The 144,179-nt window shown below is 35.7% G+C and overlaps 1 protein-coding gene across 26 annotated transcripts; it reads right to left on the bottom strand.

Annotated features, from left to right (window-relative positions):
• Positions 1-37,335: 37,335 nt before the first annotated feature.
• C2CD5 (C2 calcium dependent domain containing 5) lies at positions 37,336-138,703 on the bottom strand. 26 transcript variants are annotated; one of them, XM_072798685.1, is made up of 30 exons: positions 138,492-138,703; positions 138,223-138,347; positions 123,823-123,909; positions 117,808-117,979; positions 114,758-114,853; positions 111,809-111,964; positions 110,327-110,525; positions 104,817-104,968; positions 101,336-101,527; positions 99,307-99,392; positions 98,493-98,525; positions 93,377-93,485; positions 90,653-90,718; positions 81,149-81,263; positions 77,513-77,608; positions 74,762-74,953; positions 70,568-70,754; positions 66,723-66,887; positions 62,193-62,333; positions 60,197-60,260; positions 59,316-59,377; positions 59,004-59,102; positions 58,437-58,526; positions 57,886-57,973; positions 56,831-56,917; positions 47,842-47,892; positions 46,844-46,915; positions 45,334-45,524; positions 39,279-39,425; positions 37,336-38,661 (listed from the first exon to the last, which is right to left on the bottom strand). In XM_072798685.1, exons 2-30 carry the CDS (start codon positions 138,310-138,312, stop codon positions 38,530-38,532), a joined length of 3,417 nt encoding a protein of 1,138 aa, XP_072654786.1. In that variant the 5' UTR covers positions 138,313-138,347; positions 138,492-138,703; the 3' UTR covers positions 37,336-38,529. The 26 variants fall into 26 exon arrangements, with proteins under 26 accessions (XP_072654786.1, XP_072654785.1, XP_072654788.1 ...); XM_072798684.1 differs by having other exon boundaries at positions 46,844-46,945; positions 138,492-138,702; XM_072798687.1 differs by lacking the exon at positions 47,842-47,892 and having other exon boundaries at positions 46,844-46,945.
• Positions 138,704-144,179: the final 5,476 nt, after the last annotated feature.

Here is a 144,179-nt window from a genome sequence, read left to right as displayed (position 1 = left end):
TGCCAACAGAACTTCTAATAATTCATAATAATTCATAATAATGAATTTCATAAAGATAATAGTACTTATTTTTTCATTGATACTTCCTTGAAATTGAAAGGTTTCTTACAATCTAAGGCAATATTGACTCAGAAGACCATGGTTCTTGAAATGAAAACTCATTGGGATCCTGAAACTAATAAAAAAAAAGAGAGAGAGAAGAAAAAGAAACAAACTGCACTATAAAGAAGAAGGAAGAGGAGGAAAATTCATTGGGAAATTTTACAGCAAATCAAAGATTCACAATGAGAAAAATAAATTTAACATTTTTTGAAAATATTTTTAAAACATGGCAGGCAGAGAAGTACTTTCAAGATTGTGGGATAAGGACCTCTGAAAATCAGGTCCTCCATAAAAGAAAATATTGTCAAAGTCAACTTTTTCAGTATTCTGGAATTTAACCACTGGGTTGTAACAATCCATGGGTCATTTACTCAAGGCTGAATCACAGTAACAGTAGTGAGCCTTGTGATGTTTTAACTCTCTAGTCTCATCTGCACTGTAGCCATGCAAACCAAGAACCTCACAACTGTCATAGTGGTGAAACCAGGACCCAAGAGGCCCTGAGGAGAACAGAATAGGTTTGAAACCCCCCAAACACCCCCATACTCAGAGAATTATCAGTATTTGTCAGTTCTCTGAAAAAGCTTCATTCTCAAATTTTGTCTTCATTTTACCTGAATCAGGACTTGATCTGTGCAAAGGATCCTATCCTAGGGTGTTTCTTAAAAACAATCAGTGGTGGTTGCTTAACGTTACAGCTACATGGGGCTAACAAGAAGTTTACCAAAACATTAAAAAGAAGGAGATGTCCATAAGGGGCATTGAATAGCTCTGACACATTCCAGAAAATCTAGAAGACTACACACATGTTCAGAGCTTCCATCCCAGGAAGACCTGGAAAAGCCCCCAATCTCTCACTCCTGACAGACTCTGAGGCTGTGTACAAACAAGAAGAGAAGATTAAGGCAGAGTCATGAGTTTCCTGCTGTAGCATTGAAAATATGTGCTAACACATACACAAAGCCCATCAGAAAAGACTAGGATACTTACTGGTTCAAGACATTTAAGGAAATAGGGCAGCCCGGGTGGCTCAGTGGTTTAGTGCCACCTTCAGCCCAGGGTATGATCCTGGAGACCTGGGATTGAGTCCCATGTCAGGCTCCCTGCATGGAGCCTGCTTCTCCCTCTGCCTCTGTCTCTGCCTCTCTCTCTCCCTGTGTGTCTCTCATGAATAAATAAATAAAATCTTAAAAAATATATTTAAGGAAATATCTGTTGAATCATTATCTGACCAATAAATTAACTGAACAGAGATTTTAGTGGTTGCATACAACAAACAATACAAAATTTATGAAATTAGTCCAGGAAAGTTATTAAACAAACAGCTACAACAACAACATCAACAAGCAGCAACAGCTAACCCTAAGGAGGGAGAAAAGGAATAGTTTCTGAGTTAAGACATTTGATTATTTTAAATATTCAGTTTTAAACAAAGAATTATGAGACATGCAAAAAAACAAGAAACTATGGCCTAGATATAAGGGGGAAAAGTCAATAGAAATGGTCCCTGAGTATTCTCAGACACTGGATGTACCTGACAGAGACTTTACACCAACTATTATAAATATTTCCAAAGTCATGAAAGAACCATGTCTACAGAATTAAAGGGGGAATATGAAAACAATGTCTCACTAAAGAGAGAATATCAACAAAGAGACAAAATTATGAAACAAAAATGGAAATTCTGCAGTTGAAAAGAATAACTAAATTGAAAAAAAGAGCAAAGTGCCTGCTTCTTCCTCTCCCTCTACCTGCTCTCTTTGTGTCTCTCTCTCTCTTTTTCTCTCTCCCTGTCAAATAGATGGGTGAAATCTCAAAAAAAAAAAAAAGTCTAATTAATTAAAGTTCAATAAAATAGGAATTTATGGATATGTCCTTAACATAAACATGACACACAGATTTCAAACCAGTAGTCTAACTTACTATCAGAACAACAACAAAAAACAAAAACAAAACAAAACAAAACAACAAGTTGATTAAACTGAAGGAAGAAAGATATTTTTTAAGAAGTTGTAAAGAAGGCAAATTAGAGAGACACAAAAGGGAAAATGAGATTTTAGAGATCAGAATAGATATATATAAAATGAAAAAAGATATTGGAAAAGAGAGAGACATGCAAGTCTTATAGCATAAAGGGTGACTGCAGCCCAAGTAAATCTGACAAAGGAAGAGAAATGAAGTCTCAGAGAGTCATCTGGAATGACCCACCCCCATGTCCTCCACTGGAGACAGGGTTAAAGGTTCAGGAAGGCCATAGCAAGATCCACTGGGGGGAATTACCTTTGAAGATTAGAAAAAGTATACAAAACTTGCTAAATAAAATTTTTGGACAGATTGAAAGGGGAGACCAAGACTAGAGTAAAATATTCAAAGAATTATTGGGTGAGTTTCAAAGTAAAACAAAGTTTATTGTAAGTGGACAATGTAAAAGTATTAGCTATGCCCTGTAGGGACATGCCAAGAAATGCATGGAATTTGGGAATCTTAAGGAAAGACACAACTAAAATGAGGCAAGATTAAAGGGAGCCAGCCAGGTAAGATAACAATAGATCAAGTATAGGCCTGCATTAGATTTTTTGTTGATGGAAAAATACCTCATATGTCAGATGAGTCAATTTTAAAAGGGGAAGATAGGTGAAGTTTGTTTCAATAGTTGATGCTTCTAGTAGATAGATTTCTTAATGACTCATTTCTCTTATAATGGGAGACCACACAAAACAAACTCTGGAAGAGTACATGAGAAAAAAATCAGTAAGGCTAGGAAGAAAGAAGACTTAAAAACAAAAATGGAAAAAATTAAAAAGTAAAAACAAAAATGGATTTTTTGGGGGGAATTTTCTACAGTAGAAAAGTAAAGGCTTTGATTTTTAAAAGTAATTTAAAGGTGAGAGACTCAGCTGAGCCTTTCTGAAAGGAGTAGATGAAGAGCAGAGGGGGAAGAAGTACTTGAGATATATCCCAAAATTGGGAAAATAAAGATATAAGAGTAAGAAATGTCGTTCCAAGTCCTGAGACAAAGGCTGAGGAAAACATATCTTGAAGAGCACATGACAGAAGCATCCATCCATCTTACACTCCCAGAGTCAAAACCTTGGGATTCAACAAGGAGAAACTCAGTTCAGAATTTGCTAAATAAAATTTTTGGACAGATTGAGGGGGGATCAGCTGAGGCTGATTCTCCAGTTGGAACATAAGTGGAGATAATGTGAAAATCTTCCAGAGTAAGCAGATTTCACAGGCACTTCCTTAGTAGGAGGAAGTTGAAGTGGCTTCTGTAGCATGACCTGAATTTGTGGGCTAACAAAACAATAGTAGCTGCTGCCAAAGAATGCTACACTCGAAGGGTAAATGGAAATGAAGAAATTGAGGCAAAAACAGAGATCCACAAAAGACCTGGTAACTGGGTCTGCCATCATTGAAATGTCTGGATTCTAGTATCCACAGGTGGATTCCCCGCCCCCCATGCAAATACAAAGTACCATAATTATCTCTGGTGAATTGATATTCACAGATCATGGAATCCAAACAACTCACTTGGATGGACAGAGATTCTGATGAACATGAAATCAAAGTTTTCTTTCTTCAATCTATCTCCTTCACTCACCAGAGTTCCCATATTTGGAGTTTACCAAATACTATGTTCTGGGAACATCATTTTTCTTCAGATAGCTCTTCTCTAGGAGTTTGGGAATATTATCTTTTTAAATTTTGTGGTGGGATAAGTGTGGGGGGCTGAAACTGTGATTGTGTTGAGTAGCCTGTTATTTAAAGATGAAGCATGTTTAACTTTCTCAGACCCCAAAAGAACCATGCCCATATCCATTAAAAATAGTACCTATTGCAGCTTTTCTAGCAGTGATTTTCAGCATTGGCTGGTATTAAAATCAACTCCAAACCTTTAAAATCTGTGAATTCCATAGCGCAATGATTATCAGAGTGTGGTTCCCTAGACCATGACCAAAACCATCAACATCACCTGGAAACTTGCTAGAAATGCAAACTAGGAGGTAGGGTCCAGCAATCTGTGTTTTATTGAACCTTCATGGGGATTCTAAGGCACAGTAAAGTTTGAGGACCATTGCCTTAGCTCATCTCAAGCAAATGAAATCAGAAACTCAAGGAGTCTGGACATAGGATTCAGAATCACTATATTAAAGAATCCATGAATCTATCTAGGCACTGGAGCGAGAGTCAGCTGGCTGAGACAGAGCAGAAAAGAGATTGGGAAATTAGAATTGAGGGGAAAGGGAGAAATTTAGGACCATTGAATTATAATTTCTTTGGAGTTTCAAAGATCAAGAAAATTGGATTATGATTTTTTTTGTATTTATAATGGACAAAAGCAAAATAATTTGGTTTCAGATTTTAAATCCTGTGGACTTCAGCTAGTTTGTAATAATTAAAAGAACTTGAAAGTTGTAAAGCACACATAGAACAGTGTACTTGATCTGCATATTCCTCAGATTAAAAAATTATCAACATTTTTCCATATTTGTTTCAACTACTCTTTTTCTTTTCTTCCTGTCTTCCTTTTTTTTTTTTTTAATTTTTGGTTGTTTTTGGTTTGGTTTTGGTTTTAGTGTGTTTTTTTGAGGAGTGGTACTACAGTATTTTTTAGAAAATCCTTGGTATTATTTATTTATGCTACATAGGTACTTTCCATAAGTTCCACTAAAATATAGGGATCTATTCTTACATAACTGTAATTCTATTTTCTTTTGTAACAAAATTAGTAATTTTGTGGTATCATCTACTACCTTGTTTATATTAATATTTCAACTGTCTTAAAAATACCTTTGCAGATTCATTTGAAACAGGAACCAAACAAGGTCCACACATTCTATTTGACTGCTATGTTACATTTTTTAACGCTCTATTAATTTAGAAGTCACTTCTTCCCTTCATATTCATGCCACTGACTTGTGAATAAAATAGGATGGTTCTTCTGTAGAGTGCCCCCATTCAGGGTTTGTTTGATTGCTTCCTCTTGGTGCTACTTAAATTTTCCCCTTCCCCTCTATCTCCCATTAAACTGGAAATTGGGTATTAGAAGCCAAGATTCAGGTTCAAGCTTTTTTGTGAGACTACTTCATGTGTTGTTCTGTGTATTTCATAAAGTCTGGTTGTTAGGCTGTGTCGATGTTAAAATTAACAAGTACATTCAGACAGTGGCTGATGATCCTTCTATTATAATTATCAACTTTTCAAGATTTTGACATTCATTAGTGGTCACTGTTTGAATCAATTACTGCTTTGAAAGTCGTAAAATGATGCATTTATAATGCTACCGTCTTACCTATATTCTCATTTAGAATTCTATAAAACCAATTTACTCTCATCAACTAAGGGTCTCTAGTTAACTTGAAATAATGTACAGAACAAGATGAATAAATGTTCAGCTCTTTCTCTCTTTGATAACATTTACCAAAAATTTAAGGAATGCATCCTCCACTCAGCAATTATGGTTCTAGAAATGTTTCCTACTGGGATGTCTGGGTGGTTCAGTCAGTTAAGTGTCCGACTCTTGATCTCAGCTCAGGTCTTGATCTCATGGTAGTGAGTTCAAGTTTAAGTTTCTTTAAAAAAGAAACAAAATAACCAATATTGGTGCAGAGAATAAGAGAGTTCAGCAAGTTTGCTCAATACAAGTTTAACAAAAAAATAACAACAACAACAACAAAAAAACAAGATTAGCATGTAAAAATCAACAACATTCCTCTATAGAGCACCAATCAACTATAAAATGTACTAGGAAATAGGATACTTTGAACAATAGCAATAAAACTATAAATGTCTAGGAAATAATCTAACACATAATACATAGAATTTCATAAAAATACCGACTAAAGAGCTATGAACAAAGAATAAAGATACTGACAAATATCGTGAAGTCCGAAGTCAGCATTTGGATGATGACATAAGTCTGGACTATTGCTAACCAAAAGCTTCAGTTTCAGCCACAATCAAATTCTCGCTGCTGCCCCATGTTCTGGGACAATGAATAGAGAAGGAGAATAAATTCCAGGTAGCAAAGACTCTTCATATATCTGTTCCCAGCTGGTTGAGGAAGGCTTTGTGTTCAAAATCTTGGCTCATCCATGGAATGCCCATCTGCATTGTATGCCATGTGATGGATTTTGTGCTACAAGAGGCAAGTTTCACAAGTCATTAATTATACCAGATGGTGGTGAAAGACTTAATAGACAACATAAATCTGCTGGAGAAATAAACATCAACAAATCACTTCAGGAAATAGCATCCATCCATATATCATTACAGACAGTCACTAGTTTTGCCACAGTAGGTATCAGACATCAAAGTTGGTTGGATAGTCATAAATTAAGTCATCCAGAAATCCAGATAGGAAATTCTTATTTTTACAAAATGCAAAATCCCAGAAGATCAATTCTAGTAGAAAAAAAAAACATGTCTCTATATTCAGACAGAAATATAACTCAGTGTGATGCAGTCATAGTGCGGTCTGCTTGAAATGCTGTGATAATAGAAAATTGATTAAGAACATACTTGTTACAGGGTCAGGAACCTATTATCTTGCCAAGGTTGCTCTTTTGAATAGAAAATGGTGCCAGTAATGAGATCAAAGTTGTATGTTTAATCCCCTGATTGGCCAGTTTTTGTTGTTGTTGTTGTTTTTAGGTTATATTGTACAATTTGCCCTTGGTAGAATAGAAAGGGGGTGGGAGGAAGTGGAATATATGAACTTATATCTATTACTGGAAAGCTATTCAAATGGCTTATTCTGCAGGTGGCAGATCAGTAGTACCATCTTTAAAACGAAAGAGAGCCAATCATTATGAACACAAATGATACTCCTATCAGTGGTGGAAAATGTTAAATATTATTTCAAGTAATGTAATCCATTGTTTCACTCTTGATATGAGATAAAATTCTTTTATACCATATGGGACCTAGTAACAACTAACTCACACTATTTCCCACAGAAAAATGTGTCTTCTTTTGAATTTTCCTAGTTCAGCATTAAATATTAAACAAACTCACCATAGTTGCTCACGAGAAGAAATACATTCTAAAGTTCTTGCTAGCTACTCTGGATTTTGCAAAACATCATCCTGCTAGTTCTTTTCACAATACCCATTATTATAATATTTTTAGCACTTGAGTTTTCTATTGTGAGTAAAAGAAATAGCTATTAAAAATTTAATAATGATGGGACACCTGAGTGGCTCAGCAGTTGAGCATCTGCCTTCAGCTCAGGATGTGATCCCAGGTTTAGGGATCAATTCCTACATTGGGCTCCCTGCGAGGAGCCTGCTTCTCCCTCTGCCTATGTCTCTGCCTCTCTCTCTCTCTCTCTTTGTCTCTCATGAACAAATAAATAAAATCTTTAAAAAAAAATAAAATAAAACTTAATAATGGCAATAGTATGATTATTACTACTAATACATAAACACTAGTGTAACAAAAGTAATAATCTTTATTTATTATGCTTAGTGATGGATCATTAATTGGGACACCCTGAAAATTTCTGCAAATTTGTCAGAATTGCCACTGACCATATTTTCCAAATATGTATGTTTAGATAAAAAATTAACACTGAGTCTAATAAAATTGAAACCTTGATACTTGAATTCTAGTCATAATTTTTGAGGGAAAAAAGTTACCTTAGAAAAAACAGATACTTTCTTCAGTCTAAAAACCCAGCCCGGGGATCCCTGGGTGGCGCAGCGGTTTGGCGCCTGCCTTTGGCCCAGGGCGCGATCCTGGAGACCCGGGATCGAATCCCACGTCGGGCTTCCGGTGCATGGAGCCTGCTTCTCCCTCTGCCTGTGTCTCTGCCTCTCTCTCTCTCTGTGACTATCATGAATAAATAAATAAAATCTTTAAAAAAAATAAAAAAAATAAATAAATAAAAACCCAGCCCCTAGGTGTTTATCAGCTGTAGATAGAGAAAATGAAGCATGAGGCAGAAGAAAAGAAGGAATCACCACTCAATTTCCAGGAAGAGCAAGGAAAGTTCTTCCCTGATGAGTCTATGTATAGGGTAGGATAGGCTAATTACTACAGCAACCCAAGAACTCAGTGGCTTAACCTACTAAAGATATATTTCCTGCCCAATTCTTCAGAGGCCCTGGGTATCACTGCAAGTTTTATTAGTCACATTGAGACCCCAACCATTCTTTACTAGGGCCATTCTCAGAGTTACACTTGCTAGGAGCAATCTTGAAAAATGAAATAGTGTCTTCCCCATGGCAAAGTGCAATCTTGCTTCTGCTTAAAGCAGTATATTCCTCAAGCTCAATATTCCTCTTCTGTAATGTAGTCCACTGCATGTGTAGACATGTCTCATGTATCCTGTACTGCCTGAATGGGACTTGGGAGACAAGAATAGATACAAGCAAATATGAAGCACTGGCTACTACTTTTGCTAAGAATAACAAAGTCCTTTGTCTCTGACTCAGGAGTTTAAGGTGTTCTTCCAGGATCCAAGAAACAGGAACAGGTTAACTTGCTATCTTGCAAGGAGGGTAAAATCCCAGACCTATCACAATTCTTGATGGGTGGAGATTGGGGCTCTGTTCCACAGAGTCATGCAAGGGATCCAGGCATATTCCATCCAGTGGTTCTTCCAGCCAGAATCCTCACCTCGATCTAGCTGACAGGTGAGAGAAGGACCAACATAGACTGCATAGTAAGTTCTAGAGACCTGGCCTGGAAGTGGCCCAAATTACTTCCATCCACATTCCTTGGACTAACATATAGTCATATGACCTCACCTTACTACTGGGGTGGCTGAGATGCAATTTAATTGTAATTTAACTGGGCGCCCAGGAGACAAAAGGAAATACGGTTTGGTGGAGGATACAGCCATGTCCTTGTCACAGGCCATCGTGCTCATGTGATCATGGAAAATATGAAATTGCTTTTGGAACCAGAATTTTCTCAATGTGAGCTAGTGCCTGCACAAAATAAAATTAACAAATACATCTAAATGTTTTTTTGTGGAGGAATTAGTATTTCTATGATATTGTGAGATGAGGAAAAAGATAAAAAGGGAGATGTAGCATTCTCTATTTTTCTAGAAAATAAAGGGGGCCTTCTCATCTCGATCTGAGGCCCTTATCCTGTAAAGGCTAAGCAAAAGAGGAATTTGCCAATTAAAAGTAACTTAGGCTTCATTATTTTTTAAAAGCCTATTTGGGTTTAGTGTCATTTATTTCAGGTAATTTCTCAGTCTTCAGTGTCTCCACTCTCAGAGGTATTTGAGTGTAGAGAGAAGGATCCTGGCATCTGGAGCTCTGGGGGAAGGTCCAGCATTGTGCTCCTGTCCATCCCTGAACTTTGCCAGGCCATTTCTCACCCTGCCTGGACACTGGGCATCTTCCTGGTAGTGCTGCAGAAACCCACAGGAACAGAAACTTGTAGTTTTTTCTCTGTCCTGACCAGATCCTTGTGCTGGTCCCTCCACAATCTGAACTTGGCCTTGGTAGGATAGAAGAGGAGCTGACCCTTCCTCTCCTCTGTTGGGAGCATCTCCTCAACCATTCCAACCTGTCACCTAGGATGTACTTTGTTGGTTGTTCTCCTTTTTTGAAGGGACTTGAAATTCCAGCCTATGCCCAAGGAAGTGAGGAGAAAGTCCATCTGCTCCCACATACCTGAACCTTATCTGATTATTTTTAGTACTCCACCCTAGAACTTGACCTGGAACAGGGAGAAAAAAGTTATAGATGTGATCACATACCCTGCTTTTGTCTTCTCCATTACTTTTTTTCCTGGAGATCTCCCTCCTTCCTTCCTTACACCAACAGCAGCCTGTCCATATTACAGACTGTATTCTTCCTCTTTCTGCACTCCCTAGACTTCAAGGAGTTGGGAAATGTAGAAATCCTCTTCTCTCTCAACAAACCTTGCCTCTCAGTAGCCTGCTTTTACAAGAGCCTTAAATGCATCCATGGAAGAAACAGCGTGTTCTCTGAAGCCCGAAGCCCACTGGTTCATTGAGTGGGAAGTCCCAGAAACCATAATTTAAAGGGAAAGAAAATACATTATTTCACTGTTTCAAACATGTATCTGTTACACTCTCATTCTTTTTTTTTAATATTTTATTTATTTATTCATGAGAGACACAGAAAGAGAGGCAGAGACACAGGCAGAGGGAGAAGTAGGCTTTCTGCAATGAACCCGATGCAGGACTTGATCCTAGGACCCCTGGATCATGCCCTGAGCCAAGGCAGGCACTCAACCACTGAGCCACCCAGATGCTCCCAATGGGATTTCTGAAACAAGGCTCCTCTTTGTGTTAGAAGTCTGGCTCTTAATATCAGAAAAACTAAAAACTGTTTCAAGTGGAAAATTTGGAAATGTCATCATAGAGCTTTGCTATTCTAAACATTCTTCATGAAGAATTGCTCTATATCAGAACGCAGCAGGGTAGTGACACTGAGTACATGACTGCATCGAAGTGGATCTCTAAAGATTTCATTTATTTATTTATTTATGAGAGAGAGAGAGAGAGAGACAGAGACACAGGCAGAGGGAGAAGCAGGCCTCATGCCAGGAGCCCAATCCGGGACTTGATCCCCAGACTCCAGGATCGCGCCCTGGGCCAAAGGAAGATGCTAAACCGCTGAGCCACCCATGGATCCCGAAGTGGATCTCTAAATTCAGATCCCTGTCTTGGGGGAGAACAGATTGGGGCACTGGCATTTGGGCAACATCAGGTCCAAACCCAGGTGTGAGGAGAAAGGAGGAGATGAGTAGTTATAGATTCAAAAGCCTATTCTGGTTATACCTCTGTCAGATGGGCATTTGCTTAGCCACAAACAGTGAGGATGTACTTACACATCATGAAAACATTTTCAGACAATTAATATCAGTGTTCTGATACTTCAATTTGTCTTTTTAAAAACAGAATAAGTTGCTTTGTGAGTAGTAAGTTTCTTTTCACAGGAACTACTCAAACAGAGGCTGTTGAGGTTAACCCTTGAAATATGAAAATAGGGATCCCTGGGTGGCGCAGCAGTTTGGCGCCTGCCTCTGGCCCAGGGCGTGATCCTGGAGACCCGGGATCGAATCCCACGTCGGGCTCCCGGTGCATGGACCCTGCTTCTCCCTCTGCCTATGTCTCTGCCTCTCTCTCTCTCTCTCTCTCTGTGACTATCATAAATAAATAAAAATTAAAAAAAAAAAAGAAATATGAAAATAAACTCCTTGTTAATTTACATTTGATAAGATCTACAGCCCTGTGGAATCTCAATCCAAAAGAGCAAAGAGACAAAGCCAGTCCTTTGAATTTGGGGATGAAAACTCATGTCATTAAAAAAAAAGTTTTGCTTTTAAGAATGGAAATATATTCAATAATTATTTCTATAACCTCAACAGCACAAATATCAAACACCTCAACCTCCACCAGGAATATCAGCAAGACATTACTTTATATGGAGCCAGTTAAGGGTGATTAGATTTTTTTCCACATCTGCTGAGCATTCATAGTAATTTCTATTTTAGCAGCTTCCAGTGATCTAAAGTGGAATAGAAGCCACTGTGCATCTTTTGAAAAAGTATAAATATCCAAAATGTTGCTGACTCAGGAGAATTGCAGATGCCCTCAAAACCTTGTACTGTTGCATGTCCCCCTCCCAGCTCCTGGGCCAGCCACCCGCTTCCTCTCTCACTACCTTGATGCCTTGCATTAACATCAGTCATTTCTTGTTATTGTTGTCTTGTGGTTTATAGCAGGGTACCCCTGGGGAGAAGCACTTGTTTGTTCTAGAATATCACTCGCCCTTTTTGTCTTTTTCTTGTGACAGAAGAGGAAGCAATATAAAAGGATATTAAAATTAAAAACAGAAGCAGCTGTTGGTCACTCGTGTTGGTAAAATGGAGCCACAGAGCTCTGTCCAGCCTTTATTGCAATAAACTCAGTTTAAATTGAAATGATAGTTTTTCTACTACTAGCTGTGTGACTTTGGGGAAAATAATTTTCACTGTGCTTCACAGAAAACATGAAAAAAAAAAGTGAGGAGCGTATAATCCTTCCTTCACAAGACTGTTGTGAGGATTAAAAATGTGATAGATGTAAAGCGTTCAGAGTAGCATTTGTATATAACAAGCATAATATAAATTTCAGCTGTATTTGCTGTGGTTTGTTCAGGTGGAAATAAAGGACAACAAACATGGAGCTGATGTCCTATCTTCTATTATGATTTTAGTGTATTTCTTCTGAGTTACTTTTCAGGAAAACTACTGATTCACTCAATTCACCGCAAGGCACTCAAGTCCCCTTTCCGATGATTGCATTTTCTTATACCTACCCATCAGCAAATTGAGGCAATTATTATATGGCTCCTTAGCTTTCTTCACACTTGACAGTTTGACATCCCTAAAAGCCATCTATTTTCATAGTAAATGGAGGATTATAAAGTTAATACGCTAAGGTTAAATACATCTCACAAATTTAACACCAATAACACTGTAGAAGCCAGGAACTATCCAAATTAGAGAGTCAATAAATAATAACCAAGAGTTAATGCTAATAGAATTAATCTGACAACTCCAAGAAACCATAAAAATGTACCTTTTCTCTGTCCAAACTACATGAAGCAACTATATTCTGAGAAATACTTAAATTTTCGTGCAACTGAGACGTGAATCTATGTGAAATATGATAATGCCCAATTAGACAGGATTTTTTTTAAACTGGCCATTTAAAGTTCCCTAATTCTTTTCTCTTTAGATAAACGCACGTTTTCAATTTGGTCAGCATTTTCATTATTCAAGAAAGAGACCTGAAGGCTCCATGACTCACAGGTTTTTCACAGGAATGCTGAGTGGCAATGACAGAAGTAATAGCAGCTGAAAAATGAGTCTCCCAATGGATTTTCAGAGTCTTTGGTTCCTTCTTCCCCTGGGCCCTAGACAGAGGTGTGGCCCCTCTGCACTATGTAAGCCTCCAGGTTCTTACACATTTGATTAGAGGACATTAGAACTTAAGTAAATGAGGTCTGAGCAATTACTATGAATATTAAAGGATGTAAGGTTTTTGAGAAAGTGATGCCATAGAAGCCCAGAGAAGACAGGGGTCCATGCAGAGCAGAGTGGTAAACAGTGTCCAGAGCTGCCGAGACTGGAACAGAATTGCTCAACATGACCAATTTTTTTAAAGATTTTATTTATTTATTTATGAGAGACACACAGAGAGAGGCAGAGACATAGGCAGAGGGAGAAGCAGGCTCCCTGTGGGGACCCCAATGCGGGACTCGATCCCAGGACCCTAGGATCATGACTTGAGCCAAAGGCAGATGCTCAAACACTGAACCACCCAGATGCTCTGCTCAACATGCTTTTTAGTCAGCTCCTGGATCTATAGTTTAGGTCATCAACCTTGTAAGCACAGCTTCAGTGGAAAGGTAGAGGTAGAAGTCAGATTTCCATGGATAGAAGAATGAATAGCAAGTGAGGAGGTAAAGAGGACTACTTTCTCAAGAATTTTGTCTGAAGAAGGGAGGGCCAGTAGCTAAGGGCCAGCATAGGGAAGAGTGGGAACAAATTTATGTCAAGATCAAGATAGGAAAGTTGAAAAATAAGAGATGGACTAGAATTGGGAGGAATTCCAGGAGGAAACGCATGAATGAGATTTACAACTGAACAAAGAGACTGTCTAGGGAAAGGAGGAGGGCATCCCCATCGTCTGGCAAAGTGGGGAGGAGTAAATAAAGTTTGAAATAGCTACTGAGAGGAAGGAGAGAGGGAGCCCACCAGAGACGGGATGAAGTCTACTATATATTGTTTGCCATCCAACTGAGATCATTATAGCACCAATTTTCAAGAAAAAGGTAGATGGCTAGCCTGGCCCAGGGCTGGGATCTTGTCAGCTGGTGTGGCAAGACAATAGATTTCAAATTTTCCTAGCTAGGTCACACAATCATGTAATTCCTAGAAATAGATCAGTTTTCTGTATGTGTGTGTACGTATACACTTACGTGTAGATCTCCTAGTAGTTCTGTTTCTCTGGCAGGTCCCTGACTGATAGACATTAGTGGTTTATTCAAGGGCACACTGCTGGTTAGGGATAGAGCCATTCTCCTGACCTGGGCAGTCTGAGCCTTGAACCAATGTTCTTAACCCACCACCCTACTCTGCCTCCCTGTAATTTGAGTCATTAGTGGTCTAATTGAGTATTTGGGGCTTGACCCTGAGGAATAAAACAAAGAAAAAGAAAAAGAAAAAGAAAACATACGTGAATGAAGAGGGATACAATATAAATGAATTCACTGAGTGAAGGGACATGTAGAGCAAGGAGAATAGTACTAGATCCTGGAGGGGAGATTTTGGGTTATGCTGGGAAATGAAAATGAAGAATATGCATTTGCTTAAGAAGAGAAGAGCATTCCAAGTGAAGTGTATGATCCACAGAGAAGCCCAAAGCAAATCACATAGAGCATGGCTATGGTAAGCTTCCAAAATGAAAGTTAATGAGCAAAGAGCATGAAACCTATATTACTTATCAATTGCTGCATAACAAACTGAGGTCTGGAATCAAGTGAAAACTGACTCTCACACAAGTCTAGCAGTAATGCTGGCTGTCTGCTGATGACTGCTTTATGTGGTCTCTTCATATCAGCCATTTTAGCTTCTTTTTTTTTTTTAGATTTTATTTATTTATTCATGAGAGACAGAGACAGAGAGAGAGAGAGAGAGAGGCAGAGGGAGAAGCAGGCTCCATGCAGGGAGCCCAATGTGGGACTCAATCCCGGGTCTCCAGGATCATGTCCTGGGCTGAAGGCGGCGCTAAACTGCTGAGCCACCTGGGCTGCCCCCATTTGAGCTTCTTTAAAACATGGTGGCTAGATTCCAAGACTGAGTATTGACAGTGAGAGGGAAGAGAGAGAAAGAGAGAACTGACTATATTACCTTCTTATGATGAAGCCTCAGAAGTTGGGTAATATCTCCTGTATTTATTCAATTTATTCTATTTCCAATTTCAAGTGGAAATCAACTAAATCACCTCTTGGTGGGAAAAGGCAAGGTCTGGAGAGCATGTGGAACTCAAAACATTCCAATGTCAAATTTGGAAACTACAATGTGCCACACAATAACTTACAGCAGATTAGTCCCATTGTGAGCTGGACCATCAGGTCTTTTAAATGCTTACTGATAAAAACTTTGTGGGGCGGGGGGAAGAAGGCTATATCATCCTTCTGTTTGTTTATAGTCCCTTCATTCAATATTCTTCAAAAAGTGGTCCAGCTTTTAAACCAGATCATTTTATTTCACACCTGAATCTCAGAAACCTGTAACACATAGGCACTTTCTCTTTGAGTTTTGTCATCACAAGTGAGGGAGGGAAAGCTCAGAGCTAAGCAAGTGAGCACAGCTAGTGTGGTCAACACCCAGCTCATGCTGTAGGCTGAACTTGGAGCTAGGATGAAGCAGGTAAGGTAGTTCTCACTCGACCTAGAAAATGACTTCCATTTATGGCAGAAGCATAAACAGAATCTGAACATGTATGTTAATTCTTCTTCCTATGGGGGGCACATGAGCCTGGGTTTTCTATTCTCATTAAGTGGTGCCATGATGGAAAGTTCTATCATTACCTTCAAACAAGAGAGGCTTAGAGACACAACAGACTTCTCTTTTTTTTTTTTAAGATTTTATTTATTTATTCATGAGAGACACAGAGACAGAGAGAGAGGCAGAGACATAGGCAGAGGGAGAAGCAGGCTCCATGCAGGGAGCCTGACGTGGGACTCGATCCCAGGTCTCCAGGATCCCGTCCTGGGCCGAAGACAGCACTGAACCGCTGAGCCACCCGGGCTGCCTGCAACAGGCTTTTCAATCTAACACGCGTGATTTTTTGCTCTTGTTCTGAGGTTGTTGTCAGTGCTACACGAGATTTCTAAATGCATTTTCTTCGTCTTACACTAATTGAATCTTGGCCAGCTGTCATTCCATTCAGTATCTGTGCACTTTGACTCACCTTGTCTCCAGGACTGTGCTAAAAATTTCACATTCTGTCTAACTTTTCTAACTGGAGTCACTGACTTTCTCATGTATTTTCTGACAGCAATAAATGAACTTTTCCCATATATTTTTGTACTAAATTATTTTTTTCAATGCCTCCAACACCAGAGTGATTGACTTGGCTTTTTTGCTTAATTACTTCTACCTACTGCTAATGTTCTAATTATTAATATCCTAATAATAATCTAATATCAAGAATATGGGAGTTTTTAGAGAACTGATAGAAACTATCAGAAAGTTTCTGGAAACAAGATAAAAATCAAAGGAAACAAGTAAAAGTATTTTGAAAACTATAATGCACCACTATTCAAATAATCACATACACATATGTACATGCAAACACATATTATATATTTTATATAGATGTGCACATACTCAAATGTATATATGAAACTTCTCCATTTTCTGTAGACTTGCATAAATATTTATTAAATACTATGTAAAGGAGACAGTGATTGCAGCTACCTTCTGGTAGTTGAAGCAGAGGAAGCCAGGAACCCTAGGAGAGAGTGGTAAGAGCTAATAGAGTGGGAGGGGACAATTCATATAGACTCCTGCAGGATTTTAACTGCATTCTAAATGTAATGAGACATCAATGCAGGGTGGTGGAGTTAATGGAGAGAACTTGATTGGAGGAAACCTGTATTCTAGATATTGCTATTACAATAGCAATAGCTGGTTTGGGGTGCCTGGGTGGCACAGTCAGGTAAATGTCAGACTCTTGGTTTCAGCTCAGGTGATGATCTCAGGTTCCTGGGATCAAGACCTATGTCAAGCTCCATGCTCAGCGTGGAGTCGGCTTCAGACTCTTTCTCCCTCTTGCTCTGCCCCTCCCACTCACGCGCTCTCTCTCTAAAATAAATAAATCTTTTTGAAAAATGTTACCTGGTTTGTTATTGTTTAACTTTTCTCTATATTTGTTCTGCGGATGATAATATTTCAGGATTTCCCAGGGTTTCTGAACACTTGTATTTGAGACTAGTCTTGAATATCCTTCCCTAAAAACAAAGGATGAACTTAATGACAGAAGACTGGTCCAGATGACCTGAAAACCCTTTCTAGGCATATAATTCAATATATTATGCTTCGGGAAATCTCCACATATAGGGAGCAGGGCACCTAGCAAAAGCATCCCATCTCATCCTCTCAACTGGTGGGTGGTGTCTTTCATGTCCCCAATCAGGAGACAAATCTCTTATCACTTCCATTTCATGGATAGCAGCTATACAGAATCAAAAGCAATAAAGACTTATATGTTAACAGTTGATTCAGCATATAAATCTCTTACCCATCCTACATTTCACTTACTCATCATTCATCTAATAATGAATTGCACTGAATCCTTTGTTAGATTTCTCTAATTTGTTGTTCTTCTATTTTTTAAACTTTACCAAAAAATGTCCAAATTAAAAAAAAAAAAGAAAGCAGTTGACCAATGAGAGATTATTCAAAATATTCATTATATACATTAGCATACATGTGTTTTAAAATGTGACACGTAATTAGTTTTCCATAATGTAGGATTCTGGAAAGCTAGTTTATAATGAATAATGTATCTGGAAGTGCATGGCCATTAACTGAACCTCTGGGGCTTTGCAGTTTCAAAGGAGAAAATATATTCTTTATAAAATTGCATGGCACTTTCCGTGGCTGCAGAAATACCAGTAATAAGTAACTTTGATTATAATAATAACAAAAATTTGGCAGCATACTTAGCAATTTTTAGTAAATGCAATACATTCATAACTGGCAGGATATGATAAGTATTCCTAAAGAGGTCTTTAAATATTAAAATGGACTTCTTTCTAACCTTGTGATTCTGATCTAGAAGTAGAAATTCAAATTTTGCTGGGAAGAGAAGATTCCCACACCAGTGTGAAGCATTAGCATCATGCCATGTATATGAAGGAGTCCTTAAGACAGCTTCTCCCTGTGTCATGTAACCAAATGGAAGGTTTCCTGAGGCATCAAACTACGATAAATCATCCGTTCCAAAATGGTTTAGAAAAAAAACAAAAAAGGAATGCCCTGATTTTAGTTAATAATGTACTCTATTGTTCTTCCTCAGTTCTCTGGGGAGTATCTCATAACTCAGGGAAAGAAACAGGCAGGAAGCAATTAATGACAATAGAGTCAGATACTTTCAGTAAGAGAAGAAACAAAGTAGAAACCAATCCTGATTTTCCTTACTCTACTTTCAGTTCTTTGACTGAAAAAGCACGTCACTATAGCCAGGACAAGGCCTCCTGAAACACAGTGAGATGTATAGTTTAGTTTGAGGCCATGGAGATGAATGGGGTAAGTAGCCATGCTGAGCACCGCCTCTATATATTTTCAGCTGGATAGTGTGCATGTATTCAGGCTATCTGGGGGTTCATGGAGTTACTCCCCCAGGTTGTAGGCACTGGCTTCAGGCTCAGAAAGGAGCAGTTCTGTATGTACAAAGTGGCAATTCAGCCACACCTGGAGATGGGATTCTGAGGGCTGTGCACAGACAGATCTTGTTTGACAACCAAGATTTTCAAATTTTTGCCCAGTGGGTCATCCGCAGCTAAGCCAGATACTCCCATGTTGGCTGGAGAGTCTGTCTGTGGCTTCAAGCAGAGGTCTAGTCTCTATTTGGCTCCTCTGAATATTTTCTAACCTTGCAGAGTCCAGAGGCCATCCCTTCCCTACATCCTAGGAACTGAGCTATATAAAGTTTAAACATACGTTTCTTCTTCCTGCATGTAAATCCTCTCAAAAATCCTCTATTTTTTCTCTCTCTGATAACAGTGTTCTACCTACTGTATACCAACCAGTACAACCAGAGAGAGACAAGGGCCAGCTAAATGTGGCAAAAATCCTCATACTTCACATAACACATCCTCTGACATACGGCTTTGCACTTCTCATCAATTATCCAAGGAAGGGCTGGTTGGGAGTCTTACTGTTTGACCTGGATCTTGAACCCTCTAAGACTAAGTTGAACAGGAACACCTGGGTGACTCAGTGGTTGAGCATCTGCCTTTGGCTCAGGGTGTGATCCAGGGACCCAGGATCAAGTCCCACATCGAGTTCCTTGAGGGAAGCCTGCTTCTCCCTCTGCCTGTGTCTCTGCCTCTTTCTCTCTCTGTGTCTCTCATGAAAAAATAAACAAAATCTTAAAAAAAAAAGACTGGGTTGAACAGAGTCATTGTGTTTTTTTTAATAGTTCAAAAATAAGGCTCAAGGAAAAACTGGCTTGCCCAAGGACACAGAGTATAGACAACAGTTATTTATTCAAGTATTCAAAAATTATTTATTTATTGAGTACCCACATCCTATTTTTGAAACTTCAAGATGTATACTTTTTCACATTTTGACATTTCTGAAATGGAGGTTAGTCTTAGAGTTGCTGTCTGCCAGACATTAACTGCCATACACACCAAAACTCACAGAGGGAATTGTCACCATCAGAACAGAAAATCTCAGAGAAGACAATAATTAAGCCATCTTTTAAGAAATACTGCTGCACCAACACTCCTGATGGCTCAGAGAGGGATAACTACGTGGGAAATAGTGTATATTGGCAACTTGTCATTGAAAATTGATACTGAGGACATGGGCTCACAGGGAGAAGTTGCTTCAGGAACAGCTTAACCAATTTATTTTGCTTATGTCCTCATTTTTAGAGTGTGCAGTAAGATATATGATAAATGTCTGATCTTTCTAATTAGAACTAAAAGATCTCTTCAGTAAGTTAAAACAAAAAGTCTAAAGTGACAAGATGGCATTGTCCCATAACTTACATGGTGGCATTTTTATTTCAGACATACATGAAATGGTGGTGAATCTTACAACTGATGTCATCTTAGATTCAAAAACATATGGTATATTCCTGGCTCTCTTCCAGATGCTGGATATTCAGCCATAAAGAAAGACAGAGTAACGTCTCCAAAGTTTAAATACTAAGAGGATAATTAAAAAACAAAAACAAGGACAATCTCTAATGAGTAGTAAGTGCTAGGTAGAGAATTAGAATTAGGCTTCTTCAGATGATCAAGTTTCTCATCTTGTGGAGGTGACTTTAAGCTGAAGAAATAATAAGAAGATGGGTGGAAGAGCCAAAACCAGAAGAGTTTCCTGAATACCTGTATTCTTGCCAGCATACCATGGCTTAATGATAGTGCCAAAGCCTATTTTTAAAATTTCACTCTGGTGGCATTATTTTTATGTCAAAGTGAATGTGGACTTTAGAGCAAACTACTTCATCTGGTCATTTCAAATGGAAACATAACTGTCTTAGAGAGGTGGTATTTTATGCAATGAAACCTATCCAAATTTCAATACAATAAATCATGTTGTGAGAGTGAATCTTGGACATCTCTGTGAGAGGGAGAGAAAGAAAGAAGGAAGGAGGAGGGCAAGGGAAGGAAGAAAGGAAAGAAAGAGGAAGGAAGAAAGGAAGGAAGGAAGGAAGGAAGGAAGGAAGGAAAGAAGGAAGAAAAAGAAAGAAAGAAAGAAGAAGAAGAAAGAAAGAAAGAAGAAAGAAAGAAAGAAGAAGAAGAAAGAAAGAAAGAAAGAAAGAAAGAAAGAAAGAAAGAAAGAAAGAAAGAAAGAAAGAAAGAAAGAAAGAAAAGAGGAGGGAGGAGGGGGGAGAAGAGAGGAGAGAAGAGGAGAAAGGAAGGCAGGCAGGCTGGCTTAATGCCAACTTTCTTACCCATTAATACTTTTGCCAAAGTTTTAAATAATTAGAGGAAACCACTATGATAATTGAAGATTATCAATTTGGAGTTTGGGCAAAGGGATAACTGACCTCACTTGGCTTTTTATTCTTTCCCAGATTGATTATTGTTTAGGTAGCAGGTATTTAAAGCCAGGATGTTTATAAAAGAAATCAAATAAAAGCTTCTTGGTTAGTGACCTTTTAAAACATCACACTGAGATCCCAAAAACAAGCCTACAAAAGAAGTGATAAAATGTTCAAAGACTTTGGAATACTGATCAAAGAGTAAAATATTAATAAAAAAGATAAACAAGGTAGCTTCTAGATAGATTAAAATTCAGCATGACACTAATATGGTAACAAGCTATTAAAGATACATCTTTATGCTTAAACGTTTATCTTGGACCCTAAAAAAATAGCATTTCAAGCTTTTTTTAAAAAGAAGAAATAAAAGCTTTCATTTATTTTACATGTAATAAATATTTACTTTCCCCTATTATGTACCAATCACTGTGCTCGCTTGGTGGAACCCTGAACATGCCAACATTAGTGGAAGCAATATGAAAGCCACTGTAAAGAAGTTATTAATAGTTCAAGACCTAAAATCTGAAGGGTAAAGTTGTACTTGTGTCCATCCAGCTGAGTATCAAAGGAAATTGGTCTATAGTGGGGGCCGTTAAGTGGCAATCCCTTAGGTTCATGCCTTTGCAACATGATGAGAATCAATCTGAAAGGCCTCTCTGGAAAATGCCCAAGGCAACAAACAGCAATCAGCCCGATGAACCCAGCTGCTACCCACCTCCTTTTACCCATTATGAATTGATGCTTCAGCTTTTATTTCCACTGTTACAACCACTTTGGTAAATGATGTGTTTGTGCCATTGTGCAGAAGAAAGCCTTATAGACCAAGAAGTATTTCTAATATCTATACTGGGCACCAACAAGAGCTGAGTACTATATTTCAAAGTGGAGGATTAGGAAACTGATTAATTTAAATTCAGAGGAGGCCCATCAAACACAACTAAGTGTGGCCAGGCAAAAATAGAAATTAATTTCTCCTCAATTTCAGAGACTGACAAAGAGATGGGGATGAGATCTGCAGATAAGCCAGTTTCCCTAAAGAAGCCTAACAAATGCCCCCAAAGCAGACAAGAATAATTTAACTAGATGACTCTGCTATTAAAACCTAATATATATGCGCTTGTGTCTTATAGGGTATGGAATAGTTATCTTTGTCCTTATGCCAAAAAGAATCCATCTTATTCCCTCAACCTGATCTCTCGTAGTTTCATTGAAAATCTTATCTGCGAGGATAAAATGCTTATGTGACTGACTGCAATGCAAAAGGAGAAAAACTTGTCCTTTTTTTTTTTTTTTGAGAAAAACTTTTCTAACCATCATAGATTCTGGATCATTATTCATTCTAGACTTCATCTGTCATCTTCTCTACAGATATAATCAATTTTCTTAAACAATCTCAAATAAATAATTTCCTGTAAAAAAAAACATTATTGCTAGGAATATCAAGCTTTCCAATTAACCATTTATACTTAAAGTTATTTTTAAAACCATAATGAGGGGTGCCTGAGTGGCACAGTGGATTGATCGACCAACTCTTGGTTTCAGGTCAGGCTGTGATGTCAGCATTGTGAGATCCACCCCCACATCAGGCTCTGTGCTCAGTATAGAAATTCTGCTTGAGTTTCTCTCTCCCTCCCCCTTGACCCCTCCCTCTAAAATAAACAAATCTTTAAAATAAAAATAAAAACCATAATGAAAACACTATATTGATATACTGGAGGAAAATCTTTAAATATACGATATCTATTTTTGCTGTGGGCAGTATACTTTTTACTAATTGATATAATTAAATTCTACAGGTAAGAGTTAGGTCTGTGAAACATCTAAAATAATTCTATTGTTTAGCAACAAAAAATAAACCAACCTTATCAAAAATTCTAAATAATTTTCAAGGCACATTACCAACTCAATAAGTGGATATAGATTTAAATCAGCATTTTGGAAATATTTGTCAATTGATATCAATTACCCTGTAATAATTAATCAATTACCAAGAAATTATACAATTTGACAAGAAATAATTTTCAAATTCATTATTTTCATTTTATTTTGAAATTCACAAGGATGTTGTAAATTAGGATCCTATTTTCAAGTGAGATTATTATGCTAAATGGCTTTGCCAAAGCTTAATTGTAATAAGTAGAAGATCTGGCATTAAGGCCAGTTTTTCTGACCCTTAATCCGGGATTTTTTTCACTATTCTGTTCTCCTACTATCTCTAAAACTCATTCATTCATCCAGTGGTTCTGGTGCTCTGCTAGAAACTATGGTACAGTTCTGAGGAAAAAATATTGTGAACCTAGAATTCTTTTTTTTTTTTTTTTTTTTTAGGAGGAAGGGGGAGAAAGAATCTTAAGTAGGCTCCACATCCAGGGAGGAGCCCAATGCAAGGCTCCATCTCATCACCCTGAGATCATGACCTGAGCTGAAATCAAAAGTCAAACACTTTGGGATGCCTGGGTGGCTCAGCGGTTGAGGTCTGCCTTTGGCTCAGGGTGTGATCCCAGTTTAGGGATTGAGTCCACATCAGGATCCCTGTGAGAAGCCTGCTTCTCCCTCTGCCTCTCTCTGTGTCTCTCATGAATAAATAAATAAAACTAAAAAAAAACAAAAGTTACTTAACTGCCACCTAGCTTCAGAACCTAGAATTCTATAGTCAAATTTTTTTAATAAATTAATTTTTTATTGGTGTTCAATTTACCAACATACAGAATAACACCCAGTGCTCATCCCATCAAGTGTCCCCCTCAGTGCCCGTCACCCACTCACCCCCACCCCCCGCCCTCCTCCCCTTCCACCACCCCTAGTTCGTTTCCCAGAGTTAGGAGTCTTTATGTTCTGTCTCCCTTTCTGATATTTCCCACACATTTCTTCTCCCTTCCCTTATATTCCCTTTCACTATTATTTATATTCCCCAAATGAATGAGAACATATAATGTTTGTCCTTCTCCGATTGACTTACTTCACTCAGCATAATGCCCTCCAGGTCTCTCCACATCGAAGCAAAAGGTGGGTACTTGTCGTTTCTAATGGCTGAGTAATATTCCATTGTCTACATAGACCACATCTTCTTTATCCATTCATCTTTCGATGGACACCGAGGCTCCTTCCACAGTTTGGCTATTGTGGACATTGCTGCTAGAAACATCAGGGGGCAGGTGTCCCGGTGATTCACTGCATCTGTATCTTTGGGGTAAATCCCCAACAGTGCAATTGCTGGGTCGTAGGGCAGGTCTATTTTCCACTCTTTGAGGAACCTCCATACAGTTTTCCAGAGGGGCTGCACCATTTCACATTCCCACCAACAGTGTAAGAGGATTCCCTTTTCTCCGCATCCTCTCCAACATTTGTTGTTTCCTGCCTACAGTCAAATAAATTAAATTGAAAGTGAAGGTGGAATAAAAACAATTTTAGATACAAATTTTTTATCAAAAGATACAAATCTGAATAAATTTACATCTAAAAAATGTACTTGAGATGCAAGAAAGGAATGATATGCAAAAACTAGTAAGTAGACATCAGAAAAGTACATTGGTAACATCAATAAATATTTATAATATAAAAACACTATAATTTGTATATATTTTAAAATGTTAGAATTAAAAATTGTAGACAACATTAAGTCCTGGCTTATTTGGGAGAAGGACAGAAAGGCTCTAAGTTTAGACTTGTTAGAGAAATAAAATGTTAAGTATATGTATGTGTGCTAGGCTGAATAATGGACCCCAGAGATAATCATTTCCTAATCTCCAGAACCTGTGAATAATATTTTATATGACAAAGGGACACTAAAGATAGAATTAAGGATCTTGAATTGGGACAACACTGGACTGTGCACATGGCTCTTAAACGTAATCAGAAGTGTCCAAATAAGAGATCTGATGAGAACAGAGACAGAGGCAATGTAATGATTGAAGCAAGATGCTAAACATCTGGCTTTGAAGATGGAGGACTCAAAGGTAGAAATGGAAAGGAAACAGATTCACACCCTAGGGCACCTGGAAGGAGCACAGCCCTGCTGTCACCTAGGTCTCAGCCCAGGGATGCTGCTGTCAGAATTCTGGCCTCCAGATCTAAAAAACAATAAATGTGTGTTGTTTTAAACCACCAAATTTGTGTCAATTGTTACAGCAGTCATAGGAAACTAATACATGAAAAATGTTGGCATGATAACTAAAAGAAAAATGTGGAATATATTATTTATTTTCTAAGAATACATATGCCTCCACTTGTGTTTCTAAGGGTGATTTTTATTAAAAGACTATTTCTGGGCACTCAGACCACTCCTTCCCACTCTTGTTTGGTAGAGACAAAATTACTTCTCTGAATGCCAGTTTGGGAAAGGCAATTTGTTGGTTTTCAAGCTGGTCCCTGCATACAGAGAGAAAGGAGAGACTGAACAAAGAGGCAGCCCACCCCGGACTGGCAGGGGATGGTTAGTAAGCAAGGAATCTAGCACAGGAGGCCTACTGCAAGATGAGAAAATCCCTGCACCTGCCCACCAGACTCTTAGTTTATATGGAGGACTTAGCTGGGTTCAGTCATGGATATTGTCCAGATGGTCTCAAAAACCCCTATTCTCTAGAGGCTATGTTCTTGGAACAGCTCCTACTGTAGGAATGGTGGGCAAAACATACACTCCAAGGACAGGGTGGGGAGGTGAGGAGCCTCTGACTGCCCGGGTCCAGCTCATGAGTCAAGCAGTGGTCAGATCCTCTCAATGACCTCCTCCAACAAAACTGAATACTTAGCTCAGCCACTCTTCCAATCTCCTTCCTCTCTTGGGATCTGCTTATCAGGAGAGAACATACATTCTGCTCTGCTCATCCCCCTCAGCACTACTAGGAGCCAAGTAATTCTGCTTCATTCAGAGACATGGATTAAAGTCACATTCTCCAAAACCTTCATGAGTAGTAAAAGTGGCATTTGACCTCCGTCTGCCTCACTCTCTTGTCTCTCTCAGTTGCTTCAGAATATACATGGGGAAAAACAAGATATTACATATTATATTATATTATATATTATATTTTTTGAAATCTGAATTTTCAAACTGATAGTGAAAGAAAAAAGTGGAGGACTTGATGAATTCAACAGAAAACACACAGAGAAAACAAAAAGAAGCAAGAGAATGGTGGACCACACATAAGAAGACATAATCAGAACAAAAATCCACAGAGAATTTAAATATAATGGGTTGGAAATGTTGGAGAGGATGTGGAAAAAGGGGAACCCTCTTGCACTGTTGGTGGGAATGTGAACTGGTGCAGCCACTCTGGAAAACTGTGTGGAGGTTCCTCAAAGAGTTAAGAATAGAGTTACCTTGACCCAGCAATTGCACTGCTGGGGATTTACCCCAGATACAGATGCAGTGAAAAGCTGAGACACCTGCACGCCAATGTTTATAGCAGCAATGTCCACAATAGCTAAACTGTAGAAGGAGCCTCAGTGTCCATTGAAAGATGAATGGATAAAGAAGATGTGGTCTGTATAGACAACAGAATATTCCTCAGCCATTAGAAACAACAAATACCCACCATTTACTTCCAGTGGATGGAACTGGAGGGTATCATGCTGAGTGAAGTAAGTCAACTGGAGAAGGACAATCATTATATGGTTTCATTTATAGGGGAAATATAAAAAATAGTGAAAGGGATTATAAAGGAAAGCAGAGAAAATGAGTGGGAAAAATCAGAGAGGGTGACAAAACATGAGAGACTCCTAACTCTGGGAAATGAACAAGGGATAGTGGAAGGGGAGGTGAGCAGGGGATGGGGTGACTGGGTGATGGGCACTGAGGGGGGCACTTGATCGGATGAGCACTGGGTGTTTTAATATATGTTGGCAAATCAAACTCCAATAAAAAAAATAGTAGATAAATAAATAAACAAACAAACAAACAAATAAAATGGGTTGGGGAAAAAAGCATACCAGACAAAAATTAACCCAAAGAAAACTGGCACACCAATTTTCATATTGCTCAAAATATGAGATTTTTAAGAAATGCATTTGTGGGAATATATTTCACATTTATTAATAAAAGACACATTTACATTGGTAAAAGATATAAACAACAAAAATGATATGAAATCATAAAATTACATAAACCTAAATTCCTAGACTCAAAATACAAAAAGTAAAAGTACCTAAATTATAAAGATAAATCAACAACTGCATAAGTACAATGGAAAATGTTAATGCTACATGTCAGTTTGTTATTGCTGCACAAAAATTACCCCAAAACTCTTTGGCTTAAGATAACTGTCATTATTATTCATGAAACTGCTCATTAGCTAATTAATTCAATTGCAAGATGAACAGTTAAGATGACTTATCTTTGCTCCATGAAGTCTCTCATCTTCTAGCAGACTAGTCCCGGCTTGTTTGCATGGCATGGTAGAGGTTCCAGACAGAAAGCAGGCATACAGTACGCCTGTGATCTAGGCTCAGAGTAGATGCATCAATACTTCTGCTGTATTCTGCGGGCCAATGCAGGCACAAGGCCAGCCCAAACTGAAGACATGGAGATATAGATTCCACCTTTTCATGGGAGGAGCTATAAAGTCAGAGTTTCGCAGAGGTCATTTTTTAGGGCCATCAATATAATTGATACACCACATTTACCTCTCTTAGAAATTGATAATCAAGAGGACAAAAATATTGGTAAGGATGTAAAAGAATTAATAATTAGTTAACAAGCTCCATTTTATAGATACTTGCTGATAGATGATAAATGGATGGAACAGAGGTATATATAAACTTGTATGCAACAAATAAACAAATTTTCTTTCCAAGTACATGTGAAAGTTATACAAAAGGAACAGAAAAACAAGGAATTTTCAAGAATTTCCAAAGAATTTGTCATTTAGATCATAATATTTCATCACCGTGCAACTTAATTAGAAAACAACAAAATAGGGCAGCCCGGGTGGCTCAGCGGTTTAGTGCTGCCTTCAGCCCAGCACGCAATCCTGGAGATCTGGGATCGAGTCCCATTTCGGGCTCCCTGCATGGAGCCTGCTTCTCCCTCTGCCTGTCTCTCTCTCTCTCCCTCTTTCTCTCTCTCTTTGTGTGTGTCTCTCATGAATAAGTAAATAAAATCTTAAAAAAAAAGAACTAACAATAATAGCTATAAATGTTCAGATTTAAAAGAAATAAAAACACCGCATACAACTTGTGGAATGATCAAAGAGCAACCACAGGGAAATTTATAACTTTAGATACAGTTATCACGAACCAAGACAATAAACAAGCTTAAGCATTCACCCCAGGAAGCTGATAAAACATAAAGAAAGAATGAAAAAAATAATAATAAACTTGATTGCAATCATTCAGAGAATATTCTCTGACCACAAAGTAGTTATGCTAGTTTATTATTTGAAGTAAGACATACTATAACATATACCTAAGTACTTAATGTATTTTCATACAAATCTGTACTTTTTTTTGTAGGTTGGGGGGAGTTTCATACATAAGTACTTCATAACCTAATACTTAGGTTATTTGAAGATAGACTGTGATAAGTTAAAAGTATATATTAAAAAGTCTAGAACAACCACTACAACTTTTCTTTTAATTCATGAGAGAGAGAGAGAGAGAGAGGAGGGAGAGAAAGAGAGAGAGAGAGGCAGAGACACAGGCAGAGGGAGAAGCAGGCTCCTTGCAGGGAGCCCAACATGGGACTCCATCCCGGGTCTCCAGGATCATGCCCTGGGCTGAAGGCGGCGCTAAATCCCTGAGCCACCCAGCTACCCTAAAACTTTTTTTAAAAAGAAACATAACTAAAAAAAAAAAAAAAAAAAAAGAAACATAACTAATATGCCAATAGGGAAGATATAAAATGAAATCAGAAAGAACTTAAGGGGGGATCCCTGGGTGGCGCAGCGGTTTGGCGCCTGCCTTTGGCCCAGGGCACGATCCTGGAGACCCGGGATCGAATCCCACATCAGGCTCCTGGTGCATGGAGCCTGCTTCTCCCTCTGCCTGTGTCTCTGCCTCTCTCTCTCTCTCTCTCTGTGACTATCATAAATAAATAAATAAATAAATAAATAAATAAATAAATAAATAAATAAATAAAAAAGAAAGAAAGAACTTAAGGGCATTATGCTAAATGACATTAAGTCAAACAAAAAAAGACAAATATAACATTGTGTTACATTACTTACATGTGAAATTTTTAAAAATCAAACTTCTTAAATTCCACATATGAGTGAAATCATATGGTATTTGTCTTTCTATGACTAACTTACTTCAGTTAGCATTATACTTTCTAGCTCCATCCGTGGTTGCAAATGGCAAGATTTTATTCCTTTTTATGGCTGGAAAATCTTCTATTGCATCCATCGATATAGCTATAGATATGGATAGGTACCATATCTTCTTTATCCAATCATCAGTCGATGGACACTCTGGTTGTTTCCATAATTTGGCTATTGTAAATGATGTTGCAATAAACCTAGGTATGTATATGTCTTTTCAAATTAGTGTTTACATATTCTTTGGGTAAATACTAAGTAGTGTGATTACTGGATCATAGGGTAGTTCCATTTTTAATTTTTGAGGAACTTCCATATGTTCTCCACAGTAGCTGCACCAGTTTGCATTCCCACCAACAGTTCACAAGGGTCCCTTTTTCTCCACATCCTCTCCAACACTTGTTGTTTCTTGTGTTTTTAAGAAACAAAACAAATGAACAAAGGAAAAAGAGAGAGAGAGACAAACCAAAAAACAGACTCTTAACTATGGAGAACAACAGGTGGTTACCAGTGGGGAGATGGGTGGGAGATTGGGTGAAATAGCTGAAGAGGAAAAAGAGTACATTTACCTTGATGAGTACTTAGTAATATACGGAATTGTTGACACTATAATGTTTATACTGGAACTTTAAAAAATAATTTTAAAATATCAAACTTTTACAGTATAGCAATCATAGGCAATAATACTGTATTATGAACATTAAACTTGCTAAGAGACTAGATCTTAATTATTCCCACCAGAAAAATGAGATGATAATTATGTGAAGTGAGAGGGTGTTAGCTAACACTACAGTGGTAATCAAATTGCAATATATAGGGATGCCTGGGTGGTTCAGTCAGTTAAGCATCTGCCTTCAGCTCAGGTCATGATCCCTGGGTCCTGGGACTGAGACCCATGTCTGGCTCCCTGCTCGGTGGGAAGCCTGCTTCTCTCTCTGCTCTGCCCCACCCCCCATGCTCTTTCTCTCAAATAAATATGTAAGATTTTTTTTTAAGTTGCAACATATAAATATATCAAATAAACATGTTGAACACCTTAAACTTATATAATGTTACATGTCAATTATATTAATAAAATTAATTGTTAATAAACTAATAAAATTTAAAAATAAAAACGCTAAATTCATAAAAGCAGAGTAGTATAGTGGTTACCAAGGGCTGTGCATTGGGGGAATTGGGGAGATATTGCTTAAGGGCACAAACTTGCAAACAGTAGATAAATATGTCCTGGAGATCTAACACAGAGCATAGTGATTATAGTCAATAATACTGTACTACAAACCTCAAAGTTGCAAAAAGACTGTATCTTAATTGTTCTTACCACAAATAATATATCTGGAAAATCCAAAACACTTGGAAATTAAACAACATTCTTTTAAATAAACCATTAGTCAAAGAGGAAGTTCAAAATAAATTATAAAATATTTTTAATTTAATGTAAATAAGAAAATACACCAAAATTTGGAGAGCCTATTAAAGTTTAGAGGAAAATGTATCAGATTAAATATTTATATTAGAAAAGAAGAAAGGCCTCAAATCAATGATCTGTTTCCACCTTAAGAAACTAGAAAAATAAGGGCAAATTAGACCAAAAGCAAGTATAAAGGAAATATTAAGATAAAAGTAGAATCAAATAAATTTGAAAACAGAGGAAAAACCAATAGAGAGAAATCAATGAAGCTGAAAGCTGGTTCTTTGAAAAGATCAACAAATGAAATGAACTTCTAGATAAATTGATCAGAAAAAAGTGAGAAGCCACAAATTACCAATATTGGAAATGACAGGGGACACATCACAACAGAAGCACAGGTATTAAAAATAAAGAAACAATATTAAGTTTTTACCAATAAATTTGACAAATTAGAAGAAATGGACAAATTCCCTAGACACAAACTACCAAAGGTTACATAAGAAGAGATATATACTGATAAAATCAATTTATAGTCACAGACAGACCAACAAAGAAAACCCAAATTTGCCAGCTTTAAGGCAAATTGTCTTACACATTTATGGAATAAATAGCATCAATTACAGACAAACTTCAGGAAAATAGAAAAGGATGGAGCATTTGGTTTAATATTTGAAAATTAACAAGCATAATCCATCACATCCACAAACTAAAGAAGAAAATTAATATGATCATCTCTGTAAGAGAATAAGCCTTTGACAAAATTCAAAGAAAGTCTTGGGAAAATGCACAAGTGACATCCTACTGAGTAGTCAAAGACTGTATGACTTTCCCTGAAATCTGGAAGAAGACTGTGATCCCCATTCCTACCGTTCCACCTTCTACTTAATATTTAAACCATTTATATTACCCTTAATATCTTAACTAGGTAATTATTAATAAGGCCGATTTAGTAAGGACCAAGAAAAATAAAATTCCTTCGGAGTCCCCCTGCACAATCACAATGACTGCCTACATAAAAATCCCATATGCTAACCAAAAAACCCCCCAAAAACCCAAAAAGCTACTAGAATCAATACATAGCTGAAGAAATCAAGATCAATGTAAAAAACCCAATTCTATTTGTATACACTAAAAATAAATAACCACTGAAAAATTAAAAGTAAGGCAGTGTGCGCCCTGCGGTCCTGAGGTTCTGGGTCTTCAACAGTGTTTACACAGAAGAGACCCAAGGACATTCCTCCTACCAGCCTCCCATCACCCTGCACCGTTTTATCCCAGTGGCAACCTTCAGAGTCATCTTCTTGGTCACCCTCTGCCTCTGGGAACACCCTGAGCTTAATTCCTTATTACCTATCAAGCCCAACCCATGAGCCCCCAGGTTCCTCAGAATCATTCGGAGGTGGAGGCTGCCGCCCTCCACCTGGCCAACATGCACCTGCAGGCCTCCAGCACCCACCTGGCTCTGGGCTTCTCTTCCCACTGCAGCAACCAGGGGCTCTGGAGTCGGTGAGGCCAGTTGGCCCTGAACGTCCCTAGAAGATGTAAAACCAAGGTGAAAGCCGGCTCTCCTCCATGGAGACCACTTCCTGGGTGCGGAGGTGAAACTCATCAAGGGGGTGACCACCTGACTCCCCTCCGCAGGCCGGTGGGTGTCTCTGCCTCCTGGGGAGCCTCCGGAGCCCGGCGGCCTCTGAGGGGCCCCTGAGGCATCAACCTGGTGCCAGGCCTTGTGCCCAAGCCTCTCCCTGCAGCCCAGAGGCAGCATTTTCCCCACCCTGGGGCCCTCCTCTCCTAAGCTGTGGACCAAATGGAAACAATAAAGCTTTTTGCAGAAAAGAAAAAGGAAAACTAAAATAGTACCACTTATAATAGGACAGAAAAACAGAGTGCTTAGATATAAAGCCCCCCAACATACACACAACACACACACACACACACATGTGCAAGATTTGTGTGTTGAAAACTACAAAATATTGATGAAAGAAATTAAACAAAACCCAAATGAAGAGAAATAGCATATTCATGGATTGAAAGATTCGGTATTAAGTTGTCAATTGTCCTTCAACTGATCTATAAATTCAACACAATTGCAATTTTAAGAAGCAGGTCTTTTTCATATAAAGTTATTCTAAAATTTATATGGAGAAAGAGAGGAACTGAAATCATCAAGAATATCTTTCAAGAGTGTGAATTAGGTTTTAAAACTCACACTCCTTGATTGCCATACGTACTATAAAATTAGAAGAATCAAAAAAAATTGGAAGAATCAAAAAAAAAAATTGGAAGAATCAAGACCATGTAATATTAGAAAAAGGATAAGTATGTAGAACACATGAGAGAGTCTAGAAATAGACCCGTACATCTATATGATGTGGTCAGGTAATGAATTTTCAACAAAGATGCCAAGTCAATCAAATGTAGAGAAGTTCGCCTTTTCAACAAATTGTGCTGGAGCAATTGGACATCCAAATGCAAAAATGGGGGGATGCTTTAACCCATACCTCACACCATATATAAAATATAACTTGAAAAGATCGTGTACCTAAAGGTAAAGCCAAAACCTGAAATTTCTAGAAAATCTTTGCAATATTGGATTAGGCAAAAATTTCTTAGAACACAGAAAACACAAACTACAAAAGAAAAAAAAAATGAAGCCGACTTCATCAAAATTAAAAATATCTGTTCCCCAAAAACAATGTTTGAAGAATGCAAAGTAAACCACAGACCAAGAGAAAATGTCTGCAAAGTACATATCAAAAAAAAAAAGCAAAAAACAAAAAACCTCTGATATCTAGAATTTATAGGAAATTCTCACAACTCCATTGACAATTGGGTTTGAGTAGTAGGAATTGAAACTTGGCAGGCTTCCTTGGATGGACTAGACATGGAGGAAATAGACTACCTGCTAAAGAATCATGCAAAGCGTTGCAGGAGTCTTGGCTACTTGGACGTCATCGCGGCCGGAAACCAGCCTCTTCTGTTCCACCGTGCGGAACCCGTTCCAACAGCGACATCATGTGGCAGCGAGAAGCAAATGCAACAGTGTACCAAAGAGCCTCCTGTACTCTTGGGTGGGGAAGATGCCCTTAAAGTTCTGGGGACTGCATTGAGCCCCTAGGGGTCTCGGACATTCTAGAAGTGGGAACGACCTCAAAGGTGGAAGATTCTGATTCATCCTAATTGGTTGGGTGGGTATTCAAAAAAGTTAATTAGAAAAATAAGATATTCTCAGTACTTAGAAATCCTGAGTTTGTGAAGCATTTCATCTTACTATAAATAGCACTCTATTGTAACTTTATACTTTATATATAGCCATAGTTTAAATTTGTAAGAGTTTTGTATTAGTTTTCTATTGCTTCCGTAACAAACTATGGCCAACTTCGTGGTTTAAACAAGTTTATTATCTCACAGTTCCATAGGTCGGAAATCTGATATCTCACAAGGCTGAAATCAAGCCATTAGCAGGGCTCTGTTCCTTTCTGGAGGCTCTAAGGGAGAATCCATCTCCTTGCTCGTTTGAGTTGTTGGCAAAATTCAGTTCCTTGCAGTTGATAGAACTGAGAACCCCATTTTCTTGCTGGCTGTCAGCTGAGGGCCATTTCTGGAGTCTAGAGGCCACCTACATTTCTCAGCTTGTTGCTCTGTTTTTCCTTCTTCAAAGCCAGCAATGACAGGTTGAGTCCACCTCTCATAGAATCTCTCTAACCTGCTCTTCTATCTTCCTCTTCCACCTTTGAGGATTAATATTTAGAATCTAGGAACCTTGCAGATAAGCATAGATAATTTTCCCATATCAAGTTCTTACATTTTGATCACATCTGCAAAGTCCCTTTTATCTTGTTAGGTAATATATTCACAAGTTCTGAAAATTAGGCCGTGGACATCTTGGGGGTGGGATTATTCCACCTACTATAGGTTTATTGGTGGTTTTGCCCCACAAAGATTTTTTTAAGTAATCTCCATACCCAATGTGGGGCCTGAACCCACAACCCTGAGATCAAGACTCATGTGCTCCACCAACTGAACCAACCAGGCACCCCTGGATTTTTTAATATTTAAAAATCTAATCTTAAAAATATTTTTACTTTCCTGCTGGGGAAAAGGCAAATTTCTAGGATAGCATTTACCCATTTATTCCTAACCCTTACTTCGGCCTATTCCTTATTCTCCTCCATTGATTCTATACTAAACTGGGGAGCAGTGAGGGGGTTTCAATGTTTCAAATTTCATACTCCTTAAGTAGTATAAAGTTCTGGGGACTGCATTGAGCCCCTAGGGTTCTCGAACATTCTAGAAGTGGGAACGACCTCAAAATTTGCAAAATATGAAAAATTTCAAGTATATGCCTATTTTTCTGGGGAAAAGTTCAAGTATCTAGATCAGATTCTCAAAGTACTCTGTGAAAGACACCCCCCCCCCCGGGGCGGGGACAAACTACAAAACTGTAAATAAATGTTATTTTCATAACAACATACATTTTCATGCCTCCACACCCACGAATCTTGTTCCATGAAATTGAGTGGTGTAGTGGAAAGGGTATAGGCTTTGGGTCTCCCTCAGGTATCTGACTCAAGCTAAGACTGGCTGCGTGTGATGGCATTTATCGAGTAAGAAATAAGGAAGGGTATCAAGTTTAATGGGGAGCCTCTAAGATGAGAGCAATTCAGGATGTGTTTGATGAACCTTCAAGATAACCAAAAAATCAAGGGGAGATCATCGTAACTAAGGAAATCTAAGAAAGAAGAGACAGTCATATTGTCCATAATAAAATTAAATGTTTGGTTATGGTAAAAAGGTACCAGAAACTATGTTGATGGACAACATACTTGTCACACACCTGGCGAATTATCTACAAGAAAAAGTCAACTCCCAAGAATAGAAATTCAATTTTCACAGAAAACAGCAACTCAAATTTTTTAAATTGCTTTATTCAAAATAGCCAAAAATGTTGTCCATATGTAGATGCACCTAGAAATCACTACACTAAGTGAAAGCTATTGAGCCACAAGACCCCGTTTACACAGAAGGGGAAGTGGACTGTTTGCAAAAGGACAAAAGGAAAACCTCCTGGGGTGATGGAAATGGTTTGTTTTTTTCATGTGTGTGCATGTGTGTGTGACAGAAATGTTCTCTTATGTGATGGGGATGTTCTTTACTTTGGACAGCTGAACCTATTGGTTATAGCCCCATGAACTGTACACTTAATTTTACTGAATGTAAATAACTCCTTAGTAGATTATTAATAGAAATATGAAAAAGCTTGTCAGCAATCCAATACTTGTATCATTGTCATACAAAAGGCAGAGGAACTGGAATCCATATGGTAATGGGTTAGGGAAGAGGAGGTAGAGGACATGGGGTAGCAAATCTAACATTGGTTAAGTTGTATAGTTTACCTTTGGAGCAGCTAGCAAATTAAAGAGATAGATAGGCCTCAGTCTTTCCAAAAGAGTAAGTCACAGCCTATCTGTTCAAAATGATCATTTTGAGAGAATCCACATAAAACAGCAGCAGCTCTTGGGGTATAGGGCAACGTTAGCTTTTCTGGAAGGAGCCCATCTTGGCATGAGCTGATTAAGCTTCAAAGGTAGAGAACATGAGCAAATGGCCCATGTGAGCAGAGAGCAAGCCTGAGTAGTTAAGGAAACTCTAGTTTTTCTAGAAATCAGCCCAGGCCTTTGTTGAGCATACAATTGTTCATATCAACTGGAGCTAATGCCACCCAGCTACTTTAAGAATTAGTAATAATGTTTGAAGTGCCTGGGTGGCTGTTGGTTTTAGGTATCTGACTTTGGCTCAGGTCATGATCTCAGGGCCTTGAGATGGAGCCCCCAGTTGAGCCCCACCTTGAACCCCACATTGCATCAAACCCCCAGTTGGGCTCCACACTCAGCAGGGAGTCTGCCGGTCTCTCTCCCTTTGCCCCTCCCCCTGCTCGTGTACATGTATGCGCTTGCTCTCTCTCAAATAAATAAATAAAATCTTTAAAAAAGAATTAGTAATAATGTTTATCTCTATGCATAGGATATGGCACAAAGTACTCAATTAGTGATATAGTAGTATTCCCCTGCCTAGAAAGAACTCTAAAACATATTCAGCAATGTTAGATGAATGAATGGATGGATAAAATTGGAACAGTCAATTCCAATGAACTGTGTATTTTTCTGAACTCAATTTAAATATTACTTCCTTTTGGAAGCTACCTTCATCCCAAGCTACACACATTTTCTCACTTAATAGTGTAGTTTCAAAGCCAGATTGCCTCTGCTTGAATCTTGACTCTATTTATTGTGTCTCTGGGCAAATCAAACTCTCTATTCAGCTTCCTCACCTATAAAATAGGGCTTAACTATAACATCTACCTCTACCCCACAGGATTTCTGTAAAGATTAAAAGTATTAATACAAAAATATGTTTTTTACGCTGCCTGGCATAGAGTAAGCATTCAGGAAACATTAACAATTGTTACTGTGTGTGTGTGTGTGTGTGTGTGTACATTTTACAAATTATTTACTTGTGTAGCCACTGAAAATAAGCTCCATGATCATAGGAACTTTGGTGTGTTTTGTTCACTGTCTAAAACTGTGCCCTCAGATCTAGTAGGCATTCAGTGGTTGCTGAATGTGAATACCTACCTATCAAAGACAATGGAAGTGCAACAAGAATAATTACAGTAGAAGCTAACTGAATGAATGTTTGGTAACTAAAGAAATGAATAGAGATGATCATATGGAAAGTGATTTCAGACTTCCAGCAGTACTACACTACACAAATGAGGCAAACGAAATTTAGGAATATTCCAGTTTATAAACTTTTTATTTAAAAAATAAAATTATAAACAAAATACAGAAAAATATTGACACCTGTGATAACAAGGAAATGACTCCTAATCTTTTGGGTAGTTTATTATCCTGAAAGAGCAAAATCATGAGTTTTATAAAGAAATTTTATTGTGCAAAGGAGGAATGTACTTTTTAAATTTCATTTATAATAGGTATTTGGCATTGACAAAAAAAAGTATTTGTATGTATACATTCAACATTTTGCAGCATATTTACATTCAAGTTACATTTCCAAATTCTATGCCAAATATAATCTAACTCACCATCAAAAATCCCTAAGATATAATTCTGTTTATTTGGTAAGAGTGCAGTATGATTCTATTAGAAATAATTTTATGCTCCTACTAGGTCAATTGTACTTAGCTACTTTGACCAAATTCACTGACCTTTTCTTTCCAGTGCAAGCCAAGCTTATTTTAGACAAATTAAACACTAACAAAATTTGGCCAGTTACAAAGTTATATAGTTAATTTTCTTCTCCCTCCTTACGTTAAAAAAACTTTCAAAGGAAGGTCACGGGCTCTAATAAATTACTTCTTCTTTTACAGTAGTTAGGACATAGTATGGATACAAGTTGCAGAATTTTAACTTCTTTTTAAAAGATGGCTGAAGCACTCTTCCCTTTTGGTTGTTACTAAATTCCGAATTCAGTTGTTATCAAAATAAAACTTGTTAGGAAGCCCACATAGTGTTCTCAAAACTTTTCTCCATTTTTTCCCACACATTCCTCAAATCAGATTATTTACTCATTGACAATTTGGAAAATTTCTTGCTTACTTTCTTTCAATTACACTAGGATAGCTATTATAGTTTCTTGATAATCTTACCATTTGTGTTTCAAAGTATGATTTAATTAAAGTCAACATAAATTACAAATAGCTTCCATCTACAGTTCTCTGAGAAATCTATCTGAACTTAGTGAAGGGTCAAGATTCCATGGGGCCTGACCAGGCTTGGCGAACAGAAAAGATTTGAAAATTCCCATGCCTCCAAGAGATCCCAGATAAATCAAATCTACTCATAATATACCAATTTCTTCTTAATTATCTCAAATTAAGTTCACCTTTAAAAGTCCAGTAAGATAATTAAAGACAAAACAATGGAGACAGATGAATTTCATTTACTTGAGCTCTTTCTTTCTAATTTACTTCAGGTTGTAACTTCTCCTCCAGTACATGATGGCTGGCAGTTGGCAGTAGGCTGCTGAGTTGACACCACTTCTAATTCGGATTCACGAACAAAAACCACTGCATCACCACTTACATTTATAAGACACTGTGCCTATACAAACAATAGGACATGTTCAAGCACCAACTCAACAATCTGCTCATAATTTTCTATTATTTTAGGAGCAACGCTACATAGTTGAAAAAGATAGACAACCCAGGAGAAAAATGAACAAAGGAAAAGAAGGCAACTCATAGGAAAGGACACTCATACAACCCCATTGATAAAATTACATTTTCCAAAAGAAACTTTAACAATTCTAAGTCAGTTAATATGAAGAATACTGGTAAAAGAAATTTATCCTAAAATTAATCCTAAACAACAATCCTTTGGCCCTACTAACAGAATTATTTATTGGGAATAATAATTGGAATGTACTCTTCACCAGTATACCAGTTAGAACTGGAGAGATAACAGTCCAAACTAAAGGGTGTTTTTCACAGTAACTTAGGAGCAAAAGTTTTATAGGTACTTAAGAATACTCAGGATATGAAACCAGCATCTGATCTACGTATGACCATTAATATATTCGTTAAAACATGTTTTAAGCATCTAGAAAAGGTTCTAAAGAACAATTCTCTTTGGTGGGGGATAGGGAGAGAGTGGTAGATGAGAAAGCCATGGAGGAAATCCTCAGGTTCCCCCAAAAGAAGTTTTTAACTACAACTCACCTGGTTTTTATTTGGATTCTCCATGAAGACACACTGCTTCATTATGTAGGAGACAACAGCATTCCCTCCTAATGCAGCAACATGAGCTCTCACCATTGCAAACACTTCAGCAATAAAAGCGTGGAGAAAACCACTGACTCCTCCTTCCTGGAAAATAATATACAAGAAAATCAAACTATGTATATAAAATGCCAAGTAATTTATATTAAAACATATTAAATGATCTTAATATAATGGATGATCGTTTTAATTTCATTTTAATTTGTTGCATGAATGAACAAACCTTTACTGAACACATATCTGTGATGGGGATTTTTTTTTTTGAAGATTTATGTACTTATTTATTCATGAGAGACACAGAGAGAGAGGCAGAGATATAGGCAGAAGGAGAAACAGGCTCCAGGCAGGGAGCCTGATGTGGGACTCAATCCCGGAACTCCAGGATCACACCCTGAGCCAAAGGCAGACACTTAATCGCTGAGCCACCCAGACGTCCCTGTGACGGCGATTAATATCCTACAATACAGATAATGAAACTGAAGTCAGAAATGTGTCATTTGCCCTTGACTAGCTAGGACCATGTAGCTACCAAAAAATGGCAGAGCAGGAATTCAAACTGTTTCTCCATCTTCAACATTTCCATCAAATCATTCCCCTCACTCACAGAAATTGATGGTAAATATAAATAATAAAACTTGTCTGCTCTCCTTATCTCCCATTCTGAAGCATATTCCAGGTACACTTGGCTTTGTATCCATTTCTCAAACATATCAAGCACTTTTCCTGCCTCAGGGTCATTATGCATGCTGGTCCGGAAGGCTCCTCACCCAATTTTCCACCAGGATAACTTACTCAATTACTCAGGTCCCTGTTTATATGTAACTTCCTCAGAAAAACCTTCTCTAACTATCAGATCTAAATTCAGTTTCCCTATCATACTCTGATAACCTCTGTGGTATTTCTTTGTATTACTTACTAACACTAGTAATTATACATTAGTTCTATGATTATTTGCTTAATGCTCACCACACTCCAGTTCCACTACCCTGTAAATCCCAACAGGTCAGAGACTGCTGCCTGTTTTGCTCATAATTATATGCTAACACCTAGTTCAACAGGTGCACACACTGAGTATCCCACACATATTTTTCAGGGAATGAAATCCAGTAGTTTAGAGAATGTTTTCAGTGTTCAAAAATAAAACAGAAACCAAAGTCTAGCTGAGAGCTTAAAAAGCTTTACAACCTAAGTTTTCCATGAATTCTACTGGAGGTTATTTACAATCTAGGAAGAAATTTCCAACTTTAAATTGGAAGTTAAGGGCAAAATTTAGTATATGTGCTGCAGAAGTGAGCACATAAGGGCAAAATTTAATGCACTGTTAGAAAACACATTTGACCAGATCATACATTTCTAAAAAAGCCCGAGGATCCTACATATAGATCCTACACATAAAGGCAGTTCTCTTTGTAATTAAGGAATTGAGGTATTTCAGCTTACTTCCAACTCAGTCATAGCTCAGTACATGTTTTTTTTTCTTTTACGTATCTGTTTTCCTCCTGCCTTTTAAATCTCAGAATTCTGATAACAGAGTAACAGAGACTACAGAAGTGTAATTCTTAAAAGATTACATAATTGAAAGCAAATAACGTATCAAGCAGTGAATAAATTTGGGATATTATGCCATACAGTTACTATTACAAAATCTCTGTTGAAGGGAAATGTACTATGAAGTAACATTTTGGGATATGGCTGCGTAAGCAGTAGAGGAGGCACTTAGGATATACAATATTATGGACTAAAATAACGCAATATCCATGTACTACTCGGAGCAATTGGAAAATTAATTCACCAATCTATCTAGCTTCTCACGCCCAACTTTCTTTGTCAAACTTAAATGGGCTCAAAAGTGTTACCTATTTTAATTCTACATTAAAAAGGGTTTTGAGAATATACTGATAGTGTCTTTTCCATTTCAATACAATTAGAATATGATTTAAAAACTAATTTATCATAAAGGAAACATCTATCAATCAGTCTGCCGGAAGTCACTGCCTCATTTACACCAAAGTACTTATGTCTATTCTGCCGGGCACTGTGCCAGGTACAGGATGGTGAGCATGACATTAAAAAATTGTATGAGGGATCCCTGGGTGGCGCAGCGGTTTAGCGCCTGCCTTTGGCCCAGGGCACGATCCTGGAGACCCGGGATCGAATCCCACATCAGGCTCCCGGTGCATGGAGCCTGCTTCTCCCTCTGCCTATGTCTCTGCCTCTCTCTCTCTCTGTGTGTGACTATCATAAATAAATGAAAAAAAATAAAAATAAAAAAAAATTGTATGAGAATACTCGTAAAACAATCAATGTGATTCATCATATCAGCAAGAGAAAAACCAAGAACCATATGATCCTCTCATTAGATGCAGAGAAAGCATTTGACAAAATACAGCATCCATTCCTGATCAAAACTCTTCAGAGTGTAGGGATAGAGGGAACATTCCTCAACATCTTAAAAGCCATCTACGAAAAGCCCACAGCAAATATCATTCTCAATGGGGAAGCACTGGGAGCCTTTCCCCTAAGATCAGGAACAAGACAGGGATGTCCACTCTCACCACTGCTATTCAACATAGTACTGGAAGTCCTAGCCTCAGCAATCAGACAACAAAAAGACATTGAAGGCATTCAAATTGGCAAAGAAGAAGTCAAACTCTCCCTCTTCGCCGATGACATGATACTCTACATAGAAAACCCAAAAGTCTCCACCCCAAGATTGACAAAACTTATACAGCAATTTGGTAGCGTGGCAGGATATAAAATCAATGCCCAGAAATCAGTGGCATTTCTATACACTAACAATGAGACTGAAGAAAGAGAAACTAAGGAGTCAATCCCATTTACAATTGCACCCAAAAGCATAAGATACCTAGGAATAAACCTAACCAAAGAGGTAAAGGATCTATACCCTAAAAACTATAGAACACTTCTGAAAGAAATTGAGGAAGACACAAAAAGATGGAAAAATATTCCATGCTCATGGACTGGCAGAATTAATATTGTGAAAATGTCAATGTTACCCAGGGCAATTTACACGTTTAATGCAATCCCTATCAAACTACCATGGACTTTCTTCAGAGAGTTAGAACAAATTATTTTAAGATTTGTGTGGAATCAGAAAAGACCCCGAATAGCCAGGGGAATATTAAAAAAGAAAACCATAGCTGGGGCCATCACAATGCCAGATTTCAGGTTGTACTACAAAGCTGTGGTCATCAAGACAGTGTGGTACTGGCACAAAAACAGACACATAGATCAATGGAACAGAATAGAGAACCCAGAAGTGGACCCTCAACTTTATGGTCAACTAATATTCGATAAAGGAGGAAAGACTATCCATTGAAAGAAAGACAGTCTGTCTCTTCAATAAATGGTGCTGGGAAAATTGGACATCCACATGCAGAAGAATGAAACGAGACCACTCTCTTTCACCATACACAAAGATAAACTCAAAATGGATGAAAGATCTAAATGTGAGACAAGAGTCCATCAAAATCCTAGAGCAGAACACAGGCAACACCCTTTTTGAACTCAGCCACAGTAACTTCTTGCAAGATACATCCACGAAGGCAAAAGAAACAAAAGCAAAAATGAACTATTGGGACTTCATCAAGATAAGAAGCTTTTGCACAGCAAAGGATACAGTCAACAAAACTAAAAGACAACCTACAGAATGGGAGACGAGATTTGCAAATGACATATCAGATAAAGGGCTAGTTTCCAAGATCTATAAAGAACTTATTAAACTCAACACCAAAGAAACAATCCAATCATGAAATGGGCAAAAGACCTGAAGAGAAATCTCACAGAGGAAGACATAGACATGGCCAACATGCACATGAGAAAATGCTCCGCATCACTTGCCATCAGGGAAACACAAATCAAAACCACAATGAGATACCACCTCACACCAGTCAGAATGGGGAAAACTAACAAGGCAGGAAACCACAAATGTTGGAGAGGATGCAGAGAAAAGGGAACCCTCTTACACTGTTGGTGGGAATGTGACCTGGTGCAGCCACTCTGGAAAACCGTGTGGAGGTTCCTCAAAGAGTTAAAAATAAACCTGCCCTACGACCCAGCAATTGCACTGTTGGGGATTTACCCCAAAGATACAGATGCAATGAAACGCCGGGACACCTGCACCCCGATGTTTCTAGCAGCAATGTCCACAATAGCCAAACTGTGGAAGGAGCCTCGGTGTCCATCGAAAGATGAATGGATAAAGAAGATGTGGTCTCTCTTTACAATGGAATATTACTTAGCCATTAGAAACGACAAATACCCACCATTTGCTTCAACGTGGATGGAACTGGAGGGTATTATGCTGAGTGAAGTAAGTCAATCGGAGAAGGACAAACATTATATGTTCTCATTCATTTGGGGAATATAAATAATAGTGAAAGGGAATATAAGGGAAGGGAGAAGAAATGTGTGGGAAATATCAGAAAGGGAGACAGAACATAAAGACTCCTAACTCTGGGAAACGAACTAGGGGTGGTGGAAGGGGAGGAGGGTGGGGGGTGGAGGTGAATGGGTGACGGGCACTGGGGGGGGGCACTTGACAGGATGAGCAATGAGCACTGGGTGTTGCTAAATTGAACACCAATAAAAAATAAATTTATTTAAAAAAATAAATAAAGCCTCTCTCTCTCTCTCTCTCTATCATAAATAAATAAAAATTTAAATAAATAAATTAATTAATTAATTAAATAAATAAATAAATAATTGTATGAGGATCCCTGGGTGGCTCAGTGGTTTAGCGTCGCCTTCAGCCCAGGGCGTGATCCTGGAGACCTGGGATCAAGATCCACATAGGGCTCCCTGCAAGGAGCCTGCTTCTCCCTCTGCCTGTGTCTCTGCCTCTCTCTCTCTGTGTCTCTCATGAATAAATAAATAAAATCTTTAAAAATAAATAAATAAATGTATGTATGTATTTATGTATGAGGGCTGGGGGAACCTGGGTGGCTTAGTCGGTTAAGTGCCTGACTCTTGATCTCTGCTTAGGTCTTGTTCTTGGGGTTGCAAGTTCAAGCCCTGTGTTGGGCTCCATGCTAGGCCCAACTTAAAAAAAGAAAAGTAAAAGGGCTATTATTTTTAAGGAAGTGTAGAAACACTGATGGTGAAACAATGGGAAAAAAAGCATAATTAAGTCATCTTTATAATGCATACACTTAAAAAAGAGTTTTTTGACTGAAGAGTTTATTGGGTTTCATACGTATTCAATAAAAAATTTCCCTATTCACAATATTAATTTGCTCTAGCCTTATTTCATAACCTAAGATAGATGTAAATAAAATGTTCTTGAGTTTAAATTCCTTTGTAATAAAAGATATAAAAGGCTGACTTTGATTCTTAAATTTGACCACATCAAAATATTGTAACTACTGTTACCCAGGGTAAGGTAGAATTTGAATAAATGGTTTCACATGTACTTTTGGAGGGATGTGGAATAAAATGAGCAGCTGCATTCTTTTTCAGGGGAAGCAAATAACAGAGATAAACTATTCCCATAGACATCCATCTATAATATAGACCCCATGATTTCTAAATGCAAATCCTTAAAAACTGTTATTTAAATGTATCTGGCAAAAAAAAAAAAAAAAGTATCTGGCAAGTAACTTACTTGAGAAAACTAAGCTGTTCTTTCAGGCTGTTTCAGTATATGTGTTGCCAAAGCAAGCACTTTCAGGCTGTTTTAAATCTCTAATCAAACATGGATCAATTTGCTTATTTTATTTATCACCTGATAAGGATCTGGGATTTCTAATAATAAATGAAATTAAAGCCAACATAACTCTTGTGATAATACTGTGTGCTATATGAAATTTAGTTAAGTCTAATCCAGAATCAATCTATACAGGTTATTGCAAAATAACAAAAAAAGTGTGTGTGTGCACACAGGTGTGTGCTTTGGCAAAAAATAACGATCTGAAATTTGCTTTTGTTACTAATGTCTTCAATCAGAAAATTCACAAAAACAATGTTATAAAATTACCTCACGAAGAGAAGTGGTTTCCCGAATAAAAAACATGTTAATTATCCCAAGATATTTAGTTATTTTTGCTCCAGGAATGAAAGAAAGAGGTGTCATCTTAACAACTCCAACTGTAGAATTTGCACAAGGTGGAGCTGAACGGTTCCGGAAATTTCCTTCACCCATAGGACTTGCTTTTTCAACTGTCACAGCTAAATTTGGAGAAAGAAAAAAAACATCAAGATCAGGTGTTGGTAACTTAATTATTCCCTAAGGTTTCCAAATAAGTGGTGACAACATTCAGCTGTCTGTGAGGCTAAGCCATGTCATGAAAGTAAAGAAATTATCATGCACTGCATGCAATTAAAAAGAGAGGGAAAGAAAAACTTAAGTAGAAATGCTGGAATGGAATTCTTTTGGAAGAAAAATGGCATTCCTGCAAAAGAAAATGTTGATGCGGTGTAGCTACACACACAATGATTGTTATAAAGTGAAGAAAAAGAAAAAGCGGTAGAGCATTAAAAATTATCTGCTGTAGGAACAAATTATTACAAAGAGAGTGTGAAAGTTGTTATATTTCCCAGTGCAGTTTTTTCCATCTTTTGCAGACGACTTCTTCATTGTCAACTTGTAGATAAACCTTACGTTAACTAGTTGTAATAGGTTTTTTTCTCCAAAACTTTCTGATCAAACTCATAATTTTAAAAACTTAAATGACCTTGGCTGTTTAAAAGTTGACTGCTTATAAAATAACATGAATAATAATAGCTACCACTTAACAAGTAACTACCATAAGCCAGATATACATATATGTATATGTATCTAATCTTTACAACAACCCAGCAACATAGGTATTATTATCCCCATTTTACACATGAGGAAACTGTGGCTCAGAGAAGTTAAATAACTTGACCAAGGTCACACAGCTATTAAAATGACACTTCTAGGATCCCAAACCAGATCTGGCTGGTTCCATATCCTGTGATCTTTCCTTTAAAAGATCCTTTCCTTCCTTTTTAATGGAAATTCTTTTCACTCAAATACATGGACTCAAAGTCTACCAAAACACATGGAGTATAAAGAACACATAGTAATGATCCAGATTCTAGCAGTGCGATAAGAGTTAACTCCTTTTAATTCAGAAATACCTCATTCTTTTAGCCCTCTGGATATCACTCTTAGTAAACTAACACATGCCATCTACAACATATTAGCTTGGACCCTGGAAGAGTATCTCTTCAGTAAGAGAGCTCATTTCCTTCCATTAGAAGGATATAATATCTATTTATACACTTTGAAGAATATTTTCACAAAAAAGTAAAATTTTGAAACACAACTGTACAGTTAAAAATGAACAAATCACAAAGCTCTTCAATAACTTTTGCTAAGTGACCATGAGAGTCTGCAGCTTTCACACTCCATCATGTGACTGATTGGCAATGTTATTACTGGGTAGTAAGGTCTAGCCTTCACCACTGGGAAATCAGGGATATGCTTCTCAGATCATAATGTGGTAGAAACATCCGCCTACTTGTCTTAATTGATCCGCGCCTTATGGTCTGAGCTTTCAGTTTAATGAGCTCTATCCAGCTGCTGCATCTGTCTGCAAAGGAACTGTAATCAACTGACGTTGCTGAAAACACAGACAGAAAACAAAAGAAAAAACAAAGAAAAAATATGGATGACGTCTCTTACTCGTCATAACACTCCTTCTGATGATGTAATTTAACTGTAACTTAGAAAAAGAATGGTCCTTTTCAAGTCAGATATGAGAGACAGTAAAGAGTCAAGCTTTAGACACTGATTTGTCCAAAACCAAGTTCTCAATTAGCTGGCTGAGCGTTTTTGGTAATGTCATAGTTGTGTGGTCTCTTAGGGGAAATGGAAGCAAGGCCTAATAGAAATAACAGTGAAAGGACCATATAGTGCTTTAACTAACTTTATTTCCCATTTTTTTTTAACTTTACAATGTTTTAACTGTCTATATTTTAGGACTTTATTTATAATCCAAACTTTGTGAATAATTCTCTTCCCTACTTTTACTCTAAAATCAAAAAAATAATGCGAATCAAATGCTGAAGAATACATTTTAAAAATCACTAATTGATTTATCCTTTATTAAAACACATTCTTTCTACCATCAGTTACAGGAAAGCCAAAGGGTCACTTTGGTCAATATTCTGTTTTCACATCTAATTTTGGCAACAAAGCTTCTGATGACATTGACTGGGAAGGCAGGTGGGAGTCTAACAAGTTATCCTTTTTAAAAAAAGTCTTTTACCACTACCGAGCTAAAAAATAATATTAAAGCGCTAAAATTTTATTTTTAGAAACAGGGAAACTATTAAAATGCTAAAAATGTTATTGGTTTAATTAATTAATATTTTTAAAGACACATTCTAACTACAATAAAGCCACATTTTGGTGTCTATTCCACTGTCCAGTGCATTTCTCCAATGTCTGTATGTTTATGCACCACACTAGAATTACACACCTCTGGTGACTATTTGCTTAATTAGACAAACTCACCTCTCTGTGCAGCTGGTATACCTGAGTTAGAACTTGCACTCTCCAGGTGTTCTAATAAGACAATATGAACAACATTAGCTTGAATGCTAAGTACAAGCCGGTATCTCTTCTTTGCTGTTTGTCAATACCTCTATTAGCCAGATGAATACAAGGAAATATTTAGGGCTTCATTATAAAAGCAAACCAAATAGAAGTATTTAGGTTTTTATGCAGTTTCTACCGATATATGAAAGCTAGCTCAGTTAATAAATATCATGCCAAGGAAGATTACTTGTTACTGTAACATAAAGAGTTTAGGAAACATTATAGACATAAGAACATATAGACATAGTAACAAATGTTAGTAGGATGAAAGCAGGGTGAGAAAACTGAGCAGAGAAAAGCATCAATGTATTAGGAAGAAAATCTGAAATGAAACATGGAGGGAAATGTTTGTTGGGGTGGGGGAGGGAAGAGCCAGTAATATTAAAAATTACAGACCAGGCAATGACCTATGTCTCACAGATAAACACAAACTGCTTACTAGCCATAACCTTTCCCCTCACCACCAAACCCCCTCATTCAAGGACTTCACTATCAACAGCTCCATCTGGTAGCATCAAGACATCACAGAACTAAAAAGTGATGTACCCCACAGAACAAAACTAGATCCCAAACTGGAAATCACTCCCTTTCCAGTAACCTCATAAAAGGAACATCCAGAATTTTCCTTGGTATTTTGTATTTTTATTATTGCTATTTAAGGTATTGTACAAATTTAAACAGTACCATAACAAAAACTTTCATAATCTATTTGTAAAGTTCTGACTCTACCTACACTACCATACTTGAATTTTGATTCAAAAATTTTTGTAACTGAAAAAATAGTGTTGCCATGTTAGAAATAACACCTAAAAAACACTGAGGATGATTTCGGTCATCCAGTTTTCTTAGAAATTTATAAATTAAGTAAAAACATATTTTTATCTGTTTAATGTGTTAATCTTTAGGTAATATTCTTAAATTAATAAACATTACACCTTTTTAAGATAAGATTTATACAGGTTTCTGCTAACTAGGTGCAACTGGATGCAATGTTCCATACTCTCTCCTCTTCCCATTTTTATAATGCAACTGACCACTAGGTAATACTGGAAAGTGTATAGTGACTGGCATTCCTCTTATAATACCACAACGCAGGGTTCACAAAATGACTGTAAGGATACCATGCTGTGGCTGTGCCCTGACTGCCCTCAGACTGTAGGTCTAGGCAAGAAAAAGTCCTCCCTGATTCAGGATCTTGAGGAGCTTTAGAAGCCCAGAAGGAGACAGAACCTACAGGAAGGTGACCAGAACAGAACTCACATTCAGAAGCTTACCACATGTCTAAGGACAGCTAGTCCAGCACTGAAAAAGGCCGTAGTGCAGAAGCTGGGACAACAAATGCCTACCCTAAGCTTACAGATGCCAGGGAAGTCCCAGGGCTCTATGTCTTATGCAGTACAGACTTGGCGAGTGTAGACTTACAGAAAATATAGTTGGCATTAGGAATTCTGTGCAAGTTTTTAAAAGGGGAACGGGGGGAAAAGGCTTAAAAAAAGTGAAAATTACTAAAATGAAATTTACCTTCTATATCTCAGTATTATGTGGGTAATATGAAACTTCCTAGTAGCAACTGTATATAATCTAATGACAAATGTTCATAAAAAGAGCTTAAACATGTAAAAAGTATCTGTTCTAATCTCTAAATAGCAAGTGAAAAAAAAATAAAGGTATATAATGATTTGTAAAATATGTTTTTTTAAAAAAGAAAAAACAATATCTTTGCAAAGACTGACAATAAAGCTGGTTGAGGGTAGCTGCCTCTTAGAAAGTAAAATGAATGGAGAAGGGAGCTTGATTTTGGACTATATAATTTTTTTAAGATTTGAATTCTTCACCATGTACATTTATTACTCCCCTCCTCCCAAAAAAATTTTTTTACAAAGGGTGGAGGGGGAGAAAAGCTAGGGAAAATGTCTTTTTCCTGCCTCCACATATGAATGTATTTGAATTAAAATCTGAAAAAAAAAAAAGTTTAAATTGCAGCTATTCTTTTTTTTTTTTTTTTAAGATTTTATTTATTTATTTACAAGAGACACAGTGAGAGAGGCAGAGACACAGGCAGAGGGAGAAGCAGCCCCTCCACGGGGAGCCCAATGTGGGACTGGATCCTGGATCCCGGGATCACATCTTGAGCCGAAGGCAGATGCTCAACCACTGAAGCACCCAGGTGTCCCAAATTGCAGCTATTTTTAAGGGATAGGTTAAAGATGATGATTTTTTATCTCACTTAAAAAGAGCAGGTTCATCCAACATGTTTGCTACGATCTTAATATTTCTCTCAGAGAAAAGGCCCAAGATGAGATGGTCCTGGGAACAGATGAACACCGACACCTCAAACGTTTGAATACCTCAGATATTTAATGACCTCAGATTCTCAGTCACTCTGCCATTCCAATTACAGTTTGGCTTCCAAGGTAATATGCTTTTCAAAAGGGAAGGGACTGCAAGTATTAGCTGCCTGGGTCATTGGTAAACTAGCAATTATGGTGAAAAAAGAAACCCATATGCAATCTCTAAGTCAAAACTTAAAAAAAAAAGGAACATATTTCATATTCAGGATTAGAAGTCTTATTAAAATCTTTTGGGCTTTGTTAAGGAGTTAATGTTCATTGTCAGCCGTTTGTATATCTATGTTGAAGAGTTTGAGACAAACACTTATGTTAGGTTCCCCCATTCTACATGCAGAAAGTCTCAATCAAGCCACACAGCAACCTACTTCTTTTACAATTTCCTTTCCCACTGGATACAAGAAAATGATTATTTTTCCTTCATTAAGAAGTTACCAATAAGTGATAACCCTGTTATCCACAAAAGAACAACCATAGAAAGTCAGCAAGGCAAACAAAACAGAAGGTTCTATTATATTCCCTTAGTACATTCTAACAATATTTAACAAGCCCTGTTGGTGTGGGAAGGGGGGACTAACCTAGGTTAAATGCAGTTGAGAGGAAATGAGTGTATTGATGACCAAAAAACAAACAAACAAACAAACAAACAAAAAAACAATGTGGTAAGGATTCTTCCTCCCTCAATTATATATGCTCCAATGCCTCTGATGTTTGAGACTACTCCATTCTCCTAAATAACTTGTCATAACCATTCAGCTGTCTATGATAAAGCTCTATACAGATTACTTTATTTCATCATAATTTACAGATCTCCTTTGCTCTGAATAATTAAAAAAATATGAGATAATCTTACCTGGTTATTTTAGAGAAGTACTAAAACTAAAAAAAAAAAGTTCCTGAAACCTCTCAAGATTCTCTGGCAGATTAAAATATATGCAATCTGGAGTGCCAGGCTGGCTCAGTTGGTATAGCATGCAACTCTTAATCTTGGGGTTGTGAGTTTAAACCCCACGATGTGCAAACCTGCTTAAAAGAAACTATATGCAATCTGAAGTCTTTAAAAATGTACGATTTAGTTATTTAAACATTCTCAGATTTTTTTTTATTTTAAACTTTTTTAAATGATTTGTTTTATTTGGGGGGGGGCATGCACAGGTGCAGCGCAGGGGTGGTGGAAGGGGACAGGCAGGGAAAGAATTACAAGCAGATTCCCCACTGAGCACAGAGCCCAACGTGGGGCTTGATCCCACTACCCTGAGATCATGACCTGAGCCCAAACCAAGAGTTAGACACTTAACCCACTGAGCCACCCAGGCACCCCTAAACATTGTTTTTAGTTATTATGATAAAAATTTGGTTTTATGTCTCTTTAGGCATTTCCATCAATATATAATGCACTGATTAGCTATGTCCTAGAACTATAAAATCTTGCTTAATGATGGAGTTAAATTATGTGTATAAGCATTCTGTATAAACCCTGTCCATAATGGTATTCAAATATTGGTGGACTGATAATGAAATTGCCATATTACAGCTAAGAATCATTAAAGCACAGAGAAAAATATAAATAGCTTCAATTTGGATGGTCCACTAAGGGAAAAAACTCAACTTCCCTCACAATTCATACATTAGATGACAAAGACAATGTGCTTCTCTATTTGGGTCATTAAAGCTTCCAACTAAAGGTGTACAATAGCCTAAACCACTTGTTTTCTTCAATCCCCATCTTGTTTTCCTGCCTGTTTCTAGGCATCCACTTCTCTCTCTCCCATCCTTTAGGTCTTCTCTTCCAAATAAGGCCATTTTTGCCAGTAACCCAATTCAGTTTTCTTTGCTGCTTACTCCCTCTTCCTCAGACTCTGGATTTCACTGAACTCAAGTTGCCTTGAAGAGGCAAAGATTCCTTATCCCTACTTCTCCATTAATTCTTTCCTTCCTTCTCTCCCATGTCTGGGATGAGTTCCTCATACATTTTCCCCTCCTTAATTTCTATTTCCCTTCAATATCCTTCCCCTCAGTGTCTCTCTCCTTTCAGGACCTCCTACTAATTGTTGGGGCCATTGATAACATGGAATTTTTATTTTGCCATTTGGTCATAGTGACAAAATACATTTTAAAGGGAGAGAAAAAACAGACATGCGATGAATTGTTAATATATAAAGATGCTTTTAGTTAGTGCAAAGAATTATATAATAGTTTTAAGAATTTAGAACCATTCATTGGCAAGATAAAACAAAAGCTAACTTTTGTAGTTTTTATAGATTTATATTTCTAATCACTCATTTAAAATAATGGAAGGCAAGTCACTAAATTTAAAAAAAAAAATCAAACTATCTTTTTAGAATCAAATTTGGCTTAACAAAAAAATAACCCTTACAGCCTCAATAAAAAATAAAGATAAAAAAAGTTCAAATGTGAATACCTAATTATGGAGTACAATGTATTGAGGGTTTTATTTTTATACTGAAATCCAGAATTTGATCTATACTTGTCACATTAATCAGCAGCTGCTTAGTGGAAAGCCTACTCCTGCCAGTTTATAGTTTATGACATTGAATATGAAGCTACCACCCCAGCATAAAGCAAAATGAAAGCAGGAACAAGGTAGGTATAAAAGACCTTTCTTCATATGGTTTTATCCAACAGTATATAAAATCTAAATTAAACCTTTTTAAAGGCTTAAACTCTCAGAATTTTAATGAAAACTATTATCCTATTATAGATTAAACTTATAAAGTACTTGAGATATATTTCTAGTGGCATATAATTCACACACATTTGTCTAAGATCATAAGACCCACAGTATGGTACCTGAGATTTAGGTCTTTAGACATATATCAAAAATAATATGCTAACCTTCTATAAAAAAGCTACATGCATAAAATTTTTGAGATTAACTATAGTCTATAAAACCTATTTTTTAGCTTTTCACCCAGATTATTATCACTCAGATTCTCCATTTTTACTGTATTTGTTCTATCATTTTATAACATTTTTAAAGTTTCTTAAAACCATTTCAGAGTAAAGTAGTATTCAGAAAACTATACATATTGATGGGAAAAAACACGAGAGTGGTATAAAAATTTTGTTATACCATCCTTTTTCTCATCTTACAGCCCCATATAAGTATTTTTACATTGATGCCACATCATCTGTGTTCCTCATAGTATTCATCAAAAAATTTTTATGATGTTCACATGATAATTTCCTGGAAGAAATCACTCAGGCTCAGCACCTTTTAATATTTCAAATCAGAAAAATCAAGATACCTAGAACAAGGTAACGAAACCAGCCATAAATTTGAGACATACATCAAACTATTTTGTTACCTTGAGAAACAAAACCAAATATAACAAAAGATGAAAGGAAAAAATTGAACATGGATGGACAATTCAGGCCCAGGCTTACTCTACACAGTGAATTAGGATACATGTAATTGAAGCATCTTTTCTTCATGTAATATTCACTCATTTTCAGTAACTTAAAAAGATAAGGAAAGGTTTATCTACAAGTTAAAAGATGGAAGTATTAATAAATATACTGTGCATAGCTCTTGAAACTACTCTGCCAACATAAAAGAAATAAAAAATTTTTAATCACCGTGTTTATAGTAAGAACATGAAAAAAAATTAGGATACAAAGTTTTCAGAATTAAAAAAAAAAAAGGATAAAGCTCCATCAGCTTAGTTAACTGACCTAACAAAACTATAAAAACTATATATTTATTTGCTTATCAGTATTAGTAGTTGGCTTTTAAGCCCTTTATGGTTGCATATAAGTAGAAAATTTTTTTGAGCATTTATTCCTAGTACTCTTACCTTCCTCTCTTGCCTGTTACATCTAAATCACTAAGCTTAACTTTTATCATATATTTCTATTCTCTATTTAAAACCTTCTTTCATGTTAAAATGCTCAATCACTAAATTCACGTATTACACTCTATTACATCCTTCAGACCTTTGTCAAAACCCATCCTATCCTCAAATCTTCCAAAATAATTTGTGGTAACTTTTTCAAGTATATTTAGTATAGCCCATGTCCTCCTGAAAAGATTTGAGAAAGCAAAGACAATAAATAAGCATCCAACATAAGCTACAATTTACACAACTATTTATAGAAAAGGTACAGGTAAATCTTTTAGTGTTTACTGATTATTTTAAAACATAATGTTCAAGGAAAAGCATATAGGTTTTGTAGTTAAGTACTTCATATATAAAGTTTTCTATATATTAGTATTGGATGTAATGCTCTTGAACATTAGGAAGATGATCATGATGGCAGCATGATATGATTCAGTGGTTTTCAAACTTGTTGAAAATCTCTCTTACAACAAAAATCACATATAGAAAATCAGTAAGTAAAAGCCTACTGAATCAAAGCTGCTCCAACTCAGCAGTAGGGGTTCCAGAGACCTATCCTCTCACTCTCCCTACCCTCTTTTCCCTCCCTACCTTGTAGAAGGCCTGAGGCATCTCTGAACAAACTCCATGTTTTGGAGAAGCAGAGTTTAAAAATTACTGGTTTAACAGATGTGAAGATATTTGGAAATTTTTAATTTAACTTAAACATTAGCTTTTGATTTTGATTCACTGGCTTTTGACTTGTTTTTAATAACAGAAACACATTAATTATTGAAGAACCATAAATTATAGAAACCCAAGGAATCAGAGAACTTTAAAGGATAGAGAGAATCTTAATCTTTTCACATTTTACAGATGAGGGACTGAGGTTTATTGGTTTATTAGAGGATAACTGGCCTAAGTTCTCACATTATCAGCAGCAAAACTGGGATGAGAATTGAGGTCTGCTAACTTTATTACTCCACCTTCTGGTCCCTCTTCACACTATAAAATAAACTGCAATATTTTAAGTACTGTTCAGATATGACTTACTCTACTCAAATTCTTCTTTTGTTGTTCTTCAGTTCAGAGTATCATTTGTACAAAATAGACTAATGACCTCAACAAGCACTAATTTTAATTACCTTTGAAAACATTTTGAAAGCTACTGCAGAAACTGCAAGGTATAGATATAGATATGACAAATTTACAGAATTTAAATCCAATCTTCTGCAGAAATCACTAATGATTAACAAGGTAAAACTGAGCTAACAGAGACCCTATCTCCATAAATATATATACTCATAGATTAGCAACTAATCAAATCTTTTTAGTGTTTAGATTTTTGGTTTGGGTTCCTCCTCCACACCCCACCCGTCCCACTGCAGGGTAAGGATAAATGAAATGACACCTTAAAGTAATTTGGAACTAACCCTGTGTTAAATACAAGTTTCTGTATTAAAGTAGGTGTTTTTAAAAAAAATTGTCTGAAAAAAATAAAAAAATAAAGAAATTCTGTCTGGTCAGTTCAAGGACAATTCTTCACAGTTCTTTTTGTTCTAGAAGCTATATTTAATTTATAAAGCTGAACTCAGATTATCTTTGGATTTGATGTTTCATCTCTATTCTTTCAACATAGGAGTTGAACTATGCTAAAATTCCCTATGGAGTTCTAAATTAGAAAATTTAATTTAGATTAAAAAAACAAAGAGAATCATAATCACCATGTTATGAAGTTCAGAATCTGAAAGTAGCTTATCTTTTCATCTTTAAACGATGAGACAAGATCTATTTATCTACATAGATAAACAAGCCTTGCCCTGATTTAGTAAAGACTCTGTTCACATACATGCAATGTGAATATAAAACTATTCTATACTAATTTGGTATCAGATAAACTGATAAGTACAAATCACAAAAAAAGTCCCTGTGTTATTAAACTGTAATAATTAGAAAAGCCAATTTGATTTGAAATTACAAATAACATTTCTCAGAATAAAAAATTTACAAAAAAACACAAGCTGCATGTATTCTATATATAATGCTACGAAATAAGATACAGTTAATTCTGAAAAATCTTTTAATAAAAATTGCCCTGAAATCAGAAGAGAAATAGAAAATACTACCCCTCATTTTTCTCCAAAGACTGTATAGATCTAAGTAGACTTATTGCCATTAAGAGACTATCATTTTGCATTTGAAAATATGCCAGTATCTTTAAGCACATAATAATGTTCCTCCATAGTAACCAAGACACTCAAAAGAGAGCTCATCCCTTTCTCACTTGTAGTACCCCACCCAAATTCCTCCACATTTCTTCTGAAGAAAATCAGTATTTTGTCATCTATGAAAATCTAAAAATTTTTGTAAAGATTCGATTGTGGCTGGATAAAACCTTACCAGATATCATATAAATGTCAATATATCACATGTGAATAGTCACTCTGGGAAATTCAGATCTCTGAAAATAAAACTTTACTACATTTGAAGTATAAGAATGGAACATCACATGAAACATTACCTTAATAATTTATGATGAGATTACTTGAGAAATTAAAATAAGAGGAATATTACTCTCTCCCCTTTATGAACATGAAGAAACAAACAATGAGGGAATGAAGAATAAACCTTCATCTCAAGATTAAGACTGCCTATAATGAAGAAGTAAAAGGAACTAGGAAATAGGATTTGTGTTTGCATTTCCCTCACTTAACCAACCTTTAGCTGGTGGAAAAGGATGAGAAGGAAGTGAATCTGAACAGAGCTCCAGTGGAAACTGCAGAAGTTCTTCATTATCTGTAGAGGCTTGAGAGGCAAGAAAAATACTAGTTATTTAGTAATGATCTAGTATCAATTTTTTAAAAGTAAGAATCTGGGTTGAAATATATCTATTTCCCCCACTCCAATGTTTCTGGTTATTTTCTTCCTGGCTTCTCCCATGGAGACACTCCACCCGCACAATGTTGAGACATGCTATCTTCCCTGATAGGATTGTTTTTTAAGATTTAGAAAAAAATACTAAGTGTAAATCTCTTAGCACAATGCCTTGCAAATAATAACTAAATAATAATAATAATAATAACTCAATAACTATTATTCTATTCTTTCTACCATACTAGTTCAATGATACTTAAATCAGTTATTTTCTATCTTCTTTGATAAATATCTGAACACAATCATTTAATATATCTCTATTTGACATTAATTCAATGTTTTACATGTAGAATGTAATCACTATAAAAATTTAGACTAATCATGAATATTTTATTTAGCTGGTAAGTCCTTAAATTTTAGAAAGCATACTATCTCCCTTCTCCTTTTTTTCACAACACATAAGCGGTTTTTAATAATTTGAGTTTCTTTGGAATATATTAAGAATGTTACTTCCTAGATTTTACTGGAAAAAGCACAACTCTGAGGACCTTTCCTAAGAAAAATACATGATGCTTACTACATCAATTATGTTCTCAGATGTCTTGAGGACCTCTCCAGAGACCTCAGAAAAAAAAAAAAACCTCTAAATTACTGCAGAATATGCTATAACCTAAGTCTAAAAAATAACAGCATTCTCTATGTAAACAAACACCAAACGCCTATTTGTGAAGAATACCAAGTCAAACATTCTTATTCACAAAGTTATCTTGATAAAAGATAAACAGAAAAAGTGACAGTATTGCTTCTTCAAGAAACAAGTGACTTATTTAATCAACTTTTTTCACTGAACTATAAATGTAGACAAACATGAACTATGCTCCCATCCATCACAGGTTTACCTCTTTGCAATGACTTTTCAACATGTGTTTTTGTGGTCTGCAAAGCCTGATTTTTGTCAAAAGTTATTGCAACTGCTGTGACTGTGACCTAGAATTACAGAAACAATATTAGCAAAACAATCGTCACCAAAATAAGTTTCTCACAAATCTTCTTCAGTACAATGGAACAATTTATACTAACTGGCTAATTCACTTTTGCTGGTTAAGATTCTCAACCAGAATTACAGATAACCTCAAATATTTAGACTGCATTTGAGTCTGACATATATACTAAACCCAGATATTCCAGAAAGAGCTCAAGTACCTTCTCTAAAATATGGGGACTGGAGAAATCCCATGTAAGTACGCATCCTATTGTATATGTGCTAGAAATATAATTCTACTTTCGGATAATTAGAGTTTAGAAAAATAAAATATACATGATCTGATTTATTCTAATATATTTGTTTAAAAATATTTGGAAGTAAAATGCTTTATTCAATTATGGCAGATTTATAATATTAAGACAAATCAGAAAAGCTAGAAATCTTAATAAGTTGAATCTTAATTACCTGTATTAATTCATCTTCAGGCAGAGATACTGTAAAATTTACATGGCAAAGGCAGCAGGGGATCATAGACCGCAGTTTAAAATACAGGCTCTACATAACAGAAAATATGAGTAATATCACTTCTTTGAATTTAAAAATTTTTTAAAAACGGATTTTTCACTGCACATTATATCAGGGCAAAAGGAAAGTTTAAGACAAAGCTGGTCCACTTCTATTTTGTATATTCTTACATTTTAAATATTTAAGCAGATAATAAGATTTAATCAGCTTTATCGATGTCATAAAATATAAGAAAAATGGTTTTTCTAAATTTACAAATATACAATAGATTTCTATGAAGCTTAAAATTATAAAATAACTTAAAATATATTTTTTTTTATAGTGTGGCATATCAAGATGGCAACTTTAGCATTTTACCAGTTGAGAGAGTTAAGATTTACATAATATATAAGTAAAAATCATTCAGCTCACACTTGTGTAAGATATTCCAGACAATATACTTTTCTTTTTTAATTTCATAATTCTTAGGTGTTTTAACTAAAATATAGTTAGTCAAAAGGTTCCTACCTTGAGCAAATTTTCACAGAGATCATTAAAGTTCTTATTAAGGGCTTGATTAGTCAGGTTAAGGCTGCTTAATCGGATTACTCTTACTGATGTGAACATCTAAATACGGGAGATATAATTGCATGTCATTTTATTATTTTTAACTAAATAGTATAACAGTTGATAAAACTGCCAAATAATTAATAATAATAAATAATGTGATATGAAAAAGGCTAACATTTTAGTTGCAATAAGGAGGTCAAAGAGAAAACATATTAAGGAACTTGCTAAAATCACATACATTGTATTTATTGAAAATTATGAAAGGTTTACCTGTATTTCAGATGTCCAGTTATTTATACCAGGCATAATTTCTGTATTACAACTATAAAAGCCTGTCAAAATAAATCATAGTTAAACTATATAATATTTCATCTACTTTTATGTTGAAAAATAACATTTTTCACTTATTACATGGAATTCTAACTATAAAATCCATTTATTCTTTTTTCTAAAACATTATTACCTTCAGTAAACTTTAGAATATCTTAATAAATTATCAGTTTGGTTTCTTTTCCTTTTTTTTTTTTTTTTAATGTATGAACATAAAAGGATTAAAAATCAATTAAGCTAAGAGAACCTGGGTGGCTCAAGTTAGTTAACCGTCCTCAAGTCAGTTAAGCCTCTTGATTTCAGCTCTGGTCATGATCTCAGGGTCCTGGGATCAAGCCCCATGGGCTCTTTGCTCAGCAGGGGGTCTGCTAGAGATTCCCTCCCTCTCTCCTTTCTCCTTGCCCCTCCCCTGCTCACACAAGTGATCACTCTTTCTCTCTCTCAAATAAAAAAATAATCTTAAAAAAAAAATCTAGTTCCCCTTTTTAAAAAAAAATATTAGTTTTTAGTAATCTCTCCACCCAACATGAGGCTGGAAATTATAATCCTGAGATCAAGAGTCACATGCTCTACTGACTGAGCCAGTTAGGAGCCCCCTCAGTTCACCTAAGTCCTAACATAAATATTTTTAAACAATGGTTCTAGCTTTGGGGCAGCAAAGTAAATAACAGGATGTGACGCTGATAAAGCCTTTAAAATAAAGTACTTTTCTTATTTTTTAATTTTTTCAAAATAAAGTACTTTAAAGTATTTTAAAATAAATTCAGAACTTATGAACTAAGATGTATAAAACTAGTCTCATCTCAATTTTTTCTGTTCACCTGAAGGAGGAGGAACATCAGTAAGTAGAGAATGTACGTCTTCCATAGCATCAGTGTCATCAATCTGAAAATAAAAAGATTAGAGCTATTACGTAAGTACTAAATATATAATAATTTCAAAATATTAAAAAAATCATTGTTTTTATTATTTACTAAATAAATAGAAACATAAGAGTCAAGAAAAAGTGGAGCCGTTATTCCCTAAATGAAAATTCAAAACTTGAAAAAAAAAATTCTAATCTCTGTAAATTTCTCCACAGTAATTATAAATACTTCTAAGTAAATATTTCACATTATAAGTATATTCAGGTAAAAAGAGAGCCTTTTCTCAAGCCTTTATGAGGACATCTTTCAAAAGGCTTATTACAAAGATACCATAAGCAATTATTATCTCTACCTGTATAAGTTAATAAAGAGAAATTTTAAGAAAAATGATCTTTTGACTTAAATACAAAAATGCTTTAAAACTGAATTACATAGGGATAAATTTAAAGGTACATCTAAAAAAAAATAAGTGCAACTCCTACTCTTCTTACACCACAATATTCCATTGCAAATAACTATGTCTAGTTATTTATTATCCAACTAGACATATACTGAGATTCATCAGTACATCGTGGGTCTGAAGGACTCACACTTCAACCTTTGAGACTTTAAGAACTATTTTTAACATTACTTTAGCTACAGTCATGGCCATACCTCAATCCACTATTCCCCAAAACATTCCACACCCAAATCCAACTACAATGTTCTGCCTGTCTGTTCCTTCTCTTACTGAATCTGCACTTTGTTCTCCGCTTTCCACACAGATCTGAAGCACTTTTGTTCTCTACTTAGTCAGGATCCAGGACCATAAAGATCAATTATGCTCTAGAATGCTGGAAAATTTGTTAGACAGATTCCTGGGCTCTACATTGAAATTTCATTCACTAAGTGTGAAGTAAGGGCCCCAGAATTTGCATTTCTCATAAGACTCCAGATACTGCTGCTGCTATAGGCAGTCACAGCACCCTTTGAGTAGCATTACTGCAAACAAGACCATGGAATTTTTTACCTCCTCAGTCCAACATATTCTTTTACCAACCTCCATTTTGTTTTTCATTCTCAGATTGTAGAAAAATAGGAGAAATAGGCACATACTCATACAGTTTGAGTTTTCTACAAATTAACATTCTCACCTGTTAATTAAGCCTTGTGCATCTCCCGTGGCTGACATCCTGATCACATTCATGGACACTGTTCTAGATTCTTCAAACTTCCAATCCCATCTCAATACAATTTTACCATCAGCTTCCTGCTTTACTAATATAAAGGCATCTGATTTTTTTTCTCTCAACTGGCACTTTACCAGAACATTTCCGAGTATCCTCATTTGTTTTCCTTTCCTTCAATACCAAAGGAAGATCATCTATCTCTATCAAAGCTAACTATTTACAGGGGAGGGCAGAGGGAGTAGATTTGTGAGGTAGGAGACTCCATATATCTTCTGCGCCACATGCATTCTCCAGGAAAGTTGTGAGTGTATTTTTATAATGAAAGTTCAACTATACCTTCTGAATTCAGTAAGAAAACACTATACTCAGCATTTGGAGTGCTATGATACCACATGTAAAAGGATATGATTATACTAACATGTTATAAGACATGAAACAAGTAGATATAAGTGAAAGAAAAGCATTTTAATTTCTTAAATTCCTTCAAGTTTACAAAAGCTCTAAGAATTTAGCATTATTTTTTTAGTTTAGCATTGTTTGAATTTTATTTCAACCCACACATTAATTTTTCCAGAGCCACTTGAATTATTGTATCTGGTATTGATCAAAAAATATTACTATGTTCTAATATTTTCATATTTGTTGTAATCACTATAATAAAATTTCTTTATATATTTATAACAGTTGTAATGATACAAAATCACATCACATCAATTTAGGATCTGACTGTAAAAATGTATATCTTCCAAAAACTTGAAGAAATTAGTCTAATGTAGTATTACCTCCAAAACAAAAGCATCTTTTTTCCCATGTGAAAGGTCCAACTCTGTAACTTCATCAGAGCTTTCTGACTGAGATCTTAAAAGTCTTGAGCGTTGTCTAGGTTCTGGAATGGGTGATCCTATAATCTCTTCTGATACCTCCTAAAAGAAATACAATTGCTTTATATCATATAAAACTGTCTTTTTCAGGGATCCCTGGGTGGCGCAGCGGTTTAGCACCTGCCTTTGTCCCAGGGCGCGATCCTGGAGACCCGGGATCGAATCCCAAGTCGGGCTCCCGGTGCATGGAGCCTGCTTCTCCCTCTGCCTATGTCTCTGCCTCTCTCTCTCTCTCTCTCTCTCTGTGTGACTATCATAAATAAATAAAAATTTTTTTAAAAAACTGTCTTTTTCAGTTTTGGGGTTATTTTGTAAACCGTAGGGTTTTTTTCCTTTTTACGGAAGTATAATGGACATATAACTTTGTATTAATTTCAGATATACAACATGATTCAATACTTGTATGCTTCAGTTCGGTTTTAAATATTTTTATTAATAGATAAATATCTGTAAAGAATAAAGTCTAAATATATTCACAGCCTATATTTAATTATAACTTTTATGACTAATTATCTTTTTGTAGAGTACGTGGATATTTCCTTCTATGAATAATAGCAGTCTTGATACACTAATTGATAAACACATAGAGATGTGTCACAGACACAGCAAGGCAATACTGACATCTAGTGTACAGAAAAGACACAACAAGTAGGGAATTGGCAGTCCTTCCAGCTCAGAAAGTATTTTCTACTCAGCCTTTAAAAGACCAAACAGCCCAAAAATAATTAAAAAAATGTAGTCCAGGGACACCTGGGTAGCTCAGCGGTTTGAATGTCTGCCTTCGGCTCAGGTCATTGATCCTGGGATCTGGGATTGAGTCCCACATTGGGCTCCCTGCATGGAGCCTGCTTCTCTCTCTCTGCCTGTGTCTCTGCCTCTCTCTGTGTGTCTCTCATGAATAATAAAACATTTTTTAAAAAATGTAGTCCAAAAAAAAAAAAAAAAATGTAGTCCCCAAGGGGCACATCGGTGGCTCAGTGGTTGAGTGTCTGTCTGTCAGCTCAGGTCGAGATCCTGGGGTCCTGGGATCGAGTCCTGCATTATGCTGCCTGCACGGAGTCTGCTTCTCCTTCCGCCTATGTCTCTGCCTCTCTGTCTCTCATAAATAAAAATAAAAAATAATAATAAAAAATAAAATAAAATAAATAAAATAAAATAAAAGTAGTCCCCAAAAAGGATTCTAACTTTCTATCTTTTCTTACCCAGTGGCAATTTTTCAAAGCTCCACATGATAAAATGAGGAATATGATAAACGTGTGCATGTACACATTAATACATATATTATGCAGATATTTGCTATGCAACTTACTAAGCTAAACAAACTTTGGTAGCTACAATGATGATCTTTTTGAGGATGTAACCCTATATGAGTTTGCAAGCTTTTACCTATTACATAGCCAAAGATCAATGCTAACTAGAGATTCTAAGTATCTGTTGGCTACAAGGACTATCAGGAGAATGTGACTATGTGAGCACAAATGCAAAAAGGCCTACACTATTGTTGGCATAACAGAGCTATGTTTTTAAATAACAAGGAACCTAAAATTTTTTCAAGAATGCAGTTTTAAATGTTCATTGCTAGCGTATACCTTACAGAAGACTACTATTTCATAATAGCTATCTATAAAGTAATTTCACATTCATTTCTCTTATTTGTACCCCAAATTACCTTGCCTTGTGTAATTTTAACAGGGTACCTATTATAATGACTACAAAATGAAAAAGAGCTACAGTTCAGAGGTAAAGTAGTTTGCCTGTCCTTGAAAACTAGTTAAGTGACAAACCTATCCAGATCAGTTTTTTTTACTCTGAGTGTAATATTCTTCCAACCAGATAACATCTTTCTTTTTTTTAATTTTTCAGTAGTTTAAAATTTGTTTATGCTTCTGTTCATTACATTATAGATCTAATAAAAGCCAGTATCTGTTTTTTTTTAAATACAATGTTTATTTTTAATTTTTATTTATTTATGATAGTCACACACAGAGAGAGAGAGAGAGAGGCAGAGACACAGGCAGAGGGAGGAGCAGGCTCCATGCACCGGGAGCCCGATGTGGGATTCGATCCCGGGTCTCCAGGATCGCGCCCTGGGCCAAAGACAGGTGCTAAACCGCTGCGCCACCCAGGGATCCCCTCTGTTTTTAATATATCTTAGATTCGTAACGAAGTTTTTACCACTAATACTGTTTATTATTCTAAAAGTTTTTTTTTCAAAGATTTTATTTATTTATTCATGAGAGACACAGAGATTGAGAGAGGCAGACACACAGGCAGAGAGAGAAGCAGGCTCCACGCAGGGAGCCCGATGTGGGACTTGATCCCGGGACTCCAGGATCATGCCCTGAGCCAAAGGCAGGCATTAAACTGCTGAGCCACCCAGGGATCCCCTATTCTAAAAGTTTTGCACCTTATTTTGATACCTTTGGTTGACTAAATGATCTCCACTTAAGTGGTACTACTGCTCTACATTAGAAAGATTTTTCAGTGTTGAGAAAAAAAAACAAGTACATTCACTTCAACTGGAGCTACCTTTCTTTCCTAAGAGAAGAAACACACTGATGTATATTTTCAGGGTAGGTATACATTGTTTTAGAAACAGAAAAGACAAAATTGTGATATGAGTAGTAGCTTACTACACTGAATCTGTCAAATTCTGAGATGTTATGCTGAAAGACTATAATGCACTCAGTATCTGAAATAAGGAGAGATATATTAGAAAATTCATAGATTGATAAATCTTTTTGTATCATATTCAACACATGAAACCCATATATGTTGAAATTTTAAAAATCATAACAGATTTATCCCCTCCTCTACAATCTACTACTGAAACAGGAAGCTCAATAAATATTTATTGAATAGATGAAGTAATTTAATTCACATTCTCTAAACATGTCTGACTTTAAAATGCTTATATTAAAGACAGACAGACATGCAAAAACTAAGTGCAATAATATGGAACAGCCCCATGACAGAAGCATATACAAATACAATAGTATACAGAGATACTTCCTATGAGAGGTCAGCATGGGAGCATATAGTTGATAAATACTGGTAAGTAAAAGAGTTCAGCTTATATCACAGGGCCCTAACATAAAGCTTTGCAAATCATTTTCCACAACAGACATAAATACTATTAGTAAATGTTCAAATATCAAAACATAATTATAAAAGAAAAATAATGTACTTCAAGCATCAGTAAAGGGCTGTGTGGAAAGCTTTAAAAAGGCTATTTAAGCATTAATATATTAACATACTAACTTTCTTAGTGAATTTCAAGAAGCTCTGTATCAGCACTGTTCAATAGAAATATAAAGCAAGCCTCATATATAATAAAATAAAAAAGAAATAGAATTTTAATAAAATTTTATTTAATTCACTATATCCAAAAGATTACATTTTCAAAATATAATCTATATAAAAAATACTCATGAGATAATTTACATTCTTTTTCATATTAAGTCTTCCAAATCCAGTGCGTATTTTATACTGATAGCACCTCTCAATTTGGACCAGACACATATCAAGTGCTGTACAGCCACATGTGACAGTGTCCACCACACTTAACAGTGTAGCTCTAGGTCATATCTTTAAAATTCCTCTCAACTTAACTTTGCTAGAAAGCTGTAAGTCTCAAACTAGAATGCAGATGCACTGTCCCAGACAAGCAACCAAAATTCTGACAGTGTGTATAAAGTCAAATAACAATAATAATGTTATTCAAACATGTTCCTTTTACATAAGTATTTCATTATCAAAGACTCATAAAAAACAAATAGATTCATTCTAACTCCGACACTTTCTTCTTTCATTTAAAACTGGCTATAAGGCATCCTCAGAGTAGGAGAAACTGTGATATCTACTACAAACTTGGTATCAAAGAATGACTACGGAAGTTACTCGTAGAAAAATCCTAAGAAACTAAAACTGAAAAATGGGGTATTCTTTCACATTTTTATCTTAAATAAGCAATCTTTCTTTTTTACCAAAAATGAACGTTTAAACTATTTATTTAATCATTCAGCAATATTTATCAAGAGGCTACTACTAGGAGGAACTATGCTAGGCCTCAGGAATACAGCCTCAAAGAAGCTTCATTCTTCTGTATGCAACAAGCAGTTATAAAAATCAAAAACATATTTTCTCGTGTTTACACACACACAGATAAGAGAAATAAAAAACAATAAAACACAGAAGGTGGATAGAAAGTATCAAAAATTGATGGGAGAGGACAATTTTCAAATCAGGTAGTCAGAGTCAGCTCCCTAAAAGGAGACATTTGAGTATGATTGCAAAAGGAGGTAAAAGAAATGAGTAATGAGGAGAGCAAATCTTAACAGTGAAAAAAAATTTGTCCAAAATAAGGTAATCCCAAAATAAACTAACCCCTAACAATAACATATATTCACAATATAGATTTATTTTACTTACCGGAGGATTGATTTCATATAATTCTTTATTCTTAGCAATTGTGTCATTTATCTTCTTTTGCATATGAGATATATGCTGTTCATAGGAGCCATCATTAGGAGTCTTCCCAGCAATCTGAATGCCACCAGGCGTAGGTAAAGCTGCTAAATACACACCTGTGGCCGACTTGTAAAAACAACAGGGAAATAATCAGAAAAAATATCTAAAGAATAATAGTCCTTAAGTCTTCATACTTAGGAAAACTATCTTTGCCCTACAGGAGAAAGATAATTAGCATCAGTGCACATATGGGACATATGTTGGAAGAGAGCAGAAACACATAACTGGTAACAGGAATTGGTTGCTTCTGATGAGAACCTTGGGTAAATAGGAGGGACAGCAATGAAAGAAGGATTTACTTTTCACTGCATACCCAACTGCACTTTAAAATTTTTACCTATGATTTCAAAAAATAAATTGCACTGAAAAAGTGTAGGAAAAAAAGATTAAAAATTATTAAAAAGTAAAAGGGAAACTTTTGCAAAGCAAGTGAGGAAACAACTTCAGGAAGGACAGGAAATTTATCAGCAGCAATATTATCCTTCCTTCAGGAAGGACAGGAAATTTACTCAAGATCACACTGTCAATAAACATGGAGAAGAGATTTGAATGTGTTTCTGACTCTAAAATCTAAGAACTTCTCATGATATCACACTACATCCATAATTACCAAGAAAGAAAATTTTACTTAATACGGATTCATTTTAAATATTTAATTAAATGACTATTAATTTCTGACTCTAACTGTACCACATGCCATCAGTACTAGAAAACTATTAAGGGAAATACAACACACGATATTTACACACACACACACACACACCCCTATGTACATCCACATTTAAACATGCTTATTATATAAGCAAAGCAAAAGATATATACAAATATAAACATCAAATTGTTTACACAGAAAGAGTGGAATGTAGACAAGAAAAGACATTTAACTCTGGATATTTGTGTATTTTGAACTGTGTGAGTTATTATTTTTTTTTAAAGAGAGAGTATGACTGAGGCTGTACTCGCAAGTGAGATTGGGGTGGGGGGTTACACACTGAGATCATGATCTGAGCTGAAATCAAGAGTCAGATGCTCCTGTGTGAGTTATTATTCTTTCTAATCAAATGCCAATTTTGTAAAAACCCACACTAAAAAGGGTATGATATTCTATGATGAACTCTGTGCAGTAGATGACATGAACTCTGTGCAGTAGATGACATTGATGCTCAGAAGCTCTCTCTCCTGGTTTGTTCATTAGTGACCATGACTATGTCTATGACTCAGTCTCTGATGCTCAACCTCAGAACACCCTCCTGCCATATGAAGCCTTAGCAGAGTATCTCTAACAGGTTCTTCACTGTACTCACTAATGAGGTAACAGCCCAGAATGGTTGAGAACACAGACTCTGGAATAAGACAAACCTGGGTTTGAAATTCAGTTCCAGTACATCATATCACTTTGGACAAGTCTCAATCTATTATAGCATCCATTTGCCCCTCTTGTCAAGATAATATTGCATTACTTCTGGGGTAGCACAGTGCCAGATATCCAGTAGGCAGAGATCAATTATCATGGAAGCTACTCTTGGGGCCTTGAGTTTTTGGGTTTTTTTTTTTTTAAGATTTTATTTATTTATCATTAAAGACACAGAGAGAGAGAGAGAGAGAGAGAGAAAGAGAGGCAGAGACACAAGCAGAGGGAGAAGCAGGCTCCATGCACGTAGCCCGATGCGGAACTCGATCCTGGGTCTCCAGGATCACGCCCTGGGCTGAAGACAGGCTCTAAACCGCTGAGCCACCCAGGGATCCCTTTAGGGCCTTGAGATTTAAGTGCACAAGCTAAACCACAGCACAAAGATCAAAATCACAAACAGTATATAATGAGTGTCACTAGTAGTCAAGAAGGAAAAGATCAGCAAGAATAAGAAAAGGCAATATTTCAGGCAGGCATCAAAAAATTACACCAGTATCACAAACTAGTTCCCTAGAGCTCAACCATTAGAAGTATTTGATATGTTTGCCACCATGCTTTTTATTTTTTTATTTATTTTTTTAAGAATTTTTTAAAAATTTATTAATGAGAGACAGACAGACAGAGAGAGAGAGAGAGAGCGCGGCAGAGGGAGAAGCAGGCTCCATGCAGGGAGCCTGACGTGGGACTCGATCCCCGGTCTCCAGGATCAAGCCCTGGGCCAAAGGCAGCGCTAAACTGCTAAGCCACTCAGGCTGCGCTCCACCATGCTTTTTAAATCTTTGAATCTGAATCAAGCTCTTAGTTCCCACAGACACCCACCAATAACTAGTTTTATATTCAGTCCAAATTATACATTTATAATAATTGCTAAGCATGTGAGTTTTTAGATGAATGAATTATAATGAACACTTTATTCAGTTAATCTAGATATCAAAAATTTTAATATAAATCAGACTACTTTAACTAATTGTTGCAAATTTCTCTTGTTAAAAAAATCGTGATTACCTGATTAGTTTATCTTTACCACACAATTACCCCTACATTCAGAAATTTACATAATTGTAAATGTATGAACAGGAAATAGTTTAGCATTTTATCTACAAATGCATACTGAGGAAAAAAAATCCAAGTTCTATATATTTCTTAAAATTAAATTTTTATGTATCTCAGAAATATGGCAGAGAATTCCAATTTGAAAAGTGCCAGTGTCACAGATGAAGATCCTGGCTAAGGAAGTGTCTAAAATAGGAGAGGATTTCCATAAATACTGTGAATCAGTTTCTACCTGATAAATATGTATTTTGCAGGCATCTAGTTCTCTGGGTCTTAGATGACTTACAAAGACAATTCTTGCTTTCCCCAGTGACAACTTGTAGTCAAAATTTATTTTCTAATAAGTCACAGTGAACGTAAAGCTGAGATAAAGAGCGTCCCACTCCCTCATGAATTTTCATTTTCTATTTTTATAAGTAGGCTCAATGCCCAGGTAGAGCCAAATGCAGGCTCAAACTCACGACCATGAGATCAAGACCTGAGCCAAGATCAAGAGTCAGAGGCGTAACCCACTGAGCCACACTGGTGTCCCTCTACTGCCTCACAATTTATCAACACTTAAGAAACACAAACTTAAAAAAAAAAAAAAAAAAAAAGAAAAAGAAACATATACTTTATTGCACATTCCACAGTTGACCATAGGTGCACATTTATGATGAAACATTTTCTTATCCAGCAGTAGGCAGAGTTTTATATGTATTGCTTAATTTTCTCCATATAACTAAAGATTGTTTTAGCCTAGTGGTCCTCCCCACTCAGGAGTGACTCTGCCCCCAAGGAACATCTAGTAATGTCTGGAAACATTTCTGGATGTCATACTAAAGGGAAGCCATTAGTGTGCAGAGGCCATGGTGGCTGCTAAACATTCTGTAATATACCAGACAGCCCCTAACAATGAATAGTTTTCTAGTCCCAAACGTCAGTGCTGAGGAAAAATCCTGTTTTAGCAATGTGTAAAAAATAATAAAATACAGAACAATGATGACCAACTTACTAAATAAGCTACACATGATAATTTTCAGAAATTTGACTACTGAGATTATGATCAGAATATAATAATATAAATATAAATAAATTTTATATATTAATTTTAAACAGTGATTCATATATAAATGTAAAAGCCTATTATCAGACTTTTTACTTCTTATAATATCCCCAACCCTCCAAGGTCTTAATACCAGTTTCTTCAAATAAGTCCTTTTAAAAGACTCTTTGAATCACACAAAACAGAATCTACTAAACTACCGGAATCACAAAACCAAACCAAAACATCTAAACTTACCGCTAAGCCCATCAACATATTTTCACCCACTGTGATCTGAATTCTCAGTCCAAATAAAGCGTTCATTCCTTTCAGTTTTAGTTTATTCATTAGCTGTGTATGTACTTCATATTCCATGAATGGCAACAGATTACTGATAGCTGTGGCATTTGCTTCTGCCTGTGCTTTCTTTTTTAAGCGACATAATCTGTTAAGGAAAATAAGTTAGTCACTAGATGGTATTCTTTTTTTTTTTTTTTTAAGATTTTATTTATTTATTCATGAGAGACACAGAGAGAGAGAGAGAGGCAGAGACACAAGCAGAGGGAGAAGCAGGCTCCATGCAGGGAGCCCGACATGGGACTTAATCCTGGGTCCCCAGGATCATGCCCTGGGCTGAAGGCGGCGTTAAACCGCTGAGCCACTGGGGCTGCCCACTAGATGGTATTCTTGATGCCATCTTAAAAACTGTACAATTTTTAAAACTTTCTGTAAGTGTATTTGATAAAATATTTGTTTCAAATGGGCTTATTAAGTTATATCAATAATCTTTTCTGCCATTTTTTTCATTGTGTATGCTTTTGCTAAAAGTCCTACATTAATAAATGAAAAAGAAAAATTTCAAAATCTCTAGAAATGAAGAAAATACCCATCAAAATCACTAGAGAATATACTTTAAAATCTTAGAGGTTTCATAACTCCATGTGGTCATATGAATGTATAGCAAAAAAAATTAATTTACTCATTAAAAGCACACAAAACTTTCCTGAGTATCTACCATGTACCAGGCACTGTTCTAGATGGTGAGCACTGATCAATAAACAAAACACAGAGTTCCTGTTCTCGCAGTTATATTCCAGTGGAGGAGAGTGGGAATAAGCAAAGATACAAGTTAGCCTCAGACTATGTTGAAGAATCATTTATTCCCACTTATTTCACCTGGTTCATTTTCTTTAGACATGAACTAAAGAAAATGAACCAGGTGAAAATAAGTGGGAATAAACTAGAGAGAAGGCCTCATATGATCTGGCCTGAGATCATAAAATCAAGATGGAACCAGGAGAGTTAGAGAAAGACACTTATGAATGGGGTTAGCATATTAGAAGATCCAAAAAGAGACTACGACACTAAAATGAAGTGAGCAAGTGTGAGAGTAGTACGGATGGGGATGCAGTTAAGCAGGGGCATGATCATGTTAGGGGCTTAAGGGTCATGGTAAGGAGTCTGATTTTATTCTACCAGCAATGAGGAAGTCCAGATAGCTTTTAAGTAGTAACATGATCCAATTTATGTTTTAAGATATCGTATATATTACTACACACAGCATGGAATAAGTATAACAGAATTAATGAGGGGATGGTAGCCAAAAAGCAATTTAGGTGACAATGAGAGCTTAGACTAAAAACGTAGCAGTAAAGATGAAGAAAAGATCCCCAAACTTGTAAACTGGACTGTTTAGGCTAGTAGTTATCAATCTTTAGCTTGAGAGCTCATTAAGAAACAATTACTAGCCCCCCATCCCTAGAGTTTCTGATTTAATAGGTCTGGAGGGGGGCCTGAGAATCTGCATTTCTATAAATTCTCCCAAGGATGGTGATGATTGTTCTAGGGATGACACTCTGAAAACTGCTGATGAACATGAACTCCCTTCTACCTAAAACAAACAAAGAATAAACTGTATAAATTATGAATTTTCAGAATCTTCTTAAAAGCATCACAGGACCAGGACAAGGGTCCTCATAAGGGGACAGTATGAGGAGGTTCTTTGTGGTAGTGGAACACAGTTCTGCATCTTGACTATGGTGGTGGTTACACAAATCTACTTTGGAATGAAGTTGCATAGAACTACAAATAAACACAAATACATAAATGAATGCAAGTTTAAAAAAGTGTAAAAACTGAGTAAGGTCTGTAGGATACTTAATTAGTATTACATCAATGTTAATTTCCTAGTTGATATTCTACTATAGCTATGTAAGATGTCACCAATGAGGGAAACTGGGTGAAGAGAAAATTAGTAGTTCAATTTGGAACAAATATGAGATGCCTACAAGACTTCAAAATGGAGTATGGTACATGGGATTCTTTGTACCATTTTTGCAACTTCCTAAGAATCTATCACAGTCTAAGGAAATAAAACACAATGAATAATAATGAAAAGAAATAACTGAATACAAAAAAATAGTTATTAAAATTATCTGTTAAAGAATCAGTGACAGGCTATAACATTTAATATTAGATTTGAAAAAATAAAAATAAAAAAATAAAACATCTAGAAATAAAAATAGATTATCAAGGGACACCTGGGTGGTTCAGCGGTTGAGCGTCTGCCTTCAGCTCTGATCATAAACCCGAGGTCTTGGAATCAAGTCCCACACTGGGCTCCCTGTGAGGTGGCCTGCCTCTCCCTCTGCCTGTATCTCTGCCTCTCTGTATCTCTCATGAATAAATAAATAAAATCTCTCTAAAAAAAATAGACTGTCAAAAATGTAAATCCCCAATTATTGGTCTTACTATAATATTAGAGATAGCTGAAGAGAAAATTAAAGAATTGAAAGATAGATAAGAAAATATCCAATATATGACATAAACAAAAAGATAGAAAATACAGACAAGAGAATAACAGACCTAGAAGAAGCAGTGAGAAAGTCTAACATTTTTACAGTATCAAGAAGAGAGAAGAGATGAAACATAGAACTAGTATTTGAGAGGAGATGAAACATAGAACTAGTATCTAAAAACTTTCTAAAGCACATGAAATAATCTACAGATTCAAGAAATTCAATATATAGCAATTAAGATAAAAGAAGTCCATACCTAACATTTCATAGGGAAATTGCAGAAAACCAAAGACAAATAGAATAGCACATATACAAGGGGGGGGAGGGTATCCTCAAAGGAATAAAAGTTAATCTAATAGGTTATTTCTCAACAGTAGCAATGAAAGCCAGAAGGCAAGGGAAGGGTATCTTTAGTGTGCTGTAGGAAAATAAATGGCAGCCCGAAATATCTCTTCAAGGTAAGTAAATATTTTCAGATAAGCAAACATAGATAATTTACCACCAGCAGACCCACCAAAATAAATACTAAAGGATATTAGCAAAAGAAAAACAATCCCAAATAGAAGGTCTAAGATATAAGATGAAAGCAAAAGTAAATGAATCAGAATTATATCTGAAAATAAAACACAACATGACTTTGTAAGATAACTTTGATGGAGAGAGGTTAGGCAGGAGGGGAGTGTCAAAGAACACCATATTTGGCATGAAGAATTGGATAGAGTGATTGATCGTTCATTAAAATAAAGAAGGCTAATATGAAAAAAGTGGAGAAAATTAGTAGTTCAATTTGGAACAAATATGAGATGCCTACAAGACTTCAAAATGGAGTATGAAAGTATACAAGCCTGAAGCTCAGAAAAAGTTTGGACTACAGTTGTAAATCTGGAAGTCACAGACTTATAGAAAGCACACACCTATCGGAGTTGATGAGTTCAACTGGGGAGAGAGCTTTGAGAAGAGGGTCCAGACCCATGGCCCTTCAGGGATCAAGAAAAGGAGAAAATCAACACGGACTGAGGATTATACATAGAGGTAGGAAAAAGCTGGGGTTCAAGGAATGTGGCCAGGAGTACTATGAAGTCAAAGAAGTATGAAGGAGAAAATGATGTGAACTGTGTGACTGCTGCTGAGAAGATGAGGACAGAACTGTTCAATGGATTTGGTAACCTGGTAGTTGTTAGTGACCTAGACAGTTATAGCTGCTCCTGTATGTCAACCACAACTTAGCATTTCCTACTCCAGCACATTTTAAAAGGAACTGTTAACAGCTAAATGAGATAATGAAAGGAACACTACATGCATGGCACTGTTCTTTAAAAGAAAAAAAAATCAATTTCTAAAATGTATTACATATTTAATATCCTTAAAACAGAGCCACAACAGGTTACTTAGTAATCCTCAAAATAATAAACATCTGTACAGAATTTAAATGTTTAAAATTGTCTTTACATATAAACTTATTTTAGTTTTATAAAGAGGATATTCTTTCTCCCAATTTTCCATGTGATTAAATAAATACAAGATTCGGGTATCATTGCCCAGCCTGCCCAGGATCACACCCGTAGGAAACAGCATAGAAGACATGTAAAAAACAGATCTGACTCCATACTCCATACACTTTCAGAGACCTCAAATACAGTTTGCACAAATATACCTTGCTTGAATAAGACAGCCTTTTCCAATAACTGTTGCATCTATTGGGAGGTCTATAGTTGTAAAGAGAACATCAGGAACTTTTTGTTTCCTGCAGTTATAGCAGTATGTGAGATGAGCTGGAAATGGCATATTCAGTTCATCATATGGTATATGGCAAAATCCACAGCCTGCAGGCAAATTTTCTTCTAGCCTATATGAAATATCAAGAGAAAAAAATGAAGCATTTTTTAAAATTCCATGCATTTTCTCAAAAACCTATTTTTCACATACAGTACTTGTATACAAACTACACAACTTCTAGCACAGTAAGCTATGAGAGTACCACTATGACTATTAAGAATTAAAGATGACCATCAAATGCAAATCATACATTTCCATATGAGAAATAAGACTTACACAAGTAGTCACAGTATTCCATCAATTCATATTTTTAAGGATGTCCCACCTGACAAAAGCCACTATTATCCCAAAGCTTGTTCTTTGTGATAGAACATAAAAACAAGTGGTTGGATATGGGGGACATTTTCCTACTGTGACAAATATAACTCAAATACAATTATAAAAAAAATTCCCAAGGGAAAAAAACCTCTTTAACTAGACAATCTAACAACTTCAAAAAAAAGATTATGGTTAAAAACAAACCTATTTAAAAACTTAAAAAATCAAGAGACGCCTGGGTGGCTCAGCGGTTGAGCGTCTGCCTTCGTCTCAGGGCATGATCCCAGAGTCCCAGGATCAAGTCCCGCACCAGGCTCCCTGTATGGAGCCTGCTTCTCCCTCTGCACCGCCCCCGCTTTCATGAATAAATAAATAAAAATATTTTTAAAATAAAATAATAAAAATTTAAAAGTCAAAAATAGGCATAATCTGACATTTCTAATTTCCAATGACTGCTTTAACATTTCTTGAGAAATCATAATACCTGTTTCACAAATAATATACATATCCTATATAAACCAGAAATGATAACACAACCTTCCCGATCACTGTGAAATGTTTGTTATAATAATGTTGGCTATGAATTCGTTTTTGAATGATTTAAGTATTTTTTTCACTCATCAGATCTGAGGAAATTCAGAGAACAAAAATGGAAGCAGAAGGAAGCTTCATGGAGAACTCCAGACTTTCACACAGCTACACCTTCTAGGGCTCTAGAAAGATGTGGATTCTCAATTTGCTCCAATCTAAAGCAACCTTTTGAAGTTGAACCTTGGCAAATGGACAAATTAAAAAAGAAAAGGAAATTCATACTATACTATGAGTCAGGCTTCTTGCAGATTCCTTGTACATACTATTTCACGGAATTGATCCACCATAACCTTCTAAATCAAATTACTCTCAGGTATTATTCTTTTATTGTTAAGATGGCATTCTAGTACGTTAGAAGTAACAGGGAAGTCAAATAGATCCTAAACAGAGCTGTGTGACCTTGAATAAGTCATTTAACCTCTCAGAGCCTCCCCTATAAAACCAGAACAATATCTACTAACAAAGGCTCTTTTTCTTTGAAGATTAAGTAAGAAAACATAGCTAAACACACCCCTCCCCAAAATACAAAACATCCCTGTTTTGTTTGCTGCAAACAGCAACAAAAACTAGTTCTTCTTGGTCTGAAACCAACCTGAGACATTAAGTAACTTGTTCAGCCATAGTAAATACTTAGTAGCAGACCTCAGATTCTAAGGTCAGTTTGTTTGAATCAAAGCCCCTGTTACAAAGGGGCAAGAAAGGATGAAAACTGGAATAATTTTTAACTAACTATCTCACAGAAATTTGAACATAAGTGATATAATATCATAGGAATAAAAACAGAAGTATTTAAATTGGAAATATGAAATATACAAAAGGGATTGTCTCTGAATACTGAGATCATGGAGCATGTTTTCTTCCTTCTATTCCTGTATTATTTTTCAAATTCTTATAAACAGAAATAATTTTATAGCAGGAAAAAAGACATTTTCCTCTTTTACAGATAGGGACAGTATCTGTTGCACAGGATTACCATATAAAAGAATTCATTGTATCTATCCAAGCCACAATACAAAAATAATCAATCTGCAAGGGGAAGGTCATTTGTTCTATTAGGCTTCTATCTACTCAAGAGAAATCTACTGACATGTGTGAGAACTATATTGCAACACTGGGACAACTTACCAGCCAGCAGTTTTCTCAATAGAACACTCTGATTTTTAATATACTTCAAAATGTTGCACCTCTATTTTCCTATTTGTGATGACTTTCAATGCTCTGTAATATATTACAGTCAAAATCCATTTTTGATATAAACTAAAGAAGAAACCAACCAAGGTCTTCTGTTTGCCTACCTGAGCCAGAATATTTTTCTTATACAGAGACTTGCAAATTTATACTATTTGCTAACCTTTTCTGACCTATACTATTCATGACCTTTTTCTATGCCAGAGGTAAGACAAAAGGAAAGGAAGAGAAAAATAAAAAAAATTTTTATACTGTCACAGACAAAAAAATATATACTTGAAATTCTTTGAGAGTCAGACATGTATTTTATCAAGATACTCAGAAAATTATAATAATGTGTGTCATATAATGCAGAATTCAATTCATCTATGTTGCTACAGGTTATGTAAAAATTAGTAAAGTGTCTGGTCCTGATTTCTACATTGTACCACTGTAACCCATCCTTATACAGAACTATCCTGGCTGTGAAGTTAAAAATCAACTTCTCCTTTTTTTTGCCTTTAAAGAAAATAAGCAAGGCTGCCATGACAACCTCTGTTCCAAACAGCCTTCCACGGTGCCATCCTGCAGAAATCTAGGGTTGAGTACAGCTGCTGTGCCGGATGCAGATAAAATACAGACCTCTTCACTATAAAGGAAAAAAATATAAAATAGTTAATATCTGCAGGCAACCTAGCTTTGGAAAATGTTAAATATCAAAATGATTATGAGGGTGACAATTTAAATTCAAGTTAGACTCCACTAAATATTAATAATATCATAGGATTATCTCCTATCCTAGAACAAAAAATAGAAATAATATAACATTATTAAAACAAAAAGAGCAAGAATTATTACTTAAAAAGTATAAGATAAACGGTATAATATTAATGACAATAAATTTCTTTAAAATATGTTAAAACTGATAAAGACAGGAATATTTCACAAATTTTTTTTAAGATTTTATAACAGGAATGTTTCAAAATGAAAATAGCAACAAATTATACTGCTGAATTCAGCAGTAACCCATAAAACTATATTAAAGTACTCTATAAATGCATATTAAAGTTTATTACCTAAAAAAATAAAAAATAAAAATAAATAAAGTTTATTACCTTAATTTAAGTTTACCTTAAAAGCTTATTTATGTAATTATCAATATCAATATTGCTAAGCTTAATTTAAACTTAATAACAAAAGGTATCTGAAACAAGTAATATCCAAAATATACTAAATGGAGCTTAAACTACATCATTATAATGCAGAATAAAAAGTAATTTTCAAAGAATTCTTTGGAATTCTTAAACTACGTAATAGTTTACTACCATCACCTAATTTTAAATAATCAACAAAATTACTGAATGAGATCACCCAAAGCTAATGAGAAAATGGCAGCCTATGGACAAAATGATGGAAACAAAGTATAAATAAACCAGAAGCCTGAAAGGACATGAAACAAATGGTCACTTGATCTGTCACTGAGTAGAGAGAGGCCAGGCTCAAAATGTTCAAGTGGGCACTGAGAATGTCAAGAAATAATGTGGAGCCACTAAAAGTGCTGAATTAAAAAAAAAAAAAAAAAAAAAAAGTACTGAATTAAGGAACTATGAGGGCAGAAGTACATTTCAAAGTTTTTTGTTTTTTTTTTAAGATTTTATTTATTTATTCATGGGAGAAACAGAGAGAGAGAGAGAGAGAGAGAGAGAGAGAGAGAGAGATTGGGGAGGGGGGTGCAGAGACACAGGTAGAGGCAGAAGCAGGCTCCATGCAGGAAGCCCAACGTGGCACTTGGTCCCGGGTCTCCAGGATCACGCCCTGGGCTGAAGGTGGCGCTAAACCGCTGAGCCACCCGGGCTGCCCACTTCAAAGAGTTTTATCCAGTAATAGTAAATAGGATGGACTAGAACAACAACAACAACAAAAAATTAGTAAAGTTAAGATTTAAATACAAAGATTTTTTGAGGTCCAGTGAGAAAAAAGGAGCCTTGATATATCAGGTGAATTCAAACTCCTAAATAAATTGACTCATTTCTGTAGACCCTTGCATCCATCTGCGACCTATCTCCTGCCACTCTGAATCTACACCACTAGCCTTCTTCACATTCTATTCTTCTAGCGTGGAATATTCCCTTCATGCCTCCTCATTTATATAACTCACACTCTTCCCCTGAGATTTAAAGTTTCAGTTACTTTATTAACACTTTCTTCTAATCTTACTTCTGGATCCCTCTGGATCCCATAGCATCATGGGATATTTCTGTCATAAAATGTGTTAAACTTGTCAAAATCCTCCAGTAGAATATGAATCTGATAACAAGAACTATGTCTTTCAGGGGCGCTTTCGTTAAGCATCCAACTCTTGATTTCAGCTCAGGTCATGATGTCAGGGTTGTGGGATTGAGCCTCAAAGTCAGGCTCTGTGTTCAGCCTGACTTCTCTTTCTCTGCCGCTTTCCCTGCTCTCTTTCCAAGTAAATATATAAAATCTTTTTTTTTTTAAGATTTTATTTATTTATTCATGAGAGACACAGAGAGGCAGAAAGATAGACAGGGGAGAAGCGGGCTCTGGGAGGGGAGCCCGGTGCAACTCTTGATCCCAGGACTCCAGAATCATGACCTGAATCAAAGGCAGATAGATGCTCAACCACTGAGCCACCCAGGTGCCCCAATAAATAAAATCTTAAAAAAAACAAACAACAAATGAACAAAAACCACCTTTTAACGTCTTTTAAAACCGTAACACTAGGACCTGAAAGCATAGGGCACTAAATCTATGAATGAACCAAGCTATCAATGGGGAGTAGGGTGGGAAAAGTGTAACAAAGTTATTAGTTTAGCAGAAGTAGAATAGCTACAATGGGGACAGAAAGGCCCAAGGATATCATACCTGGTCTGCAAGGGAAAAGAAAGGGCCCTAAGAAGAAGAAACAGCATGGCTCTGTAATATCTACTTTTACTGGAGTCTAATTATTTTTCTCTAATAATAATGACCACTATATTGAACAAGAGAATTACCCATGTTACAGCTGACAGTAAGAATTACTCAAGATTAGGTGGAAAAATAAAAACAGCAGAAGGTCAAATGGTTTCTAGATGATATCTATTATAAACTTTTTGAGGGGCTAAAAGTAGGATTCATCAATGACAGCAAGTTAACTCAGAACCTGAGTAAGAAACTGGGCAAAGTCTTGGTTAAGGTAAGAGTCAAAACAAAGCAGGTGTAAATGTACAAACAAGATGGGTGGAAAACATTAAGTTGTGGTCCAAAAGTGAATACTTATAGTTTCAAATTTTTAAAAGGGAACAGCTTTGAGCAATAATGAGGTCCAAAATGTGACTGAAAGTTAAGGGCGGTGCCTATGTAGCTTAGTCAATTAAGCATCTGCCTCTGGCTAAGGTCATAATTCCTGGGTCCTGGGATTGAGCCCCCATTGGGCTCTCTGCTCGACTTGTGCTGTCAAATAAATTAATAAAATCTTTAAAAAATACAGAAAGTTAAATGGGGGGAAAGAGAAGGACTTGAGAATAAGAAAGCACATGGTCAAGCTGTTGGAAGGTAATCATGTTCAACTGCAGGAGATAGCAAAGAATTAAGAAAGGCATAAGAATGCTTGGAGGTAGGAAAGTCTGAACTGTAGAATGGCAAGGCCTTTAAAGGAAGAGAGGTGGTTCAAATGAAAGGTAGAAGAGAAAAGAATTGAGAGTAAGAGTATGGAAGTCCCTTCCTAACTTGGCAGAGCTAGGAAGGATGATGGAAGAGAAAATTAAGCTACGATTAGTAAAAGAAGACAGAGTTTACAGAAAAACTTTAAAAGACAAATGGCAGTTCATTTACAACACATCAAGGGTCCAAATATTCCAGAAGAAGGAGTCAGTGGGGTCATAAAGTCAAGTCAGCCTAAAATTAATTCTTGCTATGTGCCAGTATCAATTCTCATCTAATTCTTCAATAGTCTTAATTGATAGGTGGTTATCATCCCCATTTCAACATATAAATGGAGGCTCAGAGGAGTAGTTACTTTCCCGTTTCAAAGCAATTAACTGGTAAAAATGGCATGTGGACCCCAGTCTAATGTACTCCAAAGTTTACTTTCCATAATTCTTTTTCCTATACTTGCATAAATTTTTTACCCTTTCAGATGACAATCTGTAAATTACAGCATCTAGAAAATCAAGTTATTATCATTTACCAGATGCTAGTTGATTCACTGTAGCCCACTACAGCATGACAGCCTAATGCTTTAGCATGTGATTTTATTTCTTGTCTGATTTCTGCCCACCACGCATCTCGAGTTTCTGGTTCATCTGAAAAATAAATTTTAAATCAGTTCACTACTCAATAGCACATTGTCTATACGATAAAGAAATGTTCAAAATAAATGTACTCTGGAAGGCAAAGACATACTGGTCTACAACAGATTTTGAATCTAACTTCACATGTTAAAATGTTATTTCTCAAAATGCTTATTAACATTTTCATGTTACTTCTGAAAAAGTTTAACACTCTAAACTTGATTGATAAAAAATAAGCCAACTAGTTCTATTTGCTTTATTACTTTAGGGGACATCTATAGGGAGGGATGTATTTTATTAGATGCAACTTAAAATGTCAACACAGAGCTTCCAGATTCTAATCCTAAACTGAGAGGATATTCTATGTCTATCTATGTCTCACTCACTTCGCTCAGAGAACATTTTGAGTCATACCCATACATTTAATTTAAAATTCTGATTTCATTTCCAGGGACCTATTTTTTTTTTATAACCCACTATATTCTATATTCTTACAAGGCAACAGTTTGTCAATGTTAAAAAAGAAAAAGCCATGTAGCCATCCTTGTGAGTCCTAAAGCAAAGTAACAAGAAATGAAGGGACTAGCCAATTTAAAATAAAAAAAAAACAATACATTTAAAGATTAACACAAATAATTTGGTTAATGAAAACTAACCAAATATAAGGACGAATTTCAGTTAGTACATTGTAACTTCATATATGGTTCTATAATGAAGAAAATGCCTTAAAATCACAGCATTGCATTTTATTACCACAGAAGAGTCCAATATTGCTTGTAATAGAGCATTATAAATGGAGCATCTGGCACACATACTTCCTAATCACTTGCATTTAGCGGCAAACTACTGGTGAACAGCAGCTGCAAATTATAGTAACATTTTATGAGCAAAGACATTAAAAACAGAAACAGTCTATAATGAGCATATCCTAATTTGTTTCTTTTTGTGGCCAATTCCATTTGGGAGCAATTTGGGACAGAAAAAACTTAATCTAACTCTAAACAGGATGCTAACCTCTTATTGTGAATTTTCCACATAGAAGGCACTATTAAAACCGAAAATCAAACAATCCATAAACTTTCTTTTTTGAATTTCAGTACATATCCAGTTTTCAAAATGTTTTTTAAAAAAGAAGAAAAAGTAGAATTATACTCACTAGTAAAATACTGAAGACAGCAAAGTAAAGAAAGGTTAAAAAGCTTGTTATAGCTGACATTCCTATGATGTAATGTTGTTTCCTCCACAGGGAGGAGATCAGCAAAAGGGAGAAATGAAGAGATAATAGCCAGAGCTACAAATGATGCCAGTCAATTCTTGTAATAAAGTTTTGGATCCAAGACAGAGCTACACTAAAACTTTCTTTCAGAAAAACAAAACAAAACAAAACAAACAAACAAAAAAAAACAAGGAAATGCAACCTCTAGGAAACTGAGGAAAAGATCGAAAGACGGGATAAAATAAAGAAGAGAAATAGAAAAGACTACAATATGGTGTTAGCAATCAATATTATGAATTAAGAAATGTGTAACACAATTAGGTAACCCTATATTGCACATATGCTATTATGCTAAAGAATTTCTTCATATTCCCCCTGAAATATAGACATTAACAGCACAAATACACTTTCAAATCCATTCTCTTTTTAAGGCACATATGGTTCCAAAACAATTTGGGCATCTATTTAACATCTTCCTTTCCTAATAAGGGAATTTTTACCATAAGACAAAAACTTAAAAGTTGCTCAATCTATCAAATTATTTATGATTCTCTAAAAATGGATATCATAAATAATAAAAGAAATATTATCTCAGTTTAGAAAATAACTATTTTCCCTGAAAAACTGTAATAAAGTTTTGCTTTTCTTTAAAAACACTAGTAGGACCTGCTATTTACTTTCTAAACTCTTCTGGAAGTTTAAAATATTACTTGCTAAAGCAAATAATTGTATACTATGCTTTTATAAAAACAGATTTTCTCATATTAGATTCTCCTACATCTGTGCCACAAGTAATACATGGCAGCCTTTCTGTTTTAAATTGAATTTTACAGAAAGTGATCCATGACATTGTTTTTTAAACTAATTTAAAAAATGGAGGAAGTTACTTATTTTAAGTTCAGGATATATTTATTTAGAAATGGCTAGCATGTCTACATGGAAAAGTATGTAATAATTACTATGAAATACATATAACCACATAGAATACAAAGTTTATTTACATCAAACTTACCTTGGTATAACACTTAAAATAATCAGTTAATTAAACCAAACACTATGAAAGAATAAGTGGCTGATTTAAAAAAAAAAAATAAACAAAACAAAAAGCTGAATGCAGCGCAAGTGGAGCATTCATACTCTTCTGACAAGGTCACAAGCAGCCTTTATTTTGACACATGAGCCACACAATTGCACATGGGGATGCCATTGTTGTATTTAATAAAGTATTTACAAGTTTAATAAAAGCTAAAGTTACATAACATGGGAGCTAAGGAAGCAAATGGCATATGTCCACACTCCAAAGAATTTGTTAAATTTTGTTTTTGGCTTAAGCAAAAGCTCAGAGAACAAAGGGTTTTGCAAAGCAGATTCAGCAGACAGGAGCCAGAAACAGTGGATATTTTGGCGCATGCTTGGATCAGGTGACAGTACAGACTGAAAACTATGGCAGCTCACTGAAATGGTTACAGAAAGTAATGGCCCTAGATTCTAGGTGAAAGCAAGGCAAGCATACAGTAAAGAGCATTTCATCACAAACTAGGAATTGAATTAACAATAATTATCTATAACTGTAAGCAAGAAGCCAAAGGATGAATTTGTTGGCTATTAAATTTAGGGGTTATTTAATTAAAATAAAATTAAGAATAATCAATTTATTTAATATTAGAAAAAATTAAATTTATGTTCAAAACCTATATTATATTTATGCCAGAGATTAGCCAGAGAATATTCACACAGTAATGATTCAGCCTAACTTACTATAACTGAAAATTCAGAAATATCACAGTATTTAATTCTATAGTGGAATTTTTAAAGCTTAACAACTGTTAACTGTATTCCTCTAGGAAACACACTAGTTGAATTTGAATTGTTTTATTCACTCTCCAGAGGTCAAAACTGAGGATTTACCATACTCCTGTAAAAGGCAAAACAAAGAGTCTGGCTTAAAAATTTATGGCAATTATACATGCCACTCATAAAACTGGATACAATTTAGTCATTTGAAGGATATACAGCTGAGATGTGAAGGTCTCAATTAATCAACATTTCAAAGATGCAAGAAAAACGTTTCTTCTCTAAAATACCATGCTCCTCCCAAAAATCCATAGAATTACTTATAATTTTAAAAAGATCTTATTTTAGGAGATACTAAAATTTATTTATTTTATAAACTATATTTCATACAATGTTATATTTTTCTTCTATGGGTCAAAACTCCTCATAGATAATATCACAAATCTTTCTTTTATAAAGTAATCTCTATATCAACTTGGGGCTCAAACTCACAACCCCAAAATCAAGAGTCACATGCTCCACCAACTGAGTCAGTCAGATGCCCCATAAATCTTTTAATATATCCTTTTATTCGTAGTCATGAACTGAGCTCTAGATCAATACCTCACTAATGCTTCTTTTAGAGGTAATGTCTGCACACTTGGGCTGACATCACAACTCATTCATTTTACTACTGTTACTTTTCTAGAGCATGGCCATAGCTTGATATCTTGCCATCTTTTTAACATTTTATCTTATTTCTGAAGTGCAAGTGAAACTGGTAAAGATTCCTAAAATGGAAGTAAATGCTTATATCTCAGAAAGTAAAGAAGTGAACAATTCAACATAATATGACTTTATAAAACTGAATCTCTTTGAGATTTTAGGCAATAACACACTTGCAACTAAGAAACCCTGACTCCCTAAATGTTGAATTTAATCCTATTTTTACATAGCTCTGGAAGAGAAGAATGAATTCTGCCCTTGAGAATCTTTGAATCTGGCTTAAAGAAAAAAAAAAAGGAAATGGACAATATCCAATCTAATTTTTAAATAAATAAGAAGAGATAAAGTGTTAACTGAGCTCAAATAAACATTTTTAGTACAGTGATAATCTATCTCATTAAAGGACAGCATAAGAAAGCCACATTCTTAAACACCTTATAGTATTATTCCAACACAAAACAACTTTTTGAAGATAAATTTCCCCTAGTGAAAAAGAAATTAGTTCAGATTTAAGTATGTATACAACCTCAAACTAGGTGGGGATTCAACACCAACTTAGGAAGAACAGTCCATTCACAGAGGAAATGATATGCAAATTCAGAGAAGACACCAACTTGCAATAATTTGGGATGTTAGGATGGTAACTGGGATATAATCCATGTTAGATCAAACTGAAGTCTTCATTATTTATAAAATAAGTCAGATATATAATTCCTCCTTATATGTGAGATTTCCCTCTTTATATATAGATTGTATATTATATTTACATGTCACATAATACTGTAATTAAAATCCAGTTATATTAGATATATAGAGAGCAAAATTTCAAAAGTAAGAAAATTATACATCTGACTTTTTACAAATAATAAAGAATGGATAGTAATCAATATCCAGTTATATTATATACAGACAGAAAATTATTACATTTATATGTTGTATTACATATACAGAGAAGCTCGCACATCATACATGGCTATGTTTATGTCTTCTTGAACTCTATATATCTACCTCCTAAAACTCTTATTAAAATTCTTAAAACCAAAAGCTGCTAAAACCAACTACTTTGGGTTTAGTTTTGCACATCTGCTCATGAGTACCTCCCAGATGTGGTAAAAATAACTGCTGCGATCATCAGTAGAATTCAAGTTCTAAGAAAGCCTATCTCCATTTAACTACTACACACATGCACACATACACACAAACACGCACGCAAGCACAGCAAAATAGTATAAGAAATAACCTAGATTAGGTATATAAACAGGCTGTCTGGGAACAATTGTGTTCCCAATCCCCAACATCATACTTAAGACATGGTAGGCACACCACAAACATCCACTGAATAAAAAGATTTTTACTTAAAACTGAAAAAAAAATCTGGATTATCAAACTGCTAATCACTTTGTTAAAATTAAGTATGTTTAATGTAATAATTATACTTATTTTCTTGGTTTTATTGGTTTTTGCCCCCAAAGGAAGGTAAATTTTCTAAACAACTAGAATTCAGATAACTAACAAAAAAAGAGTAACATTTTCTAAATTCAGACCACTCAAGTAAAGCTTAGCACTAGCAAAAATGCATTCATTGTAAGACTTTAATACTAGCAAAAACTCATTCATTGTAAGACTGAGAAAGTTGTAAGTAAAATACGTCCTTAAATTTACAATCTAAATAAAACTTTCTAAAATATTCTCAAAACAAAGGAAAGTTACCTAGTTTCAAACAAGCTGTCCACTAAGTAAACCGTTCACTCTTAAGTCTAAGCTTAAGTCTAAGCTTGGAAGCTATTTTTTTTCAAACCACATTATATGTCTTCTTCATATTTCCTTTTATGACTTCCTGAAAAAATATCTAACCTCACATGCATCATACATGAAAAAAGAATAACAAGTTTTCCTCAACTACACTGAGACTATTCCTAATTAAAAGTTATAACCATAGGCTATGCAGAAATACTTTCAGTGGTAAATTCAGAAGAATAAAAAAAAAAAAGCATAGCCATCTGAGAAACACTGAGCTATGATTTTTAAAACTTACTCTTAGAATATTTTTTACAACTCAATTTTCAAACAGACTTGGGTTTCTAAAACGTAGGATTCAACTACTCATTGGGATTTTAGACTTGTAGCTATGTGGGATAATCCTAATCCACCTCTTTCTCTCAGCTCAAAGTTGCCAAGACACTGCTTTACTTGCCACATTCCACTAATTACCAACTCCTATGATTTCACATTTAAAATATTTTATAAATTTATGTTAAGAGTATAAGCCCTGAAGCCAGAGTAGTTAGGTTCACAGTATAGCTCAACAAGTTTGTATCTTACTTTGGGAAAATTGTTTCGTTTTGCTCATCCACAAAATAGGAAAAATACCTACCTCATATCTATGTTTTGAGAATTAAATAACCTACTACAATAAACCACTTGGAAGAGTGCCTGGCACACAGTAAGTGCTCTATAAACTTTAGCTCTCCTACCATCACCAAATCCTAAATCACCTATCTGGCCAGGAATACTGCAGTCAACTAAGTAGCTTCCCTGTCTCTTGTCTTGCTGTCTTTAAATCCATTCTCCATCCTATAATCATGATCTAAAACAAATGTGACTATGGGATATGCAGTCTTATTCTTATGCAGCCTGTTCCTGGCACGTCACACACAGAGCTGCAAATCCTGCTTCCTCCTTTCTAGTAGAAGATTCATCTTGTCTGTCGTGAAGTCTGTTACCAGGACAAAAACATAGAAGCAAGATAAGAAAAGGTAATACTGTAACTTTAAAATAAATTTTCAGGTAATTGAGTTTTCTTCCTCCTGCTTTACAAAAATATTTTCTATCACTATAGTTAACACAACCTAAGACAGCAAAGCAGGAGCAAATGGGAGACACACACACACACACACACACACACACACACACACACACACACAAAGCTCAATTAACCAAGACATTCTATATTCAAGGGCAAACAATAGGTATGGAGTAACTACGTAAATATCATCAAACAGGTAATGGCTAGGGTCTTGTTTTGCAACGTACACCTGAAGTTTCAGAACTACATTCAAAGGATGGAACAATATGCTTCTAAATATACTGTCTGAAAAATAAATCTTTATTTTTTTTAAGATTTTATTTATTTATTCTTGAGAGACACAGAGAGAGGTGGAGACGTAGGCAGAGAGGGAAGCAGGCTCCCTACAGGGAGCCTGATGTGGGACTCAATCCCAGGACTCCAGGATCACGCCCTGAGCCAAAGGCAGACGCTCAACCACTGAGCCACCCAGGCGCCCCTGAAAATTGTATCTATGTAAATCTCTTATATATCCTTCAAACTGAACTCAAGAATTACCTTTCCAAGTTTCCTTGCCACATAGTTAATCACACCTTCTTCCTCTTTAATTCTGTATCTTGTATCACACCACACCACAACACACAATAAACCATCAACTTATTTTTTCTAACCTTCCAGAATATGATCTTCATGAAAACAGTGACTGGCTGGCATCCTTGCATGCCTATTATCTAGCAAAGTGCATGGCACAAAATTGATTCTAGTAGATGCTTGCATGATATATATTTCATGAAATATTGTTGTGTGATAAAAATGCTTTCATATATCTTTCTACACTTTAATATTTCTGAAATAAAAATATCTAAATAATTAATCAATATATTTAATATGGTAGTGGTGTTTCTCCTTTCTCTTGGAAAGCTTTTATTAAATTGGTGATACCTCACATAATAAATGGTGTCAGAGAATTCAGGAAACTCAGTATTGATGAACAATTTCTAACATTAATAAAAATCATATCAACAATAATTTTTCTTACTGACATGATCAATTCTTGATTTTCTATGGTAATACAAGACAGTAATCGCTAATTTATTCCCTAATTACAGAAAAGAATACATTAATTGTTGGTATATATTTATCAAATATAACATTCTTAACATTATTTTTCAGAATTATCACATTATTTTTCTTAACCTAATATCAAAATCAGCCTGATTTCTGAATATGTACCATTACCATAAAGATTCTAATATCTCAGTCAAAAGCACAGAGCTATGAGAACATTAAACTGAAAGTGTCAGCTTTGATTTTAATATTCTGTTTACTTATATCCATCTTTTTTTCATACACTTACTACCTGACTTTATTTTAAATGATGGCAAGATATACTGCTTCCTCAACCATGTTTCTCCTCGCCAAATTCTGCAATTCTGCTTATGGGAACAAAGTATTATACCTATAAGATTTAATGATTAAAAAAAAAAAGATTTAATGGCTTTTCTACTTTCCAAGGCTGTTCTCTCATCTAACACACATCTCACCCTAAACATCTTTGCCCTGACAACATTTAAGCTACTTATATTATTAACGATCAGTCTATTCCAATATCCTTTTCTTACATAATTAAGCTTCTTCACTGCCCATACACTAATCTGCCTACATTTTAAAAATACATTCTTATTTTTATTAAATGAATCTAGCAGGGTATTTTTCTCACTAAAAGCTAAGTATAACGCATTACATTAAAAATGATTGTTTTAATTCTAATCAATATGATAACATACTGGCAAAAACTTGGATAGGAGATAGAGGTAATTTCCCTGAAGACTTACCAAATGATGTCAGTCTAAATCTGCAAAGGTTAGAACTGATCAGATTGTTTACTACACTAAACTTAGGTAAATCTGCATGATGTACATGAGATACTTCATAGTCAAACATGCATTACTTACATCCGAACTTATATCCTGGACTCCTAAGAACAAAAAAAGTTTAAAATATTGAAAAGATTATGGGATATTATCTAAAATGCTGAGTCTCTTGGTGTTTTTGTTTTTCTGTAAATAGATATACTGGTAAAATCCTTTAGGCAAAATATCAGCTCCTGATACTGAATCAAAATGGTTCTATTATTTAATTCCAAAAATAAATAGCACAAAAATTTAGATAGTTATATTAAAAAAATATACTTTTACCAAAAAGAAAAATTGGCTTTGACTCTAAACCACATCATCAGCTGTAAATTTACCTTAGTTAAGTTTCTCTAAAACTACAAACTATATCCATATGTAAAATTACTTAAAAAGAAAAATCATATTCTTATGTGGAAAGGGAAGGAAGGGAGCTTATGAAAGCTGTTAATCTCCCCCCAAATCTGCTCTTACTTACCAAATTTTGAAACACTTCTAGAATTATAAATAAAAATGGTAATAGCTATACTTCTATAGTATTTATAGACTACTAAATATATTATATTCAAATTTAATTTAACATTTAAACATACTTTAAGCTTATCAAACTAGCCATTTAACACTTACAATATATTTAACAATATTTCTTTAATCGTAAAGTTAATGTCTATGTCATTTACCTAATATGAAAAAACTGCCCAAAATGTAATAAATATAATTTAAATTTAGTATTCTGAAAGTTAATCACCTAACAAAAGCCATTTGTAATTTATGGTATTTCTATGGTTTTGGTTAATTCATTTTAGTTAACACGTTTTTATATTTGCATTTCCCTGGAAACTATAAGAGTTGTAACACATGTACTGCAGAATTTATCTGTATAACTGAATTGACATTAAACCTATTTAATCTAAAACATTTCTAAAAACTTCACTGAGCTGCCATAATTTTTGTCAGCATATGTAGTACTGAATGACCATCAAAATACCTGAATTGAAACTATTCCAGTCTAGCAGTTTGTAAGATCTTGTGTTACCCATAATTCCGACAAAGGCTGAGTTCAAAACAGCAAATTAGTAGATCAGTTTTAGGTGCAGAATAGTAGGGAAAAAAAAAAAAAAAAAACACTACAAACAAGAACATAATTGACAACACCACTCGACAGGAACTGGAAAGACACAGACAGCAGAGTTAATAAGAAGTAGAAATAGAAAGAGAAGAAGGAGCATGCTATAATAATCTAATATCAACTAAAGTTGAGTTGTTTAAGATAATGACCTTGATTTTTAAAACCACTCCATTCTTTTCCGTGTTTAATATTTAAGAAAGGAGAAAATTCTAAGAGCTAACTCGAAATAATAATAATCCATAATTAGCAGGTGGTAGTGGTTTTAAAATAAGATTTTTTTCCTTCTATGCTCAGTGTAAAATGAAAATTTCCCATATTCACTAGACAAAAAAATAGCTGCAAGATTCATTTGAAGGTGCAAATACAGCACTTTAAACATTAGCACATGCATCTCGATTCATCATAAGTTTCTCTCAGCAAAGTAACTCAGTGACATAAAATTAATACATCATCATCATGGTAGATGCTAATCTAGAGGGGTTTTTTAACATTCAGCTTTTTTCAACAAACTAAATCTTTTTCATAAATAATTATTTATGAAATATTAAGAACATCAATAAAACGTTCTTAAAATCTTTTATGCATAATACATATATAAAACCCAAAGAATGTGATATTTACATCAAAATACTGTAATAATGAAACCATTAGAATATATAGTCGATTTGTATTTAACTGAAAATAAATCAAAATTAAAATATAATTTATGTATCATTAAAAGCATTTATATTATATGCCCATAATCTTTTGGAAAATAAGTACATTAATAACTGAGAATTTGTAAATGCAAATTGAAAAAAATATTCCAAAAAGGGGAGCAAAGTAAGAGAATGAATAAGCTGATAATTGCAATACACAAAATGTATTCTGTAATAAAAATTCCTGTTTTCTTCCCTGGGCCTAGATTCTTACATTTCTCACACCACTAGAATACACTGGCAAGAATGATAAGCCCAAAAGAAGAGTTTTTTGTCAAAAGTAATGGGATTTTAAATACAGCTCTCTACTTAAACTTTTTTAAGTCACCCTTGTTTGTTCTCCCAGACTCTATGGCTTACTCAGAGTACATGGAAGCAACAATAAAATCATAATGTTTTCAGTAAACAGAAGATATCACCAACAGTTAAATATATTCCTGAAACCATTTTTGGAGCTTATCAGTGGGTGCAATCTATTAAAATATTTGAGTCAACAGGCCAAAGAAACACAGGCAACAAGCCTTGGGCCACACAGTTAATGTCAGGTATATTAACTCAGTAATTCCTTGAACTTTCCAAATAATACAAGTTCCTAAACAAAGATATGGAACTTGAAGTCTCTAATGTCTCAATACATTAAACTGGCATCAATCTAAATATGTCTTTAATTACTACAGAATAAAGAAAAGATCTCAAATTGACCAGAAAAAAATAAGAAATAGTGGGAAAAAATAATAAACCAGAGAAGAAAAAGAGAAGACTAATGCTTAAAAGATGTATTTGTTCAGCTTTAAGAGTTAAATAATCCTAGCTATTATTCTTCTGAAAATCTCGTTCCAGCTCTGGAAAAAATTCCATTCTGTTTCTCTGGAATTATTAACTGAAATGACATCAAACCACAAGGCACAGGTTACATTTTTTCTTAAATTTAAAAGAATGGTAATGTTCTGAATCCCCAAAATCACTATCTGCAATGTTTTGCATAAAATAATTTCGAAAAGTTTTACTTTTTGTAGCTATTAGTACAAGTGTCAGGAAGAGGTTATTGGAAGTGACAATTTAAATTTTTCAAAAATATGTACGTATATATGCCAAATAAAAACAGTAACATAACTTCAGCTTTAAAGTATATCATCAAAATAATAAATGACTTGAGCAAATTACTAGGAATCCAGTCAATGAGAACTGCAAGAACACTCCATATGGAAAGTTTCTACCACATTTATCATGTATTTGGGATTTTAAAAAACCATCAAAGCATTCCTAAACCAAGGGCCTGAAATTGAAACTGATTTGATGCCTTTCTTCTTTTATGATCATGATCCCATGTTTTAAAGAGGTGAGCTACCATTCTTATTTGTTTACTTATATAGAATAAATAGCTTCAGAAAAGAAACCGAAAATACACAGACAGCACTATTTTTTTTTAATTCTTAGATACTACACAATGTTTATAATTACATTTCAAAGGAATACTTCTTTTAGGAATAAGGAAATTACTAAAATAACCTACAGAGAATTATTGCTAGTTAAAAGAATTAACATCTTATGAAAATGGTCAAATTGCAAAATTTGCTACCTGCCTGGATCAAAGAAAAAGAGCTGACTCAAAAGTTACTTAAGGATTCCTTCAAAGTGATGCTTTGGCCAAAAAAAATTAATCAAGATTTCTTTCTTTACATAAAAAGCTAACTAGAATATACTTCTACTTATTTGATTTTTTTTCCATTAGGGTTACTGCAAATACTTAAAGCAACATGCGCCAGTTTATATTTTCTTTTTCATTTCTCAGTTAGATTTGACTTTTTTTTAATTATAAAAATTAATTTTAATAACCACAGTTTAAGTAAATGCAATACTGAAAACAAACTTTTAAAGGACATACCAGGATTGTGGATACGATCCAAAAGCTTCACAGAGCGTGCACTAACAACACCCCCAACATGCACAAGAAATCCAGGAGGAAATGCCGTCAAGGTAAAAAATGGAAATTCCTAGTAGAAAGAAAGGGGGGAAAATATAACTGACCATGTGTAAAGTACAAAAAATGTGTTTGTTAAAAAGTCTGATCCCCATAGATTATATTCATCCTATGAAATATGAATCCTATCCCTTAACAAAAGGCTACCAATTAGTTACACATTATACATGCTTTGTAATTAAAAGTTTTCTTAGATGTTTAGAGTTCCTAATCCTTTCCCCATATATATCATGTTATACAATATCCAAACACTCTCTTTATCGATTTTCAATGAGAAAAAAAGGCTCTCAAAGTTTTGGGATATTTGAACACACTCTTCCTTCCTCTCTATCTCCTACTCAGAAGCAAATTAACAGGGAGATGCAAGGATTCTCCTGCCCTTCTATTCAACCACTACTTCTCAGTGGGGCAAAATCCCCCTGACGTACACTTACTCAATTCCAGGCTACTGGTAAAGACTCCTGGCCTAGTCCAAGAGATCAGTAAGAATGTGGGACTGAGGGAAGAGTGAGAGAATAAGCAGTGAGGGTTAAGACATTCATGGAAATGTGAAGGGCAAATACCAAGCTTTACTGGGTAGAGAATCACTGTGTAAGATTATTTACTCTATGAACACCAACCCCAGCAGGAGAGAATTTTAAGTACATAAATGTATGTTAAGGAAAAGGGAGAAAAATGTAGATGACAGAAAGGGAGGAAATAAAATTCCAGGAGTTCTTCCAAGTTTCATTCTCCTGTTCTCTCTCAAGGACATCAATATCATCAATTTAGAGGTAAGAGAGAAATGGGAAAACAGAGAAAGGAAATTCACTGAAATAGAACCCAGGAAAAAAGGGAAGCTCTTGTGACTCTCCAAATATAGAGGCCTCTCATATTACACAAAATTGGATGCAAGCAAGGAAAATTTAATATGTGCCTCATCTGGCTATAAGATTAATGTAGCTCACTTAACCAGAAGTCACTTACCAGTAGCCTCAGCTATTCAGAACATAACTGAGAGCTGGAAAATAAGCAAAACAGCGCTCTCAACAGTCAAAAGAACTGCTATATATCCAAGTACTAAAACTTATTTACTTGACTCATAAGAAATCCCTATAGACTATATCCATACTATGTCATACAGTAATTAAAAATACATAATTTTAGGAACATATTTTAAAATCTAGCAATATCTTTTTTTTCTGGACCATAGCAGATTAAATGTAGCAAATAAAAGCTAAGAGATAAAGACATACAGAATATACTACTAGAAGCAGGCACATGTAAAACAGCAAGGTTACTGACTGGTTGCTTAAAGCACAGAGAATACACTCACCAAAGCATAATTCACAAAGCATAGCAACTTGGAGTCATGTAGCACAAAGGCAAACAGTCCTGCACATTTGAGTTACCCATGAAGATATAGTATAAAATATATAGAGAATTTAGAAATAAATTCAGTTAGAATTTAAAAGTAATATTTAAATTAACAAGGGTAATAAAAACCTAGGCTACATTTAAAAAAAAAAAAAGTAAAGACCAATCTGTGGAAATGGATAGGTTTGGTCCTGCTGATAAGCAAAAAGGAAGAAAGGGAGAGGCTAGGAGGGGAATTTCACTTACATGTATTATAAAATGTTTAGTCAAAATGTCTCATTTCCACCTGAATTTTTTAAATATAAGTTTTAAATGAGAAACATACAAGTAAGCTTATGCTATCAGAAACTTAAATATCTTACCTATGATTTTTTTTTTCAATTTTAAGTACACGGTTTTTAAATTTCCTCAAAGTACTGAAGCATAGCATAAAAAAGCACTTTACATTTAATCTTTATACTTAAACTTTTTAAATATTCTAGACAAAAGACACTGAAAGTAAAATTTTTGTAAGCTAAATGGAAATCTGCACATCTTTCTGAAAAGAAAGAAGTTCAGTAAATTCACATATTGGAAAATATCTGCATATCAGAATTTAGGAAGGTTTAAAAATGAACCTAAATGATTTCTCTACTTGCGATTCTGACTCTTCTCCAGAAGATGAGATAAAGGGACAAGAGGAAAAGTATCATACCAGAGTTGCTGGTCATAGAAGAAAAAGTAGGGGAATGGCTGTCCAAAGAGGCAGACACCTACTCTGTCAACTTAAACTGGCCTACCCGTCCAATCAGCACACTTACTTTAACACACAAAATCTAACCTGGAGCATGTAAAAATGGCATGGCTATTCAACCAAAACTCCATCTTCAGATAATTCTTTCAGAAGAACTACAGCTGATACCCATTGTTAAATACCTATCATCTCCAGCCCCAATATATAGTGACTACTAGAAGTACTTACAAAAGTGCCAGCCCTCTGTGAGCTATAAACCTGGTTTCTTGAAATTTCTGATTAAAACAGTGAGGCAAGGAGCTGGTTTTAATTTCTAGTCTATCATTATTCCTGATAAATGTATAGGTTCTCTTCCACTGAAAAGAACAGCTTCCTTAAGATCAGCCAAGACTAACCCTTTTAACACCTAGATGGGAGTAATGTTTTAACATTTAACTAGAATTTTTCTTAGAATATATTTAAATAGTTTATTTTTTAATCAAATAGTCCCTTTAAAAAAAAAATAGTCCCTTTATTATCCCAAGAAACCAGAGTTAACTTTTGAGATTAAAAAATATTCCAGGAAAAAAAAAAATTCAAGAGGGGCAGCCCGGGTGGCTCAGCAGTTTAGCACTGCCTTCAGCCCAGGGCATGATCCTGGAGACCCAGGTTCGAGTTTCACGTCGGGTTTCCTACATGGGGCCTGCTTCTTTCTCTGCCTGTGTCTCTGCCTCTCTCTCTCTGTGTCTCTCATGAATAAATAAATAAAATCTTAAAAAAAAATTCCACGGGCAGCTCGGGTGGCTCAGCGGTTTAGCGCCGCGCCACCTTCAGCCCAGGGCCTGATCCTGGAGACCCAGGATTGAGTCCCACACCCGACTCCCTGCATGGAGCCTGCTTCTCCCTCTGCCTGTGTCTCTGCCTCTCTCTCTGTGTCTCTCATGAATAAGTAAATAAAAATCTTAAAAAAAAAAAATTCCATGCCAAATTCCTACTATGATTTATTGTATAATTTTACTCCACTTCTAAAAAGGTCATAATCTATCAACAGAGTTTGCTTTATGCCAGTGTTTCCCGAAGTGTGGTCCATACTAATAGGTATTTCACATAGAAGATTTCATTGTAAAATATATTTCGGAAACCCTAGGTTAAACCAAGTCAACCAGGTTTCTTTATTGAAGAAAAATATACATCCCAGCAGCTGAAAAGTAACTTCATTTTTCTTACAGGTGAAAGAAGAATCATACTGAAAAATAAATTTGCTTTACATCAAATAGTTCACAGGTAGAACCTAAATCTAATCAAGCTTTTACCTCTACATCTTATCTCCTAATCATCTGACCTCTATCACCAAGATTTTATCAACTTACTTTTCACTGATTTTGTGAAAGAAAAAAGAGAACACTTCTTTTTTTGAGAACTGCTACTTGATTAATCCATTAAATAAAAGATGTTGGACAAAGGTTCTCTTTGCCTCAAGAAAAAAAAGCCATACAATTTATTAAAGGTGGCAAGGGGTATAAATTAATATTTTAAAAATAAATATAAAAATGGCATTAAGTATATCATATGTTCACCTTGATGTAGTATTCAACTTGGCAGAGTTAAGTCATATCTGAACACATATGGGGAGAATTCTTCATACTTCTGTACAAATTTTTTCCCAAAACAAAGACATACTAATGGCAACTCACATTAGTGAATGGGAAAGCTAAAGATGATGCTTGTTCTATTTATTACATACTCAGGATAGGGAGGTAATCTCATTAACTCAAGTAACTACTACAGGTTAGGTATATAAATATATTGCCAACTCAGGTTTTACAAAGTTGTAAATGAAAACTATATAGTTCTCCCACAACTTTACCGCTAATTCCATAAAGATTAACTAGTAATGTATGCCCAACGTGTCCAAAACTTTAAGAGTGTTAAAAAGCACATCTGAAAACATAAATTTTATCCAAACTAAATCTGAAACAATTTTTATTGATTAGTGTTTTTCTATTATAAAGCTAGATGTTTTCAAAAGTTCTTAATATAGATAATACAGTCACAGGCAGACATATGGGCAAAATCTCTGATCTCGTATCAGTTTTTCTATTCTTATGAATTCTAGAATGATAATTACAAGGAAATATTCCTAGTGTAAGGAACTCTGTAGAGAATGTAAAACTGGAGTGGGGGGAAGTAAGAGCATTCTGGCCTAAAAAATTAAGTGAACACATATCTCACCCTGACTCACTTCTCTGTTTTCAGTCTCTTTCAGTATTTGGTTTTAATAAATGGTTCCACTGTTTAAGCGGGTTTTTGCATGACAGGAGCTGGTATGCCTGCAAGGTGTTAAAGTAGCTCAAGGGCAACTGCTGCCTGATAAGGGGATAAAGCAAACAGCTTGTGGTGCTGAAGTCTCATCAATCTGTTTAGCTCAGCTCTCCTTTCCCTCAGCCTGGTCTAAAAGGCAAACAGTACATACAGATACTTTCCACATAGGAAAGAAAGTCTAAAAAAAGCAAACCGTTCTATTGTTTGTAGTAATAGAATCTAAAAACACTATTCTCAAAAGCTAATCTCTAGAGAAGAAATATCTTTGTTTTATAGAATGCATTTATAAGTATTTACTAGGTTTTACCTTTTTTTTTTTTAATGCTAGTGTAAAATAGAACATGTAAAAGAAAATTCTGTAAATGCTATAAACTTCCAAATCAGACACAATGAAAGCTGTGGAACTGTGCCTTAAAATAACTAACATAACATATAAATAATCATGCACTGTATTAGTTAAGTAGGAAAAAAAATGAGCCTCATAGTGCTAATAAGTTAAAAAAATTGCATTACGGAAAGAAATAAAGCTGGCAACATTTGTTAAAGCTTAAATAAAACAAATGATCAAGATTAAAACTAGAACAGCTACCAATACAAGAAATAGGCTCTCACACATGTTCAGAAACATACCCGCCTTCTACAGAACCTATGAGGCGATCCTCCCTTAGCAATGAAGTTTACACACAAAAAAAAATAAAAAAAAAAAGAGAAAAATCATCCAAAAATTTGAACTATTTATTTCCCATTTAACATAGTTAACTAAAGATTAAACTTATAATAATTAAAAGACATGTATTCACATACCAAATACACATTGTTTATGTTAATCTGTAGAAATACCGAATCTGTGCATTTCTTACCCCTCAGAGATTGGCCACCCATAAAAATAATCACAGCATATAAATATATTAATATACTAAAGAATTATCTTTCTTTCTTTCTTTCTTTCTTTCTTTCTTTTTATGGAGGCTCCATGACCAGCATAGAGCCCTGCCTTCACAACCCTGAGGTAAGACCTGAGCTCAGATCAAGAGCTGGGCATTTAACTAATTGAGCCACTCAGGTGGTCCCAAGAATTATCTTTAATATACAACTAAAATATTTTTTTCTGGAAAAAGTCTACTATTTCCTTCTATAAATTATAATTTTAAGATAAAATGAGAAATGATTTCATCATTCAATGGCTATTTCCAAAAAGACTATTTCTAATAAAAGATGGGAGGATAAAACAAAAAAGTTACAAAATTACTCCAAATTAAAATTAATTATTCATAAACAAATTTCTTTGATATCTTAAATAAATTTTTTTGGACTTTGAAATTACATTACAGATACATGATCAAAACCATATTATATAACCATATATTAAGTTATAAATACACGGAAACATGTTAATAAAATCATATTAACAGTGTAAGAATAAAGAATGTTGAGTGTCTCTTACCCTTTGTTCCAGTGCTGATTGAGTCTGTTGTCTTAAAAGAGCTTTAAATGGCCCCCCTTCTTTTCCAGCACTACCACTTCCCATTCCTACAGAACATCAGTACATAAATAACAACCAAAAAACAACTATAGAAACAGAAGGTTTAACTGCATTCATTTTTATAAATATCATGAGTCAAAATCTCTTAAAATGATCCAAACATTTAGAGTACTTGACATGGCAATTAGCACATATTTTACTCTATTTTATTCACAAAGTTTTCTTTAGAAACAAGATGTCAAAACCATACTGATCACAGCTAGTTTTAGACTCAATCTGTTCTAAAACCTATTTTTTAAAGTATGTTTTAATGTGATGAATTTTTGTATAATATTCAATTTTTAAAAGTCGAGTCTTCTAATACAAAATAATCAAGATATTACCAATTACACTTGACCCATGAACAACACGGGTTTGAACTGCACAAGTCCACTTATACATGAATTATTTTCAATAAATACTGTACAGAACTGTAAATGTACTTTCTATTCCTAATGATTTTCTTAATAACATTTTCTTTCCTCTAGTTTACTTCATTGCAAGAATACAGTATATAATCCACATGACAAAATATGTGTTATTTATGTTATCAGTAAGGCCTGTGGTCAATAGTAGGCTATTAATAGTTGAACTTTTGGAGAATCAGAAGTTATATGAGCATTTTCAACTTATGCAGGGTCCTATTGCTCAAGGGTCAACTGTAAGCTTACTATGGTAACAATTTAAGAATACTAAAAGAAATAGAGAAACATCAAATGTTTGTTTAAAAGTAAATAAAGAGAAGCACTTTTAATTGGGCTTACTAAAAATATTCCAAAATTCTCTGAGAGCATGAATTTTAGGCAGTTTTGAAATATAGGCAAATCTAATTTCTGATAACTTCCCATTCCTAAACATAACATTATGACAAAACACTATTAACATTCATAGTTTTCAAATACTCATTTGCAAAAATCAACATAATATACCTTTAAAAACTAAAAATCAGACATATTAGACACATCACAAATGTACATAGTTATGAATGAAAAAAGTATATTTCCCAAGCTCTTAGATGTATTTTTTAAAGGCTTAATTTCTCATTTCTTTCCCTACTTTATCCTTTTGATAGTACCAATTGATCAATTATGATAAAAAAATTATAGAAAGCAGGGGACAGATAAGAAGCCAGTGCTCTATAAACTGAAGTTAACAGTTCAATTCCACCCTTTCAAAACTGAAGATACATACAGTCAGATTTACTGCAATGACTTAAAAAAGAAACTAATTTACTTATACATTTTTAGCTGTTCTTGGATAAGGAAACAAAGGTTAGCATATGTATAGTCCCATTCTGTTCTTTAAAAATAAAAAAAGAAAGCATTTTTCTTGTAGTAATCTAAATATGGTTTTTAGAGACTATACAATACTAAACATAGAAATGAAACTAAGATCTTTATATGAAGCATACTGAAAGCCATAAAATAAAATGTAATTTTGTAGAGATAAATAAAACATCTGAAAATATAGCAGAATATTTTGAAAATTAATGCAATGGACAGAAAAAAATGGATAATGAAAGAATATCACCAAATGAGACTTAAATTGATTCAAACAGAATAATTACTACTGTAGCCATATGGCTGAGCAATATGATGGTGCAGGACCGAAGTGAATGGAGTTGGTGTGAAGGGAAAGAAAGTAAAGCGTCTAAAACAGAAATTCTAGTAATGAGAGCCTAAAATCATTGGAAATAGACAGATCTATGTCCTCGGACATAGAATTTTTTAATAAATAAAATAATTTCAGAATATTCATAATTATCTATCAAGTAACCTTCAATCACGTCCTCACAATCATCATAATCATTTAACTCTGTCCACCAATAAGAAAAATAAGAAGTACGCCCTATGTAAGATACCCAATACTTCTTTATAGTATGAAATAATTAACTGTTTTCAAAGGTGATTTAAAATAAAGGGATTAAAAAGCTGACATAATGTGATCCTACCAGAAGCAGCCAGGAACAGCTCTTCACTGAAAGAAACACTTTTCCTCAGAACTGGGCTGACAGGGCTAGAAGGATGAGGGGGAAGGCTAGATTCCGAGAGGAGGAGACAGGACTTTTTAAGATGAAGGGAACCACAAGAGAGAGAGGGGGAGCTAGGACACAGGTAAATCCTAGGCCCCTGTAAGTAAGGTGCTGTGGAGGAAAGTAGCAGAGAAAAGATGCAGATTCAGAAGATGACCAGAAAATGCAGAATAAGGAAAGCAATGATGAAACAAAACATAACAGTAAAAATGGGTTTTAAAATGCTACATAAATTACACTAAGCATATGAAGTCATTAGCAAGACCATCTACCCAACACAATATAAATAAAAGGTATAGTCTAAAATTTAGCCAAACCTTTATAAACTTTGCATTTGTAAAAATTTTTTTAAATCATTAACATGGGATTTTATACCATTCTAATCACTTGGGAGCTGATTTTTCAAAAACACCTAAATTGCCTTTTTTTTTTGCTTAAGAATGTATAAAGTTAAAATGTACATCTTAAACATTTTTTTTATTTTTATTTATTTATGATAGTCACACAGAGAGAGAGAGAGAGGCAGAGACATAGGCAGAGGGAGAAGCAGGCTCCATGCACCAGGAGCCCGATGTGGGATTTGATCCCGGGTCTCCAGGATCGTGCCCTGGGCCAAAGGCAGGCGCCAAACCGCTGCACCCCCATCTTAAACATTTTTAAAGCCAGAAACTTATTGCCTCAAATATAAACATGATTTAAAGTGGCAAAGTACAGTTCTTCAAATGTTACTAAAGTTTATCACTAATGAGTATTTTAATTGAATACCCATAAAAAAATAGTACCACATTAAACAGTTGCCATCATTAATCTGAAATATTAACTTCTTCCTGTCCATCTTTGAGATATTACTACTTTTCTTTTTCCTCTAAAATTTTAATTATTCAAGTCTGATCATAACACTGTTCACACTTAAAGATTTGAGTATGTAAGGGGTAAATACTCTCAAATCACAAAAAATATACATGGTTAAAAGCCTTTTTTTTTTAAGTAAAAATTAGCTTGAATCAGTGTCAGATCAATACTCTAACACTAGTATTCTAAAATTCCAATCCTACTAATTGAGTACTTGAAAAAAAAAATATGAAAATAAAACCTGTAAAATGCCAAAAATCAGAACCTACAGAAATATCCATTTTTTAAAATTAGACTTATCTGAAAAAAAAAACAACAGTTTAACTACAAATAGAAAATGAATTTTCTCCATGCTTTATTTATTTTTGGTTTCCCAGTTTACATATAATAAATCAATCATAATCAGCCTATCCCCACTATTTCTCAAGAGACTGATTTTATATACAGATAAATTTGAAAGCAGAGAATTATGAAATGCATATTCAATTATAGTTTTAGAAATTTTTAAAAAATCATAATTTTGCCATTTCAAATCTCTTCCAGAACACTCCTCAGGAATATTCAAAGGTATTTAGGGATTGAGGATAAGGCCAAAATACTAAAAATCGTTAATGTTCTACAAATATATATTAACGATAGTGAATAGCATATGCAGTAGAAAAACAAAATAATTTATTTAGAGGCAGCTAATATAGAAATACATGAGAATAATTACTATTATAAATGAATCTTTAAAAACTAGAACTTTGGAGCTAGAAAATCAAATGCAAAAAAGTTTTCATTGATAATTGCCTACAAGAAAGCTAAGGGAAGACAAATCTCATTCAATTAAGTTTTATTTGACCATCTTTTTTAGACTTGGTCTTCTGGTGTATTAAAAGAAAGGAAATAGACCAAGGAAATACTTTTAAAAATTTATCTGTGGCACGGTAAAGAAAAATAAAGTTTAAAATATCAGAAAGTTACCTGGAATACACAAGTCGCCAAGAGTCAAAGCCTAAAGAAATATTTTTAAGAAAACTTATTCTTCAAATACTATCCTAAGCCTTTCTTGTTTTGATAGGTATGAATTTGAAGGCCAGAATCTCACCTTTTATTTAAAAAAAAAAAAAAAGAAGAAGAAGAAGAAACTACACTTTGGTTCAGTTTTTATGGCATAAATATGGTTAAGATGCCACACTCCATAGCTTTACTATCAAATATCTCATGATTTGGGGGGCCTGGGTGGCTCAGTCGGTTGAGTATCCTACTCTTGATTTTGGCTCAGGTCACAATCTCAGGGTTGTGGGACTGGCCCCACATAGGGCTCCATGCTCAGCAGGGAGGCTGCTTGGATTCCCTCTTTGCTCCCCACCACTCCATGTGCACGTGGGCACATGCTCACTCACTCTAAAATAAATATTTTTTTAAATCTCATGATATTTAGGTGTTATTCATGTTATGTTTACATAAATAAAAAATAAGCTATTCTTTTTAAAGAATTAGGTATTCATACTTCTCTTCCTCACATTTTGTGACTACACTTATACAAATAGATACTAAATCTATAGGCTTTCTTTTTAATGTTCTTTCTTTATTTTAGAAGTGGCACTGGCTATTGAATTAATTTCTTTTCATTGTTTTCATAAAATCTAGGATCATTTTATAAATTTCTTTCCTAACACACAAAAGTTTATTAAAGATGGTAAAAATGACACAGAAACTATGCAAGATGTTTTCATCAATCTGGTGAAAAAACCACCAGACAAAAACAATATTTACAAAAATTGCTAACTACTAACTTTTTGACTTTTTACATTTTACTTTCCTTAACAATACTAACTTAATGATTTAAATAGGTTAATTCTACTTTAAGAAGTAACAAAATATTTTGACTTTTTAAACAATTTTTATCATAAAACATTCATAAAAACTCACAGAAATTATTCATCAAAATACAAATAGGAGAGGGAAAAATCATAAATTTCAAACATTGAGAAATATGTAAGAATAAGTAAAAATGCTACTTTCTAACCTAAAGAGTAAGAATAGCAAAACCAAACATTTTAAATAGCACAAAGTTAATAAATAGATATATGCACTCCAATATAACCATTTCAAATGTTCCAAACTTTTTTATAATAAAGTCTTAGAATTAAACTCAGAAATAGACAGAAAAATGAATTTGAAAATGTCTCCACTGCATGAGGAATTGGATTGCAAGCTACTAGTATTACTTTCTATTCAAAAGCTTTAAGATGTTATTCCTCATAATATGATAATGAAATGAAAAATGTCTACATGCAAAAATAAATTCTGGACTTCATATCCACACTGATTAAATCAACAAATGGCAGATCTTTGAACAAGGTAATTTCTGAACTGTATGAAATTTCCATATTTTAATGATAGTAACTGAAAATGATCAGTAGTCACATTATCTTTTAACTTAAATGCCAAAAACAGGAGGAAAGCCTTGGATGGAAAGCTAATAAAGAACAGAAACAAATTTGAAAGAAAAAAAAAAAAAGAAAAAAGGAAAAGAAAAAGGTGGGTGGAAGCGCCTTACCAGTTTTGGGTGTCAAACTCAAATCTGTGTCAGAAGAAGAGGACTGTCGACTGTAGGACTTGGAAGGTGAAAAGGAATAAGTTTGGTTTTTCAGAGGGGTTGAGGGTCCTGATGAGTGAGTATTGGGATTGGGATCTTCATTGAAGGGAATCCTGCCAGAAGAAGGTGGAGAAATATTAAGCAATCATGTGCCAAAGGACTTGACGGAAGGCAGCATGATCCAAACACCAGGAAAGTATTGGGCAGGGCCAGCAGTCATTTCTTAAGTGTGGAGCTGGGTATGAGGCCAAAGACAACCAATTGCTGTTTAACCATTCATCATTCTCCAGATAAAAAATTATCTGCACTGAAACAGTTAATAAGCCAAGTAAAAAAGCAAAGAAGCATGAAATGACAGACTAAGGGGGTAAAAAATATTAAAAGGAAAAATAAAAAGAATAAATACATGACTAAAATACTTTCAAATAAACAATGCTTTTTTAAGTTACAAAAAAAAATGATGCTGCAAATGGTGTGTGTAAATATTCACAATTGTTTTTATATTTGCACACACAGATATCTTCAAAAGAAAAATGTTTCCTTATCCTATAGCATCAAGAGTGCCACAGCTAAAAACACAGCAGTGAAAAAAAATGAATACAGCTACACAGAACCATTGCATTTTGTGCAGAAGTTGCTTACCTGTTTTCCAATAGCTCTCTTCCACAGAATAAAACAGACCCTACTATGTAATAAGTTTTGTACATAAATAAAATAAGCAAATCAAAAGCTTTGACAGTTATTTCATTTAGAATCCAATCATCAATTTTATTTCTAACCAAATGCAGAAATAATGGCAAAAATACATACTGGAGGACTCTCCTAAAAACTTACAGGATGCCTATGTAAGATAGGGTTCTTACAGGATCTATGGAAGAGACTTTGGAAGCTAGAAGAACATTTTCACTTCCAAGTAGTTACAGCCTCTGTGGTGGCTAAATACTGGATTTCTTCACTGCAGCTGGACTTCAAGTAAGAAAAGGAGGAAGCAAAGACCTGTGGTACCTGCCTACACTATGCTACCTGCCTGCCTGCCCTTTGCAGCCACTCTGTCTGTGGCCTGCTTTCCCCAGCTCTTGAGTCTGAGCAGTCTCGTACCAGTATAGATGAGAGTGGGAACAGACACAGAGAAGTTCTGAGTAAGTCGTGAGCCAGTAGCAGTGTGAATTGGGCTGTTGTGAGTCGAGCGGCATCCATGGCTTGGAGGATGAACCAGCGGAGACCTGAGGGAATTTGTAGTCAAAGTGGAAGAAAAGAAAACAATACATACAACAGATAGCAAAGTTATGTTAAAATAACTTCAAAGGAGCTTTAGTTAGGGGAGAGGAATTTTTAATCCTCAACATGCAAAAATCAAATTTTAATTTAAAAAGAATTGCTAAATACTAACTTGTTAGGATACAGTTATAGTTTTAAGGGATCAGATTAATAATTAGGACTGTGAATAAGAAAAACAGCAAGCAGAAATAGTGGCATTAAATAAGAAAAAGACTAAGATTTGGATTCTAAGTTGCTTTAAAATGCTTGTTATTATTTTGATCACCAGAAAGCTTACTACACCCATAAAAGTGAAAAGTCAAATATAAAGTTCTTATATTACTTCTGAAACTGAATTGATGTAATGACATTTTTCTATTAAAAAAGTTTAACAGAACTATTTCTGTCTATAATCACAAGACATTGGTAATAGAAAATATGAAAAATGACAGCATAAAAAAATGAACTAAATGGATACAAGCAAATATAAACATTCCAGGACTTCAGCACTCCAAATATAGTGCTTTCCAGACTACACTGGAAAACAAAACAAAGCAAGGGGACACTGCTTTTCAAAACACATTAATAAAACAATGTAGATAACTTTTGTCTAGCTCTCAAAGAGAATATATTATTTAAACTTAAATAGAATTTATTAAACTACATTGTGAATTGAAATTTTATAAGTATCAACTGATATCCTACAATGGATCATATCTATATGTAAGTATAGGTATATATTTAGATCACATCCACAGATACATATTCACGTATAATATTTAAATTTCCAAAAAAAAAAAAAATTTAAATTTCCATGAAGAAATTTTGCTAAAAGGACATAGTTACATTGAATGGAGAAAAATGACAGACAACTAAGAATCCTGTACTTCATATTAGCAATTATTTCACTAAGCAGTGCCTTTGCTTATGCATAAAAAGGGGAAAGAATCATATGTGAATACACTCTAAAAAACTATCCTATCCCCATTTTTTAGAATGCAAACTAAGCAGATCAAGAGCTCAACTCTTCCTTGCCTCTTCTTTTCTACTGGCCAGTGAACATTACCGACAATCACAATTTGTCACAGTTCAAATATAAGCTATCATTAACTGGCAATAATGGTCTTTCACAACATCTACAGACTATTTTCTGAAAATATCACTGGTTTTACAATAGGACAATGTTTCTGTTTTTGTTGCTAGTTTAAAATAAAAATGTGTTTAATACAATTGATAAAAATCAAACATTTCATTGATGACCTATTTGTATACAAACAACTGAATGAGGTTTTATTTTTTTTTTTCTTTCTCTGAAGTCACTGATGAAGCTAAAATTCTAAGAATCAGTGCTGTAGAGGAGAAATTACAATTAATTTCTCTTAGAGACTACTTTTTTTTTTTAAGTAGAGAAGCAGTGGATTGTATTTAAATGCACTCTCTACCATCAAGATAGCTCAGCAAGGAAATGCCAAAGAGATTTATATTATCCATTACAATAAATATCTGAAAGGAAAGAAAAACCCAATGGAGTAGAACACACTATTTTTTTTTTTTTTTTTTTTATGATAGGCACACAGTGAGAGAGAGAGAGAGGCAGAGACACAGGCAGAGGGAGAAGCAGGCTCCATGCACCGGGAGCCTGACGTGGGATTCGATCCTGGGTCTCCAGGATCGCGCCCTGGGCCAAAGGCAGGCGCCAAACCGCTGCGCCACCCAGGGATCCCAGAACACACTATTAATAAAGGTAAAATAAAATGAACACTGTAAAAGGTTCAAATTATCACATCTAATTAAAATCCAAATACAAGAGAGTATCACTATATGTATTCTTGGAGTTCTAATTCTTATCAGCCTCCTTGTATTAAAGATATCTTGCAATAATACCCTAGTGACATTTCTAATATTAAATCCATTCAAACAGGAACATAATCCAAACTATCTTTTATCAAATTCCTGTCTAGAATCAACATTATAATTAAACATCATAATAATTATAATCAGTTGAATCATAAAACAATTGATACTAGCACCCAAGTTGAGTCATAATCAAAAATACAAAGAACCTGGATGAAATAAAGCAGCCAGAGTACTGAGTTATTTATTTTTTAAATAGCATGACTGAGGCAGTAATAAGATGCCTTTCAGAAAATCTTAACAAAGCAATTTAAATTCTTCATGTTGTGAATATTTGACAACTTAAGGCAGATGGGCTACAACAAAATTGGAAAAGGAGAACACTTACAAAACCCCAGAAGATTTACATTAATGGAACTATTCCTAAATGTAGGTAAAACGTACTCCACTATCAATATATCATTGTGTAAGAAACCAACAGATAATATAGTATTATTCTCTTTCCACTAAGTAATTTAGTGAGAAGAGGAAAACTTCAGACATCACATAGGCAAAAGTCAGGCCCCTTCAGGCAATTTAGATAAACCCGGAGGATGGCAAGAAAAGGAGGGACCTAGGTCTTCACTTAAATTTGATGTGGAAAAAGAAAATAACTGAATCCCTCAAAAAGTTAAACCTGCAATCTGATTTTACCTGTGGCAGCAAGCAGTTCATATCTTTTTAAGACATATCTTAAATGGAATATAAAGCAAATTCACTCTTCAATTCATTTAAAACAATTCATCTCACTTGTCAAGGTATTTCCCAATAAAATCAAGCAATATATCTAATACTGTGCTCCCTCTTGTGACTAAAACTTAATCTAATAACTGAACGTATTAGAAGGCCAACAGAGAGGAACAGAATGTATCTGAAGGCCAACAGAAAGGAAATAATTAAACAGAAAATAAGCTTAAGAGGAAAATCTCACTTTAAAAAATATGGTTAAAAAAATATATTGTTAAAAAAAGTTGAATCACCGTATTGTACATGTAAAACTAATATAACACTGTATGTCAATTATTTTAGAATTTAATTTTTTTTAAAAAAAGATTGTGATTGTTTTTTAGTCAACCTCCTCTTGGCTATTGCTAATCTGGGAAGCATTTTGGATTTTCTGACTACAGAATCCTGACTCCCTGATGATATAGGGCAGGGGTCGGCAAACTATACCCTACAGGTCAAATCCATCCTGCTATCTGTTCTGTAAATAATCAGGTTTTATTGGAACACAACCACACTCATTCATTTGCATACTGTCATAGCTGTTTTCATGCTACATCGGCAAAGCTGAGTAGTTATTAACAAAGACTAAATTATTTACCTATATCTTCTGGTCATTTACAAAAAATGTGTTACCCTGGATCTAGAAGAATCTCTATATCAGTGGGTCTCAATGGAAGTACTACTGGTATTTAAGATGGAACAAGTCTTCATTGTACAGAGTTGTCCCTTGCTGTACAGAACCGTCAGCACTTCTAGTCCTCAACCAGGATCTTCCCCCTCACCCCAATCATTATGACAGAAAATTTTCATTTTAAACATTCCTTGTAGACAGCACCACCACCTCGTTGAGAATTTTTTGCCTTAGACACAAATGATAACACTTAAGCCAAATCCAGCCAACCAAAGTGTTTTTGTTGAATCACACTCTGTTTTTTAAAAATGTATGAGCCTAAATTCCTTTAGATCAGGATCAGTAAACTCCTTTTTCTGGTAAACAAAGACAGAAACTATATGGCTAGGGCGTGTAATATTTACTATCCAGCCTTTCACAGAAAAAATTTGCCAACATCTGCTTTACATGACCCTTAGTACTCCCTATTTAATTATACTCTAGTATTTTATTTATATAAACTGTCTGGCCTTCATAGACATTTGCATTTGAGAACCCTGCAAAGGTCAATCTTTCCTGCTATACTTTTCCTTTCTATGCTATGTTGGTAACAATAAGCATAATTGGATTATCAGGTATAATAATGGGTTTTAAGCACTCCCCAAAGAATAAATAAAAATTCCATAAATATCCATTTTATGCTTTAAATATAGTGCCTAAAGATCTGAAATCAGTTTGGTTTTACATTATTTAACTTGAGTTTCATATTAAGACACTATAAATAAAATATTAGGAATAGCTAAACAGATTAAAGCTTCAGGTTTTCATAGTTATCTCTGATAATAAAAATTACCATATGAAAAAAAAAATCACCATAGGGAACAATGTATGTTAAACAACTCTACCAGAATATTTCAAATCAAATGAAAACATACAGGTAAAAGATAAAAAGCTCCATAAGAATGATTCATTGATTCATACTTACTCCTTCATTTCTTTGGATGGAGAATTACATGCAGGAAGGAATGCTGCCGGGCTACTTAGTTTATCCAGTGTACAAGCTGTTCCTATGGCTCGTACCACTAACCCAGATTCGCCTTCCAGATCAAAACACTGTAAGTACCCAACAACTGCATTTCCTCTCATTTCAAGTACTTTCAAGCCAATCTTCCTCTGCAGTTCACCTACAAAAAAAAAAAAAAAAAAAAAAAAGAAAATTCATTCTGCTTCAGATCTTCATATTACATAATATAAAGCTGGATAGCAATAAAAAAAAAAGAGTAAAAAAAAATCATAGATTTTTAGAACTTGAAAAGAACCTAAAAGATTATCTGCTCCAGCCTCCTACTTTCAGGGAGGTAAGACATTACTAGTTGCATTTTACAGATGCGATATATTAAGATTCACTCATTCATGCATTCATTTACCAAATAATTTTTGGTTGTGTACTATGTGCCTGGCATTCTTCCTTTCTTCTAAGTGCTAGAAATACAGAGGTGAACAAAAAAGATATATTATTTAATATATTAAATATAACATTATATATTATATTAAGTATAAATATACTTATACTGATTTATAAGTATTAATAAATATATACTAATATAATATAAATGTATTTATATTTTATATTTAAAACAAATTTATTATACATAAGTATAACATTTGTATTTATTAAATATAACATGTATACTTATTGTCTGATATACATGTGAGAGTGTGTGTGTATATATATATGTATATATACACATACACACAAACATATATACATATAAATTTTAAATGGTAAACAAGTTCTTCAAAGAAAAATAAAGAAAATAGGTTAAGAATGGTAGGAAGGGGGGATCCCTGGGTGGCTCAGCGGTGTAGCACCTGCTTTTGGCCCAGGACGTGATCCTGGAGTCCCGGGATCGAGTCCCACATCAGGCTCCCTGCATGGAGCCTGCTTCTCCCTGTGCCTATGTCTCTGCCTCTGTCTCTCTCTTTCTGTGTCTCTCATGAATAAATGACCTCTTTTTTTTTTTTTTAAATAAACTCCTTAAAAAAAAAAAAAAAAAAAAAGAATGGTAGGAAGAAGTAGAGAGAGCTAAAACAAGTTGTCAGAGAAGGGCTATGAAAAGGCAACAAAAAACATTAAGAGGTATTACCTAAACTCTGACTACAAATAAATACTAGAAAAGGAAAACTAGAACCCAGTTCCTACTTCCTTGCTCAGGGTTCTTTCCATTATGCCACTTCATGAGCACAAATTCCTTTTACTACCTAGTTAAGAAGGAAGTATAAGCTTCTGATTCAGATTTCCTCTTATAAGGTGGCAGTACATGTTTGTCCAGAAAGATAGGGTAGGAAAATCAGTCATGTATAATCTATAGCTTTCATTGTGAAATTTCAGGTAGCATAAAAAAGGAAATGAAAAACATAACAGTGTTAATTAAGTCAGTAACAAAGTTGGGTTTTTTTTTAATACCTGACATTAAAGAAATGAGTCTCTGTCTGGCCTCATTTGATGCCCTTGGTGTACGAATTCGATCAATCCATTGATATTCTGGGTCTTCATTGACCACAAGCTCTTCTACAAAGCCATGAATTATTACAGCTCTATAACACTTTGGAATAGATGTTGCTGTTAAAAGAAATTGTCCATTATGCTTCTATTTATCATAAGGTTAAATTCAGTTTTTAAAAAACGTACAACTAAGTTCTTACCTTTTGGATATATAATACAAGAACACCTTTTACTGTGCTAATTTCAATGTAATTATAATGCTATACTTTCAGTCTTCTAAATTCCATATTATTCTTAGAAATAATCATTTTCTTTAATGAAACCTCTTGTCTTTCTCACAGTAAACAGTAGATATAAACTGTATTTTTATAATTTAGAAAACAGCCACAGACAACCTTAAATAGTATTCAATACAAAGTTTAAAAATCAAAGTGAAAGTCAGCTAGGTAATCATTATATAGTAAGTTAAGTAAAAAGTGGGTAAAAAATACAAAAAACTTTATTCAAAGCCCTTGGAAAAAGTTCTTCTGTACAACACATAGTGCAGCCTCAACAATCAAAGCATTACCTTTCTGACATAATCTGAGGAGTCCTATAGCCCTGCAATTTCCAATAATCCACAGCCATAAAGCCAACTGGTTCAATAGTCACTATACTATGTAACAAACTAATTTAATATATAGAACACCAAATGTCATTAGATTTAAAATAAGATCTATTCAGATTCAAAAAGGGGAGAACCTAGAGGCACCTGGGTAGCTTAGGTGGTTAAGCATCTGCCTTTGGCTCAGGTTATGGTCCCGGGACCCTGAGATCAAGCCCCACATGGGGGCTCCCTGCTCAGCATGGAGCCTGCTTCTCCCTCTCCTCCCCCTGATTCTGCTGTTTCTCTCTCTGGGTCAAATAAATAAAATCTTTTTTAAAAAGGGGTGCGGGGGGAGAACCTAAAACACAAACCAAACCAAACAACAAAGGGAGAACCAGAGAACATCTATACCAAATTAGTCTCTTAAAACAGACATCCATGCCTTAAAGTTAACTCAGCTACTTAGGAGTTTCCATCCTATTAACCCAGGCTGGCTGTGAGTGCCCACATCTGCCAAATACCAGCCCACATATCATGGCACTTGAGGAACTGCACCTGTAAATGCTGACTTAATTTTGGATAGCATCACACTGTCTGGCTATAGTGTTCTGCTCCTATCTTATTACAATGTCCTATACTAAAACACCATTGGAGGAGTACCTGACTGGCTTGGTTGGTAGATCATGCAACTCCTGGATCTCAGGATTGTAAGTTTGAGCTCCATATTGACTATAGTGATTACTTAAAAATAAAATATTTTTTAAAAATAAATAAAAATTAAAAAATAAAATACCACTGTATTTTTTGACAGTTATACGAAGTTCCATATAGTCATATCTTTTACACATTAACAAGGTAACTTGTTCTAATTTATAAAAGAAAAATGTAATAGGCAATAAAATATTCATTGCTATGAAAGTAGTAAGATAAATCTGTGAAAATTATATCAGAGCTTGTTTTTCATGGAGGTTGACTTATTGGTAGAAGAATAAAACCTGTAGGGTGCCTGGGTGGCCCAGTCAGTTAGAGTCCAACTCTTGGTTTCTGCTCAAGTCATGACCTCATTGGTGGTAGGGATGGAGCCCAGCATCAAACTCTGTGCTCAGTGGGGAGTCTGCTTGAAAATTCTCTCTTTCAAAAGAGAGAGTAAAACCTGAATTGGATGAGTGGCTGCAAACTTCTCCGTAAGTTGATGTCTGATAATAATGCTTTAAAAGGCCACTGGAGACTTCTGCAAAATACACGTCTACCCACCACAAATGCTCCATCTGTATTGCCTAATTTTAGATGGCCCATTTGCATTAAGTCTGATTATATCACACATGTAGCCTCATCAAATTTGTTTCCCCAAATGTAGATATTATAGAGTGTGGGATTTGTTTTCATTGAAAGTACAAGTCCATCTCTCCCGATGATGTTGCTAACTGCTAATAATCAGCTGACATCAAGGTAGCATATAGGCTACTGTTCAGATACACTGCATCACCTGTTTTATAGTATAGCATGTATAGCTTATACATGAAAGGTGCAACAAGGCAGTGGTTTTCTTTCAGTATGTGGCCTAGATGAACTGTGGACTCCTCCTATTCACCATACAGTTTAGATAGATTTAGGTATACTCCCTTAGTTGTTTGATTTTCAGTTAGGACTGTTGTAAATGCTATCACATTTTACATTTCCAGACCAAGTCACTCTGATCTCATTTCTCTAAGGATGAATTAATTTATAGCATTCCTGCAAAACACATTCCACCTTCATTTTCAAACTTGTTTCCAGTCATTCTTAGATATCTCAGATTTGTACTACTATGTAGTGCTTCTACAATCAATTCTCCACCTTTGGGCCCAATACTAATGTAAGATTTAAGTAAACAAGATTAAATTGTTTCATTAATACGTGGATTCTTCTTTAAAATTGTGGTTAAGAATCCAAGATCTTCAGCAGTCACTCTTTCTACTAGCAGTAAGCAACTGTTACCAGCAATGTTCCAGTCTGAAGTACAAGCCAGTGTAGGGTCAGAAAGAGTGGTCTCCTTCCTACTGCCCCACAAACTCCTCTGACCTTATGGTCAATGTACACCTCATGCTCCAATGGACTATCTAACAAAAATTTCTATGAACTTATAAAAAACTAATTTCATTTACTTTAAAATCAGATAAATAGTCCCCAAAGCTACAGTTATTGTTTCTGAAAAATTAACAATTTTCTTTTTGGCATTAAAACCAAAGTATAATAGATTTTCCATTAGGTTTCTGAAATATTAATTTGATTCACTATATTTAACAATTAAATTTCCTGTTAAATGAGAAAATGCATTTACTTACTGCAAAAGAATTTGACTCCACATGATGACTGCCTAAATCGATTTAAATCGTTGAAGAGGTCTACTTTGACAACTACATTGATTTCCCCACGGATACCTAAAATTTCAAAAGGGAAATCAAGTTTTTACCTTAATAAAACAAAGCACAATTAAGTAACTCAGCAAACGAATATCAACTGATGAATCTAAAATAACGTATCAATCATAACAGCAATGCTGTTTTCCTTTGTTTCCTATTATTTTTATTCTAAGTAGTTTCTTACATTTTCTGAAGCACACGTATACACTAGAGAATGAATAAATTTTTCATTTTTACTGAAAGTCTCTACTTATTTAAATCATGAGTAACTAGAAGGAGCTGCAATTAAACTGATGACAATAATGATGATGATAGTAACATCTGAGCACAGATAATGTTCTAAATGCCTTACATGTAGTATTTCATAGTTCTCATACCAAGCCAGTAAGGTAATTTCTGTAGTATTATCATCCTCATGTTATAGAGGAAGACATTAAAGTTTAATGAAAGTTAAGTAATTTGCAGAGTGTCAATAATAGTTAAGTAGTACAGCCAGGATTAGAAGTCAGTTCTTAAACTGTCCTATCAGCTAATTCTAGAATTTCATTTAAGACAAAAGTTTTATTCTTTTTCAATGAATATAGTAAGTTGAGCTAAGAAATTTGAAAAATAAGGGATTTTCAGAACACGCCCTAATAAATAAAAATGACCCAGTCTCTATCTCTAACATTTATTAAGTATTTTTACTGGACTGTCTTGATTGCAAGTCAAGCAAATTCATAGTTGTGGAAGGCCTTCTAAAAAGAGTGACTTGCTCATTTACCCATTGAAATAATAATAAATTATGTTCCTAATAGAGGGGCCATAAACATACTAAGCCAACTTAATACAAAATACTTATATATATAAACATATATAAACCAATTTAATAAAAAGTATTTCAAAAATTCATTCATTCATATTGTTCCTGCCTTTAATCCAAACCCAGATTATTTCTCCAGTGGCCTGTTTTATTAGTAATATACTCTGGGACTGGATTTTATTTCCTGACTACAAAGATAATATACTTACATTGTAGAGAATCATAAAAAAAGCAAGAGGACAGAGCAGCCCGGTGGCGCAGCGGGTTAGCACCGCCTTCAGCCTAGGGCGTGATCCTGGAGACCCAGGATCGAGTCCCACATCAGGCTCCCTGCATGGAGCCTGCTTCTCCCTCTGCCTGTGTCTCTGCCTCTCTCTCTCTGTGTCTCTCATGAATAAATAAATAAAATCTTTAAAAAAAAAAAAGCAAGAGGAAAAGTAGGATTATAGTCCAGAAATAAAACTATCCAAGAATAAACATTTTATCAGGGCGCCTGGGTAGCTCAGTTAACTGTCCAACTCTTGGTTTCAGCTTCAGTCATGACCTTAGGGTCTTGAGATTGAGCCCCATAGGGCTCTGTGCTCAGCACGGAGTCTTCTTGAGATTCTCTCCTTCTGCCCCTCCTCACACTCTCTCTAAAATAAATAAACCAATCTTTAAAAAAAAATTTAAAAAAGAATGGGGTGCCTGAGTGACTCAGTCACTTAAGTAACTGCCTTCAGCTCAGATAATGATCCCAGAGTCCTGAGACTGAGCCCCAAATCAGGCTCCCTGCTCAGCGGGGAACCTGCTTCTCCCTCTCTTCCCCACTCATGCTCTCGATCTCTGTCTCCCTCTCTCTCAAATAAGTAAAATCTTTTTAAAAAAAATTAGTATTTTATCATGTCTTCTGTCCATTTATCACATATCACATACTTATAATCTTTTTATTTTTTTTATTTTTTTATAATCTTTTTAAAACAAATATGGAATCATCCTATAATAATGTTTTATAATCTGAATTTTACAGAATTTTACAATTTTATAAATCATACACATTTCCTTATGCCACTGTACTCCAAAACACGCATTTTGTTCTAACTGTATAATTCAAGGTCTATGTATGCTCTAATTTATTTAAGTATATCTTTTCCAATTTATTTTACCATTGCAAATATTAATATAATAATAAAAAATAGTATCACAATATACTTTTACATAAATCTCAGTTTCTTATTCTTATAATAAGCTGCTATCAACGGAATTGCCAGGTCAAAAATAGGCAGAACAGCGCTAGACTGTAAAGAGAAACATTTGCCAGTTCCTTATGGGTCCATTTGCCTTTCTAAAAAGATGGCATATTTTCAGGCTGGCAGTTCTCAAACTTTCTGATGACATGATCACTTTTACAATCTTAAAAATTATTGAGAACTTCAAGGAGTTTTTGTTTATGAGTCATATATCAATATTTACCATGTTATAATTAAAACTTAAATTGAGAGGGGCTCCTGGGTGGCTCAGTCGGTTAAGTGTCTAACATCAGCTCAGGTCATGATCTCAGCATCCTGAGATTGAGCCTCGTGTCTGGCTCCCCACTCTCTGGGAGTCTGTTTCTTGCCCTCCTTCTGCCCCTCCCACCACTTGTTCTCTCTCTCCCTCTCAAATAAAATCTTTTTTAAAATTTTAAAAATCAAAAATTAAAAAGTCAAATGAAAATTGAGAATGAAAATTAAAGTGAGAATTTTGAAAAATACTTACAAAAAATATTTACTATTATAAACATTTTTATAAAAATTACTATAAAAATTTTTATGAAAATTACTATATTTTGAAAAACAAAAAACTAGTAATAAGAATAACACATTTTTGTAGTTCTCTATAATATTTAGCTTCATGAAATACAGTTAGATTCTCATTTCTGCTCTGCATTCAATGTGTGGTAATATATCATAAAACCTCTAGAAAACGCCACTGTACACTTGTAACATGATTTTTAAATAATGCATTTACTATGTTGTACAAATTTAGCAGAGATTACTTCAAATTATGTTCAGAAAAATAACACTTCTACCAACAATACTTTATGACTATTTATTAAAAAGAAAACTTTTTTTTAAAGATATTTATTTTAAAACTAGTAGTACAGAAGTCTTTAAGGAAAAATTTTTTGAACTATGATTTATTTTCTTACCATGGATGGTGTCATAAATTGGAAACCATCCTGAGATGACTGTTGCAGCCTCACTGTAGAGTAAAGGATCAATATCAATGTACACTTTACCAATGGCATCATTTGCACTGTAAGTGTCATGGTCAAGAACTGTGATCTGTAGAGGCTCATCCTGTAAATCTTCATCATCCACCTAAAAGTATATCTTAAAATTACATCTTTTCATTTTTAAATCTTCATTACCATAAATATATACATATACTAAATGTAAAAGATCACTTATTTCTAGGGAAAAAAAAGATTTATCTCTAAGCACAAAGGTAAAGGAATTACACACACACACACACACACACACACACACATTATAATCCTTTTTTTTTTTTATAAAAGATGACAAATTTCAGGGGATTCCTGGGTGGCTCAGTGGTTTAGTGCTGGCCTTTGGCCCAGGGCGTGGTCCTAGGGTTCCAGGACTGAGTCCCACATTGGGCTCCCTGCATGGAGCCTGCTTCTCCCTCTGCCTGTGTCTCTGCCTCTCTCTCTCTCTCTCTCTGTCTTTCATGAATAAATAAAATCTTTTAAAAATAAATAAATAAAATAAAAATAAAAATAAAAGCTGACAAATTTCTAAAGAAATTTGAAATTTTCTAAAGAAAAAAAGTAAAGTTTGCGCCTGGGTAGCTCAACTGGTTGGGTGTCCAACTCTTGATCTCAGCTTGGGTCTTGATCTCAGGGTCATGAGTTCAGACCCCCCCATGTTGGGCTGCACACTGGGCATGAGGCCTACTTAAAAAATAAATAAATAAAAGTATGGTTTACCTCCAGGCACAAAGATAAAATGATTAACACCCAAAGTTTCTATTTCTTTTTCTACATATTATCCTGTGTTTTACTACTAATATCCAGCAAAAATGCTTAAAGAATGTCATAATAGAGTCCATATATTATTCACAGGAGAGTAAGGATGATAAGGAGCACAATGATATCATTTCTAAAGGCAATTTCACAAAACAAACAGTAGGAAAACATATTATTTAAGAAAAAAATTAAGTTTATGAATTAAGTGAAATAAATGTTTATTTTCTCTTTTTACTTATTCTTAATTACTTATCACATGCCAACCAACAGCTAGAAAGAGGAACTACAATGGAGAATGGAGTGAACTAAATGTTTCTACCCACTGAAAATCTGTATCTGGAAGTCCTAATCCCCAGTATAACAATATTTCGATATAGGGTCTTTGGGAGGTTATTTAGGTCTTAAGGGCAGATTCCTCACAAATGGGATCACGTTACAAGTAAAGATGGGGAGAGATGATTCTCTGCCAAGTAAGGACACAGGAAGAAGACTGCTATCTACAAATCAGAAAGAGGGACCTCAGCAAAACAAAACTATGATGGTATACTATCTCAGACTTCCCTGCATTCAGAAATGTCGAAGTAAAAGGCTATTGTTTAAGCCACTCATTCTATGGCATTCTGTTATGGTACCCCAAACTGAGGCAAAGCATGATACAAAAAACATTTCTCCCTTATGGAAGATATGTTCATATTTCAGCTGCCACACTCTAGATACCATGTCATCCTCTAATTTGCCAGTACTCCTCATCAAATGCAATGGCTAGATGGAACACAATCTTACTGGTATTTGTAAGGATGGAAGATAAAAGGATTATTATATCCTATTACTAAAATATACTTCTTAAACATAACCTATGAATGTTTGTTGTTACAGCAGACATACCACTCTGTTCATTAAGACAGAGTTTGTCATTAATTAAAATCTCTACATTCTCCTTACATATGCTTTGGTCAAGTGGTATCTCTGCAAATCCATATAGTTTGATTAACTTTTTAAAGTTAACTATGAAATATGCCTTTCCCCATTCCATTTGTTTTTGGCCTTGGGCTAATAACCCAACCTCTGAGGATTATTTTAAGAATTAAAGTACAAGAAAGAGGGCAGCCCTGGTGGCGCAGTGGTTTGGCGCCGCCTGCAGCCCGGGGTATGATCCTGGAGACCCGGGATCGAGCCCCACATCGGGCTTCCTGCATGGAGCCTGCTTCTCCCTCTGCCTGTGTCTCTGCCTCCCTCTCACCCTCTCTGAATGAATAAATAAATCTTTAAATAAATAAATAAATAAATAAATAAATAAATAAATAAATAAATACAGTACAAGAAAGAATTGTTATTACTGATACCATAATATAACTGGATGATTTGTTTTTAAGAAAAAAAAGGATACTTCTCTATGAAAAATATAATTAAAATTTTATGGATGAAATGGCATAATATTTTGCATTTGTCTTAAAATCCCTGCCAAGTGTGGGGTGGTATAACAGATAAAACAAGAACAGTACAATGCATAGGTAAAAGTAAAGGTAAATGATAGATATGTAACCTATTTTTATGCATATTTGAAAACATAGTGAAATGTCAAAATAATCACTTTGATTTCCAGTTCATTCTGAATCACATGTCATCAATGGCATCTGACACTATGACATTAACTTATATTCTTAGTAAAAGGGAAAGAATCATAAACTAAGCCATTAACTGCTGCTCCAAAGACATTCCTCCAATTTTTACCTCTATTAATAACATTTTTTGTATACACTTATTTAACCATCTACACATTTACCCAGGAGTACCCTCATCTTACGTATTAGTACACTACAGTATTCCTTCCCTGACACTACAGGGCTCTATACCAACCAAGCGACTAGAATTCTTGATGATATATATAGATAGTTAATAATAGAAATAATTTGAAGAGAGAAGTTCAGAAATTAATTTTAATTAATTTCAATAAAGTAATTAAGGATATTTCATAGATTAAATTGAGTCAATATCAAATCATGAAATATTATAAAGACTTTCTCAGAAATGTTTTAAGTGTTTAAAAATTCTAGTTGCACAGCTACATGCCCAGCTAAAAGACTAAATTTCCTAGCCTTCTTTGTAACTACTAAGATATAAGCATAAATCATATACACTAGATAGGGTAAGGAAAAATTTCTCAAACAGGGCTTGCTCAGCTGAAAAATACATATAAACCCATCACCACTTCTCCTATAATCCATTTCTTTTTTTTTTTTTTAAGATTTTATTTATTTATTCAAGAGAGACACAGAGACAGAGGCTCCGTAGACAGAGGCAGACATAAGCAGAGGGAGAAGCAGGTTTCCTGTAGGAAGCCTGAGGCAGGACTTGATCCCAGGACCCTGAGATCATGAGTCAAGCTGAAAGCAGACGCTCAACCACTGAGCCATCCAGGTGCTCTTCCTATACTCCATTTTACTCAGCTCTTTCTTCTAGCCTAGATCACCGATGTGATCACTGGAACTCCAGCTACTAACTCGGAAACTAATGTGATCATCAATATGGAAGCAACAGGTGATAGATGAGGGAGAAAAAAGACAAAAGGATCCTGGGTCCCAAATCATTGCATGGAGCTCCCAAATATCATTACACTGCCTGGCCTAATACTTCTTTTACATTAAAAAAAAAAAAAAAGAAAAACTAAACATCCATTTGTTCATGATATTTGAGAGTTCACAACATATAAACTAGTATCAATCACAACAGACAAACAAGGTTAAAAAAGTTTATAATTAATGTTAACTATAAACACAAAGTTTAGGAACATTTTTCACACAATATACATTATTACTATAAGTACTAGCCAAAATAGTAGTAAACTTAGTAAATTTTAAGGGAAATGGCTGATAAATTTAGTTACTAAATCTCAACATTATAAAAGCCCCTTATTTCAGAAAAGTACAAAGATATTATTTTTTAAAGTTATCTACGCTACTTCAGTATTCTGCAGCTTTAAGAATTACTAGTACTGCATCATCAATAAAATGAAATTAATAAACCCAACTTAAAAATGAGCAAAGAACCTAAACAGTTTTCCAAAGACATACAAACAGCCAATAAACACAAGAAAAGAGGCTCAAAATTATTAGTCATTAGGTAAATGAAAATCAAAACCAATGATATATCACATCATATTTACATTTTCCACATTAAACTAGTCACCAAGTCCTGTGAAGTCTACCTTCATAATGTCATCTCTAAATATCTTTTTGGGGGAGTAAAATATGAGGGGTAGTTCAAAGTAAAAGAATCACAAATGGTCCTTAGCCATAAAAATTCATGCTACCTCATTCAGGACAGAAATGCATATTAAAATTACACTGTAAATGTCACTTCACACCTATTAGAATGGCTATTAAAAAAAAAACAGAAAATAACAAAGCTTGACAAAGATGTAGAAAAATTAAAACTCTCATACATGCTGGTGGGAATGTATAATGGTGTAGCCACTATGGAAAACAGTTTGGCAGTTCCTCAAAGAACTAAACATAAAGGGCACTGAGTGGCTCAATGGCCGACGCCTTTGGCTCAGGGAGTGATTCCCAGGGTCCTGGGATCGAGTCCCACATCAGGCTCCCCATGGGAGCCTGCTTCTCCCTCTGCCTATGTATCTGCCTCTCCTTCTGTGTCTTTCATGAATAAATAAGTCTTAAAAAAAAAAAAAAAAAAAAGCTAAATATACAATTTACCGTGTGACCCAGGAATTCCACTTCTGGGCATATACTCAAAAGAACTGAAAACAGGGACTTAAACAGATATTGGTACAGTAATGTTTATTGCAGTAGCCAAAAAGTTAAAACAACCTGAATGTCCATCAACAGATAAATGGATAAACAGAATGTGACACACACACACACACACACACATATTATTCAGCCATAAAAAGTAAAGAAATTCTGATACATTATTCAACATGGATAAACCTTGAAAACATTATGCTAAGTGAAACCCAGATACAAAAATACAAATATCATATTATTCCACTTATATCTAATACGGGCAAATTCAAAGAGACTGAAAGTAGGTTAGATATTACCGGGGCTCAGAGAAGAGGGAATGGGAGTTACTGCTGAATGAGCAGTTTCTGTTTGGAGTGATGAAAAAGTTTTGGAAATAGTAGTGATGCTATCACAACATTGTGAATGTAATTAATGCTACTGAATTATACTTAAAAATGGTTAAAATGGCATTATTTTTGACACACACTTTTGAATACAATTTTTTTTTAATTTAATCTGTATACTATTCTTTTTTTTTTTTTTTTTTTTTTTTAATTTATTTACGATAGTCACAGAGAGAGAGAGAGAGAGAGGCAGAGACACAGGCAGAGGGAGAAGCAGGCTCCATGCACCGGGAGCCCGACGTGGGACTCGATCCCGGGTCTCCAGGATCACGCCCTGGGCCAAAGGCAGGCGCTAAACCGCTGCGCCACCCAGGGATCCCTAATCTGTATACTATTCTTAAGTGGGTTTTGGTGCATGCTAAAACCCAAAGACTATTACAGTAATAATAATATGATATTTTAAAAGATTCTATTTTTTTTAATTTGTGTTCTTATATTCATACACTGTATTTTCTTAACTATAAACATTATTTTTTAAAAAATTCAATAATCTAAGTTAAGCAAAAAAGAAAAGTATTTTTATGGTGTAGGAGAACTACTACACCAGAAATAAAAGGTACTCCTATCATTCCTGGGGGAAGCTATCACATCCAAAAAGTATACTAAAAAATGCTGACATTTAAAAACTTACCTCAAGGGGTGCCTAGGTGGTTCAGCTGGTTAAGCATCTGCCTTTAGCTCAGGTAATAATCCCAAGACCCTGGGACCGAGCTCAAGTGGGGTCCCTGCTCAGTGGGAAGTCTATTTATTCCTATCCCTCTGCCCCTCCCTCTGCTTGTACTCGCTCGCTTTCTCTCAAATAAATAAAATCTTGGGATGCCTGGGTAGCTCAGCAGTTGAGCGTCTGCCTTCAGCTCAAGGCAGGATCCCAGTTCCAGGCTAGAATCCCAATCCGGCATCGGGCTCCCTCCAAAGAGCCTGCCTCTTCCTCTGCCTCTCTCTGTCTCTCATGGATAAATAAATAAATTTTTAATTAAATTAATAAATAAATAAAATAAATCTTTAAAAAATAAAAATTTAAAAAAACTTACCTCAAATTTAAACCATTCTGAGTTCCACTGAGGGTTAAGGGACTTGAGATACACATCTGTTTTAAAGGTGGTATTACCAAATTTTACCTAAAAACAAATAAACAATCCAAATATAAACATCAAAAATGCGAATAAAAGTACATTTTAATGTCAGCCAAGCAATAACAAGATTAACCATAGAGAGAAAAAAAAGACAACTATCTCCTGAAACAAAAAGAAAAGAAAGTACAGGTGGGTTCAATAAGTTTGTAGGTTACATCTGAAATAAAAGATTACCTACTATTCTGGTTGACTAGCTCTACACAAAAATTAAAAACAGACCATTTTGTCAATATGAAAGAAGGAGTCAATATAGCCTTCAGGGAACAAAAGCCCAGACAAAAGAGGAATCTTGATGGCAGAGGACCAGCAAAAAATCAGAAAGTAAAAAAGTCAGCTGACTATCCTTTTACCATTTCAGCTTGGGAATCTAGAACTAGAGCCCATTATTGTAAGAACTTGGAAATATATCCTATTTTCCAGCTTCCCTATTTTGTTTTTGTTTTTTTTTTAAACGCTTATCTGTGCACATGCATAGTGATCAGCAACAAACCATGATCATTAAGGGTTTTATCCTCAGGAACAATGAAAGGGATTGGATTGGGGAGACTACCTTACTTCACAACCAGTCTTAGCAGACACTAAATCACAAAGATCTGAAAATAATTAAGAAGAAGGGAATAAAGAATGAAGAAAGCAGACCAAATCCCTGGGATTTGCTTCCAACTTAGAATGTATATTATGAAATCTGACTGAACTTGAGAAGTGGTCAGGAAGCTTAAAAGCAAAACAGCCAGGGAACTACTTCCTAGGTGGCCTCATCTTTCCTAAATCTGATCTCTTCCCTAATTCTATTAGCTATTATCATTATCTTTCCTAACCTCTAAATTCACTAAAGCCTATTCCCTTTAAGACAATATCCAGCACACAGTTTTGCACACTGTAGATTCTTAGGAAATGCTAGTTCAAGCAGATAGTCTATGAAGCCTCCTTTCCTTTTTGAAAGAAATGTCCTTTCTCCTTCAGTATTATATTTTGCTGATTTTACTGTTTTATCAGTCCAGGAAATTTTCTAAAATCAAAATATCCAAAACAATAATTATTTTTATCTTCTGTATTTTTTTCTAGGTGTTTTATCATTTAATTTGAATTATCAGACATGGTACCAACCATTTTGGTACCTAGGCAGGTTAGTTAGAGGGTAGAAAAGGTTAAAAAAATTATGTGAAAATAATAACTTCTGGCACAGTAAAGAATATATGAAAGTCAAAGATAAATAAGAAAAAGTATCTGCTAAATATATACTAAAGAGCTATTTTCTTCCATTTCTACTATGTTTCTATAAAGCAATATGAAAAAGATCAACAACCCAACAAAAAAAAAATAGGCAAAAGACCTGAACAGACAATTCAAATAAATGGAAACATAGATGTTTTTATTTATTTTAATATACATGCTTTTAAAACACAGTTAACCTTTGAACAACATGGATTTGAACAGCACACAGCCACTTATAGGTAGAATTTTTTCAATAAATATACTGGAAAATATTTTGGAGATTTGTGACAAATTGAAAAAACTCACATACAAACTATGTAGCTAGAAATATAGCAAAAAAACTAAGAAATAGTTATGTCATGAATGTCTAAAATATATGCAAATACTAGTCTATTTTATCATTTACTACCATAAAATATACCCTATTTATATAGTTAAAATTGATCAAAACATACACAGAAATATGTAACAGACTACACATGATGCCTTTAGCAGTTCAGAGAAATGTAAATGAATGTAAAGATGCGATATTAAATTATAACTGCATAAAATTAATTGTAACATATACCATAATACTGTAATAATTTCATACCACCTTCTGTTGGTACTGCCATGAGCCCAAGTGTTGCTAGTATCTGCTTTAAACACTAATACTACCCATCTCTGCATGAGCGGGGTTCACCTCTCCAGTAATTTGCATACTGAAGTACAAAGTGACCTCTTGCAGTTCGTGCATATTGTTCATTGAATGGTATTCATTGAATGGTATTCATTCAATACCATAAGCCTGGAATAACATCATGGGACCCATATGAAGTACCACTAGTGCTGTTGTTTGAAGTGCTCCCGCGAATCAAAGAAAAGTCATGACGTTACAAGAAAAAGCTGAACTGCTTGATATGAACTATAGAGGTCTACAGCTGCACTTGCCGGCTACTTCAAGAGATAAATGAATCCAGCATAAGGGCCATTGTAAAAAAAGAAAACTCATGAAGCCAATGTTGCATCTATGCCAACAGGTGCAAAAACCTACACTTTTTGCAAAATACCTTTTTATCTCATATTGAAAATGTCACTTTTATATGGATGCAAGATTGCTATTAGGAAGGCATACTCAGGGACGCCTGGGTGGCTCAGCAGTTGAGCATCTGCCTTCGGCTCAGGGCGTGATCCTGGAGTTCCGGGATCAAGTCCCACATCAGGGGACTCCCTGCATGGAGCCTGCTTCTCCCTCTGCCTGTGTCTCTGCCTCCCTCTCTCTCTCATGAATAAATAAATAAAATCTTTAAAAAAAAAAAAAAAGAAGGCATATGAATCGAAAAAAAAAAGTGAAGCCATTATATGACAACGTAAAGCAAAAAGGAAGGTGAAAGATCTAAAGCTGAATAGTTTCATGCCAGCAAAGGATGATAATTTTACAAAGAGGAGCAGCTTAAAAAATGTCAAGGTAACAGGAGATGCAGCTCCTACTGACCAAGAGGCAGAAACAAGTTCCCAGATGCCATCAAGAAAATCACTGAGGGAAAAAAAAAAAAAAAAAATCACTGAGGAGGACAGCCCGGGTGGCTCAGCGGTTTAGCGCCACCTTCAGCCCAGGGCCTGCTCCTGGAGACACGGGATCGAGTCCCACATCAGGCTCCCTGCATGGAGCCTGCTTCTCCCTCTGCCTGTGTCTCTGCCTCTTTCTCTCTCTCCCTCTCTCTCTCTGTGTGCCTCTCATGAATAAATAAATAAAAATAAAATCTTGAAAAAAAAAAAAAAGAAAAGAAAATCACTGAGGAGAAAGGCTATCTGCCTGAACAGATTTTTAATGCAGACAAAAGTGCCCCATTCTGGAGGGGAAAAAAAAATGCCACAAACGATACATATTAGTAAGAAAGAGAAAAGAAATAAGCTCCAGTTTTTAAGGCAAGAAGAGATAGGCTAACTCTACTGTTTGTGCAAATGTAGTCAGGTCTATGATCAGAACCACCCTTATCTATAAACTGCTAACCCTCAAACCTTGTCTATCGAAAAGATAGATACCAGTTGTCAGTCTTTCAGTTGTACAAGAACGTCTGGAGGGATCCCTGGGTGGTGCAGCAGTTTAGCGCCTGCCTTTGGCCCAGGGCGCGATCCTGGAGATGCTGGATCGAATCCCACGTCAGGCTCCCGGTGCATGGAGCCTGCTTCTCCCTCTGCCTATGTCTCTGCCTCTCTCTCTCTCACTGTGACTATCATAAATAAATAAATAAATTAATTAAAAAAAAAAAAAAAAAGAACGTCTGGACAACAAGAACCCTTTTTCTGGACTGGTTCCATTGATGATTTGTCCCTGAAGTCAGGAAATACCTTGCCACTAAGGTATTAGTGCCTTTTTAAAGTTCTTTTGATATTGGACAATGCCTCTGGCCACCTAGAACCCCATGACTCAACACCAAGGGCATCCAAGTGGCCTACCTGCCCACAAACAAGATTTCCATAATTAACCTCTAGATCAGGGGATCATAAGGACCTTTAAAGCTCATCACACATGGTATTCTTTGAAAAGGATCGTCAACACCATAGAGAATTTTGATAAGAGAACATTATGAAAGTATGGAAGGATTACATCACTGCAGATGCCATCACTGTTATAGAAAAAGCCATGAAAGCCATGAACATGATACAATAAATTCTTTTTCTTTTTTTCTTTTTTTTAAGATTTATTTATTTATTTATGATAGACATAGAGAGAGGCAGAGACACAGGAGGAGGGAGAAGCAAGCTCCATGCAGGAGCCTGACAAGGGACTCGATCCCAGATATCCAGGATCACGCCCTGGGCTGCAGGTGGCACTAAACCACTGAGCCACCAGGGCTGCCCAATACAATAAATTCCTGCCAGAGAAAATTGAATGTCATACGGGACTTCACAGGATTAACAACAGGGCTAATCAAGGGAATAATGGGAGAGTTTGTGGATATGACCAAAAAGGTAAAGGGTTTCAAGATTTGGATCTTGGATAAATTTAAGAGCTAATAAACACCACACCAGAAGAATTAAAAGAAGACAACATGATGGAGAGGAATGTTTCTAAACCAGTGCCAAACAATGAGAAAAAGCTGTAGAAGAAGCAGTGACCAAAAACAAAATGACATTAGACAATCTGGCAGAAAGGACGGGACTATTCAAGACTGTTACTGATTTCTTTTACAACATGGACCTTTCTAGGATCCTAGCACTAAAACTAAAGCAAACAGTGGTACTGTATAGAAGTATTTTTTAAAAAATGAAAAGGCAAAAATGTCAGAAATTACAACATAGTTCACTAAAGTTATACCATGTGTGCCTGCCTTTACTGCCTCCCCTTCCAACTCCTCCACCTATTCCACTTCTGCCACCAGAAACTGCAAGACCAACCTTTCGTCTTCCTCCTCCACCTACTCATCATGAAGCCAAGGATGAAGACCTTTATGACAATTCACTTCCACTTAATGAATAGTACCTAATCATTATGCTGCACAGTTAATAAATTTATCTGGTGTGTATGTGTAAATGTCTTCATGTGAAAATGTAATAACTATACAGCAAGAGCCATATGAGGTATTTTTATGTCATCATCAGTACCTAAGTAGTCATTGTGTGCAAGAATTGCATGAAGTGCTTAGTCTACACTTACACAGACATAGGTGAGCAATACTTAGTACAAAATTAATCATATTAGTTTTCTTACTGTTTTATAACTTTGTTTTCAAAGAATTATGTAACTGCAATATACCTCTCTCATAACTGGAGAAACTGCATATCAGCCCATGAGCACAGGTAAGTGTTTCTTTTTTAAGTTACATTTCTAATACTGTATTATAAATATGACTGCAATACAGTAGGCCATAAAACTTTTTTATGATTCACTTGTTAGTGTATTATGAAGCATTCCTACCAATTATACCAGGCTACCATAAAGCAATCATACTGCTGCTTTTTTGTTATCAATGTATAAATTATACTTGTAAATAAATATGAACTTTTTTACATTATCTTTTCATTTTTGATATCTAGTGTAAGATGTATAACATCTACTGTGTTTTGTATCATTTAAGACAATATTGACATAGTTACTGACTATGCAACTGCCCCTAAAAGGCCTTGCATGGTTCAAGAGTCAACTATATATCAAAAAATGATAGAGAAATGCAAACTAAACCACTATTTTTACCTATTATGTTGGCAAACAGTTTGAAAACAGTATTAATGAGGTCTTCTAATAGTCTGTTGGTGGGAATATAAATTAAAACAATCTCTAAGAACGGCAGTTTGACAACGTATCAAAATGTTAAATGCCTATATCCTTTAATTTCATATAGGAGTGCACAATGACATGTGCAAGCAGCATTATAGTAGCAAAAGACTGGAAATAACCTAGATATCCACCAATTTGGAATTGGTAAATGAAGCATGGTAGAGCCACAAAGTATAGTGCTAAATAGAAGAATGAAGCAGTTCTCTCCACATGGTACAGAACAATCACCAAAATACACCTTTCTTCTGTGGAACAGCATGTATGGCATTCTTTGGGAGAAATAAATGCCAAAATCTTATAAGTCATATGATATACACCTATATATAGTATAGATTATTTTTAGTAGGACATATAACAAATGTTAACAGTGACCACTAGAAAGAACAGAATAGGTTTGGTAAAAGAAACATGGTGTAAAAAAAAAAAAAAAGAAACATGGTGTGAGAGAAGTTGACCTATTTTGTGCCGTCTGAATTCGGAACCATGCACATATTTTTTCTATTTGTAACATGTATCATTTTAAAACTCAAAAACTTAAAAATTCAAATTAAAAATCATAATAACTTTATTTTGATTAAAATTGTAGAATTCTGGATTCACTTCCAGGAATTTATCCCATAAAAGCACTTTCACATGAGTATCCATTCTAAAAAACACTAAAAAAAATCTAAATAATCATTCAACACAAAAATTATTGAATAAATCACATGCATTGCTGTTAAAGAATGGAGCTGATTTTAAGTACTGTCATGTGGAAATGTCAATGACACAATAACTGAAAAAAACAAGTCACAGAATATATAAAGCAAGTTTACATTTGTTTTTTTAAATGTAAGCAAATTTTCTTTTTTTTTTTTTTTTTTTTTTAAGGAAAGGAGGGGTAAATGAACACATGCTGAAGAACTAAGAGCAATTATTACCTGTGAAGAAAGGGCTGACATGGTGTAGGGAATACAGTATAGTGTAATAAGTACAAAGTACAGAAGTTTTACTTCTGAGTTGTTTTTAGGGTTTTTTTAAGATTTTATTTATTTGAGAGAGAGCACAGAGGGAGAGTAAGAGGGAGAAACAGACTCCCCACTGAGGAGAGAGCCCGATGCTGGGCTCTATCCCAGGACTCCAGGGTCACAACCTAAGCCAAAGGCAGGTGACTAACCTATTGAGCCACTCAGGCACCCCACTTCTGAGTTAGTTGAACCTATTGTAATGTGAGCTATTCATGTATTACTTCAGTAAGTTTTTTTTAATTTTCCATCACAAACAGTAAAAAATTAAACTTAATGGGGAAGTGAAGGGGGAGCCAGGGGAGAATAGAAGTTACTGCTCAGTTTCTCATTTAATTTTAATTATATTTTAATATTCAAAACATTAAGGAAATAGTACTTACTTTACCTAATAACTGCTTTATTTGAAGTAAAACACTGTTAGGATTATAAAACCTTGTTTCAAAAGACAAAGGTTTGGGTGCAACTGCCAAAACTACCACATCAGGGCAGCCCAGGTGGCCCAGCGGTTTAGTGCCACCTTCAGCCCAGGGTGTGATCCTGGAGACCCAGGATCGAGTCTCACATTGGGCTTCCTGCATGGAGCCTGCTTCTCCCCTCTGCCTGTGTCGCTGCCTCTCTCTCTCTCTCTCTCTCTCTGCGTGTGTGTGTGTGTCTCTGATGAATAAATAAATAAAACCTTTAAAAAAAACAACAACAAAATTACCACATCATTCTTTATTTTTTTTTCTTAAAGATCTTATTTATGTGAGAGAGAGAGCATGGGGGAATGGGGACAAGCAGAGGCAGAAGCAGACTCCTTGCTAAGCAGGAAGCCCAATGCAAGGCTTGATTCCAGGACCCTGGGATCATGACCTGAGCAGAAGGCAGACACTTAACTGACTGAGCCACCCAGGCACCCTACTATATTATTCTTTAAATTATGCGTTCAGCCTTCTTCAAGACTGTCCCACTATACTGTACTGCTATATTGTGCCTTTTATTCTTCTTTTGGTCAACTATTCATTCCAGATATAATAAAGATCTGAGAGCTCCCAAACTACATTAAACAAACAAACAAATAAGATTTTAGAAAAAGAAAAAGGTTTGAATGTGGACTTTGCCAAATTGTGATGATTCCTCTTCTACTAAAGAAGAATCATAGTTCATTTGGTCTTATTTAATTCAAAGGAGATTTTATTACCCAGCAATTAAATGAATGCCTTACAACTTTGTTAAAGAACATCAGAGATTTTAATGAGATTCCCTAGTAAAGTAAAAGCATTCTTTCCCCACTCATTAGCTAAATTACCTTGAGAAAGTTATTTAATGTTGCTTCCTCCTCTGAAAGGAGGATTGTTGTATCGTAGAAGAAAATGCATTTAGAAGCCTAGCAAAATGTCTTGTATATCATTAAATATTAATTTCCTTTCATCTCCCTGTTCCCCAAAAGGCTCCTGGATACACATAAAATGGTAATAAGCTTGCCAAACAGTTTGTAACATGCACATTAATAATGGGATAAATTTCCATTAATACTTCTCTTCTACAGAACTTCATCATCTCACCCATCTTGAAGACTCCTGCCAAGAGTAATTATCTTAAAATACTACTTGGTGGGGCGCCTAGGTGGCGCAGTTGGTTAAGCGACCAACTTGGCCTCAGCTCAGATTATGATCCCACTCTGGGCTCTGTGTTAAGTGTAGAGTCTGCTAGAAACTCTCTCTCTTTCCCTCTGGCCCTCCCCCTACTCATTCTCTCTCTCTAAAATAAATAAATCTTTAAATACCTACATACATACTATTTGGTCTTCACTAGCTTCCTAATTTCCTCACGCTGTATATAGTAGAAATTCCTTCCACCAATGCAATCACAACTGGTATCTGATCAGCTCATCAAATAATTTGGTAATTTGGTTAAATCAAAGAATCATTAAAAATGATACAAATGGGGCACCTGGGTGACTCAGTGGGTTAAGTGTCTGCCTTCCACTCAGGTCATGATCTCAGGATCCTAGGATTGGGCCGAGTCGGGCTCACTGCTCAGCAGGGTGTTGGCTTCTTCCCCTGCTTATGCTCTCTCTCTCAAATAAATAAATAAAATCTTTATTGCAAAAAAGATACAAATGGTAAACATTTTAAGATAAAACATATAAATATTCATTCCTCTATATTTGAATGTATGGCTAAGGCCTCTTTGAGTAAGGGTCCAGGGTAAGTTCTGCATCATATTTTTTGCATAAACCACACCCATAATGTACCATCTGTGATTTCCAGTTTGCGTTTTTTTATGTGGTGGTAGAACTTAAAATTGCTTGTAAAAATATATGAACACAGAATCCTAGTTTTCTTACAATCTAATTCAAGAGTAAAGTTTAGTGACTGTATCCATATGTCTTTACATAGCATTATCAACTTCATTTTCAGTCTTATTTCATCAGTTTACATAAGGTTTAAATAAATTACAGTAACAAATAGAGTTACTAAACAGGTTTGGGGAAAAAACATAACTGCCTCTTAGTAAAATATTACCAGCCAACTGATGGGAGGAGCAGGCACATTGGAGAATAATCTATGTGGGGGGCAATGTGGGGGGTATTCAAGAATATGCTTATGGAAGGAATGCAGTGCACTGGGAACTATGATTAAGTTAGTTAATGGAAGTTGTTTAAGAGAGCTTCTACTGTACAGACTCCTCCTCCCTAGTTTTCAGAACGTTCAATAACCTGCATCCCCCCTTAGCAAAAACTTTTCCCCCACAAAAACCCTTCCACGTAAGCTCTATCCCTCTCCTTTTGCTTTTACCGAGTTTGTCCTATTCATCCAAAAAAATGCCCCTTTTTCCTCCTTGCCTATATAAATTTTACCATCCTCCAAGCCCAGCACAAAGACTTCTCGTGAACAGTTCTGGCATCATTATCTCCCTTTCCTATGATCTTACACAGTTACTTGTCTACATCACACAATTTATCCCTTTATTATATCGTAATCCTTCATTATCCCCTTGTTCTTGCATTAATCTTTCCCTTCCTGACAGATTTTCCCTATTACCACACAAATATGTTCTAGTATCATCTAGCTTATCTTAAGTACTAAAAGTTACATACTCCCCAAATACCACACTATTTTTCCTTTCCTCTTCACAGCCCCATTTCTCAAAACCGTTGTCTATTCATCCACACTTCTTCCTCATCTCCCTTTGTACTTTAACCCTCTTTAACTCATTACAGTATGAGATTCCTTGATACTCCCCTTCCCAGGTTCCCATAACAACCTCCATACTGTCCAATCCATTGATTTTCCTGTTCTCTTTACTTGACCTCTCAGTGCAATTTAATGGGAAGAGGCTACCTCTTTCTAAAAACCCTCTCTTGGCTTCTGAGACATTATTTTCCTGATTTTTCTCTCTCCCCGTTCGCTGATAATCTGCTTTCTCCCCCTAGTCCTCCTCCTCTAATAAACATGTTCATGTCAAGTTTTTCTCAAGGATCCATGCCTCCTCTCTCCCCCTAAATCAGAGGTCTACAAAAGGGAAAGGCCAATTCCTAAGGGAATTTTAGATATTTCTATGGGGATATTTGTGGGGAATAGTTCTAATACTTAGAAGGAAGGACAAGAGAAGCTAGGTACCCTGTAATACAAGAAATAGTTCCCTACAATGAAGAGTTGCCTCCTGTCATGACTTTCAAATGTTCTACCAGATAATCACACAGGATTAAAAATCTAACTCATTTTACAGATAAAAGTATTGTAATGGGGGGAAAAAAAGTGTTGTAATGCAGTTTTCATTTACAAATTTGTCAAGAAATACAATCATTATGTAAATTAAGGGGAAATTCTGCTTTTTCCCAGGAGTATTTTGGAAAATCAGATAGCAATGAAGACCTATCTGAGATGTCAAAACTGCACAATTGTCTCTGTATGAGAAGTCAGATTCATGTGATTTTTACAGATAGGTGAGATACTCCCTATCTTGTATCCTTGCTTTATTTTCTCTAAATTCTCGCCATCTATCAGTTTATCTTTTAATTATCTTCTTTATGAACTCCATCCTCCCACTAAAATGTGAGTTCCATAATTAAAGAAATTTTTGTCTTATTCACTACTATATCCCCAGCACACTATACTATATACCCAGTACTGTGATGGATATATTCAAAGGCTTAATAAATTTCATGGGCTCAATCTGATTACTTTGTACCTTCTACTGTGATCATGAACAAGTACTTCTGTATTAAAATGCGTACTAAAAATATTCTCTCATTTGTCATACTAATAGAGTAATATATTGACTTTTTTTTAATTGTGAGAATAGGTTACATTGGCCATAAATATCATGCCAGCACAATAAAGTGTGGATTTCAAAATACCTAATAAAGGGGGCACTGAGTCTCACAGAATGGAAAAGCACTGGCCTATATGAACTCATTTCTAACTTGCACCTCTCTTCTGAACACCATATTCACAAATCTAACTTCCTTGGGGACAACTCCAATTAACATCTCAAACCCAACACACTTCAATGGAAATTGATCCTCCACCTACTCAATCAATCTCTACCAATCCACCTGAAGCCTCAGAAAATTACCCCAAAGATTCCAGACAGCTACAAATCATCTTTTAGTTTCCCTTTCCCGGGTCCCCTACTCCAGTCAACCAACAAATCCTCTAGAGTCTATCTTCAAGGTATATCTGGAATCCATTCACTTCTCTCCATTACCAAACCAACATCTTGGTTCTTACCTTCTCTTTTCTGAGCTTTTTTTTTTTTTTTTCCTTTTCTGAAGTATTATAGAATCTCCTAATTAGCTGTCTGCTTCAGCTTCTTTCCCTCTTCAGTCCATACTTCAGATAGCAAAAAAAAAAAAAAAAAAATCTCAACAACTGCTTCCCAAAGAACTTAGAATAAAATTCATAGTCCTAATCATGGCCTCTAAGATCTTGCACGATTGGCTCCTTGACTAACTCTCCAACTTTGATCTTACACCACTGTCTCCTATACTAATACATGCCAGCCATACCCATCTTCACTTCCTAATATACTCCCAGAGCAGCTGGCTCCTCAGTTGGTCTTTGTCTGATTGACACTTCCTCAGAGGTCTCCCGATTACCCAATCTAAAGTAGATGTTCCCTGTTACTCTCTATTGTCTTCTTCCATGGCACTCAATACAATTGCCTATTTAATCATTTCTTTACATTTTAATGTCTGTCTCTCCCACCAAAATATAAACTCCTTAATATTAGGAACCAAGTCTATTTTGTTCACCATCATATAAGCATCAAGCTATACCAGTGACTAGCAATGGGCCTGGTAAATAGCATTCAATAGCTATTTGCTGACAGAAGGAATTAAGCCATTATTGGGGCACCTGCATTGCTCAGTGGTTGAGCGTCTGCCTTTGATTCAGGGTGAGATCCCAGGGTCCTGGGATCAAGTCCTGTATCAGGCTCCCTGCAGGGAACCTGCTTCTCCCTCTCCCTACATCTGCCTCTCTGTGTCACTCATGAATAAATAAAATATTTTAAGATTAAAATTAAAAAAGTCATTCTTGAATAAAACCCCTCCCTCAGCAGCAAAAACCATTTATTACCAAGACATGATGATTTTACCTATGTCCCTCATGTTTTTCTCCTCTAATCAGTTCCCACAGCCATTCTTGACACGCACATATTGCCTGGATAATCTTACCACCTTCTCAACTCATCTCCCTGTCTCATCTCTCATCTGTCCAGTCCATCAATAACATTATCACACAAGTCCTCCTATAAACAACCTAATACAGCATCATATTTCATTTCTTCTTAAAAAGTGCTTTGCTGGGACAACTGGGTGGCTCAGCGGTTGAGCATCTGTCTTGGGTCAGGGCGTGATCCCGGGGTCCCAGGATTCAGTCCCACATTGGGCTCCTCTGCCTGTGTCTCTGCCCCCCCTCCCGTGTGTGTGTGTGTGTGTGTGTGTGTCTCATGAATAAATGAAGTGAAATCTTTAAAAAAAAAATTGCTTTGCTTACCCCTGCTTATAGAAAAGAAAAATTATGCAGTACAGAACATGAGATTTAGCACCAACCTACCTTTCCAGCCTCATCCCCTATAACCTCTACTGCCCAATTACTGCCTTTTACTCCAGACACATCTCAAATTAAGATAGTTCCGTAAACATACCATGTACCCCATTCTGTGCCTTTGATGTTCCCTCTACCTAGTAAAATCCTGATCGTCATTCAACGTTCAAGGTTCAGGTCAAATGTCATTTTCTTAGGAAAACTTCCTAAACCTTCAGAGACAGAATGAAGTTTCTATATTGTACAACACTCATCAACTTGTCTAGAGAGGTAATGTTAGCACGGTGGTTAAGAGAACAGACCACAAGTTTATTTATTAGGTTAAGAAACCCTAGGCAAATTATTTACTATTCCTAGGCCTCGGTTACCTTAACTATAATACGGGATAATAGAATAGCAGGCCTGTTATGAGGAGTTAGAATTAAAAAGTAGTTAGCAAAGACCTATAATGAGACTCAACACGATAACTATTAATTAACCTAAACTGCATGAGTCAGTCTCTGAGCTACCTGAAAGCAACTACGCTTTGGTAATCCGTGTATCCCCATTACCTGACATCTGGCCCAAGAACACACTCAGCATCTGGTTCTCAAGCGAAAATGAAGCTGGGATTAAGAATTACCACAGCAATGTTGAGGGGGGGGGTAAGAAACTGCAGTTATTAAGTCAGAGAACCTTTAGGGAACATCAAGAATATTTTATGTTGAGATGAAAGAAGGTTGTTTATTATCCTGTAGCTGTCAACTCTAAGCATTACCAGCCCAGATGATTATCATTCTAATGCTCTGGCTCATCAAGTCAGGTTTTCTTTTTAAGATTTTATTTATTTATTAATATGAAAAAGAGCGCGAGCAGGGCAGAGACACAGGCAGAGGGAGAAGCAGGCTCCATGCAGGGAGCCCGACGTGGGGGTCTCCAGGATCAGGCCCTGGGCTGAAGTGGCGCTAAACCGCTGAGCCACCCGGGCTGCCCTCAAGTCAGTTTTTATTACAATTTTTACTTGGCTTCCTTCAGACTCTGGGTTATTACTTTCCGGGGCCCTAGGCCTGTGCTAATTTGCATGAGTTTTAAACTAATCATCTGGCTTAAAAAGCAATTTTGCAATTGAAATCCATGGCACTTAATTGGCTTCCTACCTCTAGGCACTAAATTACCCTAAAACAGCTCATCGGATCTACCAGTCTATACAAGAGCAGAAAGCGCTGGGGTTGTCTTTTAAGACTTAACACTGATGACTCAGAGAATGTTACGCTCAAGAGTGCGATCGCCTCGCCTTGGAGACCTAGCAAGTGCCCATAACGGGCTGTATCTACCATCCTGACGTGATCTGCATTACTTTGGTTTGAGAGGCCACCCCTCCTTAAACAGAAGAACGTACACAGGTGTGTGTGTGTGTGTGTGTGTGTGTGTGTGTGTGTGTGTGTCTGTGTGTGTGTGTGCGCGCGCGCGCGTTCTGGTGGCTGCGCGGCCACGCCTCGGGATCTCCTGCCGACTGGCAGCTGGCCTGTTAGGAGTCCTGACCTCAGGGTCACCCCAGCATGCAGAGCAGGAACTGCCTCCCCGCGCGGCGGAGGACGCCGCAGATGCCCGGGAGCGGTGCACCCATCACAGGGGCTGCAGTCTGGGCAGTCGGCCCTCCAGGGAAGGCTGGACGAGCACCGCACAAAGGACGGCAGTCGGAAGGAGAGTGGGCTGACGAGCTGGGGGCGAGGTGGGTAGGCTCCTGCACAGGGGCTTGACTCTCCCTGTGTTTTGAGGGACAGGACCTTGCACCAACCTCCACGAAGGCATCAGTCAGGTCACTAGCTCGGTCCATCACTGGCAAATGGCGCCCGGCCACGATTTTCACCTTCAGCTTCCCAGGCATCTTCCCGGCCTCGGCCTCGGCCTCTTCTTGGGCTCCTGCAGAAACAAACAAGCGAGTCTGCGCCGAGCTCCGCGCCGGGCGGGGGAGGGGCGGGAGCGCGCAAGGAGCCGCGCGCGCAGCCGGGGGCGCGCGGGATAACTGATAGCGGAGGGCGCGCCACGCCGCCGATCGCCACTCACTCTCGGATGAATGAGGGGGCCGTCCCGCGCGGGCGCTGAGGCCTCATGCCGGAGAGGCAGCCGGAGGAGTGGCCCCGGAGGATTCCTCTACCCCGACCCCACAGCGCTGGCGAGAGAAGCAAAAGCCCATGAGCATCCCGCGCAGGTTCTGCCAACCCGTCCTGGTGTTTTCCTCCCCCCAAAATGGCGGCTCTCGGGGCGTGAGGGAAGCATCGATCTTTCGGCGCTCGGCCCGCTTCGCCGAGGAGGAATTAAATTCGCCGAGAGCAGATGGAGGGGGCGGGGCGGACTGCACAGGGAAGTTGGTCGAGCCCTGCATCATCCACCGAGCCGGCGCGGCGGGTCGGCGCCTGCCTGCCTGTCTGCCTGCCTCGGAGCGGCCCGGGTCGCGCAGGGGCGGGGTGCCCGGAGGTCTCGGTGGCTTCCCGGCTGCGAGCGCCGCATTCTCGAGGGGTGTGACCGAAGGAGCGGCGGCGCAGACTGCTAGAGAAGCGATTTCAGGCGGCCTGTAGCCACCAGTCCTCCTCAGTGGGTTGTAAAAATCAGTTTACCTGGTTCTGCCTGGAAGGGATGCAGTTCTTGTCGCATATGAAGGAGGGTAAGAAATTTCAGGGACATCTTGGGTCCTGGTCAAGTAAGTATTGCATACATAGCAACATTTTTTATTTTTTCAGTCGTATACACGTGTTACTGTAGGTCTTGGGGAAAAACAGAACTTTGAAATCCAAAGCCACCGAAGGAGTTTCCCCTGCATGCCTGCATAGGCTCAGTTCGTTTATTAAGCGTCAACAAGCCGACGACCTGCTTTACTGGCCGGAGGTCAGGACCTCCTACCTTTTGAAGTTTCTAGTCAACTGCAAAGAAAGAACCAGCCGAGCTTAATGAAACCGCTTGAACAATCGGCCTAATTACATGTGTAAATAAACATGCAAAAAAAGAGGCAAAATCTATAAGAAACCATCAGGAAAAAATTTGGGAAACTGAGGCACACGCACGGGATGTGACACAAGTCCCCCTACGCCAAATATGGAAAACAGCATTAACAGTATATACTATATCAAATACCAAAATCACCATTATCAATTCCCATAGAAAGTTTTTTGTTGTTGTTGTTGTTGTTGTTTTAACCACTGGATTCAACAGGATTGGAACATGACCAAATGATTTTTTTTTTTTTTTAAGTGATACACGTTTTCTCTAAGATACTTATCTTGGTTGCTTGGGTGGCTTAGGCCTGATCCTGGGGTCCTGGGATGGAGTCCACATCCAGCTCCCTGCTCCATGGGGAGCTTACTTCTCCCTCTGCCTATGTCTCTGCATCTCTGTTTGTGTCTGTCTCTCATGAATAAATAAAATTAAAAAAAAAAAAGATTTCTTTATTTGAGAGAGAGAAAGCATGGGGGTGTGGGGAGGCAAAAGGAGAGGGATAGGACCCAGAGCAGATTCTGCACTGAGCCTGGACCCCTTTGCAGGACTGGACCTGAGGACCCTGAGACCATGACCTGAACTAAAACCCGAGAGTTGGATGCACAGGCTGAGCCATCCTGGTGCCCTAAACTGATACACCTTTTTTGTTTTTTTTTTTTTAAGATTTTTTTTTTTAATTTATTCATTTATGAGAGAGAGAGAGAGAGAGGCAGGCAGAGGGAGAAGCAGGCTCCACGCTGGGAGCCCGATGTGGGATTTGATCCTGGGTCCCCAGGATCACGCCCTGGGCCAAAGGCAGGCACCAAACAGCTGAGCCCCCCCGGGATCCCCTGAGACACCTTTTAAACTTTGAAAATACTTAACAGGGCAGCCCAGGTGGCTCGCGGTTTAGCGCCGCCTTCAGTCCAGGGCCTAATCCTGAAGACCCGGGATGGAGTCCCGCGTCGGGCTCCCTGCATGGAGCCTGCTTCTTCTGCCTGTGTCTCTGCCTCTCTCTCTCTCTCTCTTTCTGTGTCTCTCATGAATAAAATAAAAATAAATAAAAATAAAAATACTTAACAGGTTGGGGCATGTGGATATCTCAGTGGTTGGAGCCAGTGACTCTTGATCTTGGGGGTGTGAGTTTCAGCCCTACATTCGGTGTGGAAGTTACTTAAAAATAAAGTCTTCTTTAAAGGAAAAAAAAAAATACTAAACAGGTTAATTTAACTCCAGGCAGTGGTGACGCAAAATTCTCTTTTAAAGGCATAAGTTCGGGCAGTCCAGGTGGCTCAGCAGTTGAGAGTCTGACTTCAGCTCAGGGCGTGATCCTGGTATCCAGGATTGAGTCCCACATTGGGCTCCTTGCAGGAAGCCTGCTTCTCCCTCTGCCTGTGTCTCTGCCTCTCTCTCTCTGTGTCTCTCATGAATAAATAAATAAAATCTTAAAAAAAAAAAAAAAGATAAACAGATGGGGGGGGAGAAAAGAAAGAGGGAAACAATCCATAAATGACCCTTAAAGATAGGAAACAAACAGAGTTGATGGAGGGAGGTCAGTGGAGGATGGGCTACATGGATGATGGATATTGAGTACTTTTGTTATGAAGAGCACTGGGTGTTGTATTAAGAGATGAATTGCTGGATTCTACTCCTGAAACCAATAATGTACTGTTAGTTAATGTACTTACTAACTAGAATTTATTTTATTTATTTATTTTTAAAGATTTATTTATTTATTCACGAGAGATACAGAGAGAGAGGCAGAGACCTAGAAGGAGAACCAGGCTCCTCACAGGGAGCCCAATGCAGGACTCGATCCCTGGACTTCAGGATCATGCCCTGAGCCAAAGGCAGACAGATGCTCAACCTCTGAGCCACCCAGGCATCCCAACTAACTAGAATTTAAATCAGAATTCTAAGAGAAAAAATTTTAAAAGTACTGAAACATTAAAAAAAAATTAGAAAACTGAAGTTTTGCAACAATCTTAATGGGAAATAATGCTTTGTAGTACAAAATGTTGTAATATAAAAATATATTTGCAAATTGTACAATTAGGGGTTAGCTATCTCAATCTCCTAATTAGTATCAAGTACAAGTATAAGGTACTTGTACATACCTGTTGCCTAAGGCTTCATTAACAGGAGATTATAATTAAGATGTTTCCTGAAGACTTTTTTTTTTTTAGTGGAATTAAGCCTGACTTCAGTTTGTTTTCTAATAATTATACTAGTTTGTTTTAATTAACGCTGGGAACAGTGTTAACTTTCCTGACAAATCTATCATGATCTGGTTCCTAATTAGCTTCTGTAGCGTCACACTGCTCCATTCTTTTTGCATCTTAGATCCCATAATAACAAAAGTTAACATATATTGAGTATTTGCTCTGTACCAGCCACTAAATTCAGTGCTTCATAGCTTTTAAAGCTCTCTAAAATCCCCCCCAAAAAATAAAAATAATAATAATAAAGCTCTCTAAAATCCTATAGAATAGGAATTATCAGCCTTCATTTTATAGATGATGAATTTGAAGCTTTGTAATGCTTACTTGATGACTACCCAAAGCCACAGAGCGGGTAATGTTGGAGGCAGGATTTATATCTAGGCAATTTGACTCTAAGAACCCCTTTTTAGGGATCCCTGGATGGCGCAGCGGTTTAGCGCCTGCCTTTGGCCCAGGGCGCGATCCTGGAGACCCGGGATCAAATCCCACGTCGGGCTCCCGGTGCATGGAGCTGCTTCTGCCTCTGCGTGTGTGTCTCTCTCTCTCTCTCTCTCTCTCTCTCTCTATCATAAATAAATTTAAAAAAAAAAAAAAGAACCCCTTTTTAAAGGCTATGTGTAGTTTCCTATAAGCTATGCTTTTTTCCCTCTTTCTCATAGTCATCCTAGCAAACATTTAAATGTTATCTAATGTCTTCCCTTATTGCCTTCCTGATAAACATACTCTTCACTTCCACTGCTATGCTACCACTAAATCTAATATATCTATTACTGTGCAGCCCATATACATAATTATGTATCTTTCTTTATCCTCTGTTAAACTTTGAGCACCTTGAAGGGAAGGACTGTTTACTGTCCATCTTTCAATTTTCAGTTTCCTCTCTGTGCTCTTCTTGTAATCCACAAAAGCCTGTGCAATTAAATGTTAATAACACATATACATTTACTGCCTTGCTCTCTCTTTTCTGACTTCCTAAAATATTCCTTTGAATCCCTCTCTACCCTTCAAGGTTAAACTTCTCAAGGATTTTGATGCCCTCTCCTCACTTCACAAACACTCTTAAAACAATTTTTGACTTTGGGGTGCCTGGGTGGCTTAGTCCGTTGAGTGACCAACTCTTGATTTTGGCTCAGGTCATGATCTCAGGGTTGTTGGGCACTGTGCTCAGCATGGAGTCTACTGGAGATTCTCTCTCTCTCCCTCTCCCACTCCGATATGTGCATTCTCTCTCTCTCACTGTCTCTAAATTAAAAAAAAAAAAAAAACAACAACAACAAAAACACAACCATTTCTGACTTTAGCTACCACCAATCTACCAAAATAACTTCCTCCGCAACTTTCTCCAAAGCTATCAATAACCAATAATTTAGATTCCTAAATCTAGTGGACAGTTTTCATTTTACAGGACTCCCAGTAGCATTTGACATTGTTAATCATGTTCCCCTTGAAATGGTTTTCTGCTTCATATTCAGATACCATGCTTCTCTTATCTGTTGCAATATATATGTATTTGCCTTCTAAACTTCCTCACTGTCCTTAACAAATAGGGATTTTCTTCAGGGTTTCAGTTCTTGGACCTCTTCTCTTCTAACTATACTGTCTCCTTGATGATCTCATTCAATTAGTTAACTGAATAGGTAGAAATTAATTTCAATTTCTATTTATTTAGCCGAGGATTATGACATTTTTATCTTTAGCCCACAACCTTTTTCTGGTATCTGGACCCATATATTCCAATTTCAGGCTCCAATTTCTTTCTTTTCTTTTTGGATTTATTTTTATTTATTTATGAGACACACGGAGAGAAAGAGGAAGAGACATAGACAGTGGGAGAAGCAGCTCCTCACAGAGAGCCCGATGTGGGACTTGATCCCAGATCCTAGGATCACACCTTGAGCAAACACCCAACCGCTAAGCCACCCAGGCATCCCCAGCCTCCAATTTCCATTTGGAATATCAAAAAAGGGATCCCTGGGTGGCGCAGCGGTTTGGCGCCTGCCTTTGGCCCAGGGCGCGATCCTGGAGACCTGGGATCGAATCCCACATCGGGGATCCCGGTGCATGGAGCCTACTTATCCCTCTGCCTGTGTCTCTGCCTCTCTCTCTCTCTCTCTATCATAAATAAATGAAAATTGAAAAAAAAAAAATTAAAAAAAAAAAAAAACGTTTGGAATATCAAAAAGACTTTAAAGTTAACATCCAAAACTGAAGTTATTTATCTCTCCCACAACTACAACAACAATAATTACACCATCATCAACAACAACAACAAAATAAAAAACCTGATTCTTCTCTGCTATGTTACCCATCTTGAATTACGGAACACCAGCTACCTAGTCAAGTGCTCAAGCCGGAAACTCACTGATATAAATTTGAGGATAGATACACATGGCAACTTGAACTCTCAGGTGCTTTTACTTTGATTTCCTTCTAAAGCAGCAAATCAGTTGAGTAAAGGGTAAAAATGAGTTAAATAGCTAGCTAGGTCAGCTTATCTTCCCATTGGTTCCCTTGTATCGCATAAAGGAGTGTCTCATGTATGTAAGGCACAATGGCCACA

This window comes from Canis lupus, chromosome 25 (genome assembly GCF_048164855.1).
Source record: "Canis lupus baileyi chromosome 25, mCanLup2.hap1, whole genome shotgun sequence".
NCBI lineage: Eukaryota > Metazoa > Chordata > Mammalia > Carnivora > Canidae > Canis > Canis lupus.
The sequence above is the reverse complement of the archived record's forward strand: the minus strand, read 5'-3'. Positions and strand labels throughout refer to the sequence as shown.

What these genes read in the sequence shown, in the direction of transcription:
- C2CD5 (XM_072798684.1), bottom strand. Translation starts at nt 138,312, where the DNA reads ATGCCTGGGAAGCTGAAGGTGAAAATCGTGGCCGGGCGCCATTTGCCA. An exon ending in CCATCCAAAGAAATGAAGGA is followed by an intron (nt 104,969 to 110,326) that starts GTAAGTATGAAT and finishes TTCTTCTGGCAG; the next exon opens with GATTCCCTTCAATGAAGATC. An exon ending in GAGTTTGACACCCAAAACTG is followed by an intron (nt 101,528 to 104,816) that starts GTAAGGCGCTTC and finishes TTTCCTCCACAG; the next exon opens with CACCTTACTTACAGGGGCCT.